This window comes from Triturus cristatus, chromosome 5_1, assembly GCF_964204655.1.
Source record: "Triturus cristatus chromosome 5_1, aTriCri1.1, whole genome shotgun sequence".
NCBI classification, from domain to species: domain Eukaryota; kingdom Metazoa; phylum Chordata; class Amphibia; order Caudata; family Salamandridae; genus Triturus; species Triturus cristatus.
In genome coordinates, this window is record NC_140587.1 from 715,578,571 (window position 1) to 715,722,749 (window position 144,179).

The window sequence follows — 144,179 nt, forward strand, 5'->3', positions numbered from 1 at the left end:
CATATATATATTAAAGACAATCTGTAGATAACCATTAACAACGATGTGCCTAATACGGCCTCCGTGTGCGGACGGTGCGCGAAGCGCATCGTGCGTACATGGCCCATTTAGCGTAACGTGGGCACACGGTGTGCGTAGCGCACCGCGTGCCCACCGTGCGTGCACGGCACTAACTGCGTAAAGTGGGCGCGCGGTGCGCAAAGCGCACCGCGTGCTCACTGTGCACGCACGGAACGAACTGCGTAAAGTGGGCGCGCACGCCACGAACGGCGTAAAGTAACTTAGCATTTAAAAAAACGTACAAATTCACTGAAAAAACCATAGGTTTCACACACGTTATAGTTAGGAATTAGCATTTAAAAAACCTTGCAAATTCACTGAAAAAAACATAGGTTTCACACAAGTTATAGTTAGCGGACATTTTACTGATAAAAAACCATTGAAATTCCCCCGTTATAGTTAGTGCAGGCAACTATAACTCACGCGACCGCAATCCTCTCCTGATGACATATGTGTCTTTATGAAAAAAAAATATTTGTAATATATGTATAGCTAAAAATTTATGGAAGAAGACATGGGTAAATAAGTGTCTAAATACAGTATTAGCATCACCAGAGGATTGCGGTCGCGTGAGTTATAGTTGCCTGCACTAACTATAATGGGGGAATTTCAATGTTCTTTTATCAGTAAAATGTCCGCTAACTATAACTTGTGTGAAACCTATGGTTTTTTCAGTGAATATATATAATATATATATGGACTACATCTCCCAGCAGGCTTAAGGGCAAATAGGAAATATCCTGCGACTGAATGCGGACAGAGGGCAGTTCATAAGCCTTTCATTGGCAATGACTCAGGGCTTGTCAATTTGGACTGTTTCTTGTTGCTGGCTATACCGGAGGGCTTTCGGATTTCGTCTTGTGCCTGAGGATTCACCCTACACCAGCACACGGGGTGTGTGTGCGATATCCCTTTGCCTGTTCTTTTGCTTCTTTTAGCAGCAGCGGTCTCTACGAGCTATCTGCATTACGTCAGCAGCCCCTCTTGTCTCCTGGATTTGGCCGTGCCTGTCTTTTCCCGGATTTTCCAGAGTGACGAGGGGCAGCTTCCCCTGCTGGTTATTTTTAGTTCTTTTTGGTGCATTGAATTTTTTTTCTTCCCGCTTTTTTGCTCCTGTGAACTGAACAGGGAGCTTTTTTGCTTTGTGGGTGCCTTCAGTTACAATGAGACTCTACCTGATCTCATAGTTTTTGGGACTTTGTCTTATTCTTCTACTAGAGAAGAACTTGATTCAGCTTCTGTTGGATTCACTAGGTTCCTGAATCCGATATTGGACATTCTACCTGCCCTCTGGACTAGGTGGGGCATTCTAATGTTTCTGCAGTTCCCGAGGCATTCCTGTGAAGCCAGTTGTCCCCAAGGGTGCCCAGGTCTGTGCTGGTCTACCATTGCAGCATTTGTTGTTTTTTCCCTATTCTCTTTTTTCCCGTGGCGCTCCAACGTCGAGGGGCGGTTACTCATACTCCTCGTGGTGGTAACATTTAGGGGAATAGAGCATCTTGCAGCTTTCCATCATCCCCTCCGGATCCCTTAACAGGTTAGTGATAACCAACTCTCGGCCTTGACATATATATATTGTAGGGATACAAATCCTTTAATCGACAGTACTTCAACGCGCAAAGCAGGTACAGACTCCAATGCGGTGCGAATAATATTTGCTTTATTAGAGTTCTATCTCTATTACAGTCTACATGCCATCGTCCATGATGCGTTTCGACCACTGGTTTGTGGTCTTGATCACATGGCTGCGCTGCGCCTTTTAAATTCTCGTACACCCTCACGTGCACACTTTCCCAAATTGGCATAGACAACAGACTCAACAGACACTGCCCAATTGAATTGCTCGTTATACCGCCACCGGAACCTGACACGATTCAAACATAACTAATGCTGAATACAGCTTTCTACTTCTTACGTGTGGAAAGACCCTTTATAGCACAGCTCTTCACGGAAGACTCTCAGCGTCTACAATTATAAAAAAACACTCCTGTGTGTATAACACTTCTTATCCTACAGCTTCATGGTCTCTAAAAAGATAACGCACTCCGAACAGACATGAGACCGAGGAGTTTGTCTTCTTGGATGCCCTGAAGAAGCCCAGATACGGGCAAAACATGTTGGCTGTATTCACAGTTCATCACGGTACATGAAATAAAGGATACAATTCACAAACACAAGCCTCTCATTTCATCTGCTTTTGTTTGGCAATTTTGCAGTTATTTTGCTATATATTATTCTTGTTGCCTCTCAGATTCTTATGTCATTCGCTGATTTATTTGTGGTTCCAACTGGTAGTGAACCATTTCTTGAGGTGGGCAACTGCAAATATGTTAATTTCTCTGACACTTACAGCAACACGTGATTGTGTGATAAGCGGGTCCCCTAGCCACCATCGTTTGTTTGATTCTCAACATACTCAGTTTATACATTTCAATGCTTAATAGCCATATAGTAAGATCCACTATCACACCACAATTAATTTCATCTATGTCTGGACATATATCATGTGCTTAGTATTACTACATTTGATCTTCCGTTATGGATTTGTATGTCTTGTACTCCTGTATTATTTACAATGTCCTTTAACTGGCACAAGGGTCAATAAAAACATTTGGCGGTTCCCAAGATAATGCTTATATACAAATGAGTTCCTACTGGACTTCGGGGGTACATGTTTACTTCGCAACATATATGGTGAATCAAACTCCATTTACTGCACTGTCTAAACATACTTTAGATTAATGTTGGTGATATGATATATCAAACCATATTAATTAGCAGTGATCATGTATCAATGGATCCATTTAAGATCATGAATATAAAACAATAAATGAACAAAATCTATGTCCTTATGTCCTACCTCTTATGTTAAAGTGCAATGTGCTAATAAAGTCCTCACTACATACTAAAGTGCTTATTGGAATGTTATTCCCATTGTTCTCCTTTAATTTTTTTCTTCTTTCATTTTTTGAAGCGTCATGACAGCATAATTCTTAACATCGCATATTTATAAAGCTGTTACCTAAATCCATCAGTTGCTAAGAAATATAGAATTCTCTACAGGCTGTAAACCACATACTCCAACTTTGTATGGGGTTATATAACCAGCCTCTAAACAATAATGATAGTTCTAAATGAGTTATCCCCCATCAATAGTATTTAATGTAACAAGTGTGTATCAAATTGATGTATGCATGGATAAAGTGACGTGCAGGTACCATATGAATGAATGCATAAATAGGGTGACATTTGCTAATTCGGTTCCAATATCATATTGAGGACACATCAACTAGGAAATTAAACATATACTTAATTGGCTATTGCACATTTCTGAGAAACCAGACATTAAAGAATGATAAAACACTGCCGGGCACACCTGATTATGATCATAAAAAGTTATGGAGGTCCTCACTCATATTGAGCCCATCGGTATCTTTGTAGTGAGCTCTAAAATAAACTTAGATTCCAATTGCCATAAAAGCTTTTCGCTGTTGCCTCCTCTCCTTAGTACAGGCAATGCCCAAATAACAAAGTATCTCAGATCATTCAAATTGTTATGATGGACCAACTTAAAATGTCTCGCTACTGGGTACGTGGGATCAGAGTTCACTATCGACCTGATGTGCTGCAAAATTCTGCTGTGCACTTGTAACTTTGTGCTCCTCACATATTTTAAACCACAGTGGCATTCGAGCACATACACAGCGAATTCAGTCCTACATGTATAATGCCCTCTGATGTTGACTTGTTTTTCACAAAATGCAGTTCTATATCTTTTCATATTGACACTGAACTTACAGGCCCAACAGAAACTACACCTATAGAACCCATTCTTAGGAGATAACCAGTTCTAGCTGGACCTGACTTCAGGGCTGCTGCTTACCAAAGAATTTCTCATAGATTCTGCTTGTCTAAAGACCAGGGAGGGTAATCTACCATTACTACGCATCCACTTCTACGTACTTACAGTTCTACGCATATTTTACTGCACATGAACTTTTATTACGGATGGTATGAATGATAAAAAAGATTAGTATTACAAAAATGTCTCGGGTATTTATTTTAATACCCGAGTATTAATGTAGAGCTCGGAAAATGTCATTACTCCCCCACCCAAAACCCCTATTTCCCTGGCATCCCTTCCCAGGGGATAGGTTAATATTTGGAAAAAGAATAAATTAAATGAATCCAAAAACAAGTCATAATGGAACGAAGTAATATACTGCGGAGTAAAAGCATTTTCAGAATATTACTATGCATTTGCGAACTAAAATCATTCGCAGCAAAAACATGTGATGTAATGGTATTTGCGATGTAAAAACGTCTCACTAAAAGCATGCTAATAAATGGTTTGTGTAGTATCGAGATATATTCCCAGGGAGGGTTTCTCAGGGAGGACCTGACCCAATCTGATATCTGTCATTACGAGAGACCATTGCTTGATGATGATTGATCTTATTTGTCTTTCCTGCTTGCAGAATGTCGTAACTGGTCTAACATCATCAGGTGGAACCCCCTATATTACTCAATTCAAAACCTCTGGGTGCCCTAAAGAGGATAGCTTCCCTTGACTGTGCATTAACTCTCAACTTTGCTTACATAAGACTTTTGATATTGTACCCTCGTTCTTTGACGCTGTCAGTCGTCTCATTCTGACAGAGTGCAAGGTCAGTGTTGGAACTGCATATTTTCTGTATCCTGAGGTATTCCCCATATGGGATACTTCGAATGAGATGTCTGGGGTGTGAACTTGTGGTATGGAGAATCGAATTTCCAGCTGTTACTTTTCTCTGTAGTTTCTTTTTTTTTTGCCCTGATTTTGCCGGGTATCTTGATGGATACTCTCGCCAGTCTATCTCTTCTTTAGGGGGAGGACCGGGCCGAAGACCATAGAGCTAGACCATAGCACCATCACCCACAAGTATACTGCTGCTTCCAATTCCATCTCCGAACTCACTGTGCCAGCCCTGGAAGATGAGGAGATAATTTGACCAACAGAGTAAATGGCATAATCATTGGACTCCTATTTCTTTTTCTCTCCACTTCACCAACGGAGCCCACACTCTCTCTTTACTTTTTTGATCGCACGCCATATCTGATTGACTACCATAAACAACACTCCTCAAGTATTCAGAAAAAGTAGGAGAGTTCCCAGCTTTCCATAGTTTACAAATTTCCCGCCTTCCTAGCAGGGCCGCATAAAATAAAAAATTGGATTCTATAGCAGAAATTTGCATTTCTTGATCGAAACTAGATCCCAAAAATATTAAACTGATTGTTATTTTTAATTGTATTCCGATTATTTCATCTAGGAAAGCCTTAACCGCATTCCAAAAGGAAAATTTTTTGAACATGACATAAATACATGTATGTCGTCCGCCTCCGTCTGCGCACATCTGGGACATGTATATACTTTGCCAGTAACCTTCGATAGATTTTCAGGGGACCAATATACCTGATGAGTACTTAACAGAGGATTTCGTTTTAGTGGAGCGGATTTTACTACTTTACGCAGTATAGCATATGAATTGCCCCAAATTTGTATCGAGTCCTGATTAGCCAACTCTTCTCCCATAATTTATAAACCTCAGTTTCGATATTTCTATCCGCCTCCACAAAAACCCAGTACCAAAATGAAATTTCCTTACGCCACTGTCCGATTCTCCTTACTTGATCAGAGCTGTCATCTTCCCCCTTTGTCCAATATTGCCTTGCCCACCAGGCACTGAGTTGATAATATTTAAACCTGGTCAGCAAGCCATTGGTACAATCCCTCGGTGCATCCCAGCTCATCAAGTTATTTCCAACCTTGAGGTCTGCCCAACAAGATATACCCCATCTTTTTAGGGGTTGACTCAATTGATCCCTCAAACACTCAGGTGTCCCAGGAGAGTTCCAGATTGGAGCCCATGTTGAAAATAAGGAATTCTCAATTGTTTTCGGACGTAAATCCATGTTTTTAGGGCAGCCTTTAAAATCTTAAGCCGCACTTTTTAAACATTTTTTGGGTCTCCGTACTTGAAAAGAAAACCGATTTGACTGTCGGGTACATCAGTCAATAGGGCCTCAAAAAGCATGCCTATTGATGAATTGTCTGCTTTGTTGGCCAACATACGCACATTCTTAAATTGGAAAGCATAGCAGTAAGCAAAAATGTCTGGTAGTGCCAGTCCTCCATTATCTAGTCTCGTACGTAGCTTTTTCCATGAGATCCTCGGATCTTTAGATGCCCAAATAAAAGTCCCTATCCTCACCGGTAGTTTTGCTATATCTTTCTTTTGGAATGTCAACGGAATCGTATTTAACAAAAAAGTCACTTTTGGCAGAATCATCATTTTTATAAGGTTAACCCTACCATAGATGTTAAGAGGTTCGCCCACTTAGAGAGTAAACCCGTTATCTTGCCACTAATCTTTTTCCAATTTACTTTTATAATGTCTTCCATCTTCTGGGTTATTTGTATTCCAAGGTTTATATTTGGTTCTTTGCACCATGACTTACCACCCCCTGGTTCCAGTCCATATTTTCTGTTTTCCCCGAGTTCACTTTATATCCTGAGATATGGCCAAAGTCTTCTGCCTTCCCCATCAGATTTGATATTGCCTCCTGAGGGTTGCTTGTAGAAAGCAATAGTCATCAGCATAAAGCCCTAACTTTACTTCAAAGGTGCCCGATTTAAAAGGAATAATAGCCAAGTCAGACCTAATCAAATTCACTAGGGGCTCAATATATATATTAAAGAGAAGCGGGGAAAGGGGGCAGCCCTGCCTTGTACCTCTTGAAATTTCAAACCATTCTGACAGCCTTCCATTTATTAAGACTCTCACTCTAGGACAATGGTATAAAGTCTGAATTGCCAATACCATATTTGTTGGTAAACAAAAACTTTGCTGGGCCTTCCAAAGGTAGGGCCAATGTACCTGGTCAAAGGCCTTGGCTGGGTCCACTGCCACTATTGCGTTAGTGGCAGTTTCGGGAGCCTCTGCCAAGTCAATAACTCCTAATAGATGGAAGGTAAGCCTCCCGAGGATCAAGCCTCCTTGGTCAGGGTGGATAACCTCCCGTATTGCTGTAGCCAGCCGAGCTTCAATAATCCCAGAAAAGATCTTATAATCTGTGTTTAGTAATGAAATCGGCCTGTAGGAATCTATCTTTTGTGGATCTTTGTTAGGCTTCTGAATCATAGTGACTGTAATTTCTAGCCAGGATTGCGGGACCCTGTTTCCGCCCAGGTAAATCTTATTGAATAAAACCTGAAGGACAGGGGTTACAATATCTATGATACAAAGATAAACTTCTACAGGAAGGCCATCTGGCCCAGCTGCCTTTCCCTTGACCATGTTTTTTACACTGAGCCCTTATCTCCCCCTCCCTAATCTCTCCTTCGAGGGTTTTCACATGTTTAGACAATAACCGAGGAAGAGTTGTTAACATAAGCCACTCTTTTATTTCCCCTAGGCTAGGTGAAATATCCTCTTTATATTGCTCCTGCATGTATCTGCAAGCCTCATTACACATATCTAAATTAGTATACAGAAGGGCTCCTGTTTCGCCATCGATTAGCTCTCGAATTGTGATTCTGGCCCTATCTGCTTTTACTTTCCAGGCTAATAGTGAGCCGCACTTTTCACCGTACTCAAAATGTTGGAGTTTGCTCACCTTCCACCTATCCAAAGAAATTTTATCTATTTTTGCCCTAAATGCAGCTTGTAACCCCTCCAATTCTTTATTTAGAGCCCCCACTCTATTTGAATCTTCCATGGCCGCCCTCTGCAACTCTCCCTCTGTATTCTTGATGTCTTGAATGGCTCTCTCTCTGTCTTGCTTCTCAGCCCGATACTTCCCTATCATATTAGAGGTTAGGAGCCCCCTTAAGTACACTTTAAACGCATCCCAGACAATGTTCGCCTCCGCTGAACCATTATTAATACAGAAAAAACTATCTGATTTACTTCTTAAGTCTTCAATAGCCTTCTCATCTAAGAGAGTTGCCCTGTCTAGGGTCCACCTTCTGGACTCCTCAGGAAGACAATATTTTAACGATAGTACAACCGCAGAGTGGTCTGATATTGCGGGAATATGAGCCACCTCTAAGTCTTCTCCACAGAGTACCTGATCAACTAGAAAATAGTCTATGCGAGAATGGTGTCTATATTTTTTACTATAAAATGTAAATTCTCTCTTATCCTTTTTTAATGTCCTCCATATATCTACTAATTTAAATTCCCTCATTATATTTGTAAGTCTAGAAAAAGATTTAGGCGGAGTGTTATATTTAGCTCTAGACGTCCTGTCTAATGCTTTATTTAATACCAAATTGAAATCTCCCCCTAAGACAATTGGGGCTGTTGTTTCCAATAGACGGGACTCTAATTTTTCCAGGAACTCTGGATTATCATTATTTGGCCCGTAGTATACTGCGCATACTAACGACCTACCATATATTAACAGAGTAGCCACCAACCACCTTCCTGAGCAATCTGACTCATATTTAAGTAATCTTATATCATGATTAGTTTTAACAATTATAGCGACTCCCCTAAAATTGCCACTCTGATCCGAACAGATCACCTCCTGTATCCATCTGAATTTTTTTAAAACACTGCCTACACTCTATCCTTCCTAGGTGAGTTTCTTGTAGTAGTATTATTTTTGCTTCGCTATCCTTACAAAACTCTGCCACTCGTGACACTTTCTTCCTAGATCTAAGACCATATACATTCCACGTTAGTATATTTATTATCTTAGCCTTATCTGTACTCATTTTCCTGGACAGGATATGTCATAAACCCCGAATAATCACAACCCCCATCAGCTGTTTCTCAGGAAAAGTCAAAACCTGCATCATTGAGGACATATTTTTTATTTTTTTCTCCCACTGCTCCCCACACCCAGTGTATCCCTTAATTCTGCTTCTTTAGCCAATCTATGTCGTTAGAGTTTTCCAGACCACTTCCCGACAGAGTTTTAACTTCTCCCTCCAAAGTACAAGTAAGGACCAAGATATCATCATGTTTTTACTCTAATGCATCACATTTATCATGGATCCTCTTTTGATTAGACTCCGATATTTTGAATTTATCAAAGATGTCCTGCCTTTAATTCAAAATCAGTTTTTCTATAGAATTTTCATCTCCTCCATCACTGCTTAGATCCATTATGTGCTTCTGGGCATTCTCTCCTACATTTGAGTGGACCACTCCATTGTGAGGAGTCTCTGGACTCATACACACCGTAATAGGGGGACAAGACATGGTGCCCGAATTGAGATTTGTATGATGACCGGGCTTAGTACTAGACAGAATACAATTTGGCCCGCAACTGTCTCAGACCTGATTTTAAATACAGTGCTGTTTCTAATTGGCGCTCTGCCTACTAAGTCCTGCTGCCCCTCACCGGTAGAAGACAGACCATCCAATACAGCGAAACTATTCTCCACAGGGAGAGGGGCTGAAACTGCATAAGAAGCCAGATCAGAAACTGAATTAGTTTGCGTTGTGGCTTTCTTTCCCCTTATGTGCGTAGTTTGTGCAGTTTGCGCATTCGTAACGTGCTCCATGATTTTAAAATAAGATTTCAACTAAGGAAGAGGTTTTAATGGAGCACGTACCTCCTTTTGCCCACACCGCCGAGACTTTCCGGAGCCTTTTGGAGCCTTAATAACTTTCTTTTTGGGGGAAACTGGGGCAATAACTAGGCCCCCCCTAGGCGACTGCTCCTGATCTGCCCCTCCCTTTCCCCCACCTTCTTTCTTTCTTCGTTCGGGGAGGGACCTCAACTGGTACCGATTCCTCACCTGCCCCTTTAATCCCGTTTGCTTGCCTTCTGTTAAATTTGCCCCTGCCACTGGGCCTTTTACTGGTCCTTGTTCATTCGAACAGGACAGTAAAGTGGAATTAACTGCCACTCCTATATTTTGCCCCCCATCCACAGAGGCCCCCCTCCGCAGCTAGAATCATGACCAACCTCTGAAGCCTCTGAAGTGATAGGGGAGGTAGAGGTAGAGGGAATATGGGAAATATGGGGAAAGCGCTTCCATCGACCTCTCCACTCCTAGGTCTCCCAGGTTTTTCCCCAATAGTTGAATAATCACCACCCCTCTACCCTCACCTACTAACCACAATCGGGGGGTCAGTCGATTACTCTGTACACTTCGCGCACACTGATAGTTGAAAGTTAACTTAGCTTTTTCTCCACTTGATCCGTTGTGACTGCAATACTGGTTGCCTCTACTGTACTTGGTCCCAGCCTCGGCGTGCCTCCACTCTCCACGAAACCTTGCTGCACTTCCACCGATGACCCGGAAGCAGACTGAGGAGAACGCCGCTCTGGTCTTTCTCCACACTACTGCCGCCCGACGCCAGGCACCATGTCCTCTCACCCCTTCTGGGCACATACATCCAGGAAACACGTACCGAAATATCCGAAGGTTTTGAAAATGCGTTTTAAATGCGTTCTCAAAGAAGCGTTTTAGTTAATACTGCAGACCGTGCAGATTTTACCCTACTCCCCCACCAATTACTGCATACAGCCGCCTCCTGTCCTCTCTGCCCTGGTAGCTCCAGCTACCGGCGTCAGCCCGCCACCATGTTTCCCCTCCCTTTTCTCTGTAGTTTTGATTCTATTTGGCCCTTGCTAATGTATAATTTTACATCCAAAAACTCAAATGATTGATTAATAATCTGTGCTGTGAACTCAAGATTTAATGCATTCAAGTTGATATGATTTATAAAAGAGTTGGCACTTTCCTCCGATCCCTTCCAAATATTAAAAATATCATCAATAAAACGCCACCGACTTATTACATGGGTGTTCCAAACCTGACCATATTCTACCTTGAGAATCTGCTCCTCCCAGCAGCCCATGTGTAAACACACGTAACTGGGGAAGAAGCTGGCTCCCATAGCTACTCCCCTCATTTGTTGAACAAAAAACCATGTCAAACAGAAAGTAGTCATTAGTTAGACATAACTTAATCATTTCAATTAACATTTGATTGTGATCATAAAAAACAATCAACTTCTTGCTCAGAAAGTGCTCTACCGCCTTTAAGCCATCATCGTGTTTTATACTTGTGTATAATGAGGTAATGTCCATTGCAATAATAGATAATCCTCTTTCCAAACCAAATTGTGTATTTTTTAAAGAAAATCCCCCGTGTCTTTGATGTACAATAGTAAATTTACTACAAAACCCTGTAAGTAATGATCCACATACTGCAAGATTTTCTCAAACAGTCAATTTTTTGCCGCAAATTATGGGTCGCTCTGGTACAGGAATCGTCCCCGTGTGCACTTTCGGGACAAAGTAAATTACCAGTGTTACCGGGAATTCAGTGTTGAGGAAATTGTAATCATCTTTTGTGATCAACCCTTTACGTTTCCATTGAGTTAAATTGTCCTTGATGACATTTTTGACAGTTCGTAGATCGTGATGTGTGGCCTTTCTGTAGCACAACTTGTAATCCAGATGTTTATGTGCCTTTTCGAGATATTCTTTCCTCGGCCATAAAACCACATTTCTTCCTTTGTCCGCTTTGTTTACAATAATCTGGTTGTTATTACTCAGTTCTTTCATTAAAAGAAGGTATGTTTCCATTTTCTTTTTTTAAGGTTGACCTTACGATTCAACTTTTTTAACTCATCAATCATCCGGACATTAAAAACATCAACAGCATCCCTTGGCGTTAACGGGATAAAAGTCGAAACCAGCTTGAACGGACTTACAAGTGTTTTTCGATATATTGATACCAGCTCTGTTCATGGATTCTTGGGTTGATAGTAGCACATTGTGGGTTTCATCCTTTTCCTCAAGCTCGTGGAGTGCCTTCAATGTAACCACATTCGAGGCTTGCAAAATGGTTTGTTCAGGAGTGTCAAGTAATGAGTGTTGTTTAAGTAGCTGATTTGTCACAGTCTTGAGTTTGAAAAATATCATTAGTTTTAATTTCCTTATGAACCTGAACACATCAATCCTAGATTGGTTATAATTAAAATTACTTTGAGGGCAAAAGGTCAAACCTGGGATAACAATTGTGTCTCCGCTTTCGTTTGCTGGATCTCTGTTAAGTGTATGACTGTGTTGTCGTTGGATTTTACTTTCGCCTCCACTTTCTGACTTGTGGTCTTTTGCAGGCGTTTGTTCCTTGATTTCCTCCTCGCTAGTCTTGTTTGGTTTCTGCGCTGCCTTGTTTGTGTTGGGGATTCCGAGGGCATAAAGTTTGCCTGCCTTAAAAAATCAAGCTCTTCCGCTAGTATAAAATTTGCTATCTCCATATCTTTGTTGCCTTTTGTGGACTCATTACAGTCTTCTGAGTCTGTTCCACTCTGTGCGGAACTGAGCTCAGAGGCTGATGTGCCTTAATTCAGGTGAGTGCCATCCACCATATTTTGATTCACTGCACAGTTGCTTGTTAAATGTCTTTTGGCAGTGTCAAACTTTTTAGAGAATGTAAAATCTCGCCCTGTTTCATAGTCATTCTTATCCCTTGCAAATTTAAAGGTTTTCCTGGTTTTTATGTCCTCCTCATGTTTCTTTAGGCGGGTTGCTATATCTTTGCGACTTTTTCCAATCAGCCCCTTCTGGTCCAATCCATCGAGTACATAATTAATACGTTCAATCTCCTTTACTGTTGTTTCTCGGTCAATCTCAGCATATTTGATCAATCTGAGCACCTGTCTCATTGATGCCTCTAAATTGCTCTGTGCCCAGTCTTTGATCATTAGGGGATATACAAAGAAACAAAAGGTTATAGAGATATTAAAGTTAGAAATTCAGCAGTTATAGTTAGATGAGCTAACTATAGCACCTGCCCCTGCAACGCACTGCTTATGACCTCACATATTACATCATTAAATGGTCAGTAACATCACTGATGACATCTCAAATTACATCACTGATGACATCGCTCATGACATCATCCAGTGACTCTGAGTGTTTCTAAGAAGTTTATGAGTGTTAAGTATATATACCAAAGTGTATCGGTGAATCAGTGGGTGTATGAGTGCCTGTATGGGTGAGTCAGTGGCTGCGTGACTGACTGTGTAAGTGCATGCTTAGGTGTCTCAGTGAATGTATGGGTGAATGAGTGGTTGTGTGAATGTCTGTATCAGTCAGTCAGTGTCAAAGTGGCTATAAGGGTGTGTTAATGGGTACATGAATGGCTGTATGTGTGAGTGATTGATTGAGTAGCTGTATGGGTCTCTGAGTGTCTGTGTGGGTGGGTGAGAGAGTGTGTGACTGCCTGTATGGATGAGTGAGTGGGTGAGTCAGTGGCTGCATGGGTTAGTGATTGCAAGTGTGAGGAGCTGTATAGGTGAGTGAGTTTGTGTGTATGGCTGTATGGGTAAGTAGATGTGTCAGTTTTATATGAGTGAGTAACTGGGTTTATGAAAGGCAGTATTGGTGAGTGATAAGTTATACAAGTGACTGTATGGGCGAGTGAGTGAATGTGAGAATGGCTGTATGGATGAGTGTGGGCTTGTGTCAGTAACTGTACAGGTGAGTGAGTACATGTTAGTACCTGTGTGAATACGTAAGTGTGTGTTTGTATAACTATATGGATGAATAAGTGGCTGTGTGATTGACTGTATGGATGAGTGAGTAGGTGTGTGAATAGCTATATGGATGACTGAATCACTGGGTGAGTGGCTGTATGGGTGTATGAGTGGATATGTCAGTGACTGTATTAGTGAGTGAATGGGTATATAAGTGACTGTATAGGTGAGTGAATGGATGTGTGCATATATTTATGAATTAGTGAGTAGGTGTGCAAGTCCTGGTATGGGTCTGTGAATGGGTTTGCGAATTGTGTGGGAGTGGGTGTATAAAAGGTTCTATGGGGTGTGAGTGGGTGCGTTAGTCATTTACTGGATGATGTCATCAGTGATGTCATTTGAGATGTCATCAGTGATGTCACTGACCATGTTATGAGTGATGCAATATGTAAAGTCATAAGCAGTGCATTGCAGGAGCGTGAGTTATAGTTAGCTCAGCTAACTTAACCACTGAATTTCTCTAGTTTTGTACGAGTGAAACCTGAGCCTAACTATATTGCTCTGTAGCCTCTGACTTTCTTCACTGACTTTCTAAAGTTTTCAATTCAATTTCCTAACTATAATGTCCCTGTAATCATTGTTTTTTCAGTGAATTTCAAAGGTTTTTTAGATGCTAATTCCTAACTATAACATCCCTGTAACCTTTGGCTTTTTCAGGGAATTTCTATGGTATTTTAAGTAGTAGTTGCATTTGAAGGGTGGTGGAGAAAGGGGGCAGGGCCTCTGAACAGCACTCAGGAATCCCACTGTGTAGGACATACAGGAGGTACCAGGAGGGCTTCTTAGCTCCCAAGCTCCCTCAGGAGGAAAGTGGAGTCCATCCTCCAACCAGTAGTGCTCCAGGAGCTACATTTCCATAGTGGTGGAGAGAGTGGATGTGGCCCCTAAAGACCTCTTAGCAAAACTACCCCTCCTGTTACCTCCAGTAAGTACCACACAGCAGGATTGCTGAGAGGTTGTTGGAGGCCACGCTGCCTTTCTCCGGCACTCCGCAAACATGCCTCCCGGGAGCACTGCTTGTTGGGGAATGAAATCCCTTTGGCTCCTGTGTGTCCTTGGAGACCAACTACCCCTTATGTTCTCTCCAGTAAGTCCCACACAGCAAGGATGCGCAGACATTTTCGTGATCATGCCCCCTTTCTCCACCACTCTGCAAATGCACCTTCTGGCACTCTACTGGTTGGAGAAAGAAGTCCACTTTAGTCCTGAGGCCCTCAGAAGTAAAGTCAAATTAATTCCCCAAACAGCAGCACGCCAGGAGGAGCATTTGCAGTGTGGTGGAGAAATCCAGGTTTTTTTAATTAATTTTTTTCTACATTTTTAGGGAGGGAGGCCACGTGGCCCCCCCTGCCCTGAAATGTTCTGAGCCCTGGGGTCCCCATCCCATGGGGCATGCCCCTTTTTATAAATAAAGGGAGGGGGCTGTGCACCCACCCACCTAGGCTGATTTCGGCCTGGGGACCCCATCTCAAGGGTCCCAAACTTTTCTTTTTTTATTATCATTAAAGGGAGGGAGGCCAAGCGGCCCCCCTCCAGGGCTATTTTCAGCCCTGGGAAACCCATCCCTGGGCGCCTGCCCCTTTTTAAAAAAGGGCCCCTTATTTAATAAGGGCCCCCTCCCGGACTGATTTGGCCCCCAGGAACCCATCCCCTGGGGCTTGGCCACAGTACTGGGTGCCCTGTTCCCACTCAGAGCAACCAGTCATTTTCATTGGAAACCACGGGGGAGCCTGAATGTCCCCGTGATCCCTGCCGGCTCCCTGCATCCTGCGGGAGCTAGCATTGATTTTGGACAGGGGGTGCTGCTTACATGCAGCTCCTTCTGTCCAAAAGCAATTTTGCTCCTCTTCGTGCAAGCGAGAGCATTTTAAATGGCCCCCACTCTTTTAATTTATACCATTTGCCCCTGTGAGGGGCAATTCAAAGCTGTAGCACTGTGCCTGGAGTGATAAAAGGCTTTTGTCATTTTACAACTCAGCATGGATAGCACTTTGCTAATAGTAGGCTTAAAGATTTTAATGTATAAATTGCTTCAGTCCTATGTTGGTTTCTAACAATATGTATGTAATGACGAATTTTCAGTGCACTCTGTTGTGTGGTCAAGACTGTATACCGGTCGAAATGCGTCACAGATGATTTATGATATGAACAAATCCCTATTCGTTAAAAATTCACTGTCCCTGCCTGAGTGTGCGCTCTAGTGCTTGGAACTTGGTCAAATGTGCAACCGGCCAACTCCGCCGGTAAGCGCGCCACCTTCATATATATATACATATACATATATATATATATATATATATATATATATAGAGAGAGAGAGAGAGAGAGAGAGAAATAGATAGATAGATAGATAGATAGATAGATAGATAGATAGATAGATAGATAGATAGATAGATAGATAGATAGATAGATAGATAGATAGATAGATAGATAGATAGATAGATAGATAGATAGATATACACAGAATGTGTTATAGGACAGAGGTATTTTAAAGGCAGGTGTGCATTACAGATTACAGGGGAGGATTTAAAGAACAAGAGCATAACAGGAGGAAGCTGCTTGAGAGGAGGAGAGTACTCTTCAGAATTCAGGTGCTTTACACCCACAGGGGAGAGGTACTTCACAGTAGATAGCACTATCTATCCATAACTTCATATTTAAAATAATACCATAAACCCTCGTGAGAAGGTCTCTTGGTGCTATTAAGCTAACAGACCTCATCAAGACAAAAAGTTAACCTATTGAGCGGACACAATTCTGTTGGTAAATAGATAGGACCCGATTCATAAAAGTAAACTCACAAGTTTGTTTAAGTTTATGATTGTTTGCTGTTCACAAAGGTATTCCACTAGTAGTATCTTTATGACTGCGGAGTCTTTGCACCTAATACGATAGGGCTGTCCTATTTTTTTCTGCAGCCCTAGACATACTATAAGTAAAATATCTTTGATAGTAGCAAACAATCATAAGCTTACACAAAAGTGTATGTTTATCTTTGTGACTCAGGCCCATTGTTTGTCAGATAAAAGGCTGACAGATTTGATTCTTTTCTTTAATAACAGTGGTAGTGAATTTCTTTCCATTGCACCTTCAACAAATAATTCTCTGCAACTTCATTGTGAAAGTTGAACTTTATCCACATTAAAAAGAGGTTTACAGTCACACTTAAGACTGACAGAAGACCTGAAGTGAACTGAACTAGAAATCGATGAGCCAAGCATGAAGGAAAACCTCAGCGGGGATTGGCCTAAGAGTTCCTACTAGCCCACCTGCATGTTAGTGCTATTTGGGAAATAGTGTTAGCAGGAGAGTGTGTTTTTGATTTTCTACTGAGAATTAACATTATGTCCATTGCAGGCCTTTGACCAAGGACTGGAAAGATAGTAGGCAATTACACAGACTGTCTGGAGATTTCTGTGTATGGATGGCTTGTCGGTTTCAGACCTTCAGACCGAGGAAGTGAGGGCCAGGCAAAGAGTGACACTAACTTGCAGGGGCGGCCTGCCCGGCTTGCAAGTAGTGGGGTGGGCACACGGGAGGAGGGAGGGTGCAGGCTGCATCAAAAAAAATAATAACACTTTCCTTGGCGCCGCCGCTGGGTCTCTCGTCTTCTCTCCTGCTCGTCTGTGTCTGACTCCAGGTCGAACCGGAAGCAGGCAGCCAGGCTCCCACCCCTAAGCCAATCATAACACTGCAATGCAGCGTTGTTATTGGTCTGAGCTCCTTGACACAGCACTCAGCCAGGGGCTGTAGGGGTGGGCATGTTCTCCATGCAGGCTGTAATTAATCCTGCATGGAGAAGGGGGAAAGTGCGCATGACTGTTTTCAGCGGCCCGAGAGGGCCATCCAAACAGTCAATGCACACAGGAGTGTTCTACCACTCCTCCCCTGCAGCTGCGCCCCACCCCCTCGTGCACTGTCACAGCAGGAGGACAAATAAAATTATATCAACATTCCGTTATTGTAATTGTATTTTTTCCTTTCTTTTGCTGCTTCCTGGCAGTGGGGCCCCTGCTAACTTGCAGAATGGTGCCTCCCTCACTGACCTCTTTTCCCAGACCTGCTGTGTCCCCTCTAACTAAAGCTTTTCATTTAATTGAAATACCCTTGCTGGACCGGAGCCAGTGAAATAATCTTCCTGGTTTGCAGGCTTGGCTCTCATTGATATGCATTGGAAACATTAACAAAACCAAAACAACATCTTTCACAAGCACATAATCAGTCCAGACGTCTACGAATCGCCTGTGATAAAGGTCAGAGAGATCCACATTTGGGCTCAATTTCCACCTGCGCTTTATCACTCGCAGACATAAAGTGCAGATGGAAAACGAGCTCCAGTTACATTTTTACTTTTAAACACAAAGGTCTTGCGCTGGTCTCAGAGTTGTTGCGGGCACAAGCATAACTTGCAAGAGGCTCCGTGTCACATGAAGCACGTCCAGTCAGTCAGGCTTTCTTTTGCTAATAGCACATTACATTCTGTGACTTAGTGGTTTGTTTTTCCCATAATAAGTATGATTTTAAAAACAGCATGGTAAGTACTATTGGTAAAAAGCCACGACTGACCAAAAGGGTCCCACCTGAGACAGTAATTCTTGGCACCTGTATAAATCTAGCATTGAACTCCTGCCAGTATTTTACTTGTTTTAAGGTAATGTATGAACTATTGATTTCTTGCTGTTCTGCGCCCGTTTTGTTGACGTACCCCTGTGCTTCTGCTGTTGTCTGTACAGTGCCTGTATTTGCTAAGGACTCAGGGTGCCTGCACCGTTGCTTTCTGTGCTGTATCTGCTTTGTGAGGTAGACCTACGGCACTGCTTCCTGTGCCATACATGTTTTGTGGCACGGAGATCAGCACTTCTGCTGTGCCTATTTTTTTTGGTAGACCTACATTGCTGTTACCTTTGCTGTACCCGTTGTGTGTGACAGAGGCCTGCACTGCTGCTTCTTGTGGGGTACTTTATAATGAAGCAGACCTGCTTTCCATACTGCACCTGTACTTTTTGAGGGAGGCCAGCTGTATTGTTTTCCATGTAGTGCGTGGTTTCTAAGGGGGTTTTGCACCTGTTTTGTGTTCTGGCAGTCTGAACTGCTTCTTCCCAGGGTGAATCTGTTCTATATGAACATAGATTTCTACAACTTCCTGTGCTGTTGGTGTTGTCTGTTCTCTGCCTGTTTTGTCTGCAAGGTTTGCACTACTGGTTTGTGCTTTGTTTGAAGACTTGTATTGCTGCCCTTGAATCTGCTCTATGTGTGGAGTATATAACACTGCCACTACCAGCGCTGTACCTGGACCAAGTCTATGAGGAAAGTTTGTAGTTCTTCCTTTTTAGACCTGTGTTATACCTGCTTTTTGTAAGTGGTTTGCAACACCACTGTGCATGCAGCACCTGTTGAGCACAGTGGCGTCACTAGGGTTGGTGTCACCCGGTGCGAGTAACTCATGGTGTCACCCCCTCACGACTTACCGCATGGACCTCCTCCGCTCCGAGTCCGGCTTCCCCCTCATTTCAGTGTGTGCCTGGCGGTTTAACAAGATTTAACTGGTGGATGCGTTTCTGCCAGGCAGCTCTCCACCATGGTGGTCGTGTGACAATGACACTGTAGGTGAGCCTCCCACCCAGGCTTGGACATCGGGGGGAGGTGCTCCAACAAGCTATTCCAAATAAAGGTCTCAGTTCAATAGCACATAAATGCCCAATAAAGGGCAGCCAAATATAGCCCCCGCCCCCCTTCCTGTACTCTGATGGGAGTGACAGAAGTAAATGGTCTGAAAAATGATAGCGCCACAGATTCACCCCTTGTGTCGTCTTCACATTTCAAATTACAGATAGCTGCCAGGTCACATGATAGTGAATTTTACATAACATATTCAAATTGTATCACTTTCAAAGCATAGTAAATAGTAGATGATGATCTTAAAGAACATCAGGTTACCCGCCCAGTCACATGTACCCATAGACATTCTTTCAGAGAGCACCAAAAATAGACACAAGTAGTGAATCAGAGAGAACAAAGTAAAAGTGAGACCAGCCCCCACATGGTGTGTAGCGAGCAAGCGCAGTGAGCAACCACTACTAGGGGGAGTTTGGGGGGGTTGAACTTCTCCCCCCCAAGAAAATTTGGGAGACAGAAAGGCAAAAACAAAGCATTTTTGAACACATTGTTCATTACATATTAGATTGTGTTAACTTTTAAAGCATAGTAATTGATTACCTTATAGAGCACAAGGATATCCAGTCATAAATCACAGACATCACTACAGAGAACACTACAAAAAAATAAAATGTCGAGCATGAAACATGAATTTAAATATAACCAATTTATTCTTCTACCACCCAAATCTGTGTAGACAGTGAGCGCCTAGCCGTGCCTCTGCAGACAGAGACCCCTGTGCCTGTTAACAACAGTGTGATAATGACTCATTAATCAGGTTGTACAGTGGGCTACCTGCTAGTCAACAGTTTATTGGAATTTATAATATCATAGGTATGGTACTTTGTACTGGTGTGGTGTTCCCACTATCTGGCAACACGATATATCAGTGGTCGAAGTGGGGGAAAAAAAGTAGGGGAACTGTGGGTGGAGAATCAGAGGGCGTGAATAACCCAAGGTTTGGATCAGTGGGCGGAGCCAGAGTTGTGGCCAGAATGCGCAAACATCCCTATTTTTTGTATTTGTGTGGTTTCACTGCCCAGTTTTATCAACCAATGGACACACATGATTATTTAAGGTTATAATGAGTTATTGACCGTAAAATGTATTCACAAAGTGAGATATACTTCTAATAACAGAATGTCCCCAAATATGATAAAAAGCACAAGCCATTTGTCTCCGAGCCATGGAGTTTCTGTCATCAGCACTTCTCCCTTTTCCACAACAGCAGTTCAAACATGAATGGCTAAAAATCCTAGTTTGCAAATGTTTTCTAAATAATAATGGCTTTGCCATATTTGCCTCATAATTCAAGATCTGCAGCATGATCTGACCATTTAAACTAATACATTGTTTGTTAGCTCAAACGTATCCAAAGTTAATAAAAAATGTGACTTGTGTTGCTGTGGAGTAGATGACAGTTAATAGCACACTGTTCTATGTTAGGATTTTAACTTATAAACTGCAAGTAACAAAAGGATCTCTCTGACAAAAGCAGTAGCCCACTGGCCTATTTACATTATGTGCACTTTGTGATCTGCATGGTACATGTTCTTTGCAGCAGATACATTAACCCTCTGAGCTACATTTCCATGAGTCAAATCTTCCATTAGACAAAATCCCGATCTCTCTCTACGAAGAACATAAATCACCAGTCATCGTGACATTTTTATTGTTACCGAAAATTGCTGGAGGCCAGGAAGGAAGCAGTAAGCGCTTTTAAAACCATAATATACTTGCAAAAATGATGCCTCCACCTAAAGTCAGCACCTGGTGCGGTCACACCGGTTTCACCGCCTTAGAGCTGGCCCTTCTCAAGGGTCCTGTGATCTCAGTGACAGGGTCACTGTTGTTCTAGGGTGTGCTGCTTCATAGGCCTGCCCTCAAGACTGGAGGTGAACTTCAGTACGAATAGTGGTGGACAAGCCTTGAAAGTTAACCTACACTTGTCATGCTAGGGTCCACCTGCTGGTGCTACGACACCGGGGCTTCTAATGTCTTGCGAAGCCTTCTAAGGTCTAGCATGAGATAGTGCTCTCTCAGGAGAGTGGTCTGGTGGACTGGTTATTAAGGCTGAACCTGGTTCCCCAGTTCCAAATTCAGCAGCTCTGGCCATAGTGCCACATCCTCTCCCCCACTGAACACCATACTGTCCCACTGAGAAAAACTCAAACTGCCTTCAACTATAACCCAATTGTTGCCAGCTATAAACACCTGGATGCGGCTCAATTTAAATTACATACTGGGCAAGAGCAATATGTGGCCTACATGTACAAAAAAAAAGTGACAGCATCCTGGAAAAAGCAAACAATCATAGGGGATGCAAAATTTTACAAACCATGTGAAATGTAAGCAGGAACAACATGGTTACCTTAACGCTTTTACACTCACTGTTCAGAAATCAGTGAGTGCTTTTGTCTGAAAAGTTAAGGACATAACTACAGGGCCCTGAATGGACCCATTTCAATGGCCATTGCTTATATCCTTAAAAAACGTAAGCAGTATGTTAAAAAAAGACATCCCTAGAATCAGAGCAGCAGTACAAATTTTGTTTTTCAATCCTCACATTGCAGTACCTCCAGAATTGGTGCACTAGTTCCAAGCCCAGGGAAAACAAAGCCAAGACAACAAAAATAGCGCTTCACTGGCAAACTCTGTAAAAGTGGCGCTAATGTCTTTGGGTGTAAATAAAATAAATCTGGCCAGTTTGCTACCACTCTGTCTTACTTTATTTAGTTATTTATTTTTCATATTTTTAAACTTTTATTCCCAATGCTGCACTTTGGAATTAAATGTCAGAAAGATACGACATTGATTTCCAGCAAAAGTGATTTTGTTTTTTGGATCCATTTCACAGGGGTGCAAATAAAAGAAAGGAGAGGAAAGAGAGTGAGAACCCCGTCTTGCAGGCAGCCACTGTTTTCAGTAAGAGTCAGACTCAGAGAAGAACTGACGCGCTAGCAGGCGAGACTGAGGCCTGAAGTTATTTACAAGAAGAGATACACACAGTATAACACCCTTAGAGATACAGACACGAGCGGAGATCTGCCTCCTCCAAGAGAAGGCACTTCCTGGGTTAAAGGTCACTTTTTTGGAGACGGATAATTAATTAAAGCGGCTGCAGCAACATCACCAGATCATGGACCTGGGTTGAAAAATGCAAATTGGGTCAGGACATTTCTGTAATTTCCATCATTTTGAGTGACGCTTGTCAAGTGTGTAGCACCTAGTATCTAGAGTGATCTTTAAACAGAGTTTTAACAATGCGACAGAGACCCTGGTGTTAAAGCACCTCGGGTCCAAGCCACAGTCCTGCATCCGGGGCCTCTGGGCAGGTCCAGCCAGCATGTACAGAGCTGCTGTGCCTGAAAGTCGTCTCTTCGCACTGCAGGCCTCCCGAGTCCCGACAGCTCAAAAGATGGGCCCACAACTCTCGAAGACGACGTAATCAGAGAGGCAGTGATCAGAGAGGCAGGCAGGCCACCTCGCTACGCACTGCCTCAGCCCTCCGCCCTGCGTGCTGCGCCCTGCTCAAGAAGTCACAAAAGTGAAAAGTCGACACTCGCAGCAACACACAGCACAGGCAACATAAGCAATAAGCATAACCGGTCCGCAGCGTCCGCTTGACCACGAGGTACGGTCAGCTATCTTACATTTTTAGAAGGAACAGTTGGTTGTAGGGAACACCCATGCTGCTCCGAAAGTCCTCAAACTACCCATTTCCAGTCATTTTCCGCAATTAGAAATGAAGGTAATTGGTGTCCATGAATAGATTATAATAGAAGCTTCAATTTATAAGAGATGATTGGTGCCGGTCTGCCGGAGAAACTCACCTGCTGTGTTCATGGCAGACAGGGGGGGCTACGCCGGTCGGCGGCTAGCCTTGAGGCTTGGAATAAAATAAAATTAATGGCAGCCCAGAAACAGGTGGTCAACCTCTGCTTCGACCTCCTCGTCACTCGTGATGCCAGTCACGCGCACTTTTAGGGCCCAATGCGCATGCAGGATTTCCGGATTCGGAATGACATCAGCCGCCGCCTGCACCAGGGCCTAGAGTCTCTAGTGACGACGCCACTGCCTAGAGAGGCGCGCAGACGCGGCGGAGGAGGAGACAGTGCGCACTGCGCACAGGCACCTCCTCCTCCTCCTGAAAGGTTAGGTTGTGTTGCGTTGCTCTGCACTGCCACTGCACACACCGGCCCTTTGGCTTTGGTGTCACCCCTTGTGAGGGTGTCACCCGGTGCGGTTCGCACCCCCCGCACACCCATAGTGGCGCCGCTGGTTGAGCATATGAGTTAAGAGTTTTATTCTGTTGCCATACCTATTCTGTAACAGGCAAATACTCTGTTTCTTCCCTTTCCTTTGCATTTTGTGGCAATTGATGTTTAAGGGCCTCTTCAACAGAAATGTCTGCACTCACGGCGAAACTAACCTAGCACTGGGACTAAAATAACAGATTCGATGGACAAGGGTCTGAATAGTAATAAAAGGCACAGTAAAAATTATGAAAATGAGAGTGAGAGAACAAGATCAAGAAAGAAGGTCGCAACAAAAGAAGGCAGAGGCTTATAAAACAAGAAACAACATGGTAGGGAAAGAATAATATCAAGTGGACAAGTTAGACATATAAGAAGAAAATAGAGAGAATGGAAGTAATTAGATGGAGAAGAAAGTGAAAGAAAACAAGAGATAAACTAAATGGAAACGCAGAGGAATAAATGATAGGGAAGAATCTAAGAGACAAAAGGGTGAAAAAAGAAATAGGCATACATAGAAAACAGAGCATGAAGAAATTAAAAACGTAAATAAAGGAAAAAGTGAAATAATAAGCCTAGAAAGAAATCAGTTGAACAACAGGAAGAGTTGGGCGGGAGCTCAGGACTGTGACGAGGAAGACATGGGCTCAGAGTAATGACATTTACTGGTAAGTAACCAGGCATTACCTCCTCGTCCATCTTCCTCTCACAGTTTTTACATATGAGTGCGTACCCACGCCAAGAAACAGATTTTGAAACAAAACACACCAACAGGTTAGGAAATCGTAAGAGCATTTAATGAAATGACACAAATACTTCACTCTTCAAGAGGGCCCACAGAACTTAAAACAGCAGAAGCAAAATCAGAGGAAACTACACCACCCCAGTGCAAACCGTAATGGGACAGAAACGTGTGAGGCAAAACCCAAGTGACAACAAAAAAAATGTCATGAATTGAAGCCCCCCATAAACACTACACAGAAGGCAGAACCACCCCTAGTAAACCTCCCAGGGAAAGCCTTCAGGACAGGGCATCCAGCCAAGGAATAGGAATGAGAAATGGTCAACTGAATCCAACGAGACACGGTAGACAGAGAAAGCTTCAGACCTCTCTTCACCAGAGCTTGGGAGACCAACAAAGAATCAGATTGAGTAAACACAGCCGTCCACTGTCACACAGAACGTGCATGATACCCATAAAGAAAATGCAACCGCACCTCCTCGTCAGACAGAGGAGATGGACAAAAGGCTGGCAAAACAAAATCAGAATCCAAAGAAATTGGGAACCCACCAGAGGGAGAAAGATCGGAGCAGGACGCAACTCCTCCACGACTGGAAAGAAAATGAAGGAACGGAGGACAGGACAACAAATCCCAATCCCCCCCCATACGTCTGCCGGAAGTAATGGCCATCAGAAAAGCAACCGTGGCTGACAGAAACTTGAAATCAGTGACCTCCAAAACCTCAAATGGAGCACTCAGCAAACCCTGAAGAACCAGAGGCAAATCCCAACGTGGCACTGGTGAATGAACAACCAAACACCAAAGAAGAAATCTCTGCAGCAGTCGAGCCGCCAGAGGGGCAAAAAACAAAACACCAGCCCCACGAAAATGCTTGAGCAGCTGCCCAATGACTACAGAGGGTAGATACAGCTTAACCCAGCTGAAAACCACCCGAAGGAATTAAAACACAACCAAAGGCTCAAATGAGGAAGAGTTCAACTCCTTTTCTATACACCAGACAGCAAAATTCCATCTATGCCGACAATAAGCCTAAGAGTAGACGACTGTTAGGACTGCTGGATCAGTGCAGAAACATCTAAATAATACCCCTACCCTTAGAGGGACTGCCACTCATGTGTCAAACCCCAAGCCTCAGCCTACAAAGAGTGTCCAGCAGAAGAAGCGGCTGATGCAGTGGGGACAGATTTATTGGCAACACCCAATTGGGCCTGAAAAACAGATGGAGAGGACAAAGGGAATCAAGGACATCTCAACCAAACATGGGTATTTTATTTATTCATTAGTTGAATTTGTAAGGTGCAACAGCTACCCAAAAAACGTTTCCCAGCGCCGAGGGGACTGGCTGGAATATTAGCAGCATGGGGAGAATTATAGGTTAAACAACCAGGTCTTCAGGGATTTTCGGACGCGGGTGTAGACTGTTTCTTTCCGGATAGCTGGGGGGAGTGAATTCCAAAGAGATGGGCCAAGGTAGGCAAAAGATCTGCCTCCCATCCTGGATAGTTTAAATCTGGGTACAATGAAATTCCCATGGGTTGATGAGCGGAGGTGACGGGCAGGCACATAGGGGTTAACCAAAGATTGCAGGTACTGTGGTGCCATGCCAGTTTTAATTTTGAATATGTAGCTCAGGGCTTTGAACTTAATCCGGTTCTCCACCTTGAGCCAGTGTATGTCCCGTATGTGACTGGAGATGGAAGAGGCTCTGGGGACCCGGCAGAGTAGTCTTGCTGCAGAGTTTTGTACCATTTGTAACCTACGCGTCATAGTCTTGTTAGACCCACAATATAGAACATTTCCATAGTCCAGCCGTGAGGTGATAAGAGCTTGGGCTAATGATCTCTGGGTAGACTCTGGCAGCATCCAGATGATCTTTCTGAGCCACTTTAGAACGGTGAAACATGTGGCCGCAACCATGACTGCCTGGTTGTGCATAGTTAGTGAGTCGTCAATGGTTACGCCTAAATTACGGATGTAGCTAGACGGCCGGGGAAGTGCACCCATCTCACTGGGCCAGTATAGTGGGCCCCATGAATCTTTGTTTTTGGCAAGTATCAGGACCTCAGTTTTTTCGCTGTTTAGTTTTTGATAGTTGGTGTGCATCCATGAAGCTTATTTCCCTAATCCAACCTGAAGGGGGGATGAGACACAGGTATTTGCATTAGAGAGAGAGAAGATAATCTGGGAGTTGTCAGCGTAGGAAAAGAGAGTTACCCCAGCCTCTTCTGCAATGTCAGCTAAGGGTCTGACATATAGGTTAAAAAGCAAGGGGCTAAGGATGAAACCCTGGGGCACCCCATAAGGTAAGCAGTGTTTGTAAGAGGTGGCAATTGCGGAAAAGATTTGGAAGGTATGGTTATCCAGGAAGGAAGCCATTTTAAAGCTGTGCCACAGATGCCGAGTGACTCCAGCATGTTTACAAGTATTGAATGAGATACTGCGTCGAACGCCGCGCTTAGGTCTAATAGTATAAGCGCGACAGTATCACCAGCGTCCAAATGATGCTGCAGCCATTCCATGACCCCTAATAGTGTAGTTTCTGTAGAAAAACTCGTGCGGAAAACAGATTGAGATGGATGGAGAATTGTATTGGTTTCTACGAATTTGGAAAACTGGGAGTTGATATGTTTCTCCAGGATTTTCGATAAGGCCGGTAGTAAGGAGATAGGCCTATAGTTGGAAAGTGTGTCGGGGTCGGCATTGGGCTTTTTTAGAAGAGGGGTCACCATGGCATGCTTTCCAGGCTGACGGGACTGAGGATTCGAGTAGGGAGGCATTTAGAAGATCCATAATGACACGCAGATGAGGTGTCTCAAGCTGTTTGAGCACCTAGATCGGCATAGGGTTTCACACTGTCTAAGAGAACTTTAATACTTTAAAAGAGTCTGCGTTAAGAAGGGTCCAAGAGTCCAGAACATTTGGTGGAGTATCATGTGCTCTGACTTGGTCAGGGGGTGTATTGTTAGCCATGTGAGGAGAAGGTGTGAGCTGGGGGAGAGTTTAGGCTGTGACTGAGAGGGGCTGCCGCAGTAATTGACCGCAATGTCTAAGTAGATTTTTTCTACTTTCTGAACAATGAAGAGAGCAAGATCCTCACATTGACTTTTATTGAGAGGGGGCTTCTCGTTAAGGTCTCTAAGCCAGCCAGCTGCTTGACTATGCCAAAAAGTGTTTTCTAGCAGTGCAAAGCATCAGAGATGGTTGTAGAGACGAACGTAGCGTGGGCTGAGTTGCAAAGATTATGGTACAGTTTTTTGGCCTTTTTGTAATCAACAGAATTCCCACCTGATCCAGCACCAGCCTTGAACCCCCCTGAGGTAAGATAGGAATGGGAGGACAACAGTAAAGGAGACCCCTGGGTTAGGGAACAGCCCGAGCAGCCACTGCCCAAGCGCTTGAGGACAGAACCAACCAGCAAAAGTACGGAAGAAGGGCATTCTCCCCGGATTGTGAACAAATCCAGCAAAGGGTGAAAAGAAGAACAATCTTCAGAGTCAGACTCATAGGCGCAGAGCACAGAAAACCTCTGATTCAGGACATGGGCAGTCCCATTCACAAACCCTGGAATATAGACTGCAGAGAGCTAGGAAATGGGAACCTGTTCGAGGCAAAACCTTATGGAAAAGTAGAAAAGACAGAGGGGCACAAACCGCCCGCTTATGCACATAGGAGCAGACAATCAGGTTGTCTTTCACAACAAACACCACTGTGTGCAACAACAGGGGACGGAAAAAACAAAAGTCCATCAGAACAGCCTCCAGCTTTTTACAATTGGAAGACTGAAATGACTCCATCCAATTTCACCTCTCCACAGCACCAGAAACCCCCAGAGTGGCACCTCATTCTATCCCACTGGCATCGGACATGAAACAGATTGGAAAGAGGAACCAACGGAAAAAAACTGGGAAAATGAGTGGGGACCAACCACCACCGGAGATCCCTGTGGAACTGAGGAGTCACCAGAATCAGAGTCTCGCACTTCCTGAACAAAGGTACCGATACCTTAGGATGTTGGTGAATAAAGGGAGACAGGAGCATCACCCCTAAGGGATAAGGATCAATTTATAAGATATTGCCCTCTAATTGCAAACCCACTACCTCACAGATGCTGTGGGGCAAAGAAGAAGAGAAGTCAAAGGGAGTGGAGATGAACACAACGCTCCACCAACACAAAGACCATCCCCAAGTCCATCTTGAAATGGGCTCCAATGAAGAGGAAGTCCTGGGATGGCTGTGACAGGACCTTTGCCCAGCTGACCAAGTCACACCACCCCAGTAACAACGTGGTCACCCTGAGAACCTCCAACTGGAATTAAAAAAGAACAGGAGGCAACCAGCCAGATGTCCGGAAAAGGGAAGAGGTGGACATGCTCAGAATGGAAAATACCCACCAACAGGGTCAAAAGCATGGAGAACAACAGGATGTGTATGCCAGCTCAAAGTGCAGGACCCTGAACAAGCAGTGGATGGCCTGAACAGGGTAAAACAGAGGAACTGCTGGGGAGATGGAAAAAATGGGACATGAAGAGAGGCATCCATGAAAACAATGTCGGACAGGAATCTGCCTTCCGTAAGAGAGGCAGAACTAGCAGGAGAGATTCCAACCGCAATGACACATGAGAGATACATTGAAGGACCCTCTTGAGGTCCAGAACATGGCAATACCCACCCAATGCTATCTAGATTAGGAAAGACAAGGACAAATAACCAAGGAAAGTCTCCCCAGGAGAAAAGATGGCATCCTAATGGAACTGCTTGAAGCAAGACCTGCTAAAAGTGAGACAACTCTCACCAAGGAGGGAAACGTCTTCTGCAAAATACACCAGAGGATACTATTTTGAAAGAAAACAAGGAAACCAGGCTCAACAATATCCACCAGCTCTCTCTAAAAGAGACCACCAATGCTATATGTGTGGGCAGAGATTCAGGCTCTCACTACCAATACTACAGAAAATAAGGTACTGTCTTATACCTGGGAATAAAATACTGGAAATATGGGCACATATTTGAACCTGATTGAATCTGCCCCTGAATACCATGATCCACTGCTTTGTTAAACATTATCTACAGTAGTACCAGAACAAACGAGGAGCCCCCCACAAAAAGCACCACGAGGCTAGGCCTCCCCACTCCAGAGGAGAACACAGCATGGCATCATTAAGAAGCATGTCCCCATCCATATCCCCAAAAGGGGAAAGAAAACATGCATCCAAACAACCTGGAGGGCCAATAAAGCCACCAATGCACTATAAGGTCCAGACAAGGTCTCAATAAATTATTCTCTTGCTCAACCCTTGGTAGCTGGCAAGGAGCGGGCGAACTTAATTTAGGACACACAAAAAAGTTCACTTGAAGATACTTAAGTCAAAAATAAAACTATTCAGTTTTCTGACTTATTCAAGAAAGGAGTCATCAAAAGATTCTTGAGAGGTCATCTCACCCTCAACTTATTGAGTCATGCTTCATCATTTGACGACATCTCACACTGGGGTACGGATAATACAACCCGATAGACTCAACCGAAGGAAGCTAGTATATAGCAGGGAGTTCTTATAAATCCATGCTCAGGATCACTGGGTCCTGTTTTTGAGGGGGTAAAAACATAAGTACAAAACATACCTAGGGGCATACTCAAAATATTCTTTATTCAGCAAGTACCACTGGTATGTTTAAAAACAATACAAAATGTTGGTCATGTAGTGAATTGCAATGAATCACTGGAGTTAACTTGTCTGATTAGCAACATGTGTCAACCACTATATAAGCCTAAAAAGGTCTAGGGTCTTCATCAGGGGAATATAACAGAAGAAAATGGTGTACATTCTGACCATGCAATTAGTAAGTAATTGTATCCTACCAGTCATTCTGTAGAACCAGAAAACAGTACCCTCAAGTGACCTTTTTCCTGTTGTGTAGCTTTGGGAGGATACACTTGAGGTTGAACCTCCTTCAATTCTCTGCGTAGAGATTGCAGGCTTAACTTAGGAGACAGGTATGTAAAGCATTTAAAAATACCAATACATTAAATGAGTAAGACACAAAACACAATAAGAATCTCACACCAATGTATATAAAAAAAAATGTTTATATCTTTAAAATTACACCAAAAATCCAATATAGGGAACTGAAGATATGAATTTTTAAAGATTAACCTCTTCTAGTGCTTAAAAACATATAGCGCTAACTTGGGACATCCAGTCGCACATGACAGGGACAAAGTCAAAGTTTGAGGCTGACCGCAATGGAGCCCTGGTCGGATACACTAAGCGGGGGGCCCTGGTCAAAACAATTTCCTTCGCTCTTAGAAACTTTTCTGGAGGATTTTCTCTCGAAGGCAAGCATGGCACTACATCAGGCTAGATTCATAGCGGGTGGCCAGCTTGGTTCAGAAGGAGCTCCCATTCAACTCCTGGAAATCTTGAGCTCCGGAACTTTCAGTGGGACGGAACCTCAAATCCAGGCCGGGTTGCGGTTAAAGGTATTTGGATTGACTCTTGACGTCGGGTCAGTCCACTTATGGAGCTTTTCCCAAAAGTTGTTCCAAACTGCTCCCTACTCCTTGAACTTCTTCCTGAAGTTTCTCTTGAGGGTTAAAAGTGTCCAAAATACAAATCCCAGGGTCTAGAAGCTCTGAGATGGTTCTTGGAACTTTGTGACTACAGTGCTCATAAATCATAATGCATCTGCAAAAACCTTAAAAGCCCACTAGACACACTCCAGGGTCATGACTTCTTCAGGGAGATAGTGCACGGAAGCTCTGTTAACCAGTTGCTTTCAGGGAGTCCACTCCTTAATTCTTTTTGAAGCTAGGCAAAGTCCTCAGGGCTTTAGTTCCAAGTGTGCAACAGGAGCAGTCCTTCAGGGAGCAATCCTGTATGGTGCTGACCAGGGTTCCAGCAGGGCAGTCCTTCTTCTTGTTGTTTCAGGGAGCAAATCCGAGTTGCTATGCAGCTCTCACATATTTATTCAATTATCTGGGTTGACATGCAGGGGAGCACCCCTGTCCAGTGATGTACTGGGTGCCACCCAAAAGCATGACAGCTTATTCGGATGTATGACGTTACAACGCATGCTATTACAACGCATACCTTTACAACGCATTTTTTACAACGCAAACACTATTACAACGCAATATTTTACAACGAATACTGTTACAACGCAAAACTAAGTAAAATACTTAAAAGTGCTTTTACAACGAAAACAATTACAACGCATACCATTACAACGCCAAAAAATAGATTTTTTTTTTTTTATAAAAAGTACAATAAAATCTGGCACGGGATGCAGGGAAATTAGGGGTTTTAGGGTTTGGAAGTGTATTAAAATGTGGAGCAAAACTGAACGTAAATCAACTGAAATGCATTACAAAATGTATGCGCGAGTATTAAAATTAATACTCGAGTATTAAAATTAATACTCGAGTATTAAAAATTAATACTCCTATTTCCCAAAAAAATCCGTTTTAACACATTTAAAAGTTTTACACAAATAATGAATAATTAAACAACAGTTCATATACATGCAAATCATGATTATATCAGAAAGTAAGTAAACGGATTAAAACAGAAAACACATACACATAGTCGCCATTTTATCCATCCCACTTCTAAAATTTGTCCTACAACACTTTCTATGAAAACAATAGCAAAATACATGTTCCAAAATGGATGCCAAAACGGAGCAAATAAATGAAAACAACACATCTTTTTTTTTTTTTTTTTTTTAAACCGTTTATTACAGAATCCAGAAGATATACAAAGATGGGCCTACAACCTTCAGGCCGGCCGCTAGCAAACAGGAAGAACATATAATACAAACAGTAGGACGCTGCGGCAGAAGAGAGATCACAGGAGTTGAAAGAAGCGTTGGCAGCCACACCATCCGGACCCCACACAACGGTTTCATTTTTATATAAATAACGACAAAAAACAAGTCCACAAGGCAACCCACAATCGGAAACAACAGCATGTGCTCCCCTAGGGGGGACCCTACCGATCCACAGGAATATCAAGGGGGGGGATAGGTCGGGACGGGGACAAAGTGAACTCAACGCCCAGGACCAGGAAGACAAGCAGGCTAAGGAGACGGGGCCGGTGACGGATCAGGCATCAGCGGCGGGGTACAGATTCCCCCACGGTAGGCGTTCCAGGGGCCCCACACTTTCACCCATTTCCCAGGCTTACCTCTCGCAACATACACCACCTTTTCCCGAAACATACACCAATCGATGTTGTCCTTCCACGCCGAGACAGTCGGTGACCTCTGGGAACCCCACAGTTGCGCAATGTCACGTTTGGCCACCATATATCCCAGAGTCACCCACCACGTCTGCGGCACTGAGTAGTCGGTTGGCTCCCACACATTCAGAAGACATCTCCTCGCCTCGGGCAGCAGCGGCACATGCGTGACTGCCTGCAAAACCTCATGCACACCACGCCAGAATCACGCCGCCTCCGGGCATTCCCACAAAATATGGAGAAAGGTCCCCAGAGAACCACACCCACGCTTACACAACCCGTCCACAGCATAGCCCATACGCATCAGACTCGGCCCCGTAACATAGACCCTATGGAGTATCTTGAGCTGGACGAAGCGAAGGCGAGCCGGTATGGCCACCTCTTTCGGGGAGGCCACCGCAGACACCCAGTCCTCGTCATCCAGCTCCAATCCATCAGCCCCCCACGCCTCACGAAGGCTAGTCAGCAGTCCCGAGCGATCATTGATGAGTTTTTTGTAAATTAATGAAATCGTGCCGTCCGGTACATGCCCATCTAGCACTCTATCCTCCAGAGGGGAGTACTCCGGGATGGAGGCAACGTCCGGAAATACGGAGCACAACGCATGACGGATCTGCATATATCGAAAGTACTCCCTGTCCTGCAACTGGAATTCCGTCTGCAGCACATCGAACGTTTTGAATCCCCCCCTCGTCCAGAGATCGCCCACCCTGCTGATGCCTATCATGTCCCACTTCTCAAAGCCCTTCGAGGTCCACAGGGAGCCCAGCCGCTCAGATGCGTATAGTGGCGTCGCCCGGGTCAAACGATCCCTCCACCCCATCGCCACGTTAGCCGCGTGCCACACTCGTACCATGACCCGCGTGGGGCCCATCAGACGTGCGTCATGTGAGCTAGAATAAAGCGCCCGATTATAGTCGCCACCCGGCAGTAACATTTTATCCATCTCAAAGGCCGGGTTTAGAGCGGGCCCGTAAAGGCCGAGATTTATCGCAGCCAGCTGGGAGGCCCAGTAATATCGCTTGATGTCCGGGAGGGCGACCCCCCCGTCGTACCACGGGAGCGTCAGCTTCGCCAGGGCGATACGCGGTCTACCCTCCCAGAACAGGCGGCGCTTCAAACTCTCCACCTCGCGAAAGTAGCGCGCCGGGACAACGTCCATTGTATTCTGTAAAGCGTACAGGAAACGTGGCAGCGACATCATCTTAAACAATGCCGCCCGGCCGAGCGGCGAGAGCGGCAAGCACCTCCAACGCGCGACGTCCTCCTTCAGGCGCTGGAGGGGGGGGAGCAAGTTCTGTTTATATCGGGCCTCCGCGTCCAGGGTAATGAAGACACCCAGGTACCTAAATCCCCGCGGGGCGATCTGGATAGGACAACCCCGCGGAAGGATAGGAACCTCCCCAGAGAGGACATACACACACGATTTAGCCCAATTGATGACAAGGCCGGAGTTGAGGCCAAATGAGTGCAATACATCAACCAGTACTATCAGCGATTTACGCGGGGAAGCCAGGTACAAAAGAATATCATCAGCGTAAAGAGATACGCGGTCCTCATACTCGGGGGTCCATCGGAGACCACGGATAGAAGGATGCCACTGCAGCCACTCCGCCAGGGGCTCCAAGGCAAGCGCGAAGAGGAGCGGCGATAACGGGCAGCCCTGCCGCGTGCCCCTGCCCAGCTCAAACGGAGCCGACACTCTACCGTTCACAGCCACCTGCGCCAGCGGTCCAGAATACAACAATTTCACCCAACCGATGAATCCCGGGCCAAACCCAAACTTCGCCAGTGTCGCCCAAATATATGGCCACTCAAGTGTGTCAAACGCCATAGTGGCGTCCAGGGACGCCAAAATGGCCGGCTTCCGTATGAACGGGACACGCGCGAGCACCCCATGCAAGCGCCGCAGGTTGAGCGCAGTGTTGCGATGAGGGATTGGCCAACACCTTGGCGAGAATTTTGGGTTCCGCATTCAGCAGCGAAATAGGGCGGTAGGACGTGACCCGGTCCCGCGGCCTCCCCTCCTTATGAATAACCACAATAGTAGCCAGACGCTGGTCTAGCGGGAGGGAACCCGCCGAGCGGGCCGCGAGGAACATAGCACGGAGATGCGGCGCCAGCGTATCCGGTCGCAGCTTGTACAATTCGATGGGAAGACCATTAGGACCCATGGCCTTGCCGGATGCGACCGAACGCATGGCGAGGGCAATTTCCTCAGATGTTGGGGCGGCGTCCAACGACACTCTGTCCTCCTCCGAAAGGGAAGGCAGCGCGATATCCCTAAGCAGGGCATGGGAATCCTCCTCCGAGCGGGAGGACACCGGGGAATACACCCCACGGAAATATTCTGCGAAGCAATCAACAATTTCTTCCGGTTCAGTGACACACACACCATCCAGTTTCTCAATCGACGGGACAACTCGACTCGCTCTCTCCTTTTTATCCAGCCACGCAATCAATTTCCCAGCCTTATCACCCACATCATACAGTCTCCCCTGTTGCTCTCTACTGAGGCCCCTGGCCGCCTCCGTGACGAGGGCCTTATAGGCCGCCTGTTTGAGTCGGAGAACATGTAATTTGTCATCCGTCACCCCACACTCCAGGTCACCCTCCAACTCGGTTATCTCAGTTTCAACACGGGTCACCTCCTCCCGCTCGTGCCTCCGGGAATGGGAAATAAGGGACAGGGCCTCCCCCCGAAGTACCGTCTTGAACGCCTCCCACAGAGAGACCGCCGATGACACAGACCCCACATTATCGTCAAAATATCGCTTAAGGGACTTAACCAACTCTGCGCGAATGGTGGGGTCACGCAGGTACCAGGGATTAATCAGGACCACCCTACCCTCTCCCCTCGGGAGAATGTCGAAGTGCAACAAGAGCGGGGAGTGGTCTGAAATACCCTGCGCCAAATGGCGCACCTCCCCGATCCTCCCCGCATGCGCCGCCGGCACCAGGACATAATCTAGCCTTGAGAGACTGCCATGGGCCCCGGAATGAAAGGTGTACTGTATCTGCGTAGGATGTTTCAAACGCCAACAATCCACCAGCCCCAAGGTATCCAAGAGGCCAGACAACCACGCTTGGGCACGGGGGAGATCCCTAGGGGGGTGACGGTCCTCAGTTCCGGAAACCACAGCGTTAAAATCCCCCCCAACCACTAGAATCCCCTCCGGAAGGCCAAGGAGGAGGCGCCCCAGATCCGCAAAAGTAGTCGTTTGCAACCCTGGCGGGACATAGACAGAAACAAAAACAATCACTCTGCCCTCCATTCTACCCACCAGAACCGTGTAACATCCCCTGTCATCATGGAGCACCTCATCAACTTCCAACGGGAGCGAGGTCTTAGCCATGATGCCCACACCCCTTGAACCAGACGTGAAGCCCGAATGGGCCAGAAGGCGGTAGCCCCGTCGATTCATAGCACGAAAGGAGTTGCCAATGAGGTGTGTCTCCTGCAGAAAAACTATGTCAGGTGAAATTCGTTTCAGGAACTGCAGGACCACACCCCGTTTTATCCTGTCCCCCAGTCCATTAACATTCCAGGACAAAAGACTCAGTCCCCTACCCCCCATCATAGCCGAAAGCGATCAATCGTCCCCCCGAGAGCACTTTAGGAATAGCACAACAATACTTTTGCCTTGTGGTACAAATGAACAATACCCCACCCCAACCCAACTGCCCCAACAAAACTCCCCCCTCCCTGCACCCCTGCATGAGCCCAGACAGCCCCCCCAACTTGCAGTGTGCCTGTCGCCCCTATATAATTGGAACTAGTTAGACCCTCTAGAGGAGGAAAGAGTACCCCCTCAAGACCCCGCACCGCCCCCAAAGGAGGGAAGACAAGTACAACAAACGAAAGACCCTAAGCTTGGCCAAAAGTGGCAACATCGTCGTCCGGAGTGAGCCCCAGCATCAGTACCTCAGACCCGGTCCGGTGGGCCGTCTCCTCCCGCAGCCCCCCCCCCGCCATCCCGATCATGACCCCCAGACAAAGTGTCCAGCCAGTCCCCGGCCGTTTCAGGACGGTCAAAAAAGTGAGTGCGACCATCCACCTCCACCCGCAGCCTGGCCGGGAAGAGCATGGCGTATTTTAAGTTCATGCCCCGAAGCCGCTGCTTGACGCCCAGGAAACTCAGTCTCTGCTTCTGGACCGCTTGGGTGAAGTCAGGATAAAAGTTCACCTCCATGTTCTCCAGCTTAATCGGCCCTTGCAGTCTGGATGCTTGCAAAATCGCATCCCTGTCCCGAAAGTTAAAAATACGGGCAATGAGAGGCCGCGGAGGGGCTCCGACCTTCGGTCTGCCCCCGGGAACTCTATGGGCCCTCTCCATGGCAAAGAATTTACTCAGTCCCCGAGGCTGGAGATGGGTAGTGATCAGGTCCTCCACAAAGAGATACGCCGCCGACTCCTCCCGTCCCTCGGGTACTCCGATGATGCGGATATTATTCCTCCGGGCCCGGCTCTCGGAGTCCTCCAGGCGCCGATCCATGAGCGCACTCGCCTGACGGAGCCGGTGCACCTCCGTTTGAAGGGCCGCCACCTCAGTCGTGATGCCCGACGCGGTGTGGGCCAAAGAATCGACCCGGTCGTTAGTCTTAGAGAGATCAGCTCTCACAAGGTTGACATCAACAAGGACCGCGTCGATTTTGTGCGCTAAAGTGTCGAACTGCTGGCCCACCGAGGCCTTCATCTCAGCAATGGCGTTCATGACGTCTTGCAGAGTCAGATCCGTGGGCAAATCCGGGGCATCCGGGGGGCACTCAGAGGACTTGTGCGGTCCGCCGGGAGACCCCTTCGGGAGGGTGTAGCGGTCCATGATGTTGGCCTGATGTGCGGCGCCACGCCGGGTCGACTTGGCCTTCAACCGATCCCCATCCTGCTTCGTGGCCATTGTCGCGGGTCTCACACCCGCACCAGCCACGCAGTGGAGAGCCAGCAATCAAGGCCACGAGCTCCGGGGGGCCACCCCAGGACGGCAGAGCGGGCCACAGCAGGCAGGCAGGCAGGGTCTCCCAGCGAGGCCACCCCAACACAAAGAGCGCCGCGATCCCACTTGCGAAAACGGCAAGGGGGCGCGAAAGTGAAAGTGAAAGTGTGGGGTACGTGACTCGCCAGGCCCAGCCCGCCGTTGTTGTTCACTTTGCCACTGGGTCGCCCCCAAACGCGAATCCGGGGTCAGGAGAGAAGTAGGCCGCAAACTTCAATCGGTGCTCACTCCGGCACCCGAGGTCCGATTCAAAAACGGGAAACGGGTACCACCTCGGCTCAGGCTCACCGACACAGTCCCCTCAACCGATGCAGGATAAAGACAGGATAAACGTAGGAGGTTGCGGAGGTCCTCGGGAGCCTCGCACCTACGCGGCAATCTTGGTTGCGCGCTAGGCTCCTCCCTGAACAACACATCTTTTAATGCTTTTTTAAATTATCATTTTCCACAGGAAAATAAAATATACTAAAAAACACAACGAACGCTGTTTTTAAAAAAATTAATAGTGACACTGACTAAAACTTATAAATACCAGCAAGACACCATTTTGCAATCAGTTGATTATCAACTACCAGAGAGACCAGACGCAAAAACCTGACCCTCTGACACCTAGACTGTGACCTCGACTGAGAGAACACTGCAATCCTTTGGAGAAGCATTCTTTCTTTCCTACTACTAGTAAGTCACTATTATATTTTAACACCATGTTTTGTCCTAAATCATGTTTTATTTCCATCCAAACAGTGCATTAAAATTAATTTTAATATTTTATAAAATGTACTCTAACCATTTTTTTTCTCTGAAGTAACTTTAATATATACGAACTGAAAACATCTTATTTTTGTTCCTAAAACAGAAATTTGATTTTCTATCAAAAGCAACATATCGTTTGCCTGATTTTTCTTCACCTGAACCTACTCGACTCACCTTTGTTATTGTGAAGGTAAATTATTTAATACTTCTTATTTTTTTTATTTTTTAATAAAAAAAATTAATTTTACCATTAGCAAAAGTGTTGGATGGTGTAGGGGTAAAAAATAATTTTTTAACACATTGAAGGTGCATCATAAAGGAAAGTGTGGGATGGTGCAGGGGTAACAATTACTAATGTTACTGCAGTTAGGTGCAGCAGTAGAGAAAGTGTGTGATGGTGCAGGGGTAACAATTACTATTCTAACTCCAGGAAGGTGCAGCAGTAGGGAAAGTGAGGGATGGTGTAGGGGTATCCATTAGTACTCTAAGTTCATGATGGTGCAGCATTATTAAAAGTGTAGTATGTTTAGGGGTACAAATTATTTTTGTAACTCAAGTGTGGTGCAGCACCATGGAAAATATGATATGTTATGTAGTTATACTTAAATAAAATGTCAGCATTACAAACACTTTTTCAAATTTTGGTTTTTTCACCAACGTTTTTTTTTTTCATTTTCACAGACAATTGTTTGCCACTTTGTTGAAAAAATCTGAAAAACAAATAACCAAAAACTCCAGCCAGCAGGCCAAAACCATAGCAGAAGCCCAACCAAGGTAAGAAACACCAAAATCAAAAGGTATTTTAAATGAACACTGTTATAAATCCAACAATTTAAAAGTCAAACGTTTTATTTAATAATTAAAATAAAATCCCACAATGCAGAAAATATGAGTTGTAGTTGTAATAAATATTACTATTCTGACTCAAAGAAGGTGCAGCAGTAGGGAAAGTGTGGGATGGTGTAGGAGTAATAATTACTATTCTAACTCCAGGAAGGTGCAGCAGTAGGGAAAGTGTGGGATGGTGTATGGGTTAAATTTACTATTCTAACTCCTTAAAGGTGCAGCAGTAGGGAAAGTGTTGGATGGTGTAGGGGTAACAAATACTATTCTTAGTCCAGGAAGGTGCAGCATTAGAGTAAGTGTGGGATGGTGTAGGGGTAACAATTACTATTCTAACTCCAGGAAGGTGCAACAGTAGGGAAAGTGAGGGATGGTGTAGGGGTATCCATTACTACTCTAAGATCATGATGGTGCAGCATTATTGAAAGTGTATTATGTTGAGGGGTACAAATTATTTATTTATGTAACTCAAGTGTGGTGCAGCACCAGGGAAAGTATGATATGTTATGTAGTTATACTTAAATAAAATATCATCATTACAAACATTTTTTCAAAATTTGCATTTGTCACCAACGTTGTCAAAGTTTTTAATTTATTATTTTTTTTTATTTTCATTTTCACAGACAATTGTTTGCAACTTTGTGGTAAAAATCTGTAAAACAAATAACTCAAAACTCCAGCCAGCAGGCCAAAACCACAGCAGAAGCCACACCAAGAAAGAAACACCAAAAACAAAAGGTATTGTAAATGAACACTGTTATAATTCCAACATTATAATAGTCAAACCTTTTTTTTTTTTTTTTTAAATAAAACCCCACAATGCTTAAAATATGGGTTGTAGTTGGAATAACAATTACTATTCTAACTCCAGGAAGGTGCAGCAGTAGGGAAAGTGTTGGATGGTGTAGGGGTAAAATTTACTATTCTAACTCCAGGAAGGTGCAGCAGTAGGGAAAGTGTTGGATGGTGTAGGGGTAAAATTTACTATTCTAACTCCAGGAAGGTGCAGCAGTAGGGAAAGTGTTGGATGGTGTAGGGGTATAATTTACTATTCTAACTCAAGGAAGGTGCAACAGTAGGGAAAGTGTTGGATGGTGTAGGGGTATAATTTACTATTCTAACTCCAGGAAGGTGCAGCAGTAGGGAAAGTGTTGGATGGTGTAGGTGTCAAATTTACTATTCTAACTCCAGGAAGGTGCAGCAGTAGGGAAAGTGTTGGATGGTGTAGGGGTATAAATTTACTATTCTAACTCCAGGAAGGTGCAGCAGTAGGGAAATTGTTGGATGGTGTAGGGTTAAAATTTACTATTCTAACTCCAGGAAGGTGCAGCAGTATGGAAAGTTTGGATGGTGTAGGGGTAAGATTTACTATTCTAACTCCAGAAAGGTGCAGCAGTAGGGAAAGTGTTGGATGGTGTAGGGGTAAAATTTACTATTCTAACTCCAGGAAGGTGCAGCAGTAGGGAAAGTGTTGGATGGTGTAGGGGTAAAATTTACTATTCTAACTCCAGGAAGGTGCAGCAGTAGGGAAAGTGTTGGATGGTGTAGGGGTAAAATGTACTATTCTAACTCCAGGAAGGTGCAGCAGTAGGGAAAGTGTTGGATGGTGTAGGGGTAAGATTTACTATTCTAACTCCAGGAAGGTGCAGCAGTAGAGAAAGTGTTGGAGGGTGTAGGGGTATAAATTAACTATTCTAACTCCAGGAAGGTGCAGCAGTAGGGAAAGTGTTGGATGGTGTAGGGGTAAAATTTACTATTTTAACTCCAGGAAGGTCCAGCAGTAGGGAAAGTGTTGGATGGTGTAGGGGTAAAATTTACTATTCTAACTCCAGGAAGGTCCAGCAGTAGGGAAAGTGTTGGATGGTGTAGGGGTAAAATTTACTATTCTAACTCCAGGAAGGTGCAGCAGTAGGGAAAGTGTTGGATGGTGTAGGGGTATAATTTACTATTCTAACTCCAGGAAGGTGCAGCAGTAGGGAAAGTGCTGGATGGTGTAGGGGTATAATTTACTATTCTAACTCCAGGAAGGTGCAGCAGTAGGGAAAGTGTTGGATGGTGTAGGGGTATAATTTACTATTCTAACTCCAGAAAGGTGCAGCATTAGGGAAAGTGTTGGATGGTGTAGGTGTAAAATGTACTATTCTAACTCCAGGAAGGTGCAGCAGTAGGGGAAGTGTTGGATGGTCTAGGGGTATAATTTACTATTCTAACTCCAGGAAGGTGCAGCAGTAGGGAAAATGTTGGATGGTGTAGGGGTAACATTAGAGCTAGTGTATTTACTTTTACATCCTAATTTTTTTTTCTTCTCTTCTCTTCACAGATAATGTCTACTCTTGAAGCAGCTAAATATTTAAAATCGAGGAAAGGGAAACATTTATTAAACCATGCAGGATACATTTATAGTAAGGAAAGAATAAGTTTTCCTAGAAATCATTGGAGGTGTGTGCAATACTACACTACCCGTTGCAGTGGCAGAGCGGTTACACTTGATAATTTAGTTGTAAAAACAACTGAACATAACCACTCTGCCTCTGCAATGGAGGTAGAAATAAGAGAAACTGTTAATGAAATGAAAGCTATTGCAAGCACCTCCAATGATTCTACAGGATCCATTTTAAGAGAGGTTGCACAGCATGTCCCCAGTCATGTTGCTAGTAACATGCCTATAATTCCTAATTTGAGAAGAATTATTCAAAGACAAAAGCAGGCAAGTAACATCCAATTATCTACACCACATACTTTTTCTGATATTAGAATTCCACATGATCTTTCTATTTCTTTTTCTGATGAACCTTTCCTTCTGCATGATAACCAAAACCCTCAGAAACGAATTCTTATTTTTAGTACCCCACGTAACCTAGCAAAGTTAGAAAATAGTGAAATTTGGATGATGGATGGGACGTTTAAAAGTACACCCCATCCTTTCACTCAAATTTACACTATACATGCAAAAATCAACAATAATGTAATCCCCTTAGTATATAGTTTGCTACCTGATAAGACTTCTGCAACATACTCTGAACTTTTATCAGTTATTAAAAGTAAAACTTCTCAAAGTCCTAGGAAAATAATAATAGATTTTGAATTGAGCATGATCAATGTGATCACTAAAACGTACACGGATACCCAAATTCAGGGATGTTTTTTCCATTTTTCCCAGGCATTTTGGCGTAAATTACAAAAAACATCCCTAGTTGCAGAATACTGTCGAGATAGCAAACTACAGTTTGAATTAAAAAAATTAACAGCACTTTGTTTTGTTCCTCCCGATAGTGTGGACGAGTACTACACTGCTATTATAGAATCTGTTTTTTATACAAGTAATGAAGAGACATTGGCACCCATCCTAAATTATTTCGAGGACACATGGATTGGGCACCTAAGCAGATCGGGTCGCAGGAGGAAGCCACGATTCCATGTGGAGTGGTGGAACTGTTACACGAGCTGTTTAGAGGGAGAAGCAAAAACAAATAATGCCATTGAGGGATGGCATAACTCCTTCAACCATACAATTGGCAAACCTCATCCTAATTTCTACTCTTTTTTGGAAACTTTGAAGAAGGAGCAAAGTTTTCAAGAAATGAGACTTGCCCAAACACTTGCAGGTAGTCTAAACCCACGAGTAACTGTCAAAACAAAGGAAATGTCTGAGAGACTATTGGCTATATTACAACAATTTACGTTGTGTGTGGCTCTAGACTACCTGGAAAATCTTGCTAACATTCTTTCTTTTTAAAAATAGTTATGTACTTACTTTCCTGCTTTGCTTCAAATTTAAATAACCTTTAATTACAATTGGCATACAATTTTTTTCCAAACATTTTTTCAAAATTACGAGTCGGGTCTCCTATTTTTTGTCTTTTTTTTCACAATCTTCATTTTTTTCCAAACAACCAATGTATCCAAAGCAACTTTACCATAATATTTGTCCAACTTTCCAAAGATCAATAGCAAGAAAATAATTTTTAGAAAACTTCCTAACTAACTACCACCCATAAAATCCACAAAATCTCTACCTATTCAAATTTTCAAAAGTCAATCCATTTTCCGAAATGCACATTGCTGCATAAACACCAAATTAATAACAATATTTTTTTTCACAAATTATGAATACGCAAACTTTTTTTTTTTTAAATGAAGATATAAATCATTTGTAATCGTTCCGAAGTTTTGAAATTAACATTTTTAATTGTAACTTTAATTACTGTTACAGTTACTTACATTTTTTTTTTAACAAATACATTTTCGCGACCCGACATAGGCATACACTAATGACATGAACGTGGACATGCTTTTTTACATTTTAAACATCAATTAGTTATTCCGCAACCTCTCCTTATTCGTTTTTTACTATATATGTATCTTTTTTTAACTTTATATCTATAAATAAATGTGAAAAAGTTTCCTACCTGGACGCAGATCAGCTTCCTGCTGCTTCCTCCTCCGATGCTCTCCAAAATGGCGCCTTACGTTTACGTTCACGTCATGACGTCATCGCGTGCATCAATGTTAAAAAAGGACTATTTTATTTACTATTTCAATAAATATATGTTTAAAAATAGTAATAAATAATGTTTATTTTTTCTAAAATATGCACATTATGTTATAAAAAACAATAAATCAAAAATGTTTTTTCTATGTTTTTTCAAATAAAGAAATATTTAATAAACCTTATTTGCTTACTGTTATTTATTATTAATTTGTTATTTAAACATGTTAAATTTATATTATAATATGTAAATTTACTAAATGTGTTCCTTACCTCGACTCTATTTTCTTTTTCCTTTCAAACTTGCTTTTTCTTCTCTTTTCGCTCCTTCCTTTCTTGTTCCGCGGGTTGTATCTTCTTAAGCTGCCAAAATAAATGAAGGACAATTTATCACATAGACTTCAATACAAAAGAGTGGGAATTTTTTTTAAGTAAGTTCTATTTTCTTAGTTCTATTTTCTTTTGGTATAATTTCATGTTAAATTATTTTTAAATAACTATTAATATTTTAAATATTATATTAATTTTGTATATTTTTTTTTACATTATCTTATTTAAAATTTAAATACTCCAAAAGTACTCTTTCTTTTTTTAAATATTTTATAATATTATTTACATTTTAAATAAGAAAGTTAAAAATACTCAAGTATTAATCACTCATAATACTACTCATTTATTATACTTTATTTATTTATTTATACTTAAAAAATACTCTTTCATATTTTAAAAATACTCAAGTATTAATCTTTTATAATACTACTCATATATTTTAATTTATCTTATTTATTAAATAATTTATACTCAATAATTACTCTTTCATATTTTTAAAATATAGTATTTAATATAAATAAAAAAATATTAATTAAATATTTTTCTATTACTCCAAAACTACTCTTTCTTTTTTTAAATATTTTATATTATTAATTACATTTTAAATAAGAAAGTTAAAAATACTCAAGTATTAATCTCTCATAATACTTCTCATTTATTATACTTTATTTATTTATTTATTTATACTTAAAAAATACTCTTTCATATTTTAAAAACACTCAAGTATTAATCTTTTATAATACTACTCATATATTTTAATTTTTCTTATTAATGAATTATTTTTCTAACATCATTTTAAAAAAAAATAAAAAAAATGCGTTGTAATGGTATATGCGTTGTAAAAGTACTTACCATATAAAAGCATGCGTTGTAAATGCATGCGTTGTAAAAGCTTTTGCGTTGTAAAAAATGCGTTGTAATAGCATTGCGTTGTAAAAGTTGCGTTGTAAAGGTTGTTTCCCAGCTTATTCTAAAGTGTGGCATATTCTTGTCCCACAAAGCACTGTAATTTAAAATTCAAGATGGAGATGTTTTCTCCTTTGGAGTAAGAGCTGGCTAAACCAACCTACTGGTGTGGCTCATTTCCATTAACACTCCACCTCTATCTTTAAATTCCATTCCCAGGCCTGCATCTGGCTGGGGCTACAGGAAGAGAGGGTAGGCCTGGCTGGCATTCATTACTGTCATGCTCTCTTTGAAGCCCAGTTTGATTTACCAAGCCCCAGACCTGGCCTGTTCTCTGCAGATTCAGAGCTCCCCCCATCAGATAACCTCTTCTCTATGCAGACCACTTATCACCTCATTAAAGCAGTTTAAGGCTGCCCAATCCGAATAGGCTGCTAGAAGGCTGGATTTTGGTTCACAGAAAAGAAAGACCTATAACTTATTTTCTGTACTAGTTATGATAACTTTCACAGTGGCAGGTTGTTGAATTTATCATTGACAATATTTTAAGTCCTGAAATGACTTTTTTAAACCCTTTCTCTCAATATTTATACTTAAATAACATATTCCAATGTTAGCCTATGGTGCTAATATCTACAATGGGGGGAAACAAAATTGGCAGTTTTTCCCACAGCAGGGCATTTTAAACATCTTTTATAATGTTCATGCTTATAGTTATATGGCATCCCACCCCTCGGGCACCTAGGGTAGACTTTGGGGGCGACTTAGATGTAAAAATAAGATAGATTAACATTCCAAAGTCAAAATTGCATATAATTTACTTTTAAAAACAGTCTGCAAAGCAGGACGGCCTTTAAAAATAACAGCAGGCAACACAGTAGTGCACACTCCAGTGCAGGTGATCTACTGGGCCTCTAAACCCCCTGACCTATTAAATACTAGGGACTTATAGGTAGTTTGACTCCCTCTTGCCTTATTATATATGAGGGACTTACAGGGGTCTCTCACTGACAATTGTAATTATACCTAATTACCATATACCTTTTTCATCTGGACACTGGCCCTGAGTCTGGTGAGAAGAGCCCAGGGCACAGTCAGATTCAGTTACCACCAGTATCAGTCAAGAAATTGTGGTTAACAGGGCAAAAAGAATGACTTTCTCACACCATGTATTACTCATGATGCAGAAGAAGATTCCCAATGTGATTAGCAGCGAGGCAAACTACAAGCTGCAACCAGCATGGCACAGGAAAAGCATTTCTTGAGAAAGCTAGCTGGGTGCATAGACAGTGCCACTCTCGTCGGAGCATGCGACCCACCCGCAGTTAGACAGGCAGAAGCGGGCAGACATCACCGATCAGAATGCACAGAGGTGCCATGACAACGTCAGGAAGACACCCTGGGTCTGCTGATAGGACCATAAAGTGATCCGATGAGGCAAAAGTTCCCCACACTCGTCCACCACAGATTAAATGTTCCATAGATGGGGACTTTTTCCTCCCCCCTCAAAATAAAAAAAACAAACAGTTCCCCGAGGTCATCACAAGTCGACTGGCAAGCCAGATGCCCTCTCGTGATCAAGCATGCTTCGCATATGTGAAAGATCTGATGCGAACTGTAAACAAGTGCTATGCACAAGACCACATCGGGCACCTGCATATTACCGGGTAATACAAAAATGGAGTTTATCCAGAAAATAAACTAACATCACTAGGACTGTCACAGGCTGCACTGAAGTACTCAAAAATATCCCAAGGGCCACACTTACCAGTGGCCCGCAATCTTATTCTTAATAATGGTCAGTCGGCAACAGAGAAGGTTCAAAAACTTTATTGGCCAAAGCAAAACTCTATATAGAGGAGCCTCATCGATCCTCACCCATCAGGTGCGCCGAGGAAGACTGCTGGCTCCTTGACAAAACCACACTTATATACATAACAGATTCAGCATACAAAGCCATACAAGTGGAAAAGTACCAGTTAGTCCATGGGCTCCTGAATGAGCTCATACAGTGTTAAGTTTCAGCCTTACACAAAGGGTTGCTATCTATACAGAGGAGGTCGGCAGGGTGACTCCCTTTTCGTCTCAGGGCCTGAAGGAATTCGCTTGATACTCCCTACAGCAGATGTGACCTTCGGCCTCGGCCGTAAATACGACTATCCTGTCTCTGGGCTGGTACGAACTAAATCATGAAGATAGTAGGCAGAGGGAACCACGTGATCTAACACATGGTTTATCGCAGACCAAGATGGCCACAGTATGGTTTTCGGCCCTTTTTGTCGTGTAAGAGGAAACGGAAGAAAACGCTTCTTCCAGAACCTTCCAATAGACGTTTATGTGATCAGAATACCGTCGTAGATACATTGTGCTAACTTTACATGATGCGAATTCACAGAACGAATGATTTTTGTCCTTCAGATCGGCCCTTTTAGCACAATGAAGCTAACATACTACCTCAATCTTCAAAAATGCCTTCATCTATTTGCATCATGTCATATATCTCCTTCTGTACTAACTGAGTGCCTATCTTAGCTGGACGTGGTTTAGATTCGGGAAGGGCAAGAAGGAGTCAATTTGTGCAATAAGAACAACAGGCAGATCCATATTGTATGCAGACACAACAGGTGAAAAGGAAACCTGCTATACCCAAAAGGATCATGAGCAGTTTCCATCCCCAAGTGGCAAAGAGGCCCCAGAACCAGCTAGAAAGGGACCAGGTACCGGTGTCTGTATGGATTTCAGATGCTAATCGGTGCAGTTTCTGAATGGCTAAATGCACAGAGGGGGCGGAGTCAGGTATATACACACAGCAAGAACTGCCGATCACTCTGCATGCTCCTCCACGATCAGCTAAGATAACGTCTAAAACCATACGACTTTGAAGCGTTACAAGCCTGGTCGCTTGAAGCTCAACAGTTAGGTTAGTTAGTATTACTGCAGTGATATTCACTACTCCCTCTACTACTCTAGATAACCTTCTGATTTCTTTGCTAGTCAAAATGGGTCCCCATATTGGCAAGACTCCTTCCATTATGTCCACAAAATGTTGTGCAGGAGTATCGGTCTGATCAGTAGCATCCCCCGTGGTAGCTCGTTTTCCTAAGCTCCGCCGGTTCAGTGAATGAGTCTTATGATAGTCAGAAGGGGCTATATAGACTGGGGGGTATAGGAAAGACAAATAAAATCTACTTGACCATCCTCTGGGGAGCCATGTGTATGCATTTTCCCCACATACAAAGTATACATTCGGAGGAGTAAGCATTGGTGGGCTACTGAATGTTCGTAATCTGTACGTATAATTGCATTTACAAAATCCAACTGCCAAGTGACCGGTGCCATGTACACAAAAGGAAGATGAAGCATTTAGTACCAGGACCGGAATAACCTTATCATCGGATACATTTCGTTCCTGAAAATATTTGAAATATTCAGTGAAATTGAAAGACATAAAATCCAATACTTCATCCCTTAACCAGATGTCATTTGCATATTCAGTATACTCATTCATGCAAGCAGTTGGGTCTAGAGTACCATCTGTACCATCTTCATTCGGAGTGAATCCCTGATGCACCTCTATATATGCTAGAATCAATTCATAGTCCTTTTCAGAAAATCGGTGTTCATCAATAGTATAGTGCGTTTATATAATTGACAGCAATTTAAACCATGCTTCACAACTACCTGGATATGACAAGGACATCGAAATGAAAAGATCATGTTTATGCATAACCGAGGGGAGGAGGCCACAGACCCAGCACTCGGTAGCGTTGGTCGAACTATGGGTCTGGTGCAGCATTTCAATAAAAGCATTCTTTACATAGGTCTGACGATGTCTTTCCTTATGCGGGGCAAAAGTATGGAAATGATGCTCTTCGGGGACAGGAGTAGAAGTTATCAGGGTATGCACAGGATGATGACATTCTAAATAAATGAATACACTTAAGCATGTTACTAGTGATACAGTTATTATAGCTATGAATACTATCTTGATCCGCAAGCTCCAAGCAGAAAACATAGGCATATATGGGTGCAGAGGACGTGGAGCTATAGGACGTTCCTCCTCGGGAACAAGGCGGGCGAAGGGACACATTCTTGCTAAAAGTCCAAAGTTAATCTAAGGGGTATGGGCCTACTTGCAGTTCAACCTGCCAGAGGGTGCTTCTTTCCTGTGTCCATTCAGAGCCTCACAGGCAGACTCCTATCGTTCATCAAAAAGAAAAAAAACCAAAACAGAAGAAATTGCAAAAACTTCTCGCGTTGGAGCTGCACTTGACGCAGCTCTTGCTGAAAAAACTTTACCTGGGCCCCACTTCGATCAATGTCTCTTTTTTCTTTCTGAACAGAGCCTTGGCCGAAAGTTCTAAGCTCTCAACTAGTTCAGTCCAGTGTTCTCTTAGATTATACCAGGATTTACTGAAGTCTCTCTTCTCTTTCTCTAGACAGAACCTGGTACCTTTGCTCTCTGTCGGGGCCGCAGGTCAAAGCGAGCATGACCAGGTGTTCGGGGATCAGGGAAAAGAACAGGCACAGTGGGATCAAATTGAGTACCAGGAGTGTGATCTTCCGGATCGGGTGCAGCATTACCGGGAGCAGAGCTGATAGTTGGGCCAGCCACCGGAGTCGTTTGTGAATTCACAGTGCCTCCCTCTCGCCTGCTCACTTCTTCTCGGGTTTCAGAGAGAGATGACTCTTCAATGAGCTGCTCGCCGTCATGCACCAACCCTTCACTCTGATTCTGCAGATTTCCCGGCAATGGGAGGGGAACTCTTTTTACGTGTGACACGTGAACCCAGTGCCGCTTCCCTTCCACCTTAACAGCCGTTCTTGTAGAAAGGAGAATTTGACGGGGTTTGGTCCATCGCGGTTCCAGACTCGATTTTCGCTGGTAGTTCCGGATCAAAACCCACTGTCCAGGTTCAAGACGATGTCCGGGACCCTCCGGCAGGGGCTGCAATACCGCTGATATCTGTTGATGAATGGAACGAAGATCTTTAGTTAATGCATAAAGATAATCTGTCAACATTGGGTACTCGATGTCCCTAAAAGATTTCGGTCTCGGTACACCCCAGATATTAGCGGGCCTACCAAATATCACCTCATATGGTGATATTCCGGAACGTGAGTGCGGAGTGGTTCTTACAGACAATAATGCTAAGGGCAAAAGGTCAGGCCATTTCAACCCTGTGGTGTCTTGCAGCTTAGCCAATTTTAACTTTAAAATCCCGTTATACTTTTCCACCAACCCTGCTGATTGGGGGTGGTGTGCAGCATGGAACTTCTGCCTTATGGACAAACCACTACAAATATGTTCCATAAGGTTGGCATTGAAATGTTTTTCATTGTCACTCCAAATTACACGGGGCAAACCATAGCGAGGAAAAAATTATTTTACTAAAGCTTTGGCTGTGGCTGGAGCGGTGTTCTCCTTGGTGGGGTATGCTTCCACCCATTTACTGAATGCGCAGACCACTACTAGAACATACTTGAGATTATTCACCCGCTCTAATTGAATAAAGTACATTTGTAACACCTCAAAAGGTAAGGTAGGGGGCGCGAAATTCCCTTTCAGTACAGGGACACTACCCCCTGGATTATGCTGTAAACAAATCATACAGTTCTGAGCCAAAAGTGTTGCAGTTTTATTAATATTGGTGTTATACCACACAGAATCTAGTACTGCACAAATGCCCTTAACGCCTATATGCGCAGGGCCGTGTGCCATGGATACTATCACATTCACAAATGCATTTGGCAGTAACCACCTACATTTGTCTGACAGGTCGATCCAACATCCATTTTCGTCTAGTTTCCCTATCTGTTCTTGCCAATACACTTATTCTTCAGGGGTCGCTTCTTGTTGTATTTCTCTTACACTATCCATAGTGCTATTGAATATTTCTGTTTCTACCATTCCACTTGGTGAGCTGGCTACAAACATAGAGGTGGTGTTTGACTGGGCAGTTTCTTTAGCGATTCTGTCAGCAAATGCATTTCCTTTGCCCACATCATCGATTACAGCTTTATGAGCGCTACACTTAACAACAGCAATCTCCTTTGGCAAGGTCAGGGCAGTCAACAGTCTCGATACTAACGGGCCGTTCCTTATCTTCTGGCCATGCGAAGTGAGGAAACCCCTCTCCGCCCATAATCTTCCAAAGTTATGTGCTACACCGAAAGCATATTGACTATCGGTGTAGACATTCACTTTCAAACCCTCACTTAACTCACAGGCTACTAATTTGGCCGCCTGGGCAGATTGATAAGACACCTTGGCCGTTTCAACTACAGTTTGCAGAGTGGTAATCGCATAGGCAGATGTGGTAGTGCCATTCGGTAACCTAGAACATGAGCCATCGACATACAACTCCCCTTGCGGGTCAGATAAAGGAGTGTCTGTCAGGTCTATCCGTCCCTTCGTTTCTTCCTCTGTTCGAAACATACAATCATGTATGTCCTGATCTTGCTTTTCCGAAGGGAGGGGTAGTAACGTGGCAGGGTTCAGAGTGGCACATCTTTTGATAGTGATATGGGGTGCAAACAGGGTCAATTCATAACCTGTAAGACGCGCACTAGTTAAGTGCTGCGTCTTGGTCCTTTTTAATAATACATCCATAGCGTGAGGCACCATCACCGTGAGGTCAGTATTCATGACAAGCCCTTCCGATTGTCGAATTGCCACTGCATCAGCCGCCGTGGCCCTTAGACAACTGGGAAATGCCCTGGCGACATTATCCAATACCGCCGAAAAGTATGCACAGGGTTTTTGCTTACCACCAAAACCCTGTGTTAACACTGAAAGCGAGCAACCGTCCACCTCATGCACATAGAGTGTAAAAGGCTTCCGGTAGTCAGGAGTGCCAAGCACAGGAGCAGAACAAAGAGCAGATTTCAGAGAGACAAAAGCGTCCTGACATTCAACAGTCCAAGGTAAAGGCTCATGCACATCTTTAGTGGTCAGATATAGTAGGGGTTTAGTCAGAAGGGAAAAGTTAGGGATCCACTGGTGACAGTAAGAGGTTATGCCAAGGAAAACACGGACATCCCGTTGCGTGCAAGGAACAGACATGTTAGATATAGCTGTTATATGATCAGGAGTTAGACGCCTACCCTCCTTCGACAGGAGATGACCTAAATAAATGCAAAAACAACAATTGATGGACAGAATGCAGAACAATGTCATACATTCACCCCAGTACAGAGATCTGGGCCTAAATCCATCGTTTTTTTGCTCACCATGCCATTCCAGTTTGAACCCAGCCATATGCAAATCAGTCTTGACCCTGTGCCCCATGGGAACAGTCCAGCCCGAACTGCCAAGCCAGGTCCTCCCTGGACTGGAAACAAGCATCCTAGGACCGGTTTCGGGCTTTCAGCCCTCGTCAGCCAGGATAGCCTGATTCCAGTGGCATGGAGAGCAAGGGACTCACGTCTGAGCATACCCTTCCCACTCGGGGTGACAAATGCAAAAACAACAATTGATGGACAGAATGCAGAACAATGTCATACATTCACCCCAGTACAGAGATCTGGGCCTAAATCCATCGTTTTTTTGCTCACCATGCCATTCCAGTTTGAACCCAGCCATATGCAAATCAGTCTTGACCCTGTGCCCCATGGGAACAGTCCAGCCCGAACTGCCAAGCCAGGTCCTCCCTGGACTGGAAACAAGCATCCTAGGACCGGTTTCGGGCTTTCAGCCCTCGTCAGCCAGGATAGCCTGATTCCAGTGGCATGGAGAGCAAGGGACTCACGTCTGAGCATACCCTTCCCACTCGGGGTGACAAATGCAAAAACAACAATTGATGGACAGAATGCAGAACAATGTCATACATTCACCCCAGTACAGAGATCTGGGCCTAAATCCATCGTTTTTTTGCTCACCATGCCATTCCAGTTTGAACCCAGCCATATGCAAATCAGTCTTGACCCTGTGCCCCATGGGAACAGTCCAGCCCGAACTGCCAAGCCAGGTCCTCCCTGGACTGGAAACAAGCATCCTAGGACCGGTTTCGGGCTTTCAGCCCTCGTCAGCCAGGATAGCCTGATTCCAGTGGCATGGAGAGCAAGGGACTCACGTCTGAGCATACCCTTCCCACTCGGGGTGACAAATGCAAAAACAACAATTGATGGACAGAATGCAGAACAATGTCATACATTCACCCCAGTACAGAGATCTGGGCCTAAATCCATCGTTTTTTTGCTCACCATGCCATTCCAGTTTGAACCCAGCCATATGCAAATCAGTCTTGACCCTGTGCCCCATGGGAACAGTCCAGCCCGAACTGCCAAGCCAGGTCCTCCCTGGACTGGAAACAAGCATCCTAGGACCGGTTTCGGGCTTTCAGCCCTCGTCAGCCAGGATAGCCTGATTCCAGTGGCATGGAGAGCAAGGGACTCACGTCTGAGCATACCCTTCCCACTCGGGGTGACAAATGCAAAAACAACAATTGATGGACAGAATGCAGAACAATGTCATACATTCACCCCAGTACAGAGATCTGGGCCTAAATCCATCGTTTTTTTGCTCACCATGCCATTCCAGTTTGAACCCAGCCATATGCAAATCAGTCTTGACCCTGTGCCCCATGGGAACAGTCCAGCCCGAACTGCCAAGCCAGGTCCTCCCTGGACTGGAAACAAGCATCCTAGGACCGGTTTCGGGCTTTCAGCCCTCGTCAGCCAGGATAGCCTGATTCCAGTGGCATGGAGAGCAAGGGTCTCACGTCTGAGCATACCCTTCCCACTCGGGGTGACAAATGCAAAAACAACAATTGATGGACAGAATGCAGAACAATGTCATACATTCACCCCAGTACAGAGATCTGGGCTTAAATCCATCGTTTTTTTGCTCACCATGCCATTCCAGTTTGAACCCAGCCATATGCAAATCAGTCTTGACCCTGTGCCCCATGGGAACAGTCCAGCCCGAACTGCCAAGCCAGGTCCTCCCTGGACTGGAAACAAGCATCCTAGGACCGGTTTCGGGCTTTCAGCCCTCGTCAGCCAGGATAGCCTGATTCCAGTGGCATGGAGAGCAAGGGACTCACGTCTGAGCATACCCTTCCCACTCGGGGTGACAAATGCAAAAACAACAATTGATGGACAGAATGCAGAACAATGTCATACATTCACCCCAGTACAGAGATCTGGGCCTAAATCCATCGTTTTTTTGACTGGGGGTGAGTGGGGGTGAGTGCTTGCAATGTTCAACACTCCGTCCATCATTTCCTTTGGTTTTTGCTTTGTTCGCCATAAGTTGGCAGGGTATGCTCAGACGTGAGTCCCTTGCTCACTTTGCCACTGGATTCAAGCAAGCCTGGCTGAAGACGGCTGAAATGCCAGAAACCGGTCCTAGGAAGCTTGTTTCCGGTCCAGGGAAGACATGGCTTGGTAGTTCGGGCTGGACTGTTCCCATGAGGCACAGGGTCAGACTGATTTGCATATGGCCATGTCTGAACTGGGGTGGCAGAGTGGGCTAAAGAACGGTGATGGATTAAACCCAGATCAGTTGACTGGGGGTGAGTGCTTGCAATGTTCAACACTCCGTCCATCATTTCCTTTGGTTTTTGCTTTGTTCGCCATAAGTTGGCAGGGTATGCTCAGACGTGAGTCCCTTGCTCACTTTGCCACTGGATTCAAGCAAGCCTGGCTGAAGACGGCTGAAATGCCAGAAACCGGTCCTAGGAAGCTTGTTCCGGTCCAGGGAAGACATGGCTTGGTAGTTCGGGCTGGACTGTTCCCATGAGGCACAGGGTCAGACTGATTTGCATATGGCCATGTCTGAACTGGGGTGGCAGAGTGGGCTAAAGAACGGTGATGGATTAAACCCAGATCAGTTGACTGGGGGTGAGTGCTTGCAATGTTCAACACTCCGTCCATCATTTCCTTTGGTTTTTGCTTTGTTCGCCATAAGTTGGCAGGGTATGCTCAGACGTGAGTCCCTTGCTCACTTTGCCACTGGATTCAAGCAAGCCTGGCTGAAGACGGCTGAAATGCCAGAAACCGGTCCTAGGAAGCTTGTTTCCGGTCCAGGGAAGACATGGCTTGGTAGTTCGGGCTGGACTGTTCCCATGAGGCACAGGGTCAGACTGATTTGCATATGGCCATGTCTGAACTGGGGTGGCAGAGTGGGCTAAAGAACGGTGATGGATTAAACCCAGATCAGTTGACTGGGGGTGAGTGCTTGCAATGTTCAACACTCCGTCCATCATTTCCTTTGGTTTTTGCGATGACCTAAATAAGTCACCTCCGGTCGACAATATTGAAATTTAGTCAAAGATACCTTATTGCCATGGTGGGCCAAATGCTGCAACAATGTAACTGTAGCATCCCGACAACCCTGTTCAGTATCTGAAGCCACCAATAGATCATCTACATACTGTAACAATACGTTACCATCGGGCAAAATTAGAGTGTCCAATAGGGCCTTTAGTGCTTGACTATAAATACTAGGGCTTTCTGTATAGCCCTGAGGAGCGCGACAAAACCTGAAGCTGCGACCAGCTAATGAGAATCCGAAAAGATATCTGCTATCAGGATGAATGGGGATGCTAAAGAAAGCATTTTTTAGATCGATCACAGAGAAATATCGGGCTGTAGGAGGAATCATAGTTAATATGGTGGTTATATCAGGTACCACGGGGTACTGAGGTACCACGATCTTGTTTATTTCTCATAAATCAATCACAAAACGATATGTATCTACATAATCAGGATTGCAAACGACTGGAGCCCTCTTAAGAATAGGAAGAATGGGACTATTACACATATTGGAGGTTGTTTCTTCCACCACCCCAGATCGTATCAGATCATGAATTATGGACAGCAAAGCTCGTTCACCTGCAGGGGCAATTTTGTATTGCGGTATTTTCGGTAACCGAGCATTTTTCTTCAGGGTAATTGATATTGGGGGTATCCTTAACAGACCCACATCAGTGTCCCTGGTGGCCCAAAGGGTTTTTGGAATCTCCGCGAATTCAGGGGGCCAAGTGTCCGTCTTAGAGAAATACTGCACCGAAGGGGCTTGGACCGTCAAATAAACACCGTCTGGGGAACAATATATACGAGTATGTAACCTTTTCAGTAAGTCTATGCCTAATAAATTCTCCCCACATTGCTATGTTACAAGGAACGGTGAATCAATAGAGATAGGACCCAGAGCGAAAGAAAGAGGTTGAGAAATGGGGCTCAACACCGGAGTTCCAGAGAAACCTACGGACACATTATCTTGGCCAGGCAGAGCAGCCCCAGGGACAAGGGCATGTGAAACAGAACTGTTCATAGCTCCTGTGTCAACTAGGAACTTCCCCGATGCGCCCATTAAATGTGCATTAACATAAGGTCCGTTCTGATCTATAGGAATTGACACACGTCCCCCACTCTGCCTTTGGCTGTCCTATGTACGAGGATAGCCTGCCACTGCATCGCTACCATATTCTTCATTGAAGTACTGCCTTCCCTGGCCATGATCAAAATAGTTCTGGCTATTCCCACCTTGTCCAGACTCTTCCTGTCGCGTATGTCCACCTCGACTACCACCACCGCGTCCTCTCCCTTGGCCTCGGGTATTGTTATTTTGTGCATATAACAACGGACACTGGGAACGACAATGTCCTTCCTGTTTACAAAATTCGCATTGGTTTATGCCTAAATCGGTTCGTCCTCCACCCGGGACTTGGCCCGCCCCTCGTGGAGCAGAGCTCGGCCCTCCCCGACCCCTTCCTCGGCCTCTCTCAACCTGCTGTAACAGGACCCACGTTTTCAAATCCTTTGCTTTCTTTTCTGTCTTATCCTTACCTTCATTGTCTCGGTGCTCATAATATTGTGCCATACTTAATATAATCGAGGGAGTAGACGTTGTCCATGTACTTTCTGTGGCCTGGAGTCGGGTCGAGATTTCGGGCAGTAAATTGGTCACAAACCTATTGACAAACAGGCGTATACCACCCTCCTTGGATAAGTCCTGGCCACTGAAGTCAATGAAAACACCTTCAAATCTAGTGAAAAAATCCGATACACTCTCGTCTTTCTTCTGTCGACATGCAGTCAATTTATCCCAATCCACTTTCCTGGGCGGGATGAGCGAATGCATGTATGTAATTATTTTGTCAGGTAACGTTAATATTTCAGCCCTGGGCTTATCTCCGGGTTTTCGGTCTTTATCCCAATCTTTCAATTGATCCCATGTTCCCCCGAATTCAGTCACATGGTCTTGGTCATGTACCTGACGCCAGATATCCACTGGTACTAATAGGGCAAAGAACAATTCTATATCGGCCAATGTCATTACCGCCGATGAGGCGGCTTCAGTAAGTTCTTTATAATATGCTGTAGGATTTTTCCTAGGGTCGGGTAAATGAGCTTTTAATGACAGCACCTCACTACGTTTCCACGGGGTGTACACCCACTGCTCCTGAAATCGAGCATCAACTTGCGGGCGGGTAACCACCCCCGTAGCATCTCTTATTTCGGTAATTTCTGGATGATAAATAGGGTGGACCTCACGCATTGGAAAATGCGCGGAATCCACAGGACCAGCAGTTTCAAGTCGGGTTCTATAACTAACCAATGTATTAATATTTTTGAACACCTCGTCTGGGGTCAATTGAAATTTGTGCACATGATCATGAATGGTATACAATAATGCCGGGGCCTACCCCCTTGCATGGACTTGTTCCCATGATGATATTAGGCATGCAGCCATATGGTCTAACGCATGCTGTTGCATCACGGGCTCAAGGTCCTTCATAGTGCTCCATATGTCGGACACAGTGTAAATACGGTGTCGCATCCATTGCGATGCTTGTAACACAACAACCTCCCTTTCCTCCAGTGTTATGGCTGACCGGGTAAATAGTTTCTTGCCTTCAAGAAGACCGGGGGGATGTATCGGAGTGGAAACAGCTGGTAAGGGAGTTGCGGTTGCTGAGGAAGAGGTCAACACAGGGGGAGAATGGGCTGACCCGGGCGACAGCTGAACATTTCCAGCTGTCGTGGATGACAACAAATTGGGCAGTAAAGTCATAATCTCTGTAACAGACAAGGACAACCGGGACAAATTGGTTTGGGGTGCAAGAAGGGAAGGGGCTGGAGGTGCCGATGCTGCAGGAGCTACCGTCGTCCCAGCGGAGACTTGCGCCGGGGCCGCTGGATCGGCATCGGTCGATACTGGGGCAGCTGGTACCGCCAGGCATAATCATTGCGGGACACATGGGGTTGGTGGGCGCAAGTCCAATAAATCTCCAATTTCATCTTCGGCGTCGGGCCGAGCCATATAACTTTTATCGGCCTGTAATCTGAACTCACGATTCACACACTCAATTCCTTCTTCTGTGCGGGCTCTGTCGTAGGCAATAGCCTTCTGAGTAACTGTTTGCCCTGCTTTAACTCTAGCTAGTTTCTCCTCTCTCATTCGCCTCCGCTTAGACTCCTTCTGCCAGGTGTTTACTTCATCAAACATAGACTGCCTACTGCATCTAGAAAATAACTGGTCCTGTAAAAAGGCAATTTTTCTCTCATCGAATGAACCCGTTTGGGGCCATTGCAATTCCTCATTACCTCTGGTATACTTATGCCATAAAGTATTAAACTATAGAGGAGTTATTCCATGTTTTACGTACATGAAATGGTTGGGACTGCCCTCCGGTGGGGCAGGCTGGCTTTCGGCCAGACGGGAGCCACCAGTCCGACAGCAACAACCAAAACAATTCAATTTACTGAAACACGGCATGGTTAGTTAATAGACAAACATCAATAACATACCAAAAATTTTGTATCACATATAACACAAATTGATTGTTTCCATATAACGTTTTCTGCAGTTCAACCTCAACCTACTTATTCAAATGTGATGCATCCAAACAAACGAACCGAGCCCGTCGACTCCCGTTCGTGGAGAATTATTCAAATACCGGACCGACAGAATCACAATGAGCAGTCTTTCAAAAAGACTGGCAAGAGGCAGTCAGACAGGTGCAACCACGGACTGGACTACAGACCATCCTATGACCTCCTTGGTTCACCGCTGAGACTGTTCTGATGTGGTGCATGCATCCATCACTTCAGGCGTGTCTCATGGCTACCCAGTTACAGTCACAGGCTTTTCCGAATACAATCCGGCCATGTGTTACACACAGGTAACAACTAGGCATCTGAGCAGCGTCTTCAAATCACAAATCACAAAAGATCCGCGGAGTGTCTACAGGCAGCCCCTACCGGACCACCCTGCAAGCTCTCCGTAATTCTCCTGGGGTACTCATGACCTCTCCAAATCAAAACACAGTTAACTGTTCCAAATGCACCGCCCAAAAGCGTGCGTCAAACAAACAAATTACTCACCGGGTGCACCCAGATACGGACGTTCGTTCTCCGCTGCCAACTTCTTGGGACCAACACGGTCAGCTCCTGGGTTAAGCCCGTAGGACCCCGGTGAAGGGCTACTAGCAGCAGAGGACACCCTGATCGGGAGTGCGGAGTGGAAGTGTAAAATCCCTCTTCTCCACCCGCCCGACCAGGACGCCCTCGATCCTACCACCCGACTACGGGGGAGGAAAAGACCCTATCACGGGGTCCCACCAGAGTCACCAACTGAAGTACTCAAAAATATCCCAAGGGCCACACTTACCAGTGGCCCGCAATCTTATTCTTAATAATGGTCAGTCGGCAACGGAGAAGGTTCAAAAACTTTATTGGCCAAAGCAAAACTCTATATAGAGGAGCCTCATCGATCCTCACCCATCAGGTGCGCCGAGGAAGACTGCTGGCTCCTTGACAAAACCACACTTATATACATAACAGATTCAGCATACAAAGCCATACAAGTGGAAAAGTACCAGTTAGTCCATGGGCTCCTGAATGAGCTCATACAGTGTTAAGTTTCAGCCTTACACAAAGGGTTGCTATCTATACAGAGGGGGTCGGCAGGGTGACTCCCTTTTCATCTCAGGGCCTGAAGGAATTTGCTTGATACTCCCTACAGCAGATGTGACCTTGGGCCTCGGCCATAAATACGACTATCCTGTCTCTGGGCTGGTACGAACTAAATCATGAAGATAGTAGGCAGAGGGAACCAAGTGATCTAACACATGGTTTATCGCAGACCAAGATGGCCACAGTATGGTTTTCGGCTCTTTTTGTCGTGTAAGAGGAAACGGAAGAAAACGCTTCTTCCAGGACCTTCCAATAGACGTTTATGTGATCAGAATACCGTCGTAGATACATTGTGCTAAATTTACATGATGCGAATTCACAGAACGAGTGTGTACAGGCAGCCCCTACCGGACCACCCTGCAAGACCTCCGTAATTCTCCTGGGGTACTCATGACCTCTCCAAATCAAAACACAGTTAACTGTTCGAAATGCACCGCCCAAAAGCGTGCATCAAACAAACAAATTACTCACCGGGTGCACCCAGATACGGACGTTCGTTCTCTGCTGCCAACTTCTTGGGACCAACACGGTCAGCTCCTGGGTTAAGCCCGTAGGACCCCGGTGAAGGGCTACTAGCAGCAGAGGACACCCTGATCGGGAGTGCGGAGTGGAATTGTAAAATCCCTCTTCTCCACCCGCCCGACCAGGACGCCCTCGATCCTACCAACCGACTACGGGGGAGGAAAAGACCCTTTCACGGGGTCCTACCAGAGTCACCAACTGAAGTACTCAAAAATATCCCAAGGGCCACACTTACCAGTGGCCCGCAATCTTATTCTTAATAATGGTCAGTCGGCAACGGAGAAGGTTCAAAAACTTTATTGGCCAAAGCAAAACTCTATATAGAGGAGCCTCATCGATCCTCACCCATCAGGTGCGCCGAGGAAGACTGCTGGCTCCTTGACAAAACCACACTTATATACATAACAGATTCAGCATACAAAGCCATACAAGTGGAAAAGTACCAGTTAGTCCATGGGCTCCTGAATGAGCTCATACAGTGTTAAGTTTCAGCCTTACACAAAGGGTTGCTATCTATACAGAGGGGGTCGGCAGGATGACTCCCTTTTCATCTCAGGGCCTGAAGGAATTTGCTTGATACTCCCTACAGCAGATGTGACCTTGGGCCTCGGCCGTAAATACGACTATCCTGTCTCTGGGCTGGTACGAACTAAATCATGAAGATAGTAGGCAGAGGGAACCAAGTGATCTAACACATGGTTTATCGCAGACCAAGATGGCCACAGTATGGTTTTCGGCTCTTTTTGTCGTGTAAGAGGAAACGGAAGAAAACGCTTCTTCCAGGACCTTCCAATAGACGTTTATGTGATCAGAATACCGTCGTAGATACATTGTGCTAACTTTACATGATGCGAATTCACAGAACGAATGATTTTTATCCTTCAGCACAGCAAGTCACAGACACCCCCTGTGACACATAAATCCTGCATACGAGAGTGATCACCAAAATCAAATACAAAGACCGTTAAAGCATACAAATAAATGAAAACATACATACCTATTGCCAAGATGGTAATCAGCTGTAGAAAAAAACAAATGGGTAGTCCTTCCCAGGAAGTAATGTATTTATACTCCTTTGGATGGAGGCCATCTGACATTGGGAAGGAAAAGTCAAGTTCGGTAATTATGTTCTGCATGAATGGAGATAATCTCATTTGTAAGGACTGTGAGAGGAAGACTGGCGAAGAGGTAATACAAAGTGCTATGATCATGTTGAGAAGAATGTTACCTGCAGTTTACATATTAATAGCAAGTAAGATAACTCAGGGATTGAGCGCTGCCAAAGAGATACAAATGCACTCTCCAAGTCAAATGCTCCAGGTCTACTGTGTACAAACCTGCATTCATAATTTTATTCAGCAAGTGTGTTACACTTAAAGTAGTTTTAATTGGCTGAGGCATGCCATATTTTAATTGTACATTTAATACTCTACTTAGACATATGTTCATTGTCTTTAAATGTTACATCTCTATCTGGCATATTACTCTAGGTAACGTATAAGTCTCAATCAAAGTTTACATTTGTTGTATTTTGTGACTTTCTGGGGCGTTCTCAGAACTTTGCGGTTTGCTGCCACACTTGCTGTCCTTTACCTACCTGGTCCCGGTGCTGCTGCTGTTGCCCTCCTGCCGCCGCCGCATTTTCATCACATAGCGGCCGCAGAGCGTGGGAGGGACTACAGCCCCCAGGAGCCTTAGCGGCGGAAGTCCGCTTTCGTCAGTTTCACGCACGGAGGCGCTTAAATTCGAACTCAGCCCCGGCAGAGCGGGCGTTCTCAGAACTTTGCGGTTTGCTGCCACACTTGCTGTCCTTTACCTACCTGGTCCCGGTGCTGCTGCTGTTGCCCTCCTGCCGCCGCCGCATTTTCATCACATAGCGGCCGCAGAGCGTAGGAGGGACTACAGCCCCCAGGAGCCTTAGCGGCGGAAGTCCGCTTTCGTCAGTTTCACGCACGGAGGCGCTTAAATTCGAACTCAGCCCCCGCGTCGCGGGACGCGCGCGGGCAGCGCCGGGCTAAGCCCGGGCAAAGGGCGGGCCGTCTGTGGCCGTCCGGGGCAGACCGTGGCTGGGCTGGGCCACCCCCCTTGATTTGCTCCACAGGTATTTAGCTACTCTCTTAACTTAAGGGTTTAAGTGTATATACTGAGCGTATGTTGACTGTGAATAATGGGGAAAATTACACGGATGGCCACTCGCTCATCTGTCAAAACTAAAGCCCCAACCAAGACCCCTCTTCCAAGTCTAACAGCAATAGACAGGATGTTGCAAAAAACAATTGGGGTAGTCGCCAATGCGATTGAGAGCACCGAGAGGCGGCTATCACTACCTCCTAGTCTATGTTTGCTAGCGCAACAGCAACAGGATACAGAGGATCAATCCAATGCTATGCTGAGTATGCAATTATCACAAGAATCTATATTAATGGCCTCTTATGCAGATTTCCCGGTCAAGGACTCGAACTGTGTTGTAATCTCGCAAAATACACCTCCTGATGATTTTATGAATCGAGAAAATAGGCTGTCTGTAACTCCTAGATTTAGGGCCTCATGTAGGTAGCCAAATACCGGTCGGTAACGGCCGATTTTCGGTAAATATGCCGTTACCGACCGGTATTCAGACAAGTGAGATGTAGGAGTCCAAAAACCACTTTTCGGTAAATATGAGGCGGTAAATACCGATTCATAGTTACCGAATTCTAAAATACCGATTCATATTTACCGAATACATTATTAACGAATCGGTAAATATGAAGTGGTAAATATGAAGTGGTAAAAATTGAAAATGACATGTAGGAGCAGTCGGTAATTAAGAAATCCAGGAAAATCGGTAAATAAGAGTCGGTAATTAACACGGATGGAAAGCAGGTGGTAACCATCAACAATGCACATAAGCAATCCCAAAATGCAACAGCGTGGACAACATGGCCGCCATGTACGTCATTGCAAGGCGCCTACGTCTACAGGCAGCAGGACTGAGGGTGTGGCGACGGGAGGAACAAATCTACAGACAGCGCATCACACTATTCCAGCTGACTGATGCAGAGATACATGAGAGGTACAGGCTACACCCCGAAACCATCATGGACTTAATCAGGGACCTTCACCCACTCCTGGACCAGCCAATAAGAAGGGCGCACGCCATACCCCCACATGTGCAGGTGCTCTGCAGCCTACATCTGTTGGCATCCGGCAGTTATCAGGTGGTGATAGCTGCGGTGGGTGGGGTATCCCAGAGTTGCCTGTCACGTTTCTTCAGGAAGTTCCTGGATGCCATGATGCAGAGAATGCACCACTACATCAGCTTCCCAAACACACAGGCTGCACTGCAGAAAACAAAAACAGACCTTTATCACATGGCACAGTTCCCCCATGTCATCGGCTGTATTGATGGTACACACATCCCAATCTGTCCTCCAGCTGACACAGAGCACATCTACAGGAACAGGAAGTCCACCCACTCCATCAATGTGCAGGTGATCTGTGATGCAGGGAACATCATCACAGATATTGTTGCAAAGTTTCCTGGGAGCACCCACGACTCTTACATCTTCCAGAATAGTGGGATCTACACACGACTGAGAGCCGGAGAATTCGGAGAGGGATACCTGCTGGGTAAGTAACAGTGACGCCCCTTGAAACCTGCAAATCAGAGTGTATAGAGGCATGTAACTGATGGTTCCCTTTTACTCATCCAGGCGACAGTGCATATGCATGCCGTTCATTCATCCTCACTCCCTACCTACACCCAGCAACCCAGAGTGAGAGACGATACAACGTGGCCCACAAATCTACACGCAATGTGGTGGAGCGCACGTTTGGACTGCTGAAGAGCAGGTTCCGCTGCCTCCACAAGAGCGGAGGCGCACGCCAGTACAAACCCATCACCTGCTGCAAGATAATTGCCACTTGTGCAATGCTGCACAACCTTGCCACGAAAAAAGGTACAGATGTGGAACTAACATATTTTGAGGACAACGAGGATGAGTCAGGCCAGCCAGAGGGCAGCGCAGCTAGAGTGCCAACTGCAATCGATGGGAGAGAGAGACGGGCAGAGATCACATGCAACTATTTCTGAGTAAGTGAGGGGACACAGCGAGTCGTGAGAAGTCATGACGTAGTTTAATGTGGCACCACGCCATGAACACATGAACAGGCCAATCTGGCAATATGCCATCTATACAATGAGTATGTCCAGGGTTACGTCACCCAATGGCAAGTGGATAAGCAGGGCCACATCAATGTTTGCGCATACGCGCTGCAGTGGTGGATTGCACGGCCTGTGCATCCTCACTAGAGCCAACCCCAAGCCGCCTGCTGCTCCTGCGTGCTTCGGGGACGGGGGGTGTGATGCTGCTGCTGGTGTCGATGCTCTCCGCAGCATCCCCTGCAGCAGTTGTCGACGCCTGACTTGTCAATAGCACCCCTAGTGCACTTGTCACCTGCACCATCCCCCGTGACAGGTCGCTGCAGCACTGTGTTAGGCCCTCCTGCATCGTCACAGAGCGCCGGCAAAGTAGGGAAGTCGCAGTTGCCAGACGGTTGAGTGCCCTGCTGGTAGTGTCCCTTCTCTGGCGTTCCCGGCGCCGTGCTTCGATGTCAGCATCTAATTTGCTGCACAACTGCTGGATTGACTGGGACATGTCCCGAATGCCCGCAGCCATGCCGCCAATGTTTGTGTCCATGTTGACTAAGCTTGTCCTCATCACCCGCATGTGCCTCTGGACTGACATTACTGCCTTTGATTGCAGGCGCTGTTGCTTCAACATTTGGCCCTCGAGCCCCAAGAAGACACCATGGCCGTCAGTGGGTGCTGGTGGACTCTGGACACACGACCTGCGGCGCCCTCTTGCTCCCGTCTGTGCTGCCTGTGATGTTTGGGGCACAGTGGGATGGCTCCCTTCCTGGGGCCCGGTGCGGTCTTCTGGGCCCATGCTGTCGTCTGACGAGGTGTCTAAGGCTCGTAGCCTGGCTGCTGGACGCCTCCTCATTCTCACACCTGCAAGCGGAGATGTGGCCGGTGAATCGAACATGAGTGGCGATGCTGGCTCTGGTGGTGGTGATGCTGGCTCTCGGTGAGGTGATGCTGGCTCTGTGTGCGGCGAGGCTGGCTGCGTAGGTGGTGCGGCTGCAAGTGGGCCTGCTCCCTGGTCTGCACTCGTGCTGGCTAGAGGTGATTTTTGTGGCCGGTGTGCCGTCTCCCCTGCAGCATGCCCTGTACTGCATGATGTCACATCTGTGGACAGAAAAACAACATTGGCTCAGTGTCCCCGAAGGGCTGCATTGCAAGCGTCACAATAAATCATTTCACATTCCAATCTGTCCTCTGTCTCCTTGTGCCTCGAGTGCATGACATGCCTTGTTGCCCTGTGACATTTACGTCATGGTTAGTGTTGCCCTGACTACATCTCCCGGAATGCATTGCCTGTCTGCACTGACACGTGTGGACTGCAGTGTGATTCTCGTGTCACAATGGGGGATGTGGGATAGGGGTAGGGGCGGCTACATTGCTGTGCTTTCGTCTTACCTTGGTGTGTTGCGGCTCTGGCAGAGCTGTCGGCGTCCCCAAGACCCACGACGCTCTCTTGCTCGAGTGTGGCCGCCACCAGCTCCTCCAGTTCGGTGAGGGCAGGTGCCCTGTTGGTTCCACCTCCGGTCTGGCTGGCCTCCTTCTGGATGTCGCCCATCTTCCTCTTGGTCACAATCCTCAGGTCATACCAGCGCTTTTTGAGGACCTCAATTTCCCTGTGGGTCACTCCCACAGCATTGACCTGCGCCTGGATGGCCAGCCATATGTTGCGCTTTTCGGCCTCAGGCACTTGCAGGGATTGCCTCCCAAACAGCTTCTGGTGCTGCTTCACCACCTCCTCCACCAGCACCTGGAGTTCCTTGGGGCTGAATTTGAGCTTCCTCCTCCTTTCCCCTCCGTCTTTCTGTGTGCTCTGGCTGGACATGCTGTTCGTTTCCCGCTCGCACATGCAACTGCTCCCTGCCTCTCCTCTGCACTCCGAGCCTCTCCAGGGTCGGCTAATTATGTACACCTGCCTGGGTGTGGCCACTTCGGCTAATTATGTACACCTGCCTGGGTGTGGCCACTTCGGCTAATTGTGTACACCTGCCTGGGTGTGGGCAGTTCCTGGTTGGGTGGGCTGTCGTTGCACAGGATTAGCTGTTTCGTCAAGTCATGTGATGTTATTTACCGAATCCGTACGTACCGATTCGGTATTTTCCGATTCGGTAGATACCACCTCGGTATTTTCCGATTCGGTAGATACCACCTCGGTATTTTCCGATTCGGTAATTATCACCTCGGTATTTACCGAATCGGTGAATTCCGATTCGTATTTACCGACTGTTACCGAATCGGTAACTGTTACCGAATTTTTACCTACATGTAACTTACCGATTCTAATTTACCGATTCGGTACGGCTCGGTATTTAAGAACCGGTAAAATTTATTTACCTACATGAGGCCCTAAGTGAGGAACAATCCAATACAAATGATGTGTCAGACCATAGGGAGGAGATAATTGTCTGTGAAAATGAGGATATAAACACTGTGGGTTCGACAACTAGTGCAACCTCCCTGCAGGAGATACAGGAGAGTAGACCCAAAACAAAAGTGGCACAGACTGTGCGCAAGAAAGGGAAAACAAAAGGGAAAAATAAGAAATTGGTTTTACCCTCCCGCCAAGAGAATGGAGTCAAAAGAAAATCATTAAATAGTATTGAAGATAACTCCACCCTACAAGAAGCCATTACATTGAGTGATTTGGTAGACTTCATGATAAAAATAGAGCAGGTAATGAAGTCTTTGATATTGCCAGTGGTAGGAAGATTAAAGACCCTTTTTGATAAAATTGAGGGCTTAGAAAAGCAAGGGGCAGGTACTTTAGAAACTTTGGAACATTTTAGTGCATTAATTAAATCTAAAGTTGCATTAAGTATTACTAATACAGACGATGTTGTTATTAATGTACCGCACACACTAGCACCTGCAACTTTACCTGAAAGGAGCAATAAGGATGATGTACCCCTTATTAAATCTACGGGGACAAATATGCCGAATAAAATAGATATTGGTGGAAAAAGAATTGAAAAAGAGAAAGGTAAGGGATGTGATGAGAAGGAGGGAATGGCAGACCAAAAAGTTTTTAAACTAAATGATAAGGATAAGAGAATACATATTGACCTCCCTCCACAGTCATTACCCTATACCGTAGTGCTAACCGGGGTACCAGAGTTGAGTAACGGAAAGGTAGAAAACTATCAGGAACTCAAGAATAAGGTAATTCACTGGCTGAATCATAATAGTCCATTGCCTGGACAAACTCGTGTAGAAATTCTAAATGTTAGGAGGGTACACTGGATTGGACAGAGGCATAAAGATATTCAAGGAGATTGTGTTATCGTAAACTTGAGGGACAGAAGAGCTGTGAGTTTTATTTGTCAATGGGAACCAAATTTTAATACTGGCAGAATTCATCCTTTAGATCTAACCTACTTTTACCCGTTAATGGATTTAAGGAGAGATGATACCTGGCATTCTGGAGAATATAGGTTCAGACATAGAGGTAATGTTAGCCCAAATTTCAAAATCCCTTTAGCAAATAGATTTCAGATCCTGCAGGGGCTAGAAGATGTTGACTGACTCAAGGGAGACAACAGACCCACTGATTTGAATACCCTAAAAAGTTATAAGACAAGGGACCAAGGGCATCAGAATACCTCCGCCGAAATAGAGACAGCTAAGGTGGTCCCTATTAGTGATAGTCCACAATCTGAGGCATTTTGTGGTGAGGAAATACCTCTTGATGGTAGTAAGGATTTAGAGGATGATCAGCCTAGTGGGGAGGGTTGGTCTTTCATGAGTTGGAATATTGCAGGACTGAGGTCCAAAGTGGGCAATGAAAATTGGGAAAAACTGATAGGCAATTTTGACGTAATTAGCCTCCAGGAAACATGGACAACTGAACCTATACATATTAATGGATTTAAAACATTCTTTTCCCCAGCGGTCAGTTCACCCTATGGTAGGGCTAAAGGAGGATTGTGCACGTATGTCTCGAACTTGTTAGCAGGAGTTAAAACTGAGTTAGTTTTTAATAATGTATATTATCATATCATAAGGATCACAGTTAACAAGGGGTTTTCCATAATTTTGATTAACTTTTATGATAACATCCAACGAGAAGACCTAATGGATGTTTTTAGATTATTAGGTAGTAACATCACCTCAGCAACCGGGCGGAGGACAGAGGATACCTGTATTATTTGGGTAGGAGACTTTAACAGCCAAATATGCAGGAGTGGTGAGAATGGGCTATGTGGGATAAAATTAGATAGAGACTTTGGCTCTAGTCATTTTGAACATACTGGACGAGGGGATTGTTTAAATGAATTAATATTTGAAAATGATCTGGACTTTGTAAATAAGTTGATTAGCCCGGAAATCCCCTTTTTACCAACGTTTAATGGCAGAGGGGCATACACAACTATTGATTATGCTTTGATGACTTCTAGACATAGGGATATGATTGAGAACTACAGAATCCTGGACTGCCCACTTAGTGATTATTTCCCTTTAAGCTTTAAAATAACCATGGGACTTAAGAAATGTCGTGGTAGGACCAAATCTAAAGTGATTATAGATAACATCGTTATGGCCCGTAAAAATGGCTATGCTCTGAAGTGGACAAAAATGTGCCCCATAGATTTCCAGGAGAAACTAATTAAAAGCATGTTGCTTCAATTTTATGTATGTACAGATGTAAATGCCAATGATTCTGATTTTATTAGTAATTTTTCATTGATTATTGCCCAAACAAGGAAGTTATTGTGGGTCGATACAAATGGAGGGAATACAAGGAAGAAGAGGTGGTTTGATTCCGAATGTACAAAGGCTTACAGAAGTCTAAAGCATGCTATACATGCTACAGAGAAGGATGCTGACTTAATCAGGAACTGTAGGGGGGTCTATAAGCAGACCCTTAAAAATAGGAAAAATGCATTAAAGCAGGAAGCATGGGATGCTTTATGTGACGCCTCGTTAAGTAAAGATTCTGCCTCATTCTGGAGAGTTGTTAATGCCCCCTTCCTAAATTTCAGTGATACGGACCCACTAGATGTAGCAATCACCGAGAGTGAGTGGGCCGAATATTTTACTAAGTTGTATTCCACTGTACAGGTTCACAGGGTTAGTACTAATGATGATAACCAATTGAGAGATCGTGCACAGAGGAGTATTCAACTTGAACCTGAAATAACAATAACAGAGGTGCAGAAATGTATTGATGCAAGTTTGGCGGGAAAAGCACCTGGCCCTGATGGAGTCCCTGTTGACCTATTTAAAAATAACAAGGAACTCTGGGCACCAATCCTTACACGTTTGTTTAATGCTACTCTGAAAAAAGGCCTCCTCCCATCGTGGTGTGAATCCCTGATAGTCCCAATTTTTAAAAAAGGCGACCGTGAAAACTGCAAGTGTTATCGCCCAATATCACTCCTGGATTCTACTATTAAAATTCTAGGAAGGGTAATCTTAGATAGGTTACATATATGGGCTAACGAAGCCAATATTTTAAGTGACCTGCAGTATGGCTTTAGGAAAGGTCTTGGTACTATTGAACAGTGTTTGAATTTGCATATTTTAATTGAAAAATATACCAAAGTGAAAGAGGGACGAATGTTTTTAACTTTTGTGGATCTTACCTCAGCATTTGACTCAGTAACACACTGCAAACTTTGGTTAGTAATGGACAAACTGGGTGTGGATAAGCAGATTATTGACTTCCTGAGAGATCTATATGCAGGAGCATCGGCCCGAGTAAGATATGGGAAAAACGGTGAATGCACTAGATCCTTTGCAATCAGAAGGGGAGTGAGACAGGGCTGTGTCCTGGCGCCGTTTCTTTTTACACTTTATATTAACAACGTGGAAAAGACACTGATAACAGAGTGTAGGGATGTACCAATGGTAGGAAATAGATCAATCCCGATTCTGTTATATGCAGATGACGCGGTCCTGATGGCCAGAACACCGCAGGCCATGCAAAGAGTAGTTACTTCCTTTTCGGATTTTATGAATCAGCTTGATTTAAGCATAAACTGTTCTAAGACATTCACCATGCACTGTGGGTCGGGTGCACAGAGGAGGAAAAAAGCAATCTACATTGGAACTACCCCAGTAGAGGACACCCTAACATTTCCCTATCTAGGGGTCTTAATTGATAGCTCTGGGCTATGGAATAATACAATTAAGACAAGGAAACTGTTGTACTGTAAATCTATCATGGCTTTAAAAAATTTTAGCCGGAAAATAGGGAGGAAACCAATTAAGGAAATATTGACTGTCTACAAAGCAACTTGTGTAGCTATTGTCACTTATGGGGCAGGCCTATGGGGATATGCAAACGTCAGCATATTACAAGTTGTCGAAAACAATTTTATGAAATATCTCCTAGGCGTCCCACAGAGTGTTTCAACATATGCTAGCCATATAGAACTAGGGGAACCATACCTAGAAGATACAATAAAAACTGCACCAGTACTATTATGGCATAGAATATGGACCGCAGATGAATATGGTTTAAACCGAAAGATTTTGGAAAATGCAATGGGCCTAGAGAAGTGTGGGAAAATTAGATGGCTGAATTACATTAATAATTTTCTTATGCTATTAGGGCTAGGGGATTATTATACTGACCCGCCCTCTCTTTGTAATATTTCTAGGAAATGCCTAAAAGATAAATGTATGACCTATTTGCAAGAGACCAGAGCTAGAACAGAGTTTAAGAAATCTACGGTAGTAGCTCACGAGCAAATTGTAATTTGCAATAGTTTACAGCCATACTTAAAGTTACCAACGAGTGATTATGAAAGATTTTTATTGACACGTTTTAGATTTAATCTACTATTCAGATCACTCAGCTTTCCAGTTATGAACAATTGGTCAAAAATTATGAGCAAATGTCCCTGCGATGATTTATCAGTACAATCAGATATGCATATACTTTTCTTCTGTAAATTTTATACCAGACCAAGACAAATGTTTGTTGTTCCTTTGCTAAAAATGATGGAAATTAATCGGTGTCGCCCTGCTTTTTTAGCTGTACAGAAACTTGATAATATTTTAACTGTCGTATTTATTTCCTCATTCCTTAAAAATGTTTTTAAATTACGGAAAACAATTGAGATCTGAACTAACTCGGTTTTTATTATGTGGCACTATAAGTGTAATTTTTTATATATGTGTAACTCTGTCTTTGTACTTTTATGGTTATTTTGTACTAATAACCGAATAAAGATTAACTTGACTTGACTTTCTGGGTTAATAATTGACCATGCACTTATTTTAGTTTATTGCCAGTGATGTCACTTCCTGCTATTCTTTCAGGGGTAAAGTTCTCATGATATAATGTCCTTTGATGTTTATGGGGACAAATGCTGAGTGATGTCACTGTTTGTGATGTCTATGATGTTAAAAGGCATAAGATGTCATTGACGCTTCCCCTGACATTTTGCTGAGTTGACATCCACGCACTTCTTGACCTAAACTTAAAAAAGGGCACTGTGATTTTGTTTCCTAGTCATGGGCTCACAAGAGCAGGAACTATTTTAGATATTGCTTAGTGTCTGCTTAAAACAATCACTTAATTGGATTTGGCATAAGAAGTGACCATTATGCGCAGGGCTTGCAGTAGCATACGCACTTAACCTCTGTTCAACTTGTCACTTTTGCCACCGCACTCCACAGTTTTTATTTGAGGATGAAGTCTCTTTTTGTTAAAGGGGAGTGTGACCTTACGTTAAATGTAGTTGTTCGAAAATGAAATAAATATTCTCAATCAATTCTTTAGGAATACATTTACTTAAGGAAAACAATGAGATTACATAATGAAATGTGAATTTACGAGTAATAATATCTGTATTGATTTATCACTAAAACACGATTACACTATCTTTCTCTGTGATTTAATTTTAATATAAAAATGAAACAAACTGGACCTTTAACCTATTTTGCATTATGATTGCGATTACATTCGGAATGATTAAGCAAAATCTCAGACTAACACACATAAGTCTTTTGTCGAGACAGTCATTTAAAAAAAATTGCACTGCTTCAGATTATGGCAAGAACATTTTTAGGTCGAGCGTGAGCCAGCACGCATCTGCCCTGGAAGATCTGTGGTAGTTGAGTACGGAGAGAAGCTTCGCCCAGTCCCCCGCCCTTATTTTTAAATGGCTTGTGTGTTTGTCGTTACACGTTTGTTTAATGCTACTCTGAAAAAAGGCCTCCTCCCATCGTGGTGTGAATCCCTGATAGTCCCAATTTTTAAAAAAGGCGACCGTGAAAACTGCAAGTGTTATCGCCCAATATCACTCCTGGATTCTACTATTAAAATTCTAGGAAGGGTAATCTTAGATAGGTTACATATATGGGCTAACGAAGCCAATATTTTAAGTGACCTGCAGTATGGCTTTAGGAAAGGTCTTGGTACTATTGAACAGTGTTTGAATTTGCATATTTTAATTGAAAAATATACCAAAGTGAAAGAGGGACGAATGTTTTTAACTTTTGTGGATCTTACCTCAGCATTCGACTCAGTAACACACTGCAAACTTTGGTTAGTAATGGACAAACTGGGTGTGGATAAGCAGATTATTGACTTCCTGAGAGATCTATATGCAGGAGCATCGGCCCGAGTAAGATATGGGAAAAACGGTGAATGCACTAGATCCTTTGCAATCAGAAGGGGAGTGAGACAGGGCTGTGTCCTGGCGCCGTTTCTTTTTACACTTTATATTAACAACGTGGAAAAGACACTGATAACAGAGTGTAGGGATGTACCAATGGTAGGAAATAGATCAATCCCGATTCTGTTATATGCAGATGACGCGGTCCTGATGGCCAGAACACCGCAGGCCATGCAAAGAGTAGTTACTTCCTTTTCGGATTTTATGAATCAGCTTGATTTAAGCATAAACTGTTCTAAGACATTCACCATGCACTGTGGGTCGGGTGCACAGAGGAGGAAAAAAGCAATCTACATTGGAACTACCCCAGTAGAGGACACCCTAACATTTCCCTATCTAGGGGTCTTAATTGATAGCTCTGGGCTATGGAATAATACAATTAAGACAAGGAAACTGTTGTACTGTAAATCTATCATGGCTTTAAAAAATTTTAGCCGGAAAATAGGGAGGAAACCAATTAAGGAAATATTGACTGTCTACAAAGCAACTTGTGTAGCTATTGTCACTTATGGGGCAGGCCTATGGGGATATGCAAACGTCAGCATATTACAAGTTGTCGAAAACAATTTTATGAAATATCTCCTAGGCGTCCCACAGAGTGTTTCAACATATGCTAGCCATATAGAACTAGGGGAACCATACCTAGAAGATACAATAAAAACTGCACCAGTACTATTATGGCATAGAATATGGACCGCAGATGAATATGGTTTAAACCGAAAGATTTTGGAAAATGCAATGGGCCTAGAGAAGTGTGGGAAAATTAGATGGCTGAATTACATTAACAATTTTCTTATGCTATTAGGGCTAGGGGATTATTATACTGACCCGCCCTCTCTTTGTAATATTTCTAGGAAATGCCTAAAAGATAAATGTATGACCTATTTGCAAGAGACCAGAGCTAGAACAGAGTTTAAGAAATCTACGGTAGTAGCTCACGAGCAAATTGTAATTTGCAATAGTTTACAGCCATACTTAAAGTTACCAACGAGTGATTATGAAAGATTTTTATTGACACGTTTTAGATTTAATCTACTATTCAGATCACTCAGCTTTCCAGTTATGAACAATTGGTCAAAAATTATGAGCAAATGTCCCTGCGATGATTTATCAGTACAATCAGATATGCATATACTTTTCTTCTGTAAATTTTATACCAGACCAAGACAAATGTTTGTTGTTCCTTTGCTAAAAATGATGGAAATTAATCGGTGTCGCCCTGCTTTTTTAGCTGTACAGAAACTTGATAATATTTTAACTGTCGTATTTATTTCCTCATTCCTTAAAAATGTTTTTAAATTACGGAAAACAATTGAGATCTGAACTAACTCGGTTTTTATTATGTGGCACTATAAGTGTAATTTTTTATATATGTGTAACTCTGTCTTTGTACTTTTATGGTTATTTTGTACTAATAACCGAATAAAGATTAACTTGACTTGACTTTCTGGGTTAATAATTGACCATGCACTTATTTTAGTTTATTGCCAGTGATGTCACTTCCTGCTATTCTTTCAGGGGTAAAGTTCTCATGATATAATGTCCTTTGATGTTTATGGGGACAAATGCTGAGTGATGTCACTGTTTGTGATGTCTATGATGTTAAAAGGCATAAGATGTCATTGACGCTTCCCCTGACATTTTGCTGAGTTGACATCCACGCACTTCTTGACCTAAACTTAAAAAAGGGCACTGTGATTTTGTTTCCTAGTCATGGGCTCACAAGAGCAGGAACTATTTTAGATATTGCTTAGTGTCTGCTTGAAACAATCACTTAATTGGATTTGGCATAAGAAGTGACCATTATGCGCAGGGCTTGCAGTAGCATACGCACTTAACCTCTGTTCAACTTGTCACTTTTGCCACCGCACTCCACAGTTTTTATTTGAGGATGAAGTCTCTTTTTGTTAAAGGGGAGTGTGACCTTACGTTAAATGTAGTTGTTCGAAAATGAAATAAATATTCTCAATCAATTCTTTAGGAATACATTTACTTAAGGAAAACAATGAGATTACATAATGAAATGTGAATTTACGAGTAATAATATCTGTATTGATTTATCACTAAAACACGATTACACTATCTTTCTCTGTGATTTAATTTTAATATAAAAATGAAACAAACTGGACCTTTAACCTATTTTGCATTATGATTGCGATTACATTCGGAATGATTAAGCAAAATCTCAGACTAACACACATAAGTCTTTTGTCGAGACAGTCATTTAAAAAAAATTGCACTGCTTCAGATTATGGCAAGAACATTTTTAGGTCGAGCGTGAGCCAGCACGCATCTGCCCTGGAAGATCTGTGGTAGTTGAGTACGGAGAGAAGCTTCGCCCAGTCCCCCGCCCTTATTTTTAAATGGCTTGTGTGTTTGTCGTTTGTAAAAGCTGTCTTCTGATTCATTCAGAGGCTTGTTAGTCCCTTCTTAGTATGGCCGTGTCGTCATTTGTATCCTCCCATGGCTACTGCTCCTTTACTTTGGTTGTTACACCGTACAAGATATTTTACACTGTGAGCACTATTTTCTGTAATGAAGGTCTGCTGCTCAGGCACGACATACTTTGGTGCCTTCTTTAACCCCCGCCCTCTCTCCTGTTGCCCATGCATTCTTCCCCCCCGCCGGCCCTCCCGTTGTCTGTGCCTTCTCAAATCCCCCTCCCGCCCTCCCTCCTTCCCGTTATCCTGATGCCTACCATTTACAATGCAATAGGTCTCCCATAAATGCGACACCTATTGCATTGTAAATACTTGTTTTTGTTTGGGTCTGCCACAGGATGATGTCCACACACCTTTGGGTGTTTCCCTTGATAATACGTTTTTACTGCTTCCTGACTTTCCTCTTGTAGATCGTGTGCACTTTTGTTTGTTAATTAGTTGGAGCTCTATGTCTAACTCTTCACCCTGCGCCCTACACGCACATAGGATTAGTGGGCTGGGCTGTGGATGGCTCCGATGCGGAATTTCAACAACAAGCATTAGCGGTATGTTAACAGGCAATGATATCACTTACTGAGTTTCCGCCTGTGTTGCCGTATAAATTATACAAAATGTATTTGTTTCTATACTTTTGAAGCCAAATCTGCTTTTATTTTAACAGCATGGTGCCCGCTTCAGGGATGCTGCGCTTTACATTATTGTGTTTTCCTCACAGGCGCTGTGCAGGGAGGGGCATGGCCGCATCATGTACATTCCTCCTGCTACTGCAAAATAAAATGGACGGAACGGCAGCTCCATCAGGGGCGTAACACAGGCACCCGCAGACCCCGCAGTGCGGGGGCCCCAAACTTCAGGAGGCTCCCTCAGCACAGCACTCTGGCTGCAGGGCTCCTGATTGAGCCCGGAGGGGGCCCCCCCAGGTGCCTTGCAGGGAGGCCCCCTCAAGGTTTGATTCGCCAGTGAGCTCCATCCCCACTGAACACGCTGCTCTCTTAGCTGGCACTGAATTATCCTGCATATCTTACTTGTTGCTCACAGTACACTTTAAGGAGTACAATAAGCTTCATGTCCTCATAATTCATCATGCCGGCATGTCAAGGGTCAGTGAGTGGAGCAGGATACGAGGGAAGTGCGCCTGGTAAAACCACAGCATGTTTACAAGTCACATACTCTCATGGCTTGGCTGGCAGCTTTTAAAAGCCTCTTTCTGTCTTGAGCACTGCTTGTCAGGATTAGTTCTGGGTCCTGACACACAGTACTTGTTTAGGTTTCGCCTGACCCAGCTCATGCGCTGGTCTGGCGAGACTTATTGAGAGGGCTCCAAAAAGTGCTACCAGTCCAGCCTAGACCTACAGTGCATGTGCGCGGGCGCGCGCGCCGATCTTGACGAAATTACTTTCACTTTGGCGGCCGCATGGCCGCTTTGATGTTTGATCGCGATCGCGATCACTTTGGCGGCAGCTAGTTTATTTTTGTGACATGCATGAGTTGATTTAACCCACTACCTCATGCCCACAGACACTGTTTTTAATTTACCCCCTTGCTGGTTTTAACCCACCACCTCCACCTCACGCGCTCTCTCGTGTCCGATTTCACCACAATTCCTTCTTCTCAAGACATATTTATCACAATGGCTTTTTCCAGAACTCCAGAAGTCTACAAAATGCCTCGCTGGAGGAGAGAAAAGACAAACACGCCCCCCGAATCCGAAAATGCCACTGCCTTTCTCCGAGGCATTTCTTCTTGACCTCGGAGAAAGGCGGTGGTGTGCCTGTCTTCTCCCCCTGCTCTCGGCTCCCTCTGCCGCTCACCTGCATGATCGGTAAATATTCTGTTTTCTCGTTGTGGACCCGAGTTCACCGGACACGGCGGTAACACAACTGCTTCACCGAAGCAATACTTGCTTAGTTTCAACTCCATGTACCCGCTGCCCTGTCCTTCGAGGGGTTTTAGAAACGCACGAATAAGGCATGTTCCGCACGACCGCTTAAAACTACAACAACGGTACGGTACTTTCATACAGTCCTCGCACTACACTTCTAACAATAAGGGTTACTTTTGCCCAAGCAGTGGCACTCATTTTATCGACCACAGAAGGATGCAAGGCAGAGCCAGTCTTTAAGGAATGTGAACTCTTAACTTAATGATGACGGTAAGTGTCAGCGGCGAGCGTTTAACTCACTGAGCCGTCCTGGCGGCCGACTATGACCGCTTAATTTGGATAAAACGCTAAATTACTGATGTATTATTGTCCCGGGCCAGCCCAATATCGATTGTCTGCGCTAATCCCTTCTGCCGAGCAACCATCGAGGGAGAATGCGGCTCACGGGGGGAGACCTCCCCGCCAGGTTAAGCGATTTCACGCCCAGGGAGCTCCCTCTGATGGGGCGGGGCTTGTTTACAGTCCCGGGAGCGACAACCGCCTATTTATGAGCGTCTCGGCTCAGAAGCCAGGAATGTGCTACACTGAGTAAGGGTGTCCTGGAGTGGTTACACAGAGACTGCCCTGAGGTGGTTGAAGTGAGTGGGGCAGTGAGACTTGCCCTGGGGAGGTTACAGTGAGTGAGGCAGTGAGGTTGCCTGGGGTGGTTACACATGGTGAGCCAGCGAGGCTGCTGGGGTGGTTGAAGTGAGTGGAGCAAGGACTCTGCCCTGGGGTGGTTACAGTGAGTGGGGCAGTGAGGCTGCCTGGGGTGGTTACACAGAGTGAGGCAGCGGGGCTGCTGGGGTGGTTGAAGTGAGCGGAGCAAGGACTCTGCCCTGGGGTGGTTAAAGTGAGTGGTCCGGTGAAGTCCTGGGGGCATACTACAGGGCCTGGTGTCAGTGGCACTCACCGACTGTGACTACGTGTAAACCATCTTTCGGTGACACTCTTGGATTTGGTGAATTCAAACAAAATGAAGGTAACACTCAAGCTAGAGACGTGTGCTTAGCTCCACCCCCACCCTGTGAGTCTGTCCTCCTTTTCTACACCCTATGAACATTGCCTCCCAGGTGGCGCTGCAGCGGGCCAGCTACAGGGGGGTTCTGAGTGGTCGGCGCATTTGCCTGAAATGGACTTTTAGAAAGAGGAGATTTATAATCAGCTGCAAAGATGCGTCGGCGGCTCTGCTGCTTAAATTAAAATGAAATCTGAAGCACAAACCAGCCATTTATACCACACAAATGTAAGATGCAACTGCAACATTCTGTCCGAAACCCCACACTCCGGGAACTGAGTCCAAAGCAAACCATTTGTAAATGGTTAACTGGAATTTCCAAGACGGATAAACACGCCCCAGTTTAAACTTCGTTGCCACATCACTTTTCGTAGGAAGCTCGAGGCAAGACGAGAATTCACACTTAGAAAGCCTCGGGCTGCAGGGCAGGGGCCCTGGTTCTACGGGGTCATGTTTGGACAAATATGGTCGGGCAATAAGCCGAAATGTGACTCGTCGCTCCCACAGGCCTGCAGCAGTCCAGACAGAATTACCTCTTCCACTAGATTGCTTTGGAATAACACTTTTCCTCAATCTTCCCGCAGTAGCATTTGGTGTCGCTGTGCCGGTGAGCTAGCAGGCTTTCAAAGGTTTTTTTTGGCTGTGCTGGAGCGCTGTCAGAGTGCCACGCAGCACCACTTCACAGCGCCTCACATCACTATGCACAGCGCTGGCCCTGTCCTCGAAGCACACCAGCATCTCCGGTATGAGCCGTACTATATAAATACAGCGGGGCCCGAGAGATGTCGACAGCCGACATCTTAATTAATTATTTTTTGGAAATATCTTCGATCAATATAATAACCTAATCTGCGCTCCCTGTCCAGCCGAGCCTTAGCCCCCCCTGCCCCACCTAAGTGCTGAAGAGGCAAGTCATGATTCCTGTCCTCTGCTACGTCACGTTCTGACATCCCTCCCAAGCGACCCACAGCTCTTGGGGCTGCTTCGTGCAACAGGCATCCGTGCAGGCTCTTTGGGCTGGCAGAGACCAGCTCTCCATTGCTGAAACTTGTGTGCGTCACTTTGCAGTAGCAGCAACAACACACAGCCGATTTGAAAGCAGAAGTTACTAATACAATCTATGTGATCTATGTCACCATTTAATTTATTTATTTTATTTATTTAGTGCATTTTTATAAAGCGCGTACATTACCCAAAGGTGTCAGAGCGCTGTACAATAGAGCTGGTTACGTTAGTGAGGAATTAGCAGTTAAAAGCCAATTGCTCTGTTCGTAACCACATGCTGTGATTTGTTAGACTTCATGGCGCTTTCAGTTTCACAACACCAAACAGAGCGAGGAACAGAAAGGAGCAGTGTCTAGTTACTTACTGACCTATAGCCAAGCACCATTGGATCATAACAATAGATTTATAAAGTGAAATATATGGTGGCAGGGATCCTGCTAGCTAAGTCCAATGCAGGTAACAGCGGTTGTAATGTTCTGGTTATGTAATTTTATTTACTAAGGCGCACAACAAATATATTTGTTTGCTAATGCCCAAGCACAACCATTCCCAAGGTTGCCAAAGCAAACCATTTACACTTGTTATCACGCAGCAGTTAAGGGGACAGCATGCGCAGTCACGGAAAATCGAACACATCGGCGCATGTTAAGGGCACACTAAGGCATACATGCCAACATTTCAGAAGAGCAAAGTGGGAGAATTGTTGGAAAAAATCGGGAGAATGGGGCCGTGAATCGGGTTACTGTCCTGTATGGGCTTTGGAAGTGTGCGGCTGCAGGATCGGACATTTGAAACGCAAATGCACGTTTTTGTCTTACCTTTCAGAAGCATGGAGTGCAATGGCAGGCAGAGAGAGGGCGATGCAAGTGTTGTGCACTGGCCTGGCAGGTTGCTGGCAGCGCATACACCAATCCCCCCCCCCCCCCTCCCTCGTGTGTGGCACCTCGGGCTGAAACAACTTCCCGGGCACCCACACAGCCGCCCCCCAGTACTTCATAGGTCTTTAAAAGACCATTCCCTTGTTAATGGGGCTTTGTTGGATTTTCACCCCTCCTAGAGCCCCTGCATCGCCACTATTGCTGGAAGAATTAGCGCGTTACACAATACCAATCCCTGTCAGATGAAACCCCGAGGAATCGGGTTTCTGGAGCTTGAATCGGGAGGCGGGAGACTAGCCTTGAAATCGGTAGTCTCCCGCCTGAATCGGGAGGGCTGGCATGTCTGCTAAGGGTCACAAAGTAGGCGTGTTAGGGAGAGTAAATTATATTGATGTATGCAGCATATTTAATTTTGCACAGTTTCTTTTACTTCTCCTCCTATAGCTCGTTTTCCTTCACACAGCCATCTGAAACCACTCTCTCCCGTGTTTACATAATTGGTTATAGACGCGATACAGTGCAATGTTGCTCCCTTCCCCAGACTCTCAATGTTGAAGACAAAATACTCTATATTTTCCTGAATGTGATGCCACAGAATGTTGTCTGACTCAAAGAAGCTATTTCACTTCCACTTCCAAACTTCGTGTCAGGCAATCTTCCAACTTTCATTAGGCTTTGTAATAAAACCAAGCAGGAGGCTAATAATCGAAGGCTTGTTTTAGGATGTAGCCTTATTTGAGATACCTCGCGCTTACCTTTTAAGGAGCCATTGCTTTGCTGTCTCAGACTCTGCTTTTACATTTTCAACCCTGTATTGGTTAATTATGGTGACTTCACCCCAGCGTACCTCACAGGTTAAATGCATTTATTTTCTGTGGCAGACGTGGAGTTTACAATTCAACTTTGCATTGCTTTCCTGTCCCAGACAGTTGCTAGAGGCCGCTCTGCTCCTCCGTTGTGGCCTCTCAGGCTGTGCGGGTGAGGCCTTTGGAGGAGGGGGCAGGGTAGAGCTGGGGCCGCTGTATCTCCTTGGCTCTCAGAAATCCCAAACGGGTAAATGCAGCTCCTTTCTGCTAATCCCTTATCTAACTTTCCAAAACGGTCAAATGGAGACCAGCTCGCTGAGTCATTCTTCGGTACTCTGCTAGTCTAATACATGTTTGCAACATTTCTTCCGTCAGCCTGATTATTCTTAAATGCATGGTGACAAGAGGCTTGGATACGATTCTTCCGGTTTCTCATTCTAAGTCATAGAGCGGCCATTGGGGGAGAGGTAGAGCCGGGGCTGCTCTTCAAGATGCTCACACCCTGCATAGCTCAAGAAGCGCACAAAATAATGCCATGGCTTAACAAGAGAAGCGCAAGAATGTTATCTGAGCTTTTGTCACCATGCATTTAAGAATAATCTGGCTGATGGAAGAATTATTGTAAAAATTTATCGGACTCGCTGAATAACCAAGAATGGCTCAGCGAGACGGTCTGCCTCTGGCACTTTTGGAAAGTGGTGGAAGGATTACCAGAACCAGCTGCTTTTACCCAGAGCAGTGAATCGCCATTACATATGGAAATGCGCGATGAGAAAGGGACATTCCATTTGGGCTGCATACATTGCCTCGGAGAAAGGCGGTGGTGTGCTTGTTGGTCTGAGCAAGCATGGTGGTTGAAGGGCGCTATTCTTACTTCGAGTTGTGGGCCTCGAATTGCTGATCTCTCCATCAGCAAGGGGCTTTGGGGTGCTCCTTGTGACCCGCAGTGAGGGCGCTTCCTCCTCCATCAGCTGAATTTCTTGGGGTGCTACGTAAACCTCAAGTTATGCAGTCCGAGATGAGGATCGCCCCCTAAACAGAAGTGTTGACATTATATTTCGACTTGCTCACTTTGCGCTCCGCGGGAATAAAAATTCGTCCACCGATGCGCTACTTCCGAATCACATGACAGCCAATCCCACGCCTGAATGTATACTGGCAGTCGTCTGAGAGTGGAAAAGACTCTTAATCTGTAAAGTGACACAAGATTGGAGCATTTTCGGCACCTCATCCAATCCTACGCAGCTGCACAGAATTCGAATGTGCTCATTGGCTTTGAAGTACGCACGTGCCTCTGAGGTTACTATAAACAGTCCGCTAGCTGGTGGGAAATTGGGAACTATTACATTTTCAAGCGGATTAAACGTGAGTAGCTGCTAGTGTAAGGTAAGTGAATGTGTGACCGAACGGGCAGTAAAATTTTAGCTGAACGGTAACAAACTTCTTTGCAAACTCCTCTGTGACAGCTCTCTCTTTCCTGTTCTTGAGTTCTCTTAATGACTACGTTGCATCGTACACGTACACGTGCATTCTACTCTGCATTTCCCTACTGGCTAACGCTTGGAGGAACTCAACAGTTCTTGCCATATGGGCAAAAGTCCAGTGTTTTAGCGGTGGCTATATATCTGGGCATGCAGTCGTTTAACTGTCTCATGGCTAAGGCCCACTTTACTTGCTGGGCGACGCTGGTGGTTGTGTTTGGTGAACTCGTTCCTGCAGCAGCTTTGATGAGGCAGGACTACTGTTCTGGGATCTGTGTTAAAAACCTGCACGACAGGCTCTCAATTTCAGCAGTCGAGGCAGGGCAGACACAGACAGGTGCTTGACTTCGGCAGGCTTTTTAGGTCTCGTCTCGAAGGCTGCCCCTTTTTACAGCCACTCTGCCTATGGCTGGAAGACGTAGCCCCCCCCGCCCCCCCCGAAATCTTTTTCAGCCTCCCCCCCCCCCGAAATGTGGCTCTAGTTGCCCGCCTGCATAGATCTTATGTGGGCTACACTTTGCATCTGTCGGTGTTCGCTGTCAGGGCTTAACAACAAGCATTACAATGCAATGGTCTCGGCATTGGTAAAGTTAGAGCTATTGGCATTGCTCATGACAATGCCGTTTCTTTAAATGTTTTAAAAACAAAAACATAAACAAAATTAATGTCATGAGCAATGCCAATAGCTCTAACTTTACCAATGCCGAGACCATTGCATTGTAAATGCTTGTTATTCTTGAAAAATAGGTTGGAGAACGATTCATTAAAAGTAATGCTTGAAACCAGTTTGCATTGCAAATATTTAAGCTAGTGATTAACAAAACATCTATTTGAAAGAGCTCTAGCTCAAATAAAGTTTAAACCTTCAACACACATTTACACGTGTTTCCATTCTAGAGTAATAATGTTAAGTAGAAACACATTCTTCCCCTTCATCACCTGCATCCGCGTTCTCACGGGCCATTTATCAAAGGATAAATGCATTACAATACTATAGTTTCCAAACGAAAGTGCTACTACTAGACTATATAATACGAGGCAAGCTCCGGTGGATGTGAAGTGAATAGAGCCCGCAAGATCGTCTTTGTTTACCACAGAAGTGTGTCTGTACCCAGGCGCGCAATGCCCATTGGGCTGAATGGGCTTCAGTTCCCCCTGTCGTGTGTCTTATCTCGGGCACGCCCGATTTTTAGGTCTCGCCTGACCCAGCGCATGGGCTGGTCTGGCAAGACTTTTTGAGAGGGCTCCAAAAAGTGCTACCAGGCCAGCCTAGAGCTACAGTGCATCTGCGCGGGCGCGCGCGCCGTGCTTGACGCGATTACTTTCACTTTTGCGGCCGCTTTGATGTTTGATCGTGATCACTTTCGCAGCCACAGGGCCGCTTGTTTATTTTTGTGACTTGCATGAGTTGATTTAACCCACTACCTCACACCCACAGACACTGTTTTTAATTAACCCCCTTGCTGGTTTTAACCCACCACCTCCTCCTCACGCTCTTCCTCGTGTCCCCCAACCTTTTCCTTTGTGTCCTTTTTAACTTCATTCAGGTCTTTTAGCTGTTTTTGCAGTTGTATATAGTGAAAGCTCAACCCAAAGGTATTGGAGCACTTTACATGAGCACCAGTTACATTACACATGGCCACTTTCATTTGCGTATTTTTTTTTTTCAGGTACAGGAAAATTAAGAGGTTCTCTAAGAGTCACAGGATGTTGAGCCAATGACTAGACTCGTACCCGGTTCACCAGTTCCAAGGTCAGCAGCTCTGACCGTGGACCGTGGTGCCATAACCTGTCACTTTTTTATTTCCATTTCCTTTTAAAGAGAAAGAATTTGTGGCGTTCGGAATTGAAATAACATTGATAATGTTATTTGTTTAATCACATAACAAATGAAACGCCAATAGGTTGTGTTGTATAGTGTTGGATGGCTGACGTAATCCGATTGCAGCTCACATATGTTCAGTGCAGTGTGGTGCCTGGGTGCATGATACGCAGAAGAAATGCGTATCTAAGATTTCACATTATTGGGCAATGTTTTGTTTTATTCTGGCCCAGCACTCTTCCCACCCAACACCCTCACCCCCATTTTAAGTGTGCACAAATTGGGGCGGCTCTTCTCCTCAATCCGGGACAGGGGGCTCATGCGCAGCATTTTATGAGAGCTCAAAGTTCCGGCAGCGAGACAGTTTCTGAGAACTGTCCTCAGTCAGACGAGCTTCCCCACAGCTTGCTGCAGTGCACTCCTTAAAGTGGTTTTGACCGGCCGTCCAGCAAGAGCCGCTCTCTGACAGACATCAACATGAGACCCTGGGACACATGATTAGCAAATGCTAGTACTGAATTCCAAGTGCATTTAAGTAGAGCAGCATGGCTAAAAAGTAGAGTTGTGCCACAGCTAATGTTTTCTTTACTTAAGTCCATGCTGGACAGCAGCCCTCGCTGTTGGGCAACATGTCTAAGTAACAATGACAAAGCCAATAGATCTTGCATAGGCAAAACATATTGGCTTTGCTAAGGGTTGTTTTCCCTGATCTCAGCATAGCAATGCCATCAAGAGGCTGCTGCTCCGCAAGGACCAGTCAAAAGAAGCAACCTCCATCAGGGCCTGGCATCCCTCACCCCTCTGCAGGCCTGCAGCACGCATCAAAACCATGACCCACCACAACTCCAATGCACACCAATCTGCTTCCGGACACTCCTGAGGGGATCTCCCTGGCAGTCACCTTGGGGGCCATGGGCAATTGCCCACTTTGCCCATGCCTTAAAATGTCTATCGGCAGGATCTTTACAGGGTAGAACCCCAAAGTGGAGGCACGTAGATGTTTTAGCCGATGCTTCAGCTAAAGCGATGAATTTGTTCAAATCATTAATGAATCAAGTAACTCGATTACATTCCATCTTGGCATGGCTGTGAGCAATTCACACCCTTCCAAACTTTTATGAATACTCACAAAATGTCAGCATTGCTCCTGTTGGAAGGAGTTTGAATGGCTACCCTTTTCGGTAACATATCTGTTCTACTTCACAGGCTTATGTAGAAAGATGACCAAGTAGGTGTACTTACCCGCATGAGTAAATCAATATCCATTTGTGGAAATAGTCTAATTCTGATTCTGTGAAACAGGCTTTACGTTTTATAAACACAATTGTAAGTTTTCGTGCACATATGTAACATGTGTTCAAACATTATAATTACGTAAGGCTTCCAGTGTTACGTTTTTGTTGATTTTCTACACAGCATACTAATGAAAATAGTGTTTTTCCCTTCATGTGTTAGATTTATATTAAAAAAAATACAGAAAGTATGTCTTGTTTTAAGGGACTATCTATGCTGTCTATTGTTACCGTATGGCCAATGTCTGAAGAGACTGACAGTATTGTGGATTTAAAAGGAAAAGGTTTCCTTGTATATGTTTAGATATGCACGTTTTTGCGGTGCAGTCCTAATGCTGTATTAGATATGTCTCCCTAAAGATCTAAAACGGGTCGTTTAACAGTTAAATCCATGTAGAAATGTATTAGCTGAAACTTATTTTTCACATAACACAATATAAATATGTATAACTACTAAGAGATTATTTTATTTGCAGAATGTGCGCAATAAAATAAAATAAATACGGATGAATGCAGATAACAATGTAAAAAATACAAGTAGGACCGTGATTGGGACGCTGGGAGCTGTCTGCTGTAGTCCGGCAGCTGCTACTGAAGAGGCTGGTGGGACGAAGAAGCTGTTAGACCTGACATCCTTGGAATGGTATTTCCCCAAACCATTTGACTCCAACCCCAGATTTTTGCTGAATTCAATTTTGTTGCCATTCGGACTCTGTGCATCTCAACTCTACTAGCCAGGCTAAAATGCTTCTGCTCTCTCGCTTAAACGTGGTAAAATTGGACTACACCTAAGTAGCACATTTAAGGGCATATGCATCATTGGAAATTGAGGTCACAAAGGGGCAGATTCTTAGAATCTGCTCCTTTGCTACCGTAAGTTTTGCATTTGGGATGAGTCATCCCAAATGCAACAAGCATTGACATAGCCAATAGGTCTCGCTTTTGGGACCTTATAAGGTTTTAGCCATGCAACAGTTGATGTTATTGCACCAAGAATATTGTGCTGCATAACCAAATACTTATATGGTCCCAAAAGCGAGACCTATTGGCTATGCCAATGCTTGTTTTAATCCTGTTCCACAGTACTTAAATTTCTACCCGTATATGTAGCCACCTTATCCCCACATCTCTCATCCCAACTTCATTCTCTTATTTAATTTCACCTTGCTTCATGCCCCATATTCTTCCCTCTTGCCATGCGTTCTCCTGCAACCCCCTTCCAAAGCCAGATCTTGAAATAACTCATCCATTTTCCCCCATCTTGCTCTCCCTTCCTTTTGCATTAGTAAATCTTCAGCCCGAACAAGTTCATCATAGTCAGGACGAGTTTCACTACAATTTGATCCAACACCCTAGCCCCCACACCCCAAATCCCATCCGGCCAGCCTGTCAAACCAGCTGCATACACTAGGAGCCCTCTGTTTTAGTTTGCCCTCCTTCCTCAATAACAGCGTGGGCTACTACCCCCACCCCCTCCTCCATCCGTTTTAAAGCAGTCACCCCGTAGCAGTCCAGTTCACTCGGCGTACAGAGGGTCTAAGTGCCATGGAGTGTTTCCTATAAGACACCAGAAGATACTTCCACTTTGTACTATTTTAGGTCAGAAAGAAACAGGAAAATAAATTAGCAGCATTGATGGTTTATTTAGCCTGCCAAATATCCTCCACGCGCTCTGGGTTGACCTCTCCCTCATTTTTGCAAGCTCTCTCTTGTGTGCCTCTTCTGTGCCAAACTATCTCCCCCTGTCTCCCATTTTGCTATGTCACTTGTGTTCCTCCCTCATGTTGCCCTCCATCATGTGCCTCTTTACTCCTTCTTTGTCCACTTCCCAATTATACCTCCACCCCCACCGCCTTTACCCTCAACTCTCCATCTTTAAAAAAAATATTTTAATCTTTCCATATGGTGGTGGGGTCGAGGTTGATGGAGACCAGACAGCAAATTGCTGAGGCCCCTCTATCTTAAAATACAGTGTTTTTACACTACTTCTATTTCATTTTATTTATTTTTTACAAATACACAGGTTCTGTTTAAAACCTAATAGTTCCCATTGAACTGTGTTGTATTTTGAGACTGATGCAGGCATGCTAATACATTTTAAAAGCTACCACTGTCACATCTTTGGCTGTGATGAACTGTTGGTGCTCGGATCTGTACTTTGCTGCACTTTAAAACCCATAGCTCAGTCATCTTAAATAGTAAAATTAAAGTGGCACGGTAAACTAGTCTGTAACAATTGATGCTTGCACTTCTGGTTTGCACAAATCTGTCCTGGTTTCATGCCTCTCTATAGGAATGTGTTTTATGTTTCAGCGTGAAAGGTATTCTAAACGAAAGCATCACATCTGCTAAAATCCTTACCAAGTCCAAATGTGGCCTTAGGGATGCATAATATAGATGACTGACACACAACATAAAGCAGAAAGTCAATTATTTTATGTTTCAGGATTTGCTTGTTTTTCTCCTGGCACTTCCAGAAAAGTGAGATGGGTATATGTAGTGGCAGGATCGTGTATGTCATGAGCTGTTTGGTGCTGGTTGAATCATCTATGTGACTTTCCGGATCTGCAAATCTGCTCTTTCAGCTGTTGTTTGTCAAATTTATCTCAATTCAAGTGTCTCTTATGTGGTCGGCAGTGCTGAATGAAATGCATAATTTCAACAGTATGAAGTTCAACCATTTTACTTGGACACAGATATCATTCTCCTGAGAAATTTTTGATTCATACCAATGATCGTAAAATATAATTCATTTAGGGCCAGATGTACGACGGATTTTTGCATACGCAAATTGGTTTTAGACCTGTTTGCGAATGCAAAAAAACTGTGGGTCATGTACTAACCCTATTTTTTGAGTCGCAAATAATTTTCGACTCGCAAAATCGTGTTTAGCGACTCGTTATTAGGAAGGCGCGTTCCTTGCTAATGGCAACCCCAACAGCTATGTAAGGGCAGGCAGAGGTCCCAGCAAAAAAATTTTTTTTTTAAATGCAGCCCATTTTCCTTTAAGGAAAACGGGCTGCATTAAAAAAAAAAAAACTTCTTTATTTAAAAGTAGTCCCAGACATGGAGGTCTTCTGAGCCCAGAAGGCCACCATCCCTGGGAGTGCTAGCCATTCCCAATGGGATCGCAAATTGCGACAGCCTCATTAATATTCATAAGGCATGCAATTCGGGATCCCATTGGGAATCGCAAACAGTGTCTCAGACACTGTTGTACATTGACTTTTGTGACTTGCAAGTTGAGGCTCGCAATTTGTCACAATTTGTGAGTCGCAAAATTCAATGTTCGCACATTTGGCCCTTGGTATTTCACTTTGGTAACTTTACTGCTCTCGTTCATTAGAGTACTAGGCTAGTAATTAGAATGATCAAATTATCCTGGAGGTTCGAAGATTTCCATGAAACTGTATCATGTCCGACAATCTCTCCAATAAACAAGCATTGGCAAAGCTGATCGGTTTGACTTTGGTACAGCATGCGGCTGGCCGATCCAGTTCATTCCAACAACAAGGCTTTTAGCTTTGGCAATGCTTGTTATGTTGACTGTTGGAGTATTGTGGGGTGCTGGGAATATCATGAGTAGAAAATATGTTCTGTACATAAACTGTAATTGGCCTTTTGCTGTTTCCATGTGTGCTGCACAATGCAGCACACATGAAAACAGCTGTCTCCTATTTACACCTCCCTTGTAAATAGGGGGCAGCGTCAGAATCAATGGGTATTGCGGTTGATTACCCACAGCAACACCCATAGCCCTCCCCTTTTGCGCTGAGCAGAGCGTGAAAGGGGGCCTTATTTACAAAGCAATGCTAAGCCACATTAAGTGGCTTAACCCTGCCTTCTAAGTAAGGTGAAGCCCCTAGCGCCACAGGAACGTCATAAAAAGTGACGCTCCCTTGGCGATAGGAGCTTGTAAATATGCCCCTAACAGTGTTTTATGTGGAAATCAACTATCAAATTATTCACTCAAATCAGACAGAGACTCAAGAATGGGATGGCAGGAGTTTTTTCCATAACTTAATTTTCAATTACACTCAATATTGGTGGAGACTGAGAGAGCACACATACCTTTAATGGTGGATATGCACCTCACATCAAATCTAATCTTGAAATGATTTTTGAAATGTTATAATTACAGTCACTTACAAAATAATAAATCAAAGACCATTGCCCCGTGAAAAATAAGTTGGTGTTTAGACAGAATTTTGGGCACAAAAATATCAAGGGACAAATTATTGTGTCAAAAATAAAGAGGACACAAATATTGTGAAGGTCATTTTTTATAGGTAAGCAAAGTTTTGCGATATATAAGTCCACATCTCTGTACCTTGATGAGATATATAAATATATATATATTCAAGGTACGTAGATGTGGAGTAAGGAATAGTAAATCCATACTTACCTATTTGCACTTACCTTCTCAATATTTTGGTCCTAGATATTTTTGAGACTATATTCTGTCCACAAACCATATTTGTTTCCGATATTCTGTCAGTGATCTAGACAAGTTTGCACAGTAAACATACTGGGCCTTATTCACAACAAAAGTAGTAAGTCTGCAACCCTAGATATATTTCTATGTGTGGGTGCATATTTACTACTTTTTGCTATTAAACATTGTTCCAAATACTACATCTGGAAAGTGTTTCTTATTTCCACTATGTGGAGTTCCCCATAATGGAGAAGTTCACATAGGGAAAATGAAACCCCCTGTGTAAATGCACACTTTTTTTCCCTCTGTGGCGAAAACATTTTTCCAAGTGGAGAGCACCCCACCAAATGTAGGAGTAAGCCATTTCTCTTCCTATCCTGGAATTAACTTAGTTCTTGGTCAAAATAAATCTCCGATCATTTCCAACGTGAAATGTGGAGGGAGAGGAGGTTGTGAATGCACACAAATATATATATTTGTGGGCATTCCCAAACATCGAAGGCAACCCACAGATTGGCACGCCCACTTTTCACCTCTTGAGTCGGATTTATGAGAAACAATGTTTTGCACACATGGCAGACATGTCTGCACTTGTAAATGCATATACTCCAGCCATCAATCCCTTTGTGAATTCCTGCAAGTTTAAAAAAAGTAAATCCAGTCTTAAATCAATGTTTGTGATCGATATTTACCTTTACTCGAATTGAATAAACTTCACCGCTAGATAGAGAGATAGAGAGTTTTAAGAAAAGAATGAAAACTTTCACAGATGGATATGTGATGTGTAGCAGAATAGAAATGGATCCATTTTATTTTCATTATTTACCTTTTTCTTTAAATGCACAGACTCCTCAAGGACTTGGTTAGGGCGTGTACTGTTAGCCATGTAAGGAGAAGGTGTGAGATGGGGGGAGAGTTTAGGCTGTGACTGAGAGGGGCTGCCGCAGTAATTGACCGCAATGTCTAAGTACATTTGGCTTTTTGTAATCAACAGAATTCCCACCTGATCCAGCACCAGCCTTGAACCCCCCTGAGGAAAGATAGGAATGGGTGGACAACAGTAAAGGAGTCCCCTGGGTTAGGGAACAGCCCGAGCATCCACTGCCCAAGCGCTTGAGGACAGAACCAACCAGCAAAAGTGCGGAAGAAGGGCATTCTCCCCGGATTGTGAACAAATCCAGCAAAGGGTGAAATTAAGAACAATCTTCAGATTCAGATCCATAGGCACAGAGCACAGAAAACCTCTGAGTCAGGACATGGGCAGTCCCATTCACTAACCCCGGAAGATAGACTGCAGAGAGCAAGGAGATGGGAATCTGTTCAAGGCAAAACCTTATGGAAAAGTAGAAAAGACAGAGGGGCACAAACTGCCCGCTTTATGCACATAGGAGCAGACAATCAGGTTGTCTTTCATAACAAACACCACTGGGTGCAACAACAGGGGACGGAAAAAAAAAAAGTCCATTTGATAGACTGAAGTGACTCCATCCAATTTCACCTCTCCACAGCACCAGAAACCCCCAGAGAGCACCTAATTCTATCCCACTGTCATCGGACATGAACCAGATTGGAAAGAGGAAGCAACGGAAAAAAACTGGGAAAATGAGTGGGGACCAACCACCACCGGAGATCCCTGTGGAGCTGAGGAGTCACCAGAATCAGAGTCTCGCACTTCCTGAACAAAGGTACCGATGCCTTAGGATGTTGGTGAATAAAGGGAGACAGGAGCATCACCCCTAAGGGATAAGGATCAATTTATAGGATATTGCCCTCTAATTGCAAACCCACTACCTCACAGATGCTGTGGGGCAAAGAAGGAGAGAGGTCAAAGGGAGTGGAGATGAACAAAACGCTCCACCAACACAAAGACCACCCCCAAGGTCATCCTGAAATGGGCTCAGACGAAGAGGAATTCCTGGGACGGCTGTGCCAGGACCTTTGCCCAGCTGACCAAGTCACACGACCCCAGCAACAACGTGGTCACCCTGAGAACAGGAGGCAACCAGCCAGATGTCCAGAAAAGGGAAGAGGTGGACATGCTCAGAATGGAAAATACCCACCAACAGAGTCAAAAGCATAGAGAACAACATGATGCGTATGCCAGCCCAAAGTGCAGGACCCTGAACAAGTAGTGGATGGCCTGAACAGGGTAAAACCGAGGAACTGCTGGGGAGATGGAAAAAAATGGGACATGAAGAGAGGCATCCATGAAAACAATGTCGGACAGGAATCTGCCTTCCGTAAGAGAGGCAGAACTAGCAGGAGAGATACCAACCGCAATGACACATGAGAGATACATTGAAGGACCCTCTTGAGGTCCAGAACATGGCAATACCCACCCAATGCTATCTAGATTAGGAAAGGCAAGGACAAATAACCAAGGAAAGTCTCCCCAGGAGAAAAGATGGCATCCTAATGGAACTGCTTGAAGCAAGACCTGCTAAAAGTGAGACAACTCTCACCAAGGAGGGAAAAGTCTTCTGCAAAATATACCAGTGGATACTATTTTGAAAGAAAACAAGGAAACCAGGCTCAACAATATCCACCAACTCTCTTTAAAAGAGACCACCAATGCTATATGTGTGGGCAGAGATTCAGGCTCTCACTACCAATACTACAGAAAATAAGGTACTGTCTTCTACCTGGGAATAAAATACTGGAAATATGGTCACATATTTGAACCTGATTGAATCTGCCCCTGAATACCATAATCCACTGCTTTGGTAAATATTATCTACAGTAGTGCCAGAACAAACGAGGTGCCCCCCACAAAAAGCACCACGAGGCTAGGCCTCCCCACCCCAGAGGAGAACACAGCATGGCATCATTAAGAAGCATTTCCCCATCCATATCCCCAAAAGGGAAAAGAAAACACGGATCCAAACAACCTGGAGGGCCAATAAAGCCACCAACGCACTATAAGGTCCAGACAATGTCTCAATAAATTATTCTCTTGCTCAACCCTTGGTAGCTGGCAAGGAGCAGGCGGACTTAATTTAGGACACACAAATAAGTTCACTTGAAGACACTTAAGTCAAAAATAAAACTATTCTGTTTTCTGACTTACTCAAGAAAGGGGTCATCAATAGATTCTTGAGAGGTCATCTCACCCTCAACTTATTGAGTCATGCTTCATCATTTTATGACATCTCACACTGGGGTAAGGATAATACAACCCCGATAGCCTCAACCGAAGGAAGCTAGTATACACCAGGGAGTTCTTATAAATCCATGCTCAGGATCACTGGGTCCTGTTTTTTGGGGGGGACACAAATAAGTACAAAAAATACCTAGGGGCATACTCAAAATATTCTTCCTTCAGCAAGTACCACTGTTATGTTTAAAAACAATAAAAATGTCGGTCATGTAGTGAATTGCAATGAATCACTGGAGCTAAATTGTCTGATTACCAACATGTTTCAACCACTATATAATCCTAAAAAGGTTTAGGGTCTTCATCAGGGGAATATAATAGAAGAAAATGGTATACATTCCGACCATGCAATCATTAAGTAATTGTATCCTACCAGTCATTATGTAGAACCTAAGAAAACAGTACCCTCAAGTGACCTTCTTCCTGTTGTGTAGCTTTGGGAGGATACACTTGAGGTTGAACCTCCTTCAACTCTCTGCGTAGAGATTGCAAGCTTAACTTAGGATACAGGTATGTAAAGCATTTAAAAATACCAATACATTAAAAGAGTAAGACACAACACACAATAAGAATCTCACACCAATTTATAAAAATATATTTTTTTTATACCTTTAAAATTAAACCAAAAAACAAAAATCCAATTTAGGGAACTGAAGATATGAATTTTTAAAGATTTGTATTTGTATTTGTAGGGGGATTTATATAGCGCATATATACCGACAGGTCTCTTAGCGCTGGGCGAAGGAGATTAGCACAAAAAAAGCCAGGCAAAGCAGTCCAGATGACATGGGTCTTAGGAGGAGTCTCTGAAAAGCAGCGTTTTTAATAGCTTTCGAAAGGGAAGTAAGCCTGGTTCCTTTCGTAAAGTATCCGGCAACTGGTTCCAAAGACAAGGCAGAATAACAGAGAAAGCCCGCCCGCCCGCCCTTGGAAACCAGATTACTTCGGGGGCAGATCAGCTGGGCAGCATCGGCAGATCAAAGGAGGCGTCCTGGCACATACTTAGTCAGGCGATCCCTAATGTAACTAGGGGCTTGACCATAGAGGGATTTGTGGGCGATACACAGGACCTTGAATTTTGCGCGTTGTCTAACGGGCAACCAGTGTAGTTTTGAATAGAGAGGTGATGCATGAGACCTCCTAGGAAGGCTAAAAATCAGCCTAGCAGCATCATTCTGAACCACCTGGAGCCGGTTAGTGAGTTTCTGAGGAAGGCCTAGATACAGCGCATTCCCATAGTCGAGGCGTGATAAAATAGTGGCCTAGACTATGGTTTTCATGGAAGAGGTGGATAAAATGGGGACCAGCTTCCTCAATTGCCTCAAGATACCAGAGCAGGTGCCCACCACTGAGGAGACTTGATGACTTAACGAGAGTTCTGCGTCGATATTAATTCCCAAGCTTTTCACCACTGGGGAAGGACAAGGAGGAGGCCCAAGCTCTTTGGGCCAAAACAGGCCACCCCAGGAGTTATTAATGGTAGGGACAATGAGAACCTCTGTTTTATCGGGATTGATTTTTAAAGAGTTAGCTGTCATCCAATTAGTTGTGAACCTTAAGATGTTTTGAGCCGTCTCTTGGGCATAGGCTGAATTGTCGATCCTCAGAATAAGCTGGGTGTCGTCAGCACAATTAAAAACACGACAGTCCATATTGGATAGAGCGGACACTAAGGGTTGCAAATAGATATTAAAGAGCAGAGGGGACAGTGCAGAGCCCTGTGGTACACCACATGGAATGACACCTCTCTTGGAGACACAGTCACCAAGCTGCACCCTTTGCGAGCGATCAGAGAGAAAGGATTTTAGCCAGGCAAGGGCCGAGCCCGTAAGTCCCAAATCCATCAGGCGGGTCAGCAAGATGGAATAGCTGACCGTATCGAATGCTGCAGAGAGATCCAATAGCACCAGTGCGCTCGGGTCTCTCTTATCAGCATTCAATCTAAGGTCGTCAAGGACGGACAACATGACAAGCTCTGTGCTATGATAAGCTCTGAAACCTGCCTGACGTGGGTGCAGCAGCTTAAATGTGTCCAAAAAGTCAGAGAGATTTTTTAGGACATGTTGCTCCATTACTTTGGCCAGAAAAGGGAGTTGTGAAATTGGCCTGTAGTTTTTCAAATCCGCCTTATCAGCTCCTGGCTTTTTTAGTAAGGGGATAACTCTGGCCTCTTTCAGGTTACTTGGCACCTGACCAGTGGCCAGGGAGATGTTGAGGAGCGGAAGGATCTTGCATTCCAAGATTGGGCAGGCAAGCTGAAAAATCCTGGGAGGGCAGGGGTCAGCCGGTGAACCGGATTTAACTTTATTAGTCAGGAGAGCCAATGTTTCTGAGTCCAGCGGAGGAAATTGGGCCAATCCTTGACTTGCAGCAGTTGCATGAGATCTATTAATTTCAAGCAAAATGTCCATCACTTTCTTCAAGAAGAAAGACTGCAGGGTGTCAACGTCAAAAGGTATTAAGGTTGATGACACATCGACCTTTCTACTAAGTTCTTTTAGGATCTTGAAGGTTTCCTTTTGTTTATTAGGGGCACCAGTAATTCGAGCCTCGTAAAAATCTGCTTTCCTGGACGTGATAGCTTTCTTATACAGGGCCAGAGCAGCTTTGTAAAGGACCAGATTAACCTCTTCTAGTGCTTAAAAACATATATCGCTAACTTGGGACATCCGGTCGCACTTGAAAGGGACAAAGTCAAAGTTTGAGGCTGACCGCAATGGAGCCCTGGTCAGATACACGAAGCGGAGGGTCCTGGTCAAAACATTTTCCTTCGCTCTTAGAAACTTGTCTGGAGGATTTTCTCTCGAAGGCAAGCATGGCACTTCATCAGGCTAGATTCATAGCGGGTGTGCCAGCTTGGTTCAGAAGGAGCTCCCATTCAACTCCTGGAAGTCTTGAGCTCCGGAACTTTCAGTAGTACGGAACCTCAAATCCAGGCCGGGTTGCGGTTAAAGGTATTTAGATTTACTCTTGACGTCGGTTCAGTCCACTTATGGAGCTTTTTCCAAAAGTTGTTCCAAACTGCTCCCTACTGCTTGAACTTCTTCCTGAAGTTTCTCTTGAGGGATAAAAGTGTCCAAAATACAAATCCCAGGGTCTAGAAGCTCTGAGATGGTCCTAGGAACTTTGTGACTACAGTGCTCACAATGCATCTGCAAAAACCTTAAAAGCCCACTAGACACACTCCAGGCTCATGACGTCCTCAGGGAGATAGTGCAGGGAAGCTCTGTTAAACTGTTACTTTCAGGGAGTCCACTTCTTAATCCTTTTTTAAGCAAGGCAAAGTCCTCAGGGCTTTAGTTCCAAGTGTGCAACAGGAGCAGTCCTTCAGGGAGCAATCCTGTGTGGTGCAGACCAGGGTTCCAGCAGGGCAGTCCTTCTTCTTGTAGTTTCAGGCAGCAAATCCGAGTTGCTATGCAGCTCTCACATATTTATTCAATGATCTGGGTTGACATGCAGGGGGGCACCCCTGTCCAGTGATGTACTGGGTGCCACCCAAAAGCATGACAGCTTATTCTAAAGTCTGGCATATTCTTGTCCCACAAAGCACTGTAATTTAAAATTCAAGATGGAGATGTTTTCTCCTTTGGAGTAAGAGCTGGCTAAACCAACCTACTTTTGTGGCTCATTTCCATTAGCACTCCACCTCTATCTTTAAATTCCATTCCCAGGCCTGCCATCTGGCTGGGGCTATAGGAAGAGAGGGTAGGCCTGGCTGGCATTCCTTACTGTCATGCTCTCTTTGAAGCCCAGTTTGATTTACCAAGCCCCAGACCTGGCCTGTTCTCTGCAGATTCAGAGCTCCCCCCCATCAGATAAAATCTTCTCTATGCAGACCACCTATCACCTCATCAAAGCAGTTTAAGGCTGCCCAATCAGAATAGGCTGCTAGAAGGCTGGAGTTTGGTTCACAGAAAAGAAAGACCTATAACTTATTTTCTGTACTAGTTATGATAACTCTCACAGTGGCAGTTTGTTGGATTTATCATTGACAATCTTTTAAGTCCTGAAATGACTTTTTAGACCCGTTCTCACAATATTTATACTTAAATAACATATTCCAATGTTAGCCTATGGTGCTAATATCTCCAAAGGCCGGAACCAAAATTGGCAGTTTTTCCCACAGCAGGGCATTTTAAACATCTTTTATAATGTTCATGTTTATAGTTATATGGCATCCCACCCCTGGGGCACCTAGGGTAGACTTTGGGGGCGACTTAGATGTAAAAATAAGATAGATTACCACTTTGTAAGTGCCTTTAATTCCAAAGTCAAAATTGCATATAATTTAATTTTAAAAACATACATACCTATTACCAAGATGGTAATCAGCTGTAGAAAAAACAAATGGGTAGTCCTTCCCAGGAAGTGATGTATTTATACTCCTTTGGATGGAGGCCATCTTACATTGGGAAGGAAAAGTTAAGTTTGGTAATTATGTTCTGCATGAATGGAGATAAACTCATTTGTAAGGACTGTGAGAGGAAGACAGACGAGGAGGTAATGCAAAGTGCTACGATCATGTTGAGAAGAATGTTACCTGCAGTTTACATTTTAAATGCAAGTAAGATAATTCAGGGATTGAGCGCTGCCAAGAGATACAAATGCACTCTCCAAGTCAGATGCTCCAGGTCTACTGTGTACAAACCTGCATTAATAATTTTATACAGCAAGTGTGTTACACTTAAAGTAGTTTTAATTGGCCGAGGCATGCCATATTTTAATTGTACATTTAATATTCTACTTGGACATATGTTCATTGTCTGTAAATGTTACATCTCTATCTGGCATATCATTCTAGGTAACGTATAAGTCTTAATCAAAGTTTACATTTGTTGTATTTTGTGTCTTTCTGGGTTATTAATTGACCTTGCACTTATTTTAGTTTATTGCCAGTGATGTCACTTCCTGCTATTCTTTCAGGGGTAAAGTTCTCATGATATAATGTCCTTTGATGTTTACAGGGACAAATGCTGAGTGATGTCACTGTTTGTGATGTCAATGATGTTAAAAGGCATAAGATGTCATTGACGCTTCCCCTGACATTTTGCTGAGTTGACATCCACGCACTTCTTGACCTAAAGTTAAAAAAGGGCACTGTGATTTTGTTTCCTAATCATGTGCTCACAAGAGCAGGAACTATTTTAGATATTGCTTAGTGTCTGCTTGAAATAATCACTTAATTGGATTTGGCATAAGAAGTGACCATGATGCACAGGGCTTGCAGTAGCATACGCACTTAACCTCTGTTCAACTTGTCACTTTTGCCACCGCACTCCACAGTTTTTATTTGAGGATGAAGTCTCCTTGTGTTAAAGTAGAGTGTGACCTTACGTTAAATGTAGTTGTTCGAAAATGAAATAAATATTCTCAATCAATTCTTTAGGAATACATTTACCTTAAGGAAAACAATGAGATTACATAATGAAATGTGAAATTACGTGTAATAATATCTGTATTGTTTTATCACTAAAACATGATTACACTATCTTTCCCTGTGATTTAATATTAATATAAAAAAGAAACAAACTGGACCTTTAACCTATTTTGCATTATGATTGCGATTACATTCGGAATGATTAAGGAACATCGTAGACTAATACACAAGTCTTTTATCGAGGCAGTCATTTAAAAAAAATTGCACTGCTTCAGATTATGGCAAGAACATTTTTAGGTCGAGCGTGAGCCAGCACGCATCTGCCCTGCGAAGATCTGTGGTAGTTGAGTACGGAGAGAAGCTTCGCCCACTCCCCCGCCCTTATTTTTAAATGGCTTGTGTGTTTGTCGTTTGTAAATGCTGTCTTCTGATTCATTCAGAGGCTTGTTAGTCCCTTCTTAGTATGGCCGTGTCGTCATTTGTATCCTCTCATGGCTACTTCTCCTTTACTTTGGTTGTTACACCATACAAGATATTTTACACTGTGAGCACTATTTTCTGTAATGAAGGTCTGCTGCTCAGGCACGACATGCTTTGGTGCCTTCTTTAACCCCCGCCATCTATACAGTTGCCCATGCATTCTTCCCCCCGCCGGCCCTCCCGTTGTCTGTGCCTTCTCAAATCCCCCTCCCTCCTTCCCGTTGTCATGATGCCTACCATTTACAATGCAATAGGTCTCCCAGAAATGCGACACCTATTGCATTTTAAATACTTGTTTTTGTTTGGGTCTGCCACAGGCTGATGTCCACACACCTTTGTGTGTTTCCCTTGATAATACGTTTTTACTGCTTCCTGACTTTCCTCTTGTAGATCGTGTGCACTTTCGTTTGTCAATTAGTTGGAGCTCTATGTCTAACTCTTCACCCTGCGCCCTACACGCACATAGGATTAGTGGGCTGGGCTGTGGATGGCTCCGATGCGGAATTTCAACAACAAGCATTAGCGATATGTTAACAGGCAATGATATCACTTACTGAGTTTCCGCCTGTGTTGTCGTATAAATTATACAAAATGTATTTGTTTATATACTTTTGAAGCCAAATCTGCTTTTATTTTAACAGCATGGTGCCCGCTTCAGGGATGCTGCGCTTTACATTATTGTGTTTTCCTCACAGGCGCTGTGCATGGAGGGGCATGGCCGCATCATGTGCATTCCTCCTGCTACTGCAAAATAAAATGAACGGAACGGCAGCTCCATCAGGGGCGTAACACAGGCACCCACAGACCCCGCAGTGCGGGGGGCCCCAAGCTTCAGGAGGCCCCCTCAGCACAGCACTCTGGCTGCAGGGCTCCTGATTGAGCCAGGAGGGGGCCCCCCCAGGTGCCTTGCAGGGAGGCCCCCTCAAGGTTTGATACGCCAGTGAGCTTCATCCCCACTGAACACGCTGCTCTCTTAGCTGGCACTGAATTATCCTGCATATCTTACTTGTTGCTCACAGTACACTTTAAGGAGTACAATAAGCTTCATGTCCTCATAATTCATAATGCCGGCATGTCAAGGGTCAGTGAGTGGAGCAGGATACGAGGGAAGTGCGCCTGGTAAAACCGCAGCCTGTTTACAAGTCACATACTCTCATGGCTTGGCTGGCAGCTTTTAAAAGCCTCTTTCTGTCTTGAGCACTGCTTGTCAGGATTAGTTCTGGGTCCTGACACACAGTACTTGTCTTTAATCCTGTTCCACAGTACTTAAATTCCTACCCGTATATGTAGCCACCTTTTTCCCACACCTCTCATCCCAACTTCATTCTCTTATTTAATTTCACCTTGCTTCATGCCCCATATTCTTCCCTCTTGCCATGCGTTCTCCTGAAACCCCCTTCCAAAGCCAAATCTTTAAATAACTCTTCCATTTCCCCCCATCTTGCTCTCCCTTCCTTTTGCATTAGTAAATCTTCAGCTCGAACAAGTTCACCATAGTCAGGACGAGTTTCACTACAATTTGATCCGAACACCCTAGCCCCCACACCCCCAAATCCCATCCGGCCAGCCTGTCAAACCAGCTGCATACACTAAGGGGCATATGTATGAAAGGAAATGCTGTGAATCGCTAAAAACAGCGTTTGCGACTGATTTTTCGCAATTTCCCATGTATGACACACTTCCACACAGAAAACTAAGAAATCGCTAAATTAGCGATTTCTTAGGCTGCGAAACATGTAAACTGCGATTTTCCTTGCGAAAACTTAATTTGCGATTTCTTAGCTTAGCAAAAATCGCAAACAAGAAATCGCAAACTAAGAAATTGCAAGCGCATGTATGAAAAATTCGCAAATTGCGATTTTACTAAATTCGCAATTTAAGAAATCGCTATCAACACCAATTGCTTGCAGGTGGTAAACTGGTGCAAGGTACTTAAACCACCCCACAATGCAACAGACCCACCCACAATGGCAGCAATGTTCGTGATAGCCAGGAGGCTGCGTATTCGGGCCCTTGCTCAGAGGAGAATGAGACAGGAACGGATATTCAGGCTGCGCATCACTCTGTTCCAGCACACTGAAGAGGACATCTATGACAAGTACAGAGTGCACCCACAGACCATAATGGACCTGATTGAAACCCTACTTGGAGCACCCTACACGCAGGACACAAACAATTCCCACACATGTGCAGGTCCTGTGCTCCCTGCACCTCCTGGCGTCAGGGAGTTTTCAACGGGTAATAGCGGAGGTTGGTGGGGTGTCACAGAGTGCACTGTCGTGTTTCTTCCATGCCTTCCTAGATGCAATGCTACAGAGGCTCTCACATCACATTTACTTCCCCACCACCCAACAGACATTACAGCAAACAAAACTGGACTTCTACCAGATTGCACGTTTCCCCCACGTCATTGGCTGCATTGACGGGACCCATGTGGCCATCACACCCCCAGCAGCAACTGAATAAGTCTACAGGAATCGGAAATGCTACCATTCCCTCATTATACAGATTGTGTGCAACGCAAAGTATCTCATCACAGAGATTGTACCCAAATACCCCGGCAGTACACATGACTCTTTCATCTTCAGACACAGTGGAATACACAGACGTTTGAGTGCTGGAGAGTTTGGGGATGGGTACCTGCTAGGTAAATACATGGCACACATCAATACATCCACTACATCACTTGAGGGGGGGGACATTGACTTACCTATTGTGTTTGTCCATGCAGGTGACAGTGCCTATGCAGTGCGTGACTTCATCCTGACCCCATATCTGGATCCTGAAAATGCAAGTGAGAGGAGCTACAACAGGGCACACAGATCTACACGCTGCGTCATTGAGCGAACCTTTGGAATCCTGAAGAGCCGCTTCAGGTGCCTGCATAAAAGTGGAGGCGCACTGCAATACAGCCCTGAGACCTGCTGTAAAATCGTGGCAAGCTGCGCAATGCTACATAACATGGCAATGAGGAAAGGCACCACAATTGATGTGACCGATACAGACACATCGGATGACGAGCGCCCTGCTCCCCCTGCCAGACCTGCAGCAGGAGTTGGGGCAGCTGCTGGACCCCAGAGATGGACAGAGATCACACAAAACTACTTCTAGGTGAGTAATGATGAAATGAGACAACAAAGCTTGATGATGTGTGAAGTGTTTAATCACACTTCACATTAAAGAAATAGTAGCTGTCCCCAGCACATGTTGTGCACACAGTGCAGGTAAGGGACAAGTAATTGTGCAAACAGCATTTTCGGGTTAATGCACCCGTGTTGCAGTGAGTGTCCCCGCACATGTTCACCTCCTTCGGTGACGTCCAGGCTGAGTGCCCCCCATGGTGCTCCCTTGGCCTGCACCCTGTCTGGCACTGCGGCGTCTTTCCCCTGGCAAGGTGGGAGTGAGGCTGCTCCGACTTGAGGTGTCCTCACTCTCGGCAGAGGCCATGAGTGCGCTCCCACCAGCATTGGCTGTCTGCAGCTGCTCCACAGCAGTGGTTACCTGCGCAAGCCCTCGGGCTATATCCTGGCAGCAGTGTGCCATGTCGACCTGCATTGTTACGCTTCTGCGAGTGAGGGTGCTGGTGGTGGTGCAGAGGCGGTTCACGGCCTTTGTGTAATTGTGTAGGCGTGCATTGGCACGTCGGCCAGCCCTGTCATTGGCAACTTGGGTGTGCCTCAAAGTGGCACAGAGCTCATGAATTGCCCCTGCCATGGCCACAAAGCCCTCCCCCATGTTCTTCTGGTCCTTGTGTATGCGGCATAGCTGCCGAATAATTGACCGCAGTGCTTTGCTTTGCAGGCGCTGTTCCTGCAGCATGCTCTGTTCCAGGCCTGAGAACACGGACCGTTCTGCTTCAGTCGCAGTGCTGCTCCTGGGCCTTGATCTGGATGTCTCCTGTGGTCTACTCCTTGGTGTTTGTGTGTCATGAATGGGCATATGTGACACACCCTGACTCCCCTCACTCCTGTCGGTGTCATGCCCTGTGGCAGGTACTTCGTCCTCAAATGGAGGCAGTGGGGGCACATGTGCGCGCTTCCTGCACTGGATTGGCTGCTGCTCTGTGTCCTCGCTGGAGTCCGCAGGGTGTGCAGGCTCCTCTCCCTCTGCGCTGTCTTCTTGTGCCATGCCATGTGCTGTGGATGTAAAGGGGACTACATGAGTTTGTGTTATTGTCTGCATGTGGCAATCAATAAAGTTCCTACTTTTTTTTGGCTAACCTCTGACACTGTATCATTCACTTATCCCCAACCCACATGTTGCATTTGATTTCCTTAGTCTCATGGACACACAGTCAGACACAGTACTACGAGTCCCATGATGCATTGCTGGGTGTGCTGTAAGACCTGGCCTGGATTGACATTTTGGCAGTTTACTATGCGCATTTGGGGAAGTGTGCATGGGATGGGGAGGAGTGCAGATTGATTTTACATGCATCTTACCGTGACTGCTGGATGCAGGGTCGGAGCTGTCTATGTCAGCCACACCACCAACGCTCTCAGGCAGGAGAGTAGACTCCACGAGCTCCTCATGGGGGGTTGGCTGCTCTGCAGTGGATGGTCCTCCTCCAGTCTGATTGGCGTCCTTCAGTCTGGCTGCCACCCTCTCCTTGGACCTCTGGCGCATGTCGTACCACCGCTTGCGCAGCTCTTCGATGGTACATGCGCTGACTCCCACTGCATTCACCTTACTCTGTATTTCTAGCCAGATTTTCCTCTTCCTGGCCTCTGGGACACGCAGTGCCTTCTTGCCGAAGAGGAGCTCATGGCTGCAGACCATCTCCTCAATGAGGACCTCCTGCTCCTTTTCAGAGAACTTATGTTTTCTCTTCCTTTTCTCTGCATCCTTGCCCTGCTGTTGTTTGGTGGAATCCATTGCTGGTTGCACTCTCCTGGGATGCCTCCTCACACTCCCCAAGCAGCCTCTGGGTGTGGCTCAGGTGAGCAGGTGCAGGAAATCACTCCAGTTTCCTGTTTGTGATGTCATCAGGCTGCACCTGGCTAGCAGATTCCCGTTTTTGCGATTTCTTAATTAGCGAATTTCGCTATTAAGAAATCGCAAAACGGGTGTCTGCGAATTATTTGCGATTTTTAAGAAATCGCAAATGATTTGCGATTAATTTTTTACATCCCGTTTAGCGAATCTGAATTTGCGAATCGCAAAATATCGCAAATTAGGATTCGCTAAACGGGGGTTTGATACATATGGCCCCAAGAGCCCTCTTTTTTAGTTTGCTCTCCTTCCTCAACAACAGTGTGGGCTACTACCCCCCCATCCGTTTTAAAGCCGTCACCCCTTAGCAGTCCAGTTCACTCGGCGTACAGAGGGTCTAAGTGCCATGGAGTGTTTCCTATAAGACACCAGAAGATACTTCCACATTGTACAATTTTAGGTCAGAAAGAAACGGAAAAATAAATTAGCAGCATTGATGGTTTATTTAACCTGCCAAATATCCTCCACGTGCTCTGGGTTGACCTCTCCCTCATTTTTGCAAGCTCTCTCTTGTGTGCCTCTTCTGTGCCAAACTATCTCCCCCTGCCTCCCATTTTGCTATGTGACTTGTGTTCTTCTTCCCCCATGTTGCCCTCCATCATGTGCCTCTTTACTCCTTCTTTGTCCACTTCCCAATTATACCTCCACCCCCACCTCCTTTACCCTCAACTTTGCATCTTTAAAAAAAAATATTTTAATCTTTCTTTATGGTGGTGGGGTCGAGGTTGGTGGAGACCAGACAGCAAATTGCTGAGGCCCCTCCATCTTAAAATAAAGTGCTTTTGCACTACTTCTATTTCATTTTATTTATTTTTTACAAATACACAGGTTATGTTTAAAACCTAATAGTTCCCATTGAACTGTGTTGTATATTGAGACTGATGCAGTCATGCTAATGCATTTTAAAAGCTACCACTGTCACATCTTTGGCTGTGATGAACTGTTGGTGCTCGGATCTGTACTTTGTTGGCCTTTAAAACCCATAGCTCGGTCATCTTAAATAGTAAAATAAAAGTGGCACGGTAAACTAGTCTGTAACAATTGATGCTTGCACTTCTGGTTTGCACAAATCTGTCCTGGTTTCATGCCTCTCTATAGGAATGTGTTTTTTGTATCAGCGTCAAAGGTATTCTAAAAGACAAAAGGTGTTTATCAACTGTGCCTTGGAGATCTGCAATCTCAGCCTGGCACATTTCACCACATTCAATTGCTCAGATTCCTTCCATTTAGATGCATTTTTAACACACACCAGAGCCATAACATACATCCACTTTACTCCAAAACACATAACTAAAAACATTTACATTACAACGCCAATAGCTCTAACTCTAAAAAATGCGAGACCTATTGCATTGCAAATGCTTGTCTTGAATGAGATCAAAACAAAACTCCTGACGCCTTTAGGCACACACTTTTGTTTGTGCCATATTCCATAGATAAACTCCTTGTTTGACGGTGGTGTATAGGCCATCGCTTTTTATTACATGGCAAATCACTTAATCTCCCTGTGCCTAACAATAAACATGAATGTGTCCTTGTGTAAGCAACTGGTGCTCATGTAAAGCGCTCTGATACCTGATACCTTCTGGTCAAGTTCGCGCTTTTTAAAACTCAGAGAAAAAAAAGAAAAAAAAAGCCAAACCTCACTGAGTATTAACATCTTTTGATTTTCACATCTCTGCCTCCTATATCCCATTCTGCTTTCGGTTCCGGTATAATTTTAAATTATAAATCTATTCAGCAGGTCACAGTAAATCACATTGCAGACAAAACTAAAGCATAATGTATATATAGCTGAAAGGAAGTAAAATTATCGATCCTGGGCAACCTCAGTTTATTAACAAAGCATCACATCTGGTAAAACCTTACCAAGTCCAAATGTGGCCTTAGGGATGCATAATATAGATGACTGACACACAACATAAAGCAGAAAGTCAATTATTTTATGTTTCAGGATTTGCTTGTTTTTCTCCTGGCGCTTCCAGAAAAGTGAGATGGGTATATGTAGTGGCAGGATCGTGTATGTCATGAGCTGTTTGGTGCTGGTTGAATCATCTATGTGACTTCCCGACGGATCTGCAAATCTGCTCTTTCAGCTGTTGTTTGTCAAATTTATCTCAATTCAAGTGTCTCTTATGTGGTCGGCAGTGCTGAATGGAATGCATAATTTCAACAGTATGAAGTTCAACCATTTTACTTGGACACAGATATCATTCTCCTGAGAAATGTTTGATTCATACCAATGATCGTAAAATATAATTCATTTGGGGCCAGATGTACGACGGATTTTTGCATGCGCAAATTGGTTTTAGACCTGTTTGCGAATGCAAAAAAACTGTGGACCATGTACTAACCCTATTTTTCAAGTCGCAAATAATTTGCTACTCGCAAAATAGTGTTTAGCGACTCGCTGTTAGGAAGGGGCGTTCCCTCCTAATAGCAACCCCAACAGCTATGTAAGAATGTTTTTCGACCGCAATTGCGGTCGCAAAAATCTCGCAGTTTACCACCCTTCTCAGAAGGGTGGTAAAGCTCTCGCAAACCTTTGAGAATGCATGCGCAAGCATTTTTTAAGGAAAGGCAGTGGTCCCAGTAAAAAAAAATATTTTAAAATGCAGCTCGTTTTCCTTTAAGGAAAACGGGCTGCATTTTTAAAAAAACTGCTTTATTTAAAAGTAGTCCCAGACATGGAGGTCTTCTGACCCCAGCACACCCCCATCCCTGGTAGTGCCAGCCATTCCCAATGGGATCGCAAATTGAGACAACCTCATTAATATTCTTGAGGCATGCAATTTGCGAACCCATTGGGAATCGCAAACAGTGTCTCAGACACTGTTTTACATTGACTTTTGTGTCTTGCAAGCTGCGGCTCGCACTTTGTCACAATTTGCGAGTCGCAAAAGTCAATGTTCGCACATATGGCCCTTGGTATTTCACTTTGGTAACTTTACTGCTCTCGTTCATTAGAGTACTAGGCTAGTAATTAGAATGATCAAATTATCCTGGAGGTTTGAAGATTTCCATGAAACTGTATCATGTCCGACAATCTCTCCAATAAACAAACATTGGCAAAGCTGATCGGTTTGACTTTGGTACAGCATGCGGCTGGCCGATCCAGTTCATTCCAACAACAAGGCTGTTAGCTTTGGCAGTGCTCGTTATGTTGACTGTTGGAGTATTGTGGCTGTGGGGTGCTGAGAATATCAGGAGTAGAAAATATGTTCTGTACATAAACAGTAATTGGCCTTTTGCTGTCTCCACGTGTGCTGCACAATGCAGCACACATGAAAACAGCAAAAACGTGGAGAAATTGAACATTTCTCATCATTGCGCCAGGGTAAGACCAGGTTTTCCCTGGTATTAATTCCGTCGCTGTCTCCTATTTACGCCTCCCTTGTAAATTGGGGGCAGCGTAAGAATCAATGGGTATTGCGGTTGATTACCCACAGCAACACCCATAGCCCTCCCCTTTCACGCTGAGCAGAACTTGAAAGGGGGCCTTATTTACAAAGCAATGCTAAGCCACATTAAGTGGCTTAACCCTGCCTTGTAAGTAAGGTGAAGCCCCTATCGCCACAGGAACGTCATAAAAAGTGACACTCCCTTGGCGATAGGAGCTTGTAAGTATGCCCCTAACAGTGTTTTATGTGGAAATCAACTATCAAATTATTCACTCAAATCAGACAGAGACTCAAGAATGGGATGGCAGGAGTTTTTTCCATAACTTAATTTTCAATTACACTCAATATTGGTGGAGATTGAGAGAGCACACATACCTTTAATGGTGGATATGCACCTCACATCAAATCTAATCTTGAAATGATTTTTGAAATGTTATAATTACAGTCACTTACAAAATAATAAATCAAAGACCATTGCCCCGTGAAAAATAAGTTGGTGTTTAGACAGAATTTTGGACACAAAAATATCAAGGGACAAATTATTGTGTCAAAAATAAAGAGGACACAAATATTGTGAAGGTCATTTTTTATAGGTAAGCAAAGTTTTGCGATATATAAGTCCACATCTCTGTACCTTGATGAGATATATATATCTATATATTCAAGGTACGTAGATGTGGAGTAAGGAATAGTAAATCCATACTTACCTATTTGCACTTACCTTCTCAATATTTTGGTCCTAGATATTTTTGAGACTATATTCTGTCCACAAACCATATTTGTTTCCGATATTCTGTCAGTGATCTAGACAAGTTTGCACAGTAAACATACTGGGCCTTATTCACAACAAAAGTAGTAAGTCGGCAACCCTAGATATATTTCTATGTGTGGGTGCATATTTACTACTTTTTGCTATTAAACATTGTTCCAAATACTACATCTGGAAAGTGTTTCTTATTTCCACTGTATGGAGTTCCCCATAATGGAGAAGTTCACACAGGGAAAATGAAACCCCCTGTGTAAATGCACACTTTTTTTTCCTCTGTGGCGAAAACATTTTTCCAAGTGGAGAGCACCCCACCAAATGTAGGAGTAAGCCATTTCTCTTCTTATCCTGGAATTAACTTAGTTCTTGGTCAAAATAAATCTCCGATCATTTCCAACGTGAAAAGTGGAGGGAGAGGAGGTTGTGAATGCACACAAATATATATATTTGTGGGCATTCCCAAACATCGAAGGCAACCCACAGATTGGCACACCTACTTTTCACCCCTTGAGTGGGATTTATGAGAAACAATGTTTTGCACATGGCAGACATGTCTGCACTTGTAAATGCATATACTCCAGCCATCAATCCCTTTGTGAATTCCTGCAAGTTTAAAAAAAGTAAATCCAGTCTTAAACCAATGTTTATGATCGATATTTACCTTTACCCCAATTTAATTAACTTCACCGCTAGATAGAGAGTTTTAAAAAAAGAATGAAAACTTGCAGAGATGGATTTGTGATGTGTAGCAGTATAGAAGTGGATCCATTTTATTTTCATTCTTATTTACCTTTTTCTTTGAATGCACAGACTCCTCAAGGAGACAGTTGTATGGGAACTAAGACTGTAAACTCTGACCTTGTAAATGTGACATATTAACATGTTATGCAGCTCAGGGCCCCCCGGAGTCATGGAGATCAGTTATAATAGTTCCCATATTTAAAAAGGGCGATAGATCTGATCCCAAATGCTATCGACCTATTTCTTTAATCGATAGCACTAGTAATACTGGAGAGATTGGAGACTTGAGTCACAGAAAAAGGGAAGTTCTCCACTGTCCCGTATGGCTTCAGGAAGGGCCTGGGCACTGTCGTACAGTGCCTTAACCTGCACCTGGTCATTGGCAAATACATCACGGCTAAGTCAGGGTCCTTATACCTGGGGTTTATGGACCTGACATCTGCCTTTGATTGGGTGCAGAGGGGGAAATTGTGGGAGAAAATACTCCTTATGGGCATTGATCCCTCCATCGTCCATTTTTTAACTGCAATGCATCAGGGTGTCACAGGAAGAGTACGCTATAGAGCAACTGGTGAGCTTACCCGACCCATATAGATGGATTGTGGGGTCCGACAGGGCTGCGTACTTGCTCCTTTCCTTTTCTGCTTATATATAAATGACTTAGAAAGCCACATCAGAATTGGAAACGTAGATGCACCAACAATAGGCCGCAGGACTTTACCAGCCCTGTTATATGCGGACGATTGTGTCTTAATGTCGAGACCCAGGGTGGGTTTACAAAAGCTTTTAATTCGTTTTAATGAATTTATGAGCGATCTTGGGTTAAAAACAAATGTTGCCAAGTCACATGTCTTGGTAGCAAGAAAAGCTCCCTCTAAGATGAAACTTTCTATATAAAGAATGAAATATTATGTCAGGTGCCAACTTTTTCTTATTTGGGTATTCTTTTTAACGAAAAAAACTCTTGGTCTCACTTAGTTAATGCCAGGATTGGGGGCTTCAATAAAAATATGGAGGCCATTTTTAGTTTTACAAAAAAATTAGGTTCTCGCCCCATAAAAGTAATTATCGATATTTATAAAGCACAAACATGCACCGTTACACTATACGGTGCTGGAGTGTGGGGTTGCTCAAACACATCGGGCCTCCAAAGAGCAGAGAACTTAATGTTAAAACGTGTGTTGACACTACCTAAATGCACCCCTGCCATTATGTGCCATAATGAATTAGGTGTTACACCATTAACTTTTCGCATGCAATTAGCACCATTGATGCTTTGGCGTAGCATCTGGGTAAAAGAGGAACCAGTCCTGAATCATGACATAATTTTAGATTGTTTAAAATTGGATTATGTAAAAAAAATTCTTTGGCTCTTTTATCTGCGAGAACAATTGGAAAAGTTGGGATTTCAGGATTATTTTAACAGTCCCAGAAATATATCTGCAATTCCTAAGGCCAAGCTTAAAAGTGATTTTCTTTTACTTCTGAAGCATGAAAGAGAAAGCCAAGAGATGGTAAAAAAAGGGTTGTAGAGCATTCACTGCCAATCAGCTCCCCACTAATTGAATCCTATCTTTCTTTTTATTTTGATCAAGCAAAGATGTTTTATCTGATCAGGTTCAGGATGGGCATTGCTCACTTACTGGTATCGTACACATGTGATGTATATTGTGATGCCAAATTAGACCTGTGTCCATGTAGTTCAATTTCTGCACAAAGCACTTTGTACTTTATGTTTTTTTGAAAATTGTATTTTAACCCTAGACGCACTTTTTTAAAACCATTATTAAGACTTTTCAATATTAGAAAGTGTCAACCTGCATTATGTCATCTACTCCTTTTAAACAATGAATTCACCTGTCGTATTGTCTATAAGTATATCTGCGCTGCAGTTCGACTTCGTAATGTTGTTGGAAAATGAATTCCTGGGTATTATTTGAGTTGGTTAAAATCTTATTATGTGTATTATTGTTAAAATAATGTTTTATCTGTTCTTTTATGGCTATTATAAGCAGAATAAATATTTTTGACTGACTGGCTGAGTATGTGGGGGAGTTAGTGGCTCTATGGGTTAGAGAGTGTTTGTGTAAGGGGCTGTGTGGGTGAGTAAGTGTGTGTATGGCTGTGCAGGTGAGTGAATAGATATGTCAGTGGTATATGGTATATGGGTGAGTAACTGCCTATGGGGATGGCAGTATAAGTGAATGTTGGAGTATATGAGTGACTGTATGTGTGACTGTGTGATTGTGAAAGTGACGGTATGGGTGAGTGTGTGCTTGTGTCAGTGACTTAAAGGTAAGTAAGTATGTGTTAGTATCTGTATGAATAAATGAGTGGGTGTGTGTATAACTGTATAGGTGAGTAAATGTATGTGATTGACTCTATAGGTGACTGAGTAGATATGTGATTAGCTCTTTTAGTGAGTGACTGTGTGTGAGTGGCTGTATGGGTCAATGAGTAGCTATATCAGTGGCTGTATTAGTGAATGAGTTGGTGTATGAGTGGTTGTATGGGTGACTGAGTGTATGTGTGTGTAGACCTATGAATCTGTGAGTGGGTGTGTAAGTACTGGTATGGGTGTCTCAATGGTTATGAGAATGATAGTGTAGAAGTTGGAGTGGGTATATGAAAGGTTTTATTGGGGTATGAGTGGGTGCTTTAGGGATTCTGTGGATGAAGTAATCAGTGATTTCATTAGAGATGTTATCAGTGATGTCCCTCACCATGTTATGAGTGATGTAATATGTGAGGTCGTAAGGAGTGCATTTGGGGGTGTGCGAGTTATAGTTAGCTCAGCTAGCTATAACTGTTTAATTTCTCGGGTTATGTACAAGTGAAATTTCAGCCTAACTAAAACATACCTGTAACCTTTTCATTGAATTTCTAAGGATCTTTTAAATTCTATTTCCTAACTCTAATGCCCCTGTAACCCTTGGTTTTTTCAGTGAATTTCTAAGGTTTTTTGAAATTCTATTTCTTAATTGTAACGTCCAATTTTTTTAAGTGAACCTCTGAGATTTTCGTAATTTTTTTTCTATAATTGGATATAGTATATTATATTTATATTATATACCACTAATATTTTTTATTTGGTATGTGTTAATCAGTACATTGATAACTGGTTTTATTTTTAACAATTTTGTGAGTCGGCACAAGATTGTCGCATTTACTGTGGCGAATCTGTGATCAGTAAATGTATTTCACATACTGAAAAATACACTTAAAGAATTTTTTTTTTTATAAAGTTTAAGTCTAAATATTTAGTAGGATATTGTTTTAACTTTTCTTTCTATGGTAAATTAAGGAGAAAAACACCTTTACATAAAAAATGTATATTTGTGACGTCGGTAGTTGTGAAGAACGCGTGGTTTGTACAAAGTGTAAAACATATATATAGACATATTCTACAGTATATTTAACAGTAGACCTTTATTAGTGTACTTTTCAAACTCATATTCTGGAAGTGAGTTTCCAGAAAAATTTTCTTCAAACACAATTTTCTATTTTCGCGAAGAAAGCGGAAGTCGTGCTGATGCTGTTAACCGTGACGATCGCGCCTTTTCCATTAATTCTAAAACACTTATATCCACACATATTACAGTATTTTACACACTAAGGGTTTCTTAAAGTATTCTGTAAAGTCATGTTTTATCTTGAGAGTTTCTATAAAAACCTTCTCTAAAACCTATTTTCTGTTTTTGCGGTGACTCCGGAGATCGCAATGACGTCGGTACCCGCGATCCACCCGGTCACATCGTGAAAACAGGAAACAAAAGCAGACATTCAATAACCACCAACACATCCAAAAATATTTTGTAAAAAAATCCATTCTGAATATTGCACTGCACACATTACTGTATACATACTTCTTTCAAAGCATGTTTAAACTCATACTTTTGTACTAAGTTTCTTTAAAAACCATCTTTCAGACCTATTTTCCGTTTTCACAGTTTTTCGGGACCTGGCGGTGATGTCGTTAACTGAGAAAATCGTGCCTTTTCCATAAAGTCTAAAACACATATATCCACACATATAACACTATTGTACTCACTAGAGAACTTCTATAAAAACATCTCTGAACCCTATTTTTTGTTTTCACTGTGGCACAGGAGATTGCAATGATGTCAGTAATTGCAATTCCCACAAATATGTTGCAAAAATGCAAAGCAATAGCAGGGATTCAATAGCCACTACCACATTCAACAATTATAATTATCTTACTAATTCTAACCATCACACTAGATAAAACCCTTTCTAATTAACTCTATAAAAACATTTATCAATATTTCAACATCTCTGTAACAGTCTGTATTAATGATTCACTCAGTTATGTGAGTTTATGCATAAGTCCCTGAGTGGGTCTGTCACTGTAGATATAAGTATGAGTGGATATCAGAGTAGACTCATAAGTCTTTCAGTAAGTGTGTCACTGACTGCATAAGTCTCTGTGTGCATCCCTCTATCAGTGAATGTATGAGTGGAAGTATAAGTCTCTCAGTGGCTCTGTGAGTCAGTACTTAATTGTCAGAATGGATCTGTGACTGAGTCAATCAATGTCTCAGTGTATGTGTGAGTGGAATTATAAGTCTCTCAGTGGGTCTATGAGTCAATGCATGAATGTCTGACTGGGTGTGTGAGTGTCTGAGTGGGTCTCTGAGTGGGTGCATGAGTGTCTGAATAGGTCTGTGAGTGGGTGTATGAGTCTCTGACTGCATATCTGAATGGGTACATGAGCCTCTGACTCGATCTACGAGTTGGTGCATAAGTGTCTGAGCAGGTCTGTCTGTCAGTGAGTGCCTCAGTGGAAGCAAAAGTCTCACACTGGGCCTGTAAGTGGGTGAAGGAGGGTCTGAGTGGGTCTGTACATGCGTGCATCACTTTCCGAGTGACTCTGAAAGTGTGTGCATAAGTACTAAATGGGTCTGACAGTTGTTACATCAGTATTTTAGTGGGTATGTGACTGGATATATAAGTGTGTGAGTGGGTATGTGAATGGGTGTATAAACATTACAGTGAATATGTGAGTAGGTACATATGTGTGTGACAGTCACCAGCTAGTGTGTACAAATATATATTTTTCATATTTTCACCGATATTCTAGATGTCGCTGCGATAGTCGTAATGTCCCAGAAATGGTATATGGGGGGCCATGTTGGTAGTCGCGTTTTTATCAAAAATATTGTGCACGATTAAAAAAAACTATTTTTGGACACACACACACATATATATATATATATATATATATATATATCTCCCAAAGATAGCCCTTGCAATCAAGACGCACTCCCCCAGTCGGTAGGAACCACCTTTATTAATCCAAGGCAGCAGGGTTACAGCTCCGCTTATTTTGTCCAGTTTGTTAGTGCCTGACGCGTTTCAGTGCATTCTCGCACTTTCATCAGAGGCAGGGTTCAGAGTGCACGCTTCAGGCTACCACAGTTTCCCCTCGTGTTCCTCTCCTTATTATTAGCACCAGGTGTGCCGTTTTTTTTCCAATCCCGTTTTTTATGCTGTTGCAAAGCACGATGGGCACTGTAGTCCATTATTGCCAAATTTAAAACCTCCAGTGGTTGTGTGTCTCTGAATAAATTTCTCTGGACCAGTGAAAGCCCTCCAGTGGGCCACAGGGCTGTAAACTTGCTCCCCCAGTACATGGAACCAACTGCGTCGTCCTTTGGCGCCTGAATGTTCAGGTCCGACGATCCCCTTCAATGCTTCCAGGGCGGCGCGTACTTGTACGGCTGGGCTCGCCGTATGTAATCTCTCCCAAAGATAGCCCTTGCAATCAAGACGCACTCCCCCAGTCGGTAGGAACCACCTTTATTAATCCAAGGCAGCAGGGTTACAGCTCCGCTTATTTTGTCCAGTTTGTTAGTGCCTGACGCGTTTCAGTGCATTCTCGCACTTTCATCAGAGGCAGGGTTCAGAGTGCACGCTTCAGGCTACCACAGTTTCCCCTCGTGTTCCTCTCCTTATTATTAGCACCAGGTGTGCCGTTTTTTTTCCAATCCCGTTTTTTATGCTGTTGCAAAGCACGATGGGCACTGTAGTCCATTATTGCCAATGGAGGTAACATTGGGCACTGAATGAAACTATAAGTTCCAGCGTGCAACGCGAATTGAAATAATTTGAAATGGCACACCGGAGGCGAATTTAAATGAATGGAGCGCGCATGGAACTATGGGAGTGCAAAAGAGATGTGTTTTCCTTTAACCTGCCTCTGAAACGCGTTAGGCTGATGGACATAAAAGCGGAGTTTTAATCCTGTTCCTGAGCTAATAAAAAGTTGAACTTGCTGGCTGGTGGATGCGACTTCATTGCAGGGGCAATCTTTGGTGTATGTTTACATGCGGCAGGTCCAGCCGTAGGAGTTCGCATCGCCCTGTGAAAAATGCCAAAGGGATCGTCAGACCGGAACTAATCGGGTCATGGACGGCGCAGCTGGTGCTATGAAATTGGAGCAAGCTTTCAACTCTGGGGCCCACTGGAGGGCTTACATTGGTCCAGTATTGGGTTAGAAATGCACACAACCACTGGAGGTAACATTGGGCACTGAATGAAACTATAAGTTCCAGCGTGCAACGCGAATTGAAATAATTTGAAATGGCACACCGGAGGCGAATTTAAATGAATGGAGCGCGCATGGAACTATGGGAGTGCAAAAGATATGTGTTTTCCTTTAACCTGCCTCTGATGAAAGAGCATGAATGCTCTGAAACGCGTTAGGCTGATGGACATAAAAGCGGAGTTTTAATCCTGTTCCTGAGCTAATAAAAAGTTGAACTTGCTGGCTGGTGGATGCGACTTCATTGCAGGGGCAATCTTTGGTGTATGTTTACATGCGGCAGGTCCAGCCGTAGGAGTTCGCATCGCCCTGTGAAAAATGCCAAAGGGATCGTCAGACCGGAACTAATCGGGTCATGGACGGCGCAGCTGGTGCTATGAAATTGGAGCAAGCTTTCAACTCTGGGGCCCACTGGAGGGCTTACATTGGTCCAGTATTGGGTTAGAAATGCACACAACCACTGGAGGTAACATTGGGCACTGAATGAAACTATAAGTTCCAGCGTGCAACGCGAATTGAAATAATTTGAAATGGCACACCGGAGGCGAATTTAAATGAATGGAGCGCGCATGGAACTATGGGAGTGCAAAAGAGATGTCTTTTCCTTTAACCTGCCTCTGATGAAAGAGCATGAATGCTCTGAAACGCGTTAGGCTGATGGACATAAAAGCGGAGTTTTAATCCTGTTCCTGAGCTAATAAAAAGTTGAACTTGCTGGCTGGTGGATGCGACTTCATTGCAGGGGCAATCTTTGGTGTATATATATTTATATATATATATATATATTCCACTCGAACAACAATCCTTGATAAGGATGCTATTGACACTTAAGTAGGGTTTTCAAAGATTATTTATTTAGAAAACATTTAACTGCATCCACGCATTCTGGCTACCTCCGTAGCCTTGTTCACAGTGACAACAAACACCATGATTTGATTATTTAAATGGATTGTACAATCAACAAAATAAAAAAGGACGATAAAAAAGTGACTGCATAGCAATTTCTTTTGTCGCCATCTTTGAGCATATTTTTAAAATGATATTTCCTTTCATTTTCTAAATTTCATTTTGACATAAAAGTTATATAATTAAAAGTAAATTGAAAACATTCTACTTTATATATAATTTTCTATAAAACCTCACACAATTACACATACTGTACTGTGGTCACTGTCAATATACATTGCCCATAATGAAGTGCAGATGTGTTGCTTTTTCTTGGCAAGTGCCTAAATTATATTAATGGATTGTATAATTAATGAAAATAGGGAAAGGACTATATTATAGTGACAGTGCTAAGTAATTTCATTCAGCATTACCTTTGAACATGTTTCTGGAACAACATTATTTATCAGTTTCATGATTTTTTTTAAAGAAGTGAATTAAAAAAATATTCTACTTCTTGTATTTTTATACAAATGAATAATGATATGTACGTTCTATGAAGCATTATATAATTTTTAAATAATGTAACAAAAACAGAATTAATTCAAAGGACTCATAATCAAGCGGTGATGTATTACTAACAAATGGCCAGTGCTTAGATTCAAAAGTACTCAATTGCTATTTACAATATTTACAAAAGCAGACACACACACTCGAACCCGGTCCTAGGATTCTTGTTTCCAGACCAGGGAGGTCCTGGCTTGGCAGTTTGGGCTGGACTGTTCCCATTGGGCACAGGGTCAAGACTGATTTGCATATGGCTGGGTTCAAACTGGAATGGCATGGTAAGCAAAAAAACTATGGATTTAGGCCCAAATCTCTGTACTGGGGTGAATGTATGCAATTGTTCTGCATTCTGTCCATCAGTTGGTCTTTTTGCATTTTACAATATTTATAGAGCGCCCCATGTCAAGGAAAATAAATACTCCCCTTATTGAGTAGGCTAAACATGGTACTTGTCAAGTTTTGCTCATGATTCGAAACCCCCAGAATAAACTATTCAGGTCTTTCCTGCAAGTCTATTGTTGCCTATATGTACTTAAAGGTGTAAAAATACTAAGTTCCCTGTTTTTCATACTCCACACATCTTTAATGTCCAAATATTCAGGCATCCCGGGTCTAAATATAATATTTATAAAAAATACAGAAAGCTTGAGCAACTCTATTATGCTTCGATTTACAAAGTAGGTGAGCATTCTGTATTCAAATATTTTTAATTATTTTTACAGGGGTTGATGGAGGTAACCGGGCCTAACTTTATATAAAGTGTAATAAAGTGTCTAAGTGCATCCCTTAAAGAACATTTTCTAAAACTAGTATAGGCACATATACAATTCTTCGTCTCTGTTGAACCCGTTAGGGTCCTGCTGTCCGAATCCATTATATAGTAAGTTTCCAGTTTCCTAAGTTCCATCTCCTGTTATATTTCATATAGGTACCCTATGTAGGCGCAGGTAATATTCTAACCTTTCACCTATATCCTTACCTACATTACATACATACGGTTTTTGGGGACTGACCATTTACCCAGATATGACACTGCATTCAGAACGCAGGTTTTTCCCGAGTTTGATTCTCATATATTATGCACAAGGCTTCTTGGAAGCACAGCAGGACTAACAGCAGGACGAACATCACATGTTTATTATCTCTGTATAAAGTTCAGGCCCAGCGTCATCCTTTAGGCCGACACAGTAATACAGCAAGGTAGGACCACTGGGGAGACCTATGGGTATATATACATCATGTCTTGCTTAGAAAGACAGAGGAGACTGAGACTTCCCGGCTGACACACTGACCAGGGGCGCTGAGGTTCCTGCATGCAGACGCTCTAGCTAGCAGTGGTCTAACATCCCTAATGGGGTGTCCAACTCGAGACCAGGACGGGGTCCCATATTCTCTCCTTCTCAAGCAATGGGGTTGACTAGATCCTAGAGGGATTCTTTGCATAAACACCTACACAAATGCTAGGTATATTTAGGTACATCTAGTTAGGGAGACATCGTAGGAGTACGCACTTTTATCATGTGTTCTATATACTTGTATGTATTCATGATTATTGCAAGATGGTAAACCTATACCATTCATTTACTTTCTTAGTGCTTCTAATCATATATCTCTTCTACTGTCTAATGGTTGTTGCAGCTCATCTATTCTACACTAGAATAACAACTGTTCAATAAATCCTTATTGACAAACGCCCAGTATGTATATTCTGTGTATCTCTGAGGCAAACTAAGTGAGCACGTGTGATTGAGCAAAAAGTAGTACATTGTTTCTACAATCCTGGGGGATCAGGGTTGTCATGTTCTGAGGTTGCCAGAATCTATTCTCTCCTTGGTAAGAGGAGACTATAGGGGCACTATGAGCTAACTAATACAGACAGGCTAAAGTATCCGTGGGGGTGCACGGAATCAGTCCACCACTAATCCCACAGTTTATGTTATCCAAACGCACAGATCCTGTATAGGGTATATAGGAACTACACGACATGGTGCCGTTAACATTGGTTGGGTACTTGTTAGAAATGGGATTTCTGGCTGGCTAGGGCTTGCGCCAAAGCCAGGCAGAAACCACCTCTCTAGTCAGGGCTGGGGAGTTACACGCCAAAGATAACCCCTGCTCACCCCCTTGGTAGCTTGGCACGAGCAGTCAGGCTTATCCCAGAGGCAATGTGTTAAGCGTTTGCGCGCGCACCCAGCAACAACACCCAAGGCCCACCACAAAGGAAACTCCACACAAGGTATTATATAAAAATAGCCTTTGTATTATACCAAAACACATTCGATAAAAACACACACTTTACAATGTGCCAACAGGCACGGGCAGAATTTACAAGGGATTATATGTTCAGGGGACAGGGCCACATGGACCACTGTCAGGAATTAGCACTTTTAGAACTTAGCACTTAGAACATAGGATATAAAATACTGTAGCACAAAATAACACGTGTAGCACACAACCAGTAACTACTGGTAACAGGTAAGTACCACCTACGCAACCCTAACCACCTTCGGAGAATATTGCGCAGGGAACCAGGACCTCACTAGCACCACCTGTACTAGGAGACAAACAACCACCTAAGTATCACAATACCTGTAGGGGTCTAAGCACATTACACATGATGCATCACAACACATTCAGAGGTGTAGGGAAGGAAAACACATGATGCATAACATACATTCAGCGGTGTAAAACACATGACGCATAAAAACACATTCAGAGGTGCAGGTTAGGAACAATAGCGCAAAACTCACATTAGCCACCACCTGTGGCAGTCCCTAGGTCAACTGCCTCGTACGGGCTAGGACGCCCTGTGTCCCAGTGTCAGGGGCCTAAACGGAGCAGCTGCCCACGAAGTGCTGGGCAGCTGTAGAACAATGATGCTGGGGCCAACGTTGGAGCCTTCCAGGGCTCTGAATACCCAACACTCGTGGCCCCCTGAGCCCCCCTGGGCTCTAAACAACAAAGAAATGCCCCCGTTGGAGCCTCACAGGCTCAAAACACCAAAGAAATGCCCCCGTTGGAGCCTCTCTGGCTCTGAGGAAATAACGCCCCAGACGTTGGAGCAACCTCTGCGCTCTTAACCAACAATCTGCCATGCATTTGGAGCCTCACAGGCTCTGAACAACAATGGGCCCCGCTTTAGAGCGACCTCGCGCTCTCCACAACACTCTGCCCGCGTTGGAGCCTCTCGGGGGCTCACAGACACTGCCCCGGATGTCAGAGCCTCAACCGGGCTCTGGAGCAATCACCGCCCGTGCGGGACCGATGAGAGACCGGCGGGAACGCCCCCACTCACCGGCTCTCCGTGGCGTTGTCCCTTCTCTTCTCGGGGCTGGCGATCTCCACCTGGATACGGAGCCTACGGGCCCCGAACACAAAGGCAGCTTGTCCCAGTGCGGGGTGGGCTCCCGCCTGGGTGGGACGCTTCTCCTCCGGGCGAGGGCACCGGGGCGCAGGGTAGGCTCCTGCCTGCTCCGGGGCCCAAAAACAGCCGCGAGTCTTCGGAGGGAGGCGGGGTAGGCTCCCGCCTTCCTATTTCCTGTTTCAGTTGTCCCGGAGGCCCGCCCCCGGCCCGCCTGACTTCCTGGTCGGGCGCCGGAGGGGCGATTCGGCGTGATTCGCAGGTAAATGCCGGGTGGGCACCGGCACTTTTAAAATGCAATAAATCGAGGTGGGCACTCGATATGGGCGGCAATGTCCCTGGCAGGGTGGGCACCTGCCAGGGGACTTCAGGATCGGCCAAGAACGGGGCAAACGCCGGGTGGGCACCGGCTCTCAGAAATAAAACGCTCCTAGCACTATAAGACAAATAAAAGCGCTTCCAGGCGCTTAGGGATACAAATAAAGCGCTCCCAGCGCTTTAGGGGAGAATAAACACAAAGTCCAGCAAGGTTCTCGCCTGCATACAGCAAGGCAGGGGTGGGGGGGGCAAGGCTGGACCCAGAGCCAGCTCACTGGGCCTCCAGGCAGGGAGGTAGTCCAAGTGGCAGTCCTCTGGTCCAGCAGCAGCAGCCCCCCTCAGGCAGGATCCGGGAAGAGAACAACATCTGTGGGGACACAGCCCCATTTTTATACATCTTTTCCCTTTGTCTCAAGGTGCAGGGAAGGGGCGAACCAGTTACAACTGGTTCCTGAGAACTTTGTTTTGCTCAGCCCGTCTCCCTATTCACAGGGCAGGCCAGGGTCATCAGTCGCACCACAGGGGGCGGAGCCAGCATTGTGTGGGGAAAGCCCAGCCCTATTCAGGACCCAGGTGTAATCCTCCCACCCATCTAGCTGCTGATCTCCCTATTCACCACTGGGTGACTCCTCCTGACTCTGGGGATTACCTAGCCCGTCACCTGACCTCCGCCAGCCAATCACGCGACAGGCAGTCACTGCACATTTATGTCAGAGTCTAGAAGTGGCACTTCCACACTAGCTACATGCACGCCGCACACATCATCACGCAGCATTTCATCACACGAATCTGTACATACCAGACTCGACCCTGCACACCCCACGCATCAGGAACTACCAGGGACACATACATTCCCCATGCATTCCTATGGGAGGGCAGGCCTATCTCACCACATGCACTCAGAGTGCGCACGCACTTTACTCTGGGACACAGGGAAAGTGTGCAGAAACCAAAAATCACTACCACCAGGTCACCAGTAAAAGCAAAAAAGTTTAGGGGTGAACCTGCCAGAAGGGCCAAGTCCAACACAACCCCCTTCCAGCCAAAACGCAGGGCAGACCAATCACCACCGTGATGGACTTCCCTGCTTGGGGCGATAGAACACGGACGCAGGCCCGCAACTGCAGGGACACCCTCCTGTTCTACGCCACGGTGAACCCATGGGATTCCTTCTAAAACCACTGTCCGGACCAACTGGGCTACCCCACTGGTACTCCCGAGCTGTCCGCGGACAAGACCAGGCCCTAGGCCACCCAGGTGCCACCGGTCTTTGCCTAATCACAGAGTGGGGGGTAGTAACCCCTGGCACATAGCGGCCATTCTCCACTCTTCCTGTCTGCCAGACAGGACTAGACTGCCACTGGTTCTCCAGCCTAGGGTCTACAACCTCAGGCGGACCAGGAGTCTCAGGGAAGACTCTCCTCCCCTACCCCTTCTCCTAGGGTTCCTCCTCCTCTGGCGAGGGGTACACCTAGAATGCCATTCCAACCCAGGGTTTAACCCCTCAGGTTGCACCGGGGTCAGAGGTGGGCTCTCCCACCCTCTGCACCCCCTTCCAGAGCCCTGCTCCCTACCAACTGGGGCAGTACCTCTGGAAGAAGAACCGGTCGGGACGCTGGTTACAGACGTCCCACCCTTCAGGTCAGGCTGATCCCGAACCTGGCCTTCCAAACTCCGGCCTAGAACCTTTGGTGGAATAATCGCCTGGCACTCCAGGACTTTTGGGGATTCACTCGCTATCCCCCTGAGGCTGACACATGACCCATGTGTCGTTTGACTGTCTGTCTGGCGCAGATCTCCCGTCCCCTGTCCCCCTGACAGTGCGCGAAGATCCCCCAGAACAGAGGTGGCGCCACCCGGGTCCCCCCAAGAAGATCTAGCCCAACTGGCTAGTCCCTGGTCCACTGGTGCATCCACTGGGAAACTCATCCCCCAATCACTCCTCACGCTGGACTCCTGTACCCTCCCTACCGGAGGTGTACTGCCAGACTCTAGAACCACAGGAACTCTGTTTACAGGTGCTCCAGGTCCTCTACTCACTAGGAGCTCTTCCTCAAATGGACTAACAGGACAGCTTAGGTAACCAACCTGGTGTTCCCTCAAGAACCATCCAAGTCCTGAGGCAGGGCTTCGTGCGTCTGGGGACCCTCGGTCACCCACTTACTCCCGCTCCACTGAGCCAGGCAGTAAGCCCCTACACCCTCCTCGCTATCCTGGGACCTAGCTGGGCTACACTGAGCCTCTTCCACCACGCTGGGCTGGAAGATACCTGAACCACTACTTTTGGAGTCCCTCCCTAATGCCTCTAGAGAACCTCTAGCACTTTCCCAGCGTTCTGCTTCATCCGCAAGCTCAAACGGTTCAGACAATCCATACCCCAACAGGTGTTGGCGCAACCCCGGCACACAACAACTGAGCAGGTGTTCTTTGAGAACCAGATTACACAGTTCATCAAAATCATTTTCTGTGGGAATCCAATCAAACAGTGCATTCTCACATTTATCCACAAACTCCTCACAAGACTGGTGAGATAGTTTCCTACTGCCCCTGAATTTCAACCTTAACTCCTCCTCCTGGGAAACAGGTACCAGACTGGGGGAACTGGGATTGGGATTTCCTACACTGAAATCTATATAGCTGCCACCACTGGACTCAACCCTCCCTGGGGAATCCAGACAACTACCATTGCGCTCAGGGGACAACTTACCCTCCAGAGCTAATTTCTCTCTGGCAAAGGCCCTCTCAGCCTCAGCCATCTGCTTCTGAGCTAAGACCCTCTCGGTCTCCAGCTTGGCAAGCTCTATCCTGAACTTCTCCATGGACAGCTGATGCTCCCTTTCTTCCCTCCTATCTACCCACTCCTCTGGGGACAGGGAAAGGGATGGTGTGCTGCTCCTGACACTGGACCCAGCAAGGGACTCCCTATCTATGGGGTCTCCACTATCAACTGGCGTCCCTGTCAGGTGACTTTCTTCCTCCTCTTCTGAATCTTCAGGGCTCCCCACAGACCCACCACCCTCCTGGTGTGAGGCCCGGGCCCTTATCCTACTGCGCTCAAGACCCCATTGACCCTTTTGCCATAGGATCAGGCTGCTTCTAAGTTCGGACTGAGTGTCTGACTCATCCACCCCTATGTCTCTCTCTTCACAGAACCTTACCAACTCCAACATACTGTACCCAAACAGATCACAGAAATCAAAAGCTGTCTCCATTTTGGCGGACGTTCTTGAGAAAAGATTACACAGGGAACCTAGGGGTCTGAGCTTAACACAGGAGTACACAATTCCCAAAGGATTCAGCAAGCTCTCTATCCCAGAGAACTCACACTCACTTGTCTAGTGCCACACACCATTCATCCACACACAACCCCCACCTCGGACTGGTAAGGCAGTTTCTACCACCCCTGATTCCTCAACCTGACCACACGTGACACAGGTACCAAACTCTGGGCGCAGGGCGGGGGACAAATGTACTGGACACAATTACAAAATGATACCTTCAGGAGAAGAAATAATGGAACTTCAAAAAACAATAATCCCCTAAACATGTGATTATCTAAATGCAGAGTTTTGTAGTGCAGCCAGTCGCTGCTGCGGTACAGCGCAAACGCAAGTCCAAATCCCACCGCTGATCACCAAATGTTAGAAATGGGATTTCTGGCTGGCTAGGGCCTGCGCCAAAGCCAGGCAGAAACCCCACTCTAGTCAGGGCTGGGGAGTTACACGCCAAAGATAACCCCTGCTCACCCCCTTGGTAGCTTGGCACGAGCAGTCAGGCTTATCCCGGAGGCAATGTGTAAAGCGTTTGCGCGCGCACCCAGCAACAACACCCAAGGCCCACCACAAAGGAAACTCCACACAAGGTATTATATAAAAATAGCCTTTGTATTATACCAAAACACATTCGATAAAAACACACACTTTACAATGTGCCAACAGGCACGGGCAGAATTTACAAGGGATTATATGTTCAGGGGACAGGGCCACATGGACCACTGTCAGGAATTAGCACTTTTAGAACTTAGCACTTAGAACATAGGATATAAAATACTGTAGCACAAAATAACATGTGTAGCACACAACCAGTAACTACTGGTAACAGGTAAGTACCACCTACGCAACCCTAACCACCTTCGGAGAATATTGCGCAGGGAACCAGGACCTCACTAGCACCACCTGTACTAGGAGACAAACAACCACCTAAGTATCACAATACCTGTAGGGGTCTAAGCACATTACACATGATGCATCACAACACATTCAGAGGTGTAGGGAAGGAAAACACATGATGCATAACATACATTCAGCGGTGTAAAACAAGGCACATGACGCATAAAAACACATTCAGAGGTGCAGGTTAGGAACAATAGCGCAAAACTCACATTAGCCACCACCTGTGGCAGTCCCTAGGTCAACTGCCTCGTACGGGCTAGGACGCCCTGTGTCCCAGTGTCAGGGGCCTAAACGGAGCAGCTGCCCACGAAATGCTGGGCAGCTGTAGAACAATGATGCTGGGGCCAACGTTGGAGCCTTCCAGGGCTCTGAATACCCAACACTCGTGGCCCCCTGAGCCCCCCTGGGCTCTAAACAACAAAGAAATGTCCCCGTTGGAGCCTCACAGGCTCAAAACACCAAAGAAATGCCCCCGTTGGAGCCTCTCTGGCTCTGAGCAAATAATGCCCCCGACGTTGGAGCGGCCCTCTGGCAGGTGGGGCCGCTCTTTTCACCAAGAGAAATGCCCCCGTACGTTGGAGCGACTTCTGCGCTCTTAACCAACAATCTGCCACGCATTTGGAGCCTCACAGGCTCTGAACAACAATGGGCCCCGCTTTAGAGTGACCTTGCACTCTCCACAACACTCTGCCCGCGTTGGAGCCTCTCGGGGGCTCACGGACACTGCCCCGGATGTCAGAGCCTCAACCGGACTCTAGAGCAATCACCGCCCGTGCGGGACCGAGGAGAGACCGGCGGGAACGCCCCCACTCACCGGCTCTCCGTGGCGTCGTCCCTTCTCTTCTCGGGGCCGGCGATCTCCACCTGGATACGGAGCCTACGGGCCCCGAACACAAAGGCAGCTCATCCCAGTGCGGGGTGGGCTCCCGCCTGGGTGGGACGCTTCTCCTCCGGGCGAGGGCACCGGGGCGCAGGGTAGGCTCCTGCCTGCTCCGGGGCCCAAAAACAGCTGCGAGTCTTCGGAGGGAGGCGGGGTAGGCTCCCGCCCTCCTATTTCCTGTTCCGGTTGTCCCGGAGGCCCGCCCCCGGCCCGCCTGACTTCCTGGTCGGGCGCCGGAGGGGCGATTCGGCATGATTCGCGGGTAAATGCTGGGTGGGCACCGGCGCTTTTAAAATGCAATAAATCGAGGTGGGCACTCGATATGGGCGGCAATGTCCCTGGCAGGGTGGGCACCTGCCAGGGGACTTCAGGATCGGCCAAGAACGGGGCAAACGCCGGGTGGGCACCTAGCGCTATAAGACAAATAAAAGCGCTTCCAGGCGCTTAGGGATACAAATAAAGCGCTCCCAGCGCTTTAGGGGAGAATAAACACAAAAGTCCAGCAAGGTTCTCCCCTGCATACAGCAAGGCAGGGGTGGGGGGGGCAAGGCTGGACCCAGAGCCAGCTCACTGGGCCTCCAGGCAGGGAGGTAGTCCAAGTGGCGGTCCTCTGGTCCAGCAGCAGCAGCAGCCCCCCTCAGGCAGGATCCGGGAAGAGAACAACATCTGTGGGGACACAGCCCCATTTTTATACATCTTTTCCCTTTGTCTCAAGGTGCAGGGAAGGGGCGAACCAGTTACAACTGGTTCCTGAGAACTTTGTTTTGCTCAGCCCCTCTCGCTATTCACAGGGCAGGCCATGGTCATCAGTCGCACCACAGGGGGCGGAGCCAGCATTGTGTGGGGAAAGCCCAGCCCTATTCAGGACCCAGGTGTACTCCTCCCACCCATTTAGCTGCTGATCTCCCTATTCACCACTGGGTGACTCCTCCTGACTCTGGGGATTACCTAGCCCGTCACCTGACCTCCGCCAGCCAATCACGCGACAGGCAGTCACTGCACATTTATGCCAGCGTCTAGAAGTGGCACTTCCACACTAGCTACATGCACGCCGCACACATCATCGCGCAGCATTTCATCACACAAATCTGTACATACCAGACTCGACCCTGCACACCCCACGCATCAGGAACTACCAGGGACACATACATTCCCCATGCATTCCTATGGGAGGGCAGGCCTATCTCACCACATGCACTCAGAGTGCGCACGCACTTTACTCTGGGACACAGGGAAAGTGTGCAGAAACCAAAAATCACTACCACCAGGTCACCAGTAAAAGCAAAAAAGTTTTGGGGTGAACCTGCCAGAAGGGCCAAGTCCAACAGTACTTATTTAACAGTAGAATCTGAGTAGTTCAGTCATGCTATTCTCAGAGACCCCTACTCACAAAACCCCAGAGACACCTTGAGTGGGTGGGCACAAACTCCTCCACAGCTGAGTAGGCGAAAAAATCCTATTTAGTGGCTGTTGCTTATTTAAGCTTGAAGGACACAGTGTTCCTAAAAGTGTGCTATAACGCCTTATCTTAGTTTCCTTGAAAAGTTCTTCAGTGTTCCAAAAACAATGACTAACCAGAAGTTAGACCCAATGCATGAAGCACTGCCCCTCTATGAGGAGGAAGATGCAAATGCAATACAAATTACACCGAATTTTAGAAATACAATCACCCTGAAACTGCTTGCACATGGTTTATCAGCTAAGGGTGGCTTAGTAGTTTTCGTGATTGAGGCGCACAGAGGTATTTTATAAGTGGTTTACATTCCCAGCAACAAATGCAAGAACAAAAACATTTCACTCTTACACAGAAGGAGATGCACCAGCAGAATATTGTCCGTTTGAGGACATTGAGGTTCATCTCACGTACCAGGAACACTTATACTGGTTTAAAGGCGCCCTACCCCACATAAGAAGAAGAGTAAGACTCGGCCTGCTCAGAACAGAAGGCGCAACATGGCCATTATTAGCGGCCTACACACCACATCCTGACATTGATACAATGCCACCAGGAGACTTAATCACACAACATAAAGATTTCATTAAAATCTATAGAAACTTGACGTCATTCATCATGAGGGCACTTACAGTCCAACCAGCAATAGTTGCAACAAATGGAACTCAAGCTCAGGGTGCAGCAACTAAAATCATACCACAGACATTACACATGGTGATGGGCAAATGGCCACAAAACATGAACAAATGCCATTCTCGGTAGGTCAGAAAATAACACAGCTAGAGGCAGTATTCCTGAATACCACCCCGTACGAAAAACACAGAATGCTAACAATCTGCTTGACCATGGGGATAACACCACAAGTAGAGAATTGTACCACTTGGGGTACAGTCTTAACTGCCATTTATACCAGGACTCATGGTATTCCGTCATTAGCAGTGATATCAGATGTATTAAGACAAATACAGAACAAGTACGGAGCAGAACCTGCCCTGAACTTAGGGGTGACGTTACTAGGTAACTATGCACAGGTATCAGCCATAATACTAGCTAATATTAAAGGGGAAGCAACTTCAGTGGCTATCCGCCACCGCCTAAGGAAGGTCAGTCCTTTAGAACAGGAACATGAACTACTGAAAATAAGTGAAACTGCATATGCGGAATTAGGCAGAGACAGTTTCTTGGCAAGTGACTAAATTATATTAATGGATTGTATAATTAATGAAAATAGGGAAAGGACTTTATTAAAGTGACAGTGCTAAGTAATTTCATTCAGCATTACCTTTGAACATGTTTCTGGAACAACATTATTTATCAGTTTCATGATTTTGTTTAAAGAAGTGAATTAAAAAAATATTCTACTTCTTGTATTTTTATACAAATGAATAATTATATGTACGTTCTATGAAGCATTATGTAATTTTAAAATAATATAACAAAACAGAATTAATTCAAAGGACTCATAATCAATTGGTGATGTATTACCAACAAATGGCCAGTGCTTAGATTCAAAAGAACACAATTGCTATTTACAATATTTACAAATCTCTTGGGAAAGCTTTAAAACCACAACTGATGGGCAGTACTGAAAAGGACACTTTCAAGCAGATACCTGCTTCAACTAAGAAGAAGTGGGGTAATAAAAAACAACAAAACTTTAAAGGAAACAGATCTCAATCCTGAGATAGATCTCGTCCACAGGAGCTGTCCGAAAAGAGGTATAACCTTAGGGAATAGGGACAATATTAGGAAACCTCACAGGTATCAGGATACTGATACACGTTCCTCTCGTTCCTTTCAGGGTTCATTGAAAATCACCAAGAGGGAAGGACGGTCAGACAGACAAGAAGAGCGTACAAAGTCCAGAGACAAGCAGCACGCTCAGGAGTACACTTCTAAAAAAGAAGAGAAATGAAAGCAAAAGTCACAGTTCAAAAAGAAGTAGGTTGCAGGTCCAAAGATCAGACATGCCCAGAATTTTAAGCATTCACCTAATGAACGGGGAATGGGCACTGACGATGCTAGACAGTGTGGCAGAAGTAACAATAGCTCGTAAGAACCTGATGGAATTTCTGGTGACAGCGGACTTGAACGATTATATCATGGTGGAAACACCTGACACTAGGGTAAGTGTCCCACATAAGTTATATGAAATAACACTCCAAATGGAGGGGGGCAAATGTAGAAGAGTTAGAGGTCTCTTCTGGGAGAACCTGACGCTTGGCTATGACATTTTATTAGCTGAACAGGATTGGCCGCCAGCATTCGTCATGGATAGCCCTAAAGGAGAATCAGTAATTTTACCGGCATTCTCAGACCATATTCCCAGGCACTTAAAAAACACATATGCGCAGGAGTAGGCGGTAACCCAGGTTCCAGTATTATACAAGAACCATGTTGGATGGGACGAGGATTGAACCCACCACATAATTCCTTTAAGAAATACTCTAACTGCACAAAGGCAGTATCCAATAAAACAAGAAGCTAAAAAACAATGTCAGGGAGATCTTAGATCAACTTGAATACCAAGGGGTAATCGAAAATTGCACCTCGTCAATGAACAATCCTTTGTTTCCCATATCAAAACCAGACAACACATATCGTCTAGTTTTAGATTACAGACTTTTAAACACTTGCACTAAGACATTTGCTGTCCAAAATGCACACAGTGCCGCATTAATAAATAACATTTGCGGAAAAAATATATAGCAGCACTTGATATCTCAAATGGATTTTTCTGCCAAAATATGGCACCTGAAAGCAGGTATCTAACACCATTCTCAGCGCTAGGGTTTTTCGTCGACTCCCCAAAGGGTATAGGAACAGCCCGGGGTTGTTTTCGGCCAGAGTAACTGAGTTACTTCAAAATTTGGATGAAGAGGCATTGTCCTATGTGGATGATATTTATCTAACGGATAATGACCTAGAGGAGCAATTGAGCAGAGTAAATACCATAATTTTGGGTTTCGCATCTGAGGGCTACAAATCCAACTTTAAAAAATCGAAAATTGCTAACCTCAATGTCCTGTTTTTAGGATATGAGTTTTCAAGTGAAGGGAAAAGCCTGGCAGCCAACTTTTTTGAAAAATGTGTGCTGCTCCAACCTCCAAAATCATTAAAAAACTTACAATCAATCCCGGTATTCCTGAACTTTGGTAAAACATACATTTTGGATTACGTAGAAAGAGTAAACCTTTCTACGACTTAATAAAACCTGATTTTTCGATAAGACATTGAACACAGGAACACACAGATACACTTTGTTCCTTACAAGCTGACATGATAGCTCCCAAACACGTATAGACACGCGTAAATGTACGCAACCTGGCGATCCGTATAGTTGCGGGTCAATCTGGGTACACCAATCTAACATATAATGAAGGTGAAACAGTACCAATCGCATAGAAATCACACTTGTACACTAATGCTGAGATGCATTTTGCATCTAAAGAAAAGATTCTAAAAGCAGTACAGACTGATGTAGTGAGAGAAAGAGCACTGGCTCAGGGGAAACGAATAATAGTAGTGACTCCGGTTCCAGACTTAGAGGCTGCGACAAAGGCAAGCGTTCCTAACGCTAAAGCCTTACATCCGAGATGGATACAATGGGCTAATTCTCTCACTGCAACAGATGTAGAAAACAGGTATGGCCCAAATCTAAAAATACAAGCATTTCTGCAATACGTACAAGAATATCCTCTATCAAACTAAATAATGCCTCTAGATCAGTATGAATATATAATTTACACTGACTGATCTGCTCAACTGGCCATAGGAAGTAATCAACAATATAGCGCGGCATGCGCAATCGTTAATGGTCGCATGCGGAATGGAAAGTTCCACCCCAGTTGTACAAAAACACAATCTCTAGGAGACTGTATGGCACAGCTGTCAGAGTTAAAAGCTTTGATACTGGCACTGGTAAATACGGATCGAGAATTCCTCACACTAATTGTGTGCGATTCCTTTTACTGTGTGCAGTCATATAATGAATATTTGAAGTACTGGGTTCAAAACGAGTTCAAAGATGCAAAAGGTGGCCCAATTAAGCATAAAATGGAAACTGGTAGTGGAGCTGAAATCCGGACTACCGAGGGCTCACGTGATACATACACTGAGTCATCAGCGTGATGGCGTTCACGTTGAAGGGAATTCCTTGGCTGATGATGCCGCGAAGGGTGCTGCATGCACGGCTCCCTTAGCTGCAATAACTCATTCTAAAACGGGAATAGACGGTAAGATTATGGTAGCTGTCATTACTTCACGCAAAAACAGCAAAGCATTAACAAAAAAGTTTCCACTTAAGTAATCCTACAAGTTAGATGGCAATAACATTCCATTTGCTCAGATACCTGGAGTGTGGGATAGAGTAATTCCAAACATGGATTGTAGGTTAGGTTTAATTCTAGCGGCTCACAAAGGGATAGGTTCTGCACATGCAGGAGTTATGGCGACTGTTTCTTTGTTGAAACATTGCTATTGGTGGCCTGGTTTAACAAAGCAAGCTAAAGACAATGTCTTGAAATGCGACATCTGCCAGCAGATGAAAGGTTCCACCGTAACAGGTCCAGCGCAGACACCATTGTTAATATCTGACAAACCACTAGCGTGTGTTTACTTGGACCACTGCAGCCCCTTACAAAGAGATGGGGCTTACGGGTATATCATGGTTGCAGTGGATTCCAGCTCAATATTCCTATGGGTGTGGCCCCAAAGCTCGGCTGTCACTCGAACTGTCATCAAAGATTTGCGAGTCTTTATAGGGACATACGCAATTGGCGCATTACATTCTGACCAGGGCCCCGTGTTTAGCTTTAGGGCTTACAAGGAAGCCATGGGAAGTTTGGGTGTAGCATTGCGGTATTCCTCTCCATACCATTCCGAGGCAAATTTGGTCGTGGAGAGGAAAAACCGAAACTGAAACAGTTTTTGACAGCTAGAGTATAAGGCACGGGCGAGAGTTGGGTAAAACAACAAAAACATCTGTATGGAATGTAGCAAGCTTTAAACAACATGCCAAGAAGTTCTCTAGGGGGGGGTCACTCCATATTAGGTCCTATTTGGGACAAGAATGTGGGTACCTGATCTTGATTGTGAAGGTGCAGTGGCGGATTAAAAGTCTTTTGACATCCATGATCGCTTAGCTGTTTTACAGGATCTAAATGAATCCAGGAAAAAACAAAGCAATGTCCACCTGAAGCACACCGCCACTGGGGAACTCAAATCAGTCATGGCAAGACCTGGATCCCAAAGTCAGGGATCTGGTCAGAGAGAAAATAGCGGACAAGTAAGAATTTGGGCCATCGTACAGAAAGCCTGTACATGTCCTAGCAATTGAAGGAACAAGAACTGTACTTCTACCACCTCTTGCTGGAAAAAAGGAGAAAAGATTTGTCTCAATCGTCCTAATCAAACCACACTATGTGGCCGATACTAAGTAGCAGGCCACGTGAACTCCAAAGTAGCAGACACCCTCCTCTTGCTAAAATTCAAGAAGTTCAAACAGAACGGTTCATCAAGTACGAAGAGTCTCCTCAACAGAATGATGGACAATGCATCCATGCTATGGCACTCGTTCCTCTTGAACCTGAAGTTCAACTTCAAAATCAAACTCAAAATAACAAACAAATTGCTATTAGGCCAAATACATATGTCTACGTCAATATGCCTCAACAAGAGCAAACTATGATTTAAACAAATCCTGATGCAATTCCAACAATTGATCGAAGGACTTCTGACAACTTCATAAACTTTGATACGTTTTCTTTGGATCCAAGTGAACCTGAAACGACACCAGCCCGAAAAAAACACGCAAGCAGCAAGTTAAAGACTTTCTGAACTTTCTTAAAAAGACTTACCTGGTATCACCTTGGGTAAAACTATGGGTAATCACCGGGATACTTTTCTTTCTTTTCTGGGTAGGCTTAGTAATAGTTTTTAACATGCATATTAATGGACAATATATTCGGCAAAGCTCTGCAGCCCAAAAGGTGAATTTAATTTTAAAATCACACCAATCATCTCATCAAGAACAAAGAGACTTTTCATCAGTGAACATTACAGCAGTTCCTATACCTGATGGTATAGTTTGGGACATGGTTGATGTTGATATATTTGGTCTGACTGAACTTTTAAATATTCCACATTTATTTAAAATATCATTAGGCGATATCATTACCTCAAGTACATTTTACGATGATTGGGATTTTGAAACTGTACATAACATGAATTTTAAAAATTGCACATTGAAGCATACTTTCACACCGTGTGTTGTATGATATGGACAATTAATTGCCTATCTGTTATTTTAATTATTAGCACTCTGACGATCTTACCTCTACTGTAGGGGTTCTAGGGGCCAGGTTCTGTCTCTGCTCAGTGTTCCAGCCTACCCGCCCTGGTCCGACTCGGTATCCAATACCGTTGAGCGGAGGGCGGGTGGACAAGAGCAAGACACGCCCACTAACCCCGAAAACAGTTGAGCGGTTAGCGCTCGAACAGCACTACACTCAGGCTATTTAGGCGGCGAGGAGGCCTGGCCGATTGCGGTAAGGGAGGACAGTGGCAGTGTCTCCCGACTCCGCTTGGTGTCAGGTAACTTTCAGAGCGGAGCATTTTGAGCAACTGGCATATGAAGTGTGTCACTGTGAATCAGAAATTGAGATTTTAAAATCACTTGCGGCGAAATTTTAAAAATTGCACATTGAAGCATACTTTCACACCGTGTGTTGTATTGTATGGACAATTAATTGCCTATCTGTTATTTTAATTATTAGCACTCTGACGATCTTACCTCTACTGTAGGGGTTCTAGGGGCCAGGTTCTGTCTCTGCTCAGTGTTCCAGCCTACCCGCCCTGGTCCGACTCGGTATCCAATACCATTGAGCGGAGGGCGGGTGGACAAGAGCAAGACACGCCCACTAACCCCGGAAACAGTTGAGCGGTTAGCGCTCGAACAGCACTACACTCAGGCTATTTAGCCCCTCGTCGGCCAAAGCGCGCAGCGGTTGCGCGCAGAGGGGCGCCATTGACAGCGCCGAAGACAAGCCAAAGACCTGCCCGTCTGCACCCGTCTGCGACTGGACGGGGCCAGGGGCCATGGGGACTGTCAAGACCTACGCACAAAGGCATCCACCGGTGAGGCTCACTTATAGTTCACAGGTATTGAAGGGATATAACTTACAATCGTTAAAGGGTGGCAGAGCAATCGAACACCCCGAGGTAAAAGGGCCTCTTCCATGCACACAACGACGCACTGAGAGCACTATTTTCTCACGAGATCCGACTGATATTGATCGTTCCATTATAGTCGACCCAGATATCAGTTTGTCTTCAGGAAGTAACCATACCCTATTTGGGAGGAAGAACATCCTGTGTAACATTAGGTCGCTCTCGAAACACAGTGCTGAAGTTTGGGACTTAATCTCTTCCAAACAACCCGATCTATGCTACCTCACAGAAACGTGGTTGAAACCACATTCCACTCCTGCCATAACCTTGGGAGTCCCTAGTGACTATAAAATAGTTAGACTGGATCGCCCCACTAAGACTGGTGGTGGGATTGCTATTGTACATAAACAGGAAATTAATATATCTGTTTTAGACGAAATAAGTTCCCCAGAAATCGAATTACTAATTTTTAAAATAATACTGCCCTCAAATGATAATCAAAAGGGTGCATTAGTATATCGACCCCCTGGACCGTGCAATAACTTCTCTAGCTTATTGATTGAGCTACTTGCCCCATATGTCAATGGTGACAGCGATTTTATTTTAGTCGGAGATTTTAATGTGCACTGTGATAAGTCGGATTGTTGCGAGGCTCAATCCTTATTACTCGACCTGTCCTCATTAGGCCTTATGAAACGTAACTCTGGGCCCACACATCAGGCAGGTCATACCCTTGACTTGATATTTTCTAATTTTATGCTGGTCTCCTGTCCGCCCGCGAGGCAGGTTAACTGGACAGACCACTATGTTGTGGAATTCCTTACTCCCTACCCTAAACGTATCTCCTCACGACCCAAGCAATTACCGAGGATACGTAGACAGTGGCACAAAATTACCGATACTATTTTTAAAAATAATTTTTATTGCCCACTTTTTGTTCCTCACGAAAATATTGATATGGCCGTTAAAAATTGTGAAAATGCTATTATGGAAACTATTGACAAGATTGCCCCTCTTAAACAATTTAAACCCAGACCAACAAAGAAACAAGAAATTTGGTTTACTGATCAACTTAGGACGTTAAAATTACATGCCAGGAAACTAGAAAAGAGATGGAGAGCCTCTCATTTGATCGAGGATAAAAATAAATATTGGGACTCACTATCTACTTACCATAAAGCCATTCGCGTCGCCCGTAAAACTTACATTGCATCGCAAATTACAGCTGCAGGGAACTCTTCAAGGATTTTGTATCAAGTTTTACAATCCTTTGTTAAACCGGCAGCATGTGAATCCTCGGAACTTGCCTGCCAACAGCTGTGTGACGACATCTCTTGCTTTTTCACGAATAAAATAGATACAATCTATGACAAAATAGTTTGCACTAATAATAAACTGACCACAGATATGGCACCTCTGGAAATAGATTCTGACCCCAAATTGCATAAATATACGTTAAGCTCTTTTCCACCCATTTCTTTACAAGAGACATTTGCACTAATATCCCGGATTAAAAGTGGCAGTCCTGATGATATCATCCCAGCCAGGATTATGCCTGTCCTGACTGAACAGCTATGCCCCATGATCCAAAGGTTGGTGAATCTCTCTCTGGGCTCAGGCACGGTCCCAAGAGAGTGGAAACGTGCTCTTATCAGGCCTATTAGGAAGAATGCTGCTATCCCATGGTCCGATTTAACAAATCTCAGGCCCATATCCCTATTACCTTTCTTAGGGAAACTGATCGAAAAATATGTGAACTGTCATCTGTCCAATCACATTGAACTTGTTGGCGGCCTGGACTACTCACAGTCAGGGTTCAGGCCGAAACACAGCACGGAGTCTACCCTGCTGTCTATTATGGATGACTTACATATGTATCAGGACAAGGGCTTCTCAGTAATCCTAGTTCTTTTAGATCTTTCAGCAGCGTTCGACACCGTGTCACATACCATTCTTATTGACCGGTTGTCGAACGCTGGCATTGAGGATAAAGCCATTGATTGGCTAAAGAGCTTCCTATCTGGGCGTTCCCAGAGAGTTATCATGGACACGTACCGATCAGCGGAGATGGAGATATCTAAAGGGGTGCCACAGGGCTCTTGTTTAAGCCCTACCTTATTTAACATCTATGTGGCACCCCTGGCAAGAGTGATGCGCAGTTATGGATTCATCCCAGTATCATATGCTGATGATACTCAGCTCCTCTTCCCTTTTAAGACCATGTCCACCGAGATTAAAAACTCCTTTTCTGCGGGCATGAAGGCGGTGGCTCATTGGATGTCTTCCAACTTCCTTCAGTGTAATGTCAGCAAGACGGAGCTAATGCTGTTTGGAGAAGCCAAACTATTGTGGACCCCTGATTGGTGGCCTCCCAATTTGGGAATAGCTCCGGAACCCAAACAGGTTGTGAAGAGTTTAGGGATTCGTCTGGATCAAGACCTGTTATTTGGACAGCATGTCAACCACACTGTTGGAATTTGTTTCCATACTATTGGCCTGCTACGCAGAGTTTTTCCCTTACTACCGGACTCTTTTAGGAGAACTCTGGTTCAAACACTGGTTATGAGTCGTATTGACTATTGTAATGGCCTGTTGCTTTCTGCCAACGAACACGTGTTGGCCAAGCTTCAGGTCATTCAAAACACTGCGGCTCGTCTTGTCCTTAATGCTCCTCCGAGAACGGCGTCCAAACCTCTTCTGGAGAAATTGCACTGGCTTTCTATTCGCCAGAGATCTAAGTTCAAGATATGCTGCTTGATTCATAAATGCTTAAATGGACAAGGGCCTATTTATCTTCAGAACAAATTTGTTCCTTATGTCCCTATTCGTTCACTTAGATCCAGTAACTATCTTCTTTTGGTGACTCCCCGTGCAAAAAAATCTAGACACGGTAGTAAAGCACTATCAATCGTAGGCCCCACCCTGTGGAATAGACTTCCCCTTTATCTGAGACAGTGTAAAGAACATCTCACTTTCAGAAAACCCCTGAAAACTGTGTTGTTCAGAAATGAGATCTAGCTCCTCTATTCCTCTGTTTTACCGGCTCCATAAAGCGCAGAGATACTCCAGTTGGAGTCGATTCTAGCGCTATATAAACCTACAAATAAAAAATAAAATAAATAAATGATGTGTGATTTAGAAAAATCTGCTGCATTTTCTAATAGTGAAACATTGGAAGGCACATCAGATTTCGGATCAATGCATTGTTATCAACATTTTGGTCATCATTTTCTGCATAAATCTGCTAATCCTAGAAATGTGTTCACATACCACCAGTGGAAACATTGTCCAACACCGCCGAAGGGCAGTTCAAAAACATTTACACAAAAGTTTCCATATTTTTCAGGGTTTCATATGTCTGACCCAGCCTCATATTATTATGAGGTTGCACCAACATCAGCACAGAAAATTATGTTAACAAACACCAAACAGATTTACTCTGCATCCTTTATTGCCCAGGTGTCTGAACAAGGTTTCAACTTATAGAAAGACACCACAGACTTAAAATCAGTCTGGGGTACTAGAGTATGGCAGGTTCAGGGAACAGAAGCTCTATTTAGAGCATGTCTCATCCCTCAACAGATCATGTTTTTGAACGAGACAGTGCAACAAATGTCTTTCCTTGGACTAGCCAAGAACAAAGACTTGAACACACCTTGGCTGCCAATTCCATCGCACACTGAGGGTAATGAGACATCACAGAAAGGAAATACAATAGATGACATTTGACAATGCAATAGATCAGACCTTGATTGGAAGAAAGGTTGATTTGGCTCACAGACACCAATAGTTGTCAGGCAATATTAATGGGTGGAACCGAAGGGTTTAATATCCATAGGCTAGATTTGCATTATGTACAGAGAGAACATCCAGGGGTAGTGACATCCTACAGTGTTGGGAAGTTGTGCCTTGATTGGCTAAAAACCTCAACACTCACACAGGTGAAACAACACTTATCCCTACTGTCACAAGATGTGGATTTTAGGGATTTTTACTAGGCCCCAGGAAACCACATCAGAAACGCTTCATATATGCTGGCATTTATACTGCCTACAATGAATTATAGAAATATCATAACAAGAGGCCGCAGAGAGATTACGGGAAATAGACCGTATAAATCTAGAAAATTCTCTAGTAGTGGTAGACAATGGGTTAACTACATTGACCTCCAGGATATATTCCTTAGGCAACATTGTATCTTCTACGTTAGACAAACTAGAACAAGGTTTAGCCATATTACAACACAGGCAATCTCAATTACGTTCTATTATGTTATTAAGCTGGACGCTGCAATCTTTGCATGCAGGCAATGTGTCTTGGCGTTTTGTCAACAGCACGTCTCTGTCTTCTAAGAACAATCTGACAGATAAACAGATAGAAATGGCACAAAGGGGATCGAAATATACAATGCTGCGTATCAAAAAACTGGATAGATTACCGTTCACAGTGGCAGAATCACCGACCACGGAATGGCTAATCCATAGCCACACAACTCTACCAGTCACTACTTTTCAGTTTCATTATTGCCTTGAACAAAAGCAGGCAGGCAGATATGAAAAAATGGGTAAGGAATACATTAAGTAATCATGGGAATTACCATACAGATTTCGATGCCAGAGTTGGTAACGAAAAGTGTTTCTAAGTGGTACAAACTGTGAGAACGCTTTTAGTGGCTCACTCATATGTCAGGATATAATGCTGCACGGGGCTTGTAATGGTTCTGTAGCGAACCTGTCCGGTCATCTGAGAGGTGCCCCAGCTGCAGTGATTACTCCAGCATTCAGGCTACGCTCAATGGGAGTTACTTGATGCTGAACACTCAAGGCTGCTGTGGATTTCCCCTGGGCATCGCATATCTGGTAACCAAGAGTACCTTGGTTACTTGTTGAATGCAAGTATTGTTTCAACTGACACATACAGTCAGGGAGGCACCGTTATGGCCTTCACTGAATGTTTCTTTAATACAGTTTGATACTCTATGCAGAATAAAAGCCATGGTTCTACAGAAGTCTGTGCCCTTAATCTCCGCTCGTGAGACTTTTGATCTCCAGATCGCAAGGTCTTCGGCAGAGATACAGGCGCTTATTCATACGAACTGCCCTTACCATTTCGCAAAAATTGTAAATCGTATCTTTAATATGTCTGATACGAATGGTATTGTTCACCTATTTAAGACCATAGGTTGTGGACTAACAAGCACCGTTCAGACAACTTTTGGAGCGTTACCAAACTTCATTAATTCCGGATTCGGAAGCATCTTTGGAGGACTTCCGCTGATCCTGTTTCTAATAGCGGGAATCCTGATTGTTATATTCCTGCTACGCAATGGACATCTCAGTCACCAAGGAGATGGAAAAAGCACTCCTGGAGCGTACATACTGTGACCGCATGGTACAACATCTAGGCACGGCTTGCCTAAGAGAACTTAGTGCATCTTGGTTCTTGTCATTTCAACCAGTCTGGATGGACATCATCTTACCCATCCCCCGATGCCTGTTTTGAGGAGAAGAATGCATGTAAGACCTTTGTTTGACACTTCCATCATGTGCGCAACCGGATGAGAATGCGTTACTGGACCCGATAACGGCCCATGTTCTCCAGTGTCCCCAGCGTATTCCAATGTTGAGGGTGGCATTCCTTGAGCCACAGCAGGTAGTAACTGCACCTAATGGTATCGACACCGGCTCATCCACTGACACCCAGGCTTTGGATGGCGCACAGGCTGCCCCAGCACCAGCTGTGGACATGGTGGAACATCATCTGTGCTTAATTGACGTACTCTGCGAGGTGCTACAGGGGTCATCTACTGCGGAAGCAAGCAACAAATATGTTGCGTCTACCAGCCAGGACACATAAACATTTGACTCATTTTGGCTCGTCCTGTGCTGGAAGAAATTCGCCCTTTTTTAAACAAACTCGATTTGGAACTCAAAAACAAAATTGACATTCCTTACATTATTGGTCATACATGGCTTTCAAATGCTTATTGTGGTTCGGACTACATAGCTACGGACACTTTAGAGCTATGGCTTGCAAGATTTTTTTAACATTGTTATGTTTTTCAGAGGTTTTTTTAGACGTTTTTAAACATTTTAGCAAAATCAATGTTTTTATGTCTTTAAAACTTTCTTTGAGTATGCGTACTGCTATCTAGTTAGATTAGTAATGCCGTACTTATTTACTTATGTCGTCCAGTCAGAAGAGGAGTGGGTGTTATATTCCATATAGGTGCAGATAACATTATAACCTTTCACCTATATCCTTCCCTACATTACATACATTATGGTTCCTGGGGGCTGACCGTTTGCCCAGATATGACACTGCATTCAGAACGTGGGTTTTTCCCTAGTTCGATTTTCATACATTATGCATGAGGCTTCTTGGAAGCACAGCAGGACTAACAGCAGGACGAACATATCCTGTATAATATCTCTGTATAAAGTTCAGGCCCAAAGTTATCCTTTAGGCTGACACAGTAACACAGCAAGGTAGGACCCCTGGGGAGACCTATGGATATATATACATCATGTCTTGCTTAGAACGGCAGAGGAGACCGAGACTGTCCGGCTGACACACTGACCAGGGATGCTGAGGTTCCTGCATGCAGATGCTCCAGCTAGCAATGGTCTAACATCCCTCGCGGGGGGGTCCAACTCGAGACCAGGGCGGGGTCCCATATTCTTTCCTTCTCAGGTAATGGGAATGACTAGATCCTAGAGGGATTCTTGACATAAACACCTACACAGTTGCTAGGTGCATTTAGGTACATCTAGTTAGGGAGACATCGTAGGAGTATGCACTTTTATCATGTGTTCTATATACTTGTATGTATTCATGATTATTGCAAGATGGTAGAGCTATACCATCCATTTACTTTCTGAGTGCTTCTAATCATATATCTCTGCTACTGTCTAATGGTTGTTGCAGCTCATCTATTCTACACTAGAATATAAACTGTTCAATAAATCCTTATTGACAAATACCCAGTATGTTTATTCTGTGTATCTCTGAGGCAAACTAAGTGAGCACGAGTGACTGAGCGAAAAGTAGTGCTTTGTTTCGACGATCCTGGGGGATCAGGGTTGTCATGTTCTGAGGTTGCCAGAATATATTCTCTCCTTGGTAAGAGGAAACTATAGTGGCACTGTGAGCTAGCTGAAACAGACAGGCTAACATATCCTGTGGGGGTGCTCAGAATCAGTCCGCCACCAATCCCACAGTTTATGTTATCCAAACACGCAGATCCTGTATAGGGTATATGGGAACTACACAACACTCCGTGTCCCTTCCTCTCTTTCTTGGGGGGATTTGGGCGTTACAACTATACCTCAGGTATACTGGATTGCTGCAGTAGCTTTTTCAAAATGTCGTGCAATGGGGTATGTGCAGTCATTGTTTGTGATAGTACGAATGTGCTGTAGCACCCTTCTGTGTACAGGCAGTGTTGTACTCCCAACATATAGTTTATCACAAGGGCATTTAAGAATGTACATGACATAGCTGGACTTACACATTATGTGTTCGCTTACTTTTTTGGTTCTCTTAAATGCTGTGGTTACCGATGTCATATTTTCCCCATTCTTGCATGCCTTGCATTTATTACATTTAATAAACCCATCCCTTAATATCAGCCACACTCTCCCTATATTTGGGAAGTAAAATTACTTTTCACCAGATAGTCTCTTAATGATTTTGATTTTCTATAGGTAAAATGTGGCTGTTTGTAGACTAAAGAGCCTATGATGGGATCCTGCTTTACCAAATGCCAATGTGTGCATAAGATTTCCTGAACTTTGGCATGTTCTAAATTGTACTTTGTAATGATCTATGTGGGCTTTTCTCTGTAGATATTTTCTTCTTAAATGTGTTTGACTGTTCCAATAGGGCTAACTCTCTGTTCGTAATCTTAGCCTTTTTGGAAGCTGCATTCAATATAGAGCAAGGGTATCCTCTCTGGATGAAAATATCTATCATTTCCTTTTCTATTTTGTTGTATTCCTCAATAGTACTACAGGCTCTCCTGGCCTGATAAAATTCTCCTAAGAGAATAATTTTTATCAAAGGAGTGCGGAGGAGCTACATGCATGAAGAAATGTGTTCCCTGCTGTAGGCTTTCTAAATATAGTTGTCTCCAGTTTCCCTACCTGAACCCACACTTTGATATCCAAGAATTCTACTGAGGTAGTACTTATATTCCCTATAATTTCGAGTTCAATTTATTTTGGTTTAGATCCTGAATAAACTGCTCTGCTTGTGTCTCTGTGCCCTACCACAGCACAAAGACATAATTTATCAATATAAGCCACAGTGTGACACCTGCTCCTCTATATATATATATATATATCTATATATATATATATATATATATACAAATCCAAATAGCTCCTTCCGACTGCTAGGACCCAAGAGAGGTGGCGTACACCCCGGCGGAGCGTGCCGGTAATCCAATACAAAAAATGCGAAAGCAATTCCTCGTACGCTCTCAGAAGAACAAACCACAAACGAAGATATCTCGAAAGGGGTGTTTTAATCCACTACGCGTTTCAGCTCGAAAGCCTTGATCACATGAATGATTGTGCCAAACATGGTGACTGATAAAGTTAATACATCAACATCAACAAAGGACAAGTGGAAAACCAATGAACATAAAATGAAACGGTGGCAGACATCTTAGAATGTAGTGTGCTGTGTAACGCATAAATACATTGCCTTCAGAACTTGCCACAAAGGATTTGTCTCTATTGTAGTGCGATAGAAATGTTTATAATTACTGCTAAAATAGCACTAAAATGGTAATGCACTAACAGGCAAAGTAAAATTGATGGTGAAATACCATGTGTGAATATTGGATGCAGATGCCATATGTGTATTGTTACAACGTCCAATCCATGTTACATGAGTGTCCTGCCTTCGGGTGATCAAGGGTCATAAAAGGACAAACAGATGACTGCATAGTGCATAATGCGTCCAAATAATCAATTACATGTAATGTTCTTCAAAAACATTCTTCAAAAGTATAAGGGTAAGTTGTCAAGTGACAGGTGAAAGAACATGGAAAGCACTTCGAACTCAGCTCGAAAATCCAAAGTAATGTACAGAGATAAATGTAAACATAAATATGGCACAATGTCGTAAATAAATGTCCTCACATGGATGTCCAAATGAAATAAATGGCCAAGTGGCCTGTGAAATATGCTTATAACCACACTCAACAGAAAAGATAGCATGAACTGTATAGGTAAGTACCCAAAGATACATTGCTAAATGCAAACTGGGTTGGACTGTACCATGGTCTTCCGGTTGTCATAACAAAGAAACAATGATCATCAGTCACCGTGCTCAAAGAGTGAAGAAGGGAAGGTAGGGTAGGTGGCCCGTGTGTAGTGAGTGCCGGTGTTTGGGCACCTTCCTTTCTTCCTGTAAACAGAAAAGAGAAAAACATAATGTTAAAATTGCTTAAAAGTTATAGCAAAAACTCAATGTACACAATCTGATGAGGAGAGAAAGTTAGAATTGAAACCATCTCATGAGATAGCAAAAGACAAGAACAGGAAAAAGAACCAAGATCACATTAACATCGCAACATGTTATTCCCTCAGGTGAACAGCTAACTCCTCATCCTGATTGAGGCCCCCTGGGTCTTTGGTTTGAAAGTCAATTATGTATTTAGACTCACGCTGCCTCAATTTTAGTACTCTGTTGCCTCCTCTGGGATTTTTTGTAATCTGTTCAAGAATGAAGAATTTTAAGAGTGCAGGATTGGAAAAATGTTT

General features: G+C 44.3%; 1 protein-coding gene and 1 long non-coding RNA gene across 5 annotated transcripts; one reads left to right on the forward strand and one right to left on the reverse strand.

Annotated features, from left to right (window-relative positions):
• Positions 1–46,636: 46,636 nt before the first annotated feature.
• On the reverse strand, positions 46,637–82,183 carry LOC146831404 (uncharacterized). 3 transcript variants are annotated; one of them, XR_014961564.1, is made up of 3 exons: positions 81,969–82,183; positions 61,270–61,362; positions 46,643–49,788 (listed from the first exon to the last, which is right to left on the reverse strand). XR_014961564.1 is itself a non-coding variant. In XM_085605706.1 (2 exons), exons 1-2 carry the CDS (start codon positions 82,060–82,062, stop codon positions 64,508–64,510), a joined length of 1,092 nt encoding a protein of 363 aa, XP_085461832.1. In that variant the 5' UTR covers positions 82,063–82,183; the 3' UTR covers positions 64,376–64,507. The 3 variants fall into 3 exon arrangements, 1 of the variants encoding a protein (XP_085461832.1); XR_014961563.1 differs by lacking the exon at positions 61,270–61,362 and having other exon boundaries at positions 46,637–49,788; positions 81,969–82,165; XM_085605706.1 differs by lacking the exons at positions 46,643–49,788; positions 61,270–61,362 and adding an exon at positions 64,376–65,505.
• A 195-nt stretch (positions 82,184–82,378) lies between these two features.
• On the forward strand, positions 82,379–103,310 carry LOC146831405 (uncharacterized). Of its 2 annotated transcripts, none has more exons than XR_014961565.1 (3): positions 82,379–82,480; positions 101,867–102,246; positions 102,937–103,310. It is a non-coding gene; the product is annotated as an uncharacterized LOC146831405 (long non-coding RNA). The 2 variants fall into 2 exon arrangements; XR_014961566.1 differs by lacking the exon at positions 82,379–82,480 and adding an exon at positions 86,281–86,332.
• Positions 103,311–144,179: the final 40,869 nt, after the last annotated feature.

Excerpts from the sequence above, each read along its gene's own strand:
- LOC146831404 (XM_085605706.1), bottom strand. The coding sequence starts at position 82,062 with ATGGAGGAGGAAGCGCCCTCACTGCGGGTCACAAGGAGCACCCCAAAG. Across the intron at positions 65,506-81,968 it reads TTCGAGGCCCACAACTCGAA|ATGTGACATCATGCAGTACA; the intron begins GTAAGAATAGCG and ends TTCTGTCCACAG.